At 45.1% G+C, this 137,669-nt stretch overlaps 3 protein-coding genes across 4 annotated transcripts; all 3 read right to left on the bottom strand.

The window, feature by feature from the left end:
- Positions 1-21,285: 21,285 nt before the first annotated feature.
- On the bottom strand, positions 21,286-41,196 carry Ifnar1 (interferon alpha and beta receptor subunit 1). Its single transcript, XM_070030595.1, has 11 exons — positions 41,030-41,196; positions 36,932-37,055; positions 35,255-35,433; positions 33,876-34,036; positions 33,631-33,772; positions 32,947-33,061; positions 29,691-29,890; positions 29,432-29,568; positions 28,112-28,259; positions 26,067-26,203; positions 21,286-24,025 (listed from the first exon to the last, which is right to left on the bottom strand). The coding sequence occupies exons 1-11, from the start codon at positions 41,100-41,102 to the stop codon at positions 23,786-23,788; spliced, it is 1,656 nt and encodes a 551-aa protein (XP_069886696.1). The 5' UTR covers positions 41,103-41,196; the 3' UTR covers positions 21,286-23,785.
- Positions 41,197-83,471: 42,275 nt separating this feature from the next.
- Positions 83,472-107,135, bottom strand: Il10rb (interleukin 10 receptor subunit beta). Its single transcript, XM_070030594.1, has 7 exons — positions 106,998-107,135; positions 105,531-105,654; positions 101,446-101,603; positions 97,643-97,809; positions 92,089-92,233; positions 88,030-88,184; positions 83,472-84,166 (listed from the first exon to the last, which is right to left on the bottom strand). Exons 1-7 carry the CDS (start codon positions 107,068-107,070, stop codon positions 83,921-83,923), a joined length of 1,068 nt encoding a protein of 355 aa, XP_069886695.1. The 5' UTR covers positions 107,071-107,135; the 3' UTR covers positions 83,472-83,920.
- Positions 107,136-107,831: 696 nt separating this feature from the next.
- Ifnar2 (interferon alpha and beta receptor subunit 2) lies at positions 107,832-133,140 on the bottom strand. 2 transcript variants are annotated; one of them, XM_070030592.1, is made up of 10 exons: positions 132,937-133,140; positions 126,465-126,552; positions 124,541-124,582; positions 122,845-122,968; positions 120,662-120,831; positions 119,777-119,934; positions 117,933-118,101; positions 114,891-115,021; positions 114,524-114,589; positions 107,832-110,069 (listed from the first exon to the last, which is right to left on the bottom strand). In XM_070030592.1, the coding sequence occupies exons 2-10, from the start codon at positions 126,517-126,519 to the stop codon at positions 109,371-109,373; spliced, it is 1,614 nt and encodes a 537-aa protein (XP_069886693.1). In that variant the 5' UTR covers positions 126,520-126,552; positions 132,937-133,140; the 3' UTR covers positions 107,832-109,370. The 2 variants fall into 2 exon arrangements, with proteins under 2 accessions (XP_069886693.1, XP_069886694.1); XM_070030593.1 differs by lacking the exon at positions 114,524-114,589.
- Between the last annotated feature and the right edge of the window lie 4,529 nt (positions 133,141-137,669).

Here is a 137,669-nt window from a genome sequence, read left to right as displayed (position 1 = left end):
GGGCTCTGCACGGGATGCGGCGGTGGTCTGAGCCTCCGCGCGCTGAGCTGGCAGGGCCTCCCTTTCCAGCGTGTGCCGGCCGCCTCGCGGCTGGCTGGGGTTGCACTTCACTGCTGGACAGTCGCGTGGACTGCCAGAACTTTCTCAGGAGCGGAGGCGCGGGGTGGGGCGGGCGCGGGCTGCGGCCCCCGCGGGGCGCCGGGCCCGGGCGGGGACCCGCAGCGGAACGTCCGGGGTTTCTCAACAGTGCGTGGGTTGGCCTCGGGGAAGTGGGCGGGGCCGCGCCGCGCCGCGCACGGCCCACGCAGGCCGGCGGGCGGGCGCTCGACCCGGCCGGGCCCCTGACCAGGGACGGAGCGGGTCGGGGACCCTCCCGCATGGGTCGCCAGGGTCCCCGAGGGGAGCCGGCCCCGCACACGGCCGAGGCACTCCTGGACAGTAGAGACCTTTCCTTTGGACTTTCTGAGTTTTAGTTCCTTTTTTTTTTTTTTTTAATCACTTTGACATCGACCGTCGGAAATATGATGAAACATCTGGCAAGTGCTCTTGGCGGCGTGTTTACATTTTGACCAGAAACAGCAGGTGTACGTTGAAAATGACAGCCGGAGGCCAGTGACTCATACCGATCATCCTCCCTACCGGGAGGCTGAGATCGGAGGCTGAGGGTCAAAATTCGAAGCCAAACCAGACAAGAAAAGTCCAGAAGACTCTGTCTGTCTGTCTGTCAGTCTATGTCAGTATTGGGGCTTGAACTCAGAGCCTGGGCACTATCCCCTAGTTTTTCACTCAAGGCTTGTACCCTTAATCACTTGAGCCAGAGCTCCACTTCCAGCTTTTCGGTGATTATTTGGAGATAAGAGTCTCTCACATTTGTTTGTCCAGGCTGGCTTTGAACCAAGATCCTCCCATCTCAGCCTCCTGAGTAGCTAGGATCACGGCTGTGATCCACCAAAGGCACTTGGCTTCTGACGTTACTAACAGGGAGCTTGGTGGAAACGAGAGTCAGTCATTTGGAGACCAGAAAGTCAGTTCTCTCAGTATTTCTCGTGGAAGGTGTCCAGTATGCACAGTTCTCTGTCTTTCCATCTGTACCCCTGTACGGAATCATACCATCCCTTGCTTATTGCATGTAACTTCTTAAGTGAGTTCCCTTTAGCTAGTTCTTCTTTTTGGAGGCAGATTTACTGTGAACCCACTAGGATCTTAAAATTCAGGGGACTTCATTTGCAAAGTGTCTTCCAGGGTCAGAAGGGGGGTTCCTGGCACTGTGTGTACACATAATCATGTGCTTGTGCAAAATATGCAAAGTAGACCTCTGTCTCTTTTCCTCTTTGAAGTTCCCTCTGACAAACTTCTCACAGGGCTAATGCTGAGGTGGCTGTGAGGTTTTTGAGAAATGCCTTGACATGTGATGGCATATATAGATACAGATCAGTCACAGATTATGAATTGAAAGCAGTTTCCTAAGGATTAGTAATTTGAAAGCAAAATTTGGCTAATCATGATAGAAGAAGGTGAATTTATGTATGTATGATGTAAGTAAATCTATATGTGTACATATACATATATGTAGACATATGGTGAAATATAGATCAATATTTGACACAAATATATACAAATCCCCCAAACAACTGTGAACTCTAAAATAGCTTTTCTAAACTGTCAAAACAAGCCAGGCACCAGTGGCTCACATCAGTAATCATAGCTGCTCAGGAGGCTGAGACCTGAGGATCACAATTCCAGTCTATCTCAGGCAGACATTTTAAGAGACTCTTGTCCAGTTAATCAGGAAAATCAGGAAATGGAAGTATGGTTCAGGTGGTAGAATATCAGCCTTGAGTGAAAAAACCAAGGGAGGGCTAGAGACCTTGAATTCAGAAAGAAATGAAAAAAAGGAGCAAATTTTGATAATTCATACCAGAGAAAAGACTGAATTAGTTTTCTGTTTCTTAGAGAATATTATACAAGGTTTTCATAAAGGCAATGACAGTAAAAAAAAAAAAAAAAAAAGTAGGTAAGGCTATTTATAGAGCTTTGCCTGACAACCAAAATACTGTTTCATTTTTCTGGACTTTGTTAATGATGTTTGACAAAAGCTTTTAAAAATGTGCTAACTATTTTCTCATTCTAAATAAATCCCTACTCTTCTGTGTTTGTAGGGCCTGAACTCTGCGCCTGGCGCTGTCCCTCAGCTCTTCAACTCAAGGCTACCGCTCTACCATTTGAGCCACAGCACCACTTCCAGCTTTTTCTGCGTCTGTGGTGCTGAGAAATCGAACCCAGGGCCTCATGCATGCAAGGCAAGCGCTCCACCACTAAGCCACCTTCCCAGCCCCATCTTGATTGTGTTTTGTAAAGAATAAGCTCACATAAAATTGTGTCAACAACCCATGGCTTTCCAAACTTTCCCTTAAACCAGTAACGTAGGGAGAGAGGGTTGTTAAGGTGGCAGAAGCCTGCGCTGTCTGACACACTGCTGAACACATTGCATTGTTCAGCCCTCAGTATTGGAAGGCTATGATTGTATTTTACAGCTGTGGGGTCACCAGAGATAAGTAATGTCCCCACTGGTGGAATTGCACTGTGACAGCTTGGTTAAGCTGTGACTACATTTTCTAGAATTCTCCTCCCAAGTGGTTCTGAGTCCATTGGAGGGGGGAAGAGACATTTGCCAGATGAAAGTACAGTTATATGTGTGTGTGTGTGTGTGTGTGTGTGTGTGTGTGTGTGTGTGTATGTATATATATATATATATATATATATATATTTTTTTTTTTTTTTTTTTTTTTTTTGTCCGTTGTAGGGTTGAACTCTGGGCCTAGGCGCTGTCCCTCAGCTCTTCAGCTCAAAGCCAGCACTCTACCACTTGAGCCACAACACCACTTCCAGTTTTCTGGTGGTTAATTAGAGATCAGAGTCTTAGAGACTTTCCTGCCCAGGCTGGCTTTGAACTACCATCCTCAGATGTCAGCCTCCTGAGTATCTAGGATTACGGGATGAACCACCAGCACCCAGCAGTTATATTCTTTTTATTCTTATGAGGCTGGCTTGGACAGATTTTCTTTTTGTCAGTCATGGGACTGGGCACTGTCCCTGAGTTCTTTTGCTCAACGCTAGCATTCTACCACTTTGAGCCACAGCTTCACTTCCAATTTGGAGATAAGAATCTCATGGACTTTCCTGCTTGGGCAGGGTTTAACCTTGGTCCTCAACTCTCTCGTCCTCCTGAGTAGCTAGGATTACAACGTAAGCCACCAGTGCCTGGCTTGAACAGGAGATCTTGCTATGACTCATAGCTGCGACCCAAGCACATTTCCTGGACCTGATATGCATTTTAGTTTCACTCCATGGCAAGGGCCGCCAACCTTTCCTTTGGGACACCCGAGTCGTTGTGCAAGCGGAAGGCTTGGCAGTGGAGAAAGCTTGCTCCCCAGAGCAGGGGCCGGTTAGTTCCAGTTCCGTCTCGGGCCAGCTTGGCCCTACTGCCTCATCTCCTGTGTGCCTTCTCGTCCCAGCTTCCTGCCTGATGGGTCTGGTTCTAGCACCCAGACAGGGGCAAGACCATAGACCGTATGACCACTTCTCATAATTGCATAGGTCTGTGTAACGTAACACCTCACGCTGAAGACATCACATCTGCGCCTGTCATCAAAATCTAATTGGCCATGACCAAATCACAGAAACGGAAAGGCTGTGAGCGACGTCACCCCAGTCTGTGTTTCTTTTTTTTCTTTTTGTCGGTCATGGGGCTTGAACTCTGGGCCTGGGCACTGTCCCTGCACTCTCCAGCTCAAGGTGAGCGCTCTACCGCTTGAGCCACAGCACCACTTCTGGTTTTCTAGTGGTTAATTGGAGATAAGAGTCTCACAGACTTTTCTGCCCAGGCTGGATTTGAACCATGATCCTCAGATCTCAGCCTCCTCTGTAGCTAAGATGATAGACGTGAGCCACCGGCGCCCGGCAAGTCCTGAGTTTCATATCATCTGCGTGTGTGTGTGTGTGTGTGTGTGTGTGTGTGTGTGTGTGTGCACGCACTCGCATGTATGCACATGCCAGTTCTGAGGCTTGAACACAGGGCCTAGGAACTGACGCCACAACTCCACTTCCAGCTTTTGGTGGTTAATTGGGGATAAGAGCCTCTTGGGTTTGTCTGCCAGAGCTGGCTTTGAGTTGAAATCCTCACATCTCAGCCTCCTGAGTAGGTAGGATTACAGGCGTGAGCCACTGGCACCCAGTTCCTTTCTACTTCTTAAAAAAAGATTAATTTCTCAGTATATCTTTTTTTTTTTTTTTTTTGGTCCGGTCGTGGGGCCTGGACTCTGGGCCTGGGCGCTGTCCCTCAGTTCTTCAGCTCAAGGCTAGCGCTCTACCACTTGAGCCACAGCGCCACTTCTGGCTTTTTCCTTTTGCTTATGTGGTGCTGAGGAATCGAACCCAGGGCCTCAGGCATGCAAGGCAAGCGCTCTACCACTGAGCCACCTTCCCAGCCCTTCTCAGTATATCTTTTATATGTGGATGCCACTTTTGTAAAAGAAATCTTTTCTTCCTTGATATTTATTTTATTGTGTTTTGCTTTATATAAAAAAAAACACTCCCGCTTTTTATATATTATTTTTGTAATGGACTGCGTGATTAAACACACTGACTGTTTCCTGTGGTCTTCCAGTTGAGCTTCTTTCCCTCCGGGGGTACACCCCCTCCACTGGGCCTGGCTGGGCCCCTCCTCTGCCTTCCATCACCGCAGCAGGTGAGGATGGTGTGTTCACGTGTGCTGTGGCTTCCAGAGCCCTGAAAACGCACGCTGAGCCTTTGGCATTTGTGAAGTGGGCAAGCCCTCCTTTGTCTGGGATGCGGCTTGCTCATGATTGGTGCTCTCCTGGGCCCGCCCCTGAGGAAGGAGGGCTGGGTGTGAACAGTGAGCAGATGTCCTGAATCCAGGCTCTGGAAGGGATCACTGAGGGACTGCTGCATCACCACTTAATAGTACCAGCGAATCCCCTACGTTCTAGAAGGACAATCCCAGAGGTATGTGACGTGTGAGCTGTAGCACTCTAGAGAGCCCCTGTGGTGCCCTAGAAGAGACCCGCGTAAAGGGTGACAGTGTGTCTGGAACAGATGACTCCATTAGGACAAGGGACGATGGATGGGGCCCATCTTCACTAACCACGATGGCAGAGAATGGTCTGGAAATCCTATGAAGGATCCCACCAATTTCCTGGCCAGGAGAGGAAGGGTGGCTGAGAGGAACAACTTTGTTTTTCAGTACTTGGCTTTGAACTCGTGCCCTCAGGTTTGCTAGGATGCCCCAGTTCACTGAGGCAAGCGCAGCTTGGGTCACCTGACTCACGGTGCTCTGATGAGCTCGCTTGAGAACCCCCGGCAGAGCGGAGAGTGGAGGTTTGATTTTTCATAGTCAGACTTTGGGCTAGCCCACACTCCACTCCGTCCAGCCAGCTGTGCGATCAGGCCTGCCATCGGCAGCCAGCCCACTCAGCCAGCCTAACCACAGCGCTCGTAACACACGGCCTCTGTGCGGTTGATGTGAGAAGACACTTTTACCAGTGGTTGAAGTCCTTCAGAAGCAGCACCGTGCGGTTTATTACATTACAACCACACAGTAGCAAAGGTGTCTGAGCTCAGTGCAAAGGCAACGGTGAATGCACACCAAGGAGAGGCAGGAGCCCTTCCACGATTCCTCAGTGACCCCACAGCATCACGCTCACAGGGGCCCCCGAGACTGGTGGTGTGTGGTCGTCCATGGACCAAATCCCTCTCAGCCCAGAAACCAGACCCCTGGCAACTGAATCCTCTTGTCCTTTGCTCTGGAAACCAGTGTACCCCAAACCCCGCTGAGTTCTCAGTGGCGAATGTTTCTTGGCATCATTGCGAAGGATGTAAAAGGAAAAGGGAAGACGGAGAATCCAGGATCTTGCAGTCAAAGAGGAGAACAAGGCGGGGCACAGATGGCACAGGCCTGTTCTCTCAGGCTGAGATCAAGTTTAACATCAGGTAGGAAAGCGCGTGAGACTCCTGTCTCCAATTAAGCCACAAGGAAACAGTGATGCTATGGCTGGTGTGGTGGTTGAGTGCCAGCCTTGAGTGAGAATGTTAAGGGAGAGTGCCTTGATCCTGAGTTTATGTCTAGTCTGGCACACATCAGCACACACACACACACACACACACACACACACACACACACACACACACACACGCATGGACACGGACACTAGACAGAGACTCACATTCTTGCTGTGTGGATTAAGCACTGCATGACACATAAGGGTTGGTTTCCTGTTCACTCGGCACAAGCTGGGTCACGTGGCACTTCCTGTAGTCTCACTGCGTCTCTGTCTCTAACCAGTGCTGAAGAGCAACGTGCTTTGCTTGGTGGCCAGGAACGGATGAGGGATCTTGAGTCTCAGTTGAACGTGGGAAGGGTTCTTGAAAATACAATGTTCAATGAAAGAATCTGTCACGAATGAGCACGTATTGTGCGATGCCCTTTATAGCAACACCCAGAATAGGCCCCCCCCCACACAACACACAGGCAGAATGTCTGCTCATGGGTGCCAGGGAGTGATGGCCAATGGGTATGGAATGTTCTAGTCGCCAATGCTCTATTCACACTGAAGGACCCTCCTCTATGCCTTTCTTTGTGTGTTAAAGCTGGCCCTGAGGGATGGGGAAGGGGACAGGAGGACAGAGCCACCAAGAACCCTGAGTTCCCCGTGACCAGATGTAGCTTTCGGGGTCACAGAGCAGGTCATTGCCCCCAAGCTTTGGCTTCCCATCTTGCTATTTTGTGGGTCTGAGCAAGTCACGGCTGGGGACACAAAAGGCCTGGCACTAGGCCACCAGCATTCTCAGCTCTGGACATATTTTAGAAACTTCTGGAAAGGCACAGGGACTAGCAGTGTCCAGGTTCATCCCCTGAATCCCTGAATTAGTTTGCAGAGGCTTTTGGAGACCCATGCCTTAAACAGGCAGCCTAGAGACCTCTCTTTTATAGAAAATAGTATTCTATAATGGACCAAAAATCTGCAGCCAGAAATGGAGGGAAAAGCTATTAGAGCAATGTTATTCAGACAGTTAATCTATGCAACTATTTGTTTCCTCATATCTTGTGATGTTCACAATATTTGAACCCTTTATGAAATTTGTAATGTGCATGCGGGTCTTGTGTGTGTGTGTGTGTGTGTGTACGTGTGTGTGTGTGTGTGTGTGTGTGTGTACGTGTGTGTATGCGCAGCGTGCATGCATGCTAGTACGAGGTCTTCAACTCAAGGCCTGGACACTGCCCCTCAGCTGAACTCCACCGCTTAATCCATACCTCTATTTCTGGCTTTTTGTGGTGAATGGGAGAGAAGAGTCTTTACTGCTCCAACTGCTTTCAAATAGGGATCCTCAAATCTCAGCCTCTTAGTAGCCAAGATTATAGGCGTGGGCCACTGGCATCCAGCCCTGATAACTTTTCACTGAACATGTTTTTATGAGCTTTCTTGCTTCAGTTCTTCCACTGTGATATGCAAAATGTGACTTGTCCGATTCTTTCATTGATTTTGTGTTTGTCGGCTGGAAACTTCTAAAATGAATATTTCTACAGCCAACTTCAGGAATGATTTGTCCGTTTGCTTTTTTTTTTTTTTCCTGGAAAAGAAGTACCATGGTTTGAACTCAGGGCTTTGCTCTTGCTAGGCAAGCATTCTATCCTTTGAGCAACACCTCCAGTTCTTTGACTTTTTTTTTGTTTTTTTTTTTGAGGCAGGGTGTTACTTTTTGCCGTGGACTATGATCCTACTAATTCCTGTTCGCTCGGGTGACAGGCATCTGAAACTTCACCAGCTATTGGTTGAGATGGAGTCTTGTAAACTGCTTTTTTTTTTGTCAGTCATGGGTGTTGAACTCTGGGCCTGGGCTCTGTCCTTCAGCTCTTCAGCTCAAGATGAGTGCTCTACCACTTGAGCCACAGCATCACTTCTGGCTTTTTTGGTGGTTAATTGGAGATAAGAGTCTCACAGACTTTCCTCCCCAGGCTGGCTATGAACTGTGATTCTCAATCTCAGCCTCCTGAGTGGGATTACAGGTGTGAGCCACCGGCGCCTGGCTCTTGCTAATTTCTTTTTACCTGGCCTGGCCTCCGACTACACTCCTACCTCTAAAGTAGCTAAGAATGCACCACCACATTCAGCTTCAGGAGTGATTTTGATGTCCACCAAGCATGGATTTAAAAGCACTGATTCAGCCCAACTGCCTCATTCATAAATGACAGCTACTGAGGTTCAGGTAAGCAAAAAGATTTTCTAAAAATAGCACAGTAACTAGAAATAAAACTTTTTTTTTTCATACGAAATGAAAAAAAAAAATCTTGAAACAACTCCTCAAGACCACAGGAGGGCACCCTGAATTCAATTTTTTTTTTTTTTAAAGGAGAAAAAAATGTAAACATTTCCTGGAATAGGAACCAGCTTAGCTCAAAACAAAAAACCACACAGCCTAGGTTTGGGGATGAATTACAATACATTCCATTTTAGCAGAAACTTAATTGGGCCACAGTTTCTCACTCAGTGACTTAACAAGTAAACAAGATATGAAGTAAACAAGGTCTAACAATCAAGGTTAGAGTACAAGCTGGGTGCTGGTGGCTCATGCCTATAATACTAGCCACTCAGGTGGCAGAAATCTGAGGATCCCAGTTCAAAGCCGGCCCAAGCTGGAAAGAAAAGTACATGAAATTCTTTCTGGTTTTTTTTGTTGTTGTTGGTGGTAGTGGGGCTTGAACTCTAGGCCTGGGCACTGTCTCTGAGCTTTTTCACTCAGGCCTAGAGCTCTACCACTTTGAGCAGTAGTACCACTTCCAGTTTTCTGATGGTTAATTAGAAATAAGAGTCTCTTGAACTTTCCTGCCTGGGCTGGCTTTGAACCTTGATCCTCAGATTTTAGCCTCCTGTGTAGTTAGGATTACAGGCGTGAGCCACCAGCATCCAGCCCAATTAACCACAAGAAAATCAACCTCCAAATAATCTCCAATTAACCACCAGAAAATCAAAAGTGGCATTGTGGTTGAAAGTAGTAGAACACTAGCTTTGAGCAAAAACAGGTCAGTGACAGCACCCAGGCCTACAGTTCAAGCCCCATAGCCAAGAAAAAAAAATTAAAATACAAAATAATCATTTTACATACAGGATTTGACCCTCTGGGTAGAAGAGCAGTTCTCAAGTTTCCTATCTTAGACTCTAGACTTTTCAGTCCCTGTTAAAAGATACTGGGAATTTCAAAAGACTTACTTATGCAGATATGCATGTGGTGCTATTTATCATTTTAGAAATCAAGTCATTTAAAAACAGTTACCTAACAAGCAGAAAAGGTCAGAAAAGGTCAGATAAGATGATGTTAAGCGAAATGAACCCCAAGATAGGGACAAAAGTGGTTTTTTCTTGCTATTGTTTCTAATGTATTTATAAGGTACCATGTGATTTTTTTTTTTGCTTTGTTTGTCCCTCCTCCACGAAATAACCCCTGTTTTCACTGTATTTGATATAATTTGGGGAGGGGAAGGGAAAAAAACAAAACGTTTAAATAGGGATACAGGTTGACCCATTGAAACAATGAGATGTATGAGACACTATGTTGAAAAACGAACTTTACAATTTAGGCAGGAGTGGGGGAGAGGGGAGGGGGGAAGGGTGGTGTAGTTGAGGAGGTAGGAGGGAAGGGATGGTAGGGGAAAAACAAAGGAGGAGGCAACAGTGCTTGATAAGAAATATACTCATAGTTCATAGCCAGGCACTGGTGGCTCATGCCTGTAATCCTAGCTACTCAGGAGGCTGAAGCCTGAGGATCACAGTTCAAAGCCAGTCCAGGCAGAAAAGTCCATGAGACTCTTATCTCCAATAAACCACTAGAAACTTGCTCATGTAACTGTAACCCCTCTGTACAGTATTTTCACAATAAAAATTTTATTAAAAATAATTACATAGCCAGGTGCTGATGGCTCATGCCTATAATCCAGCTTTTTAGGAGGCTGAGAGCTGGTCATCATGGTTCAAAGTCAGCCTGGGCAGGAAAGGCCGTGAGACTCTTATCTCCAATAAACCACCAGAAAACCAGAAGTGTGCTGTGGCTCAAGTGGTAGAGCACTTGCCTTGAGCTGAAGAGCTGGGGAACGGAGCCCAGGCCCAGATTTCAAGCCCTGTGACTGACCAAAAAAAGTTACCTATTAATTCATTCAAAAGTAAACAACCAGTTATACATGAACACAAACCATATATTTTATTTTTGAACTGTGGTTTGAACTCAAGGCCTTGTATTGCTAGGCTGGTGCTCTACCAGTTGAGTCGCTCCTCCAGCACTATTTTGGGCTAGTTGTTTTTGAGATAAACTGAACTTTTCTGGCCAGGCTAGCCTCAAACTCCATCCCTTTGCTCTCATGAGCCTGAGGTGCTATGAATACAGACATAAGCCTCTACCACCCAGCAAAACTTTTCTTTTTAAAAGAGGTTTGCATTCCTGGCCTGAGGAATACAGCTGAGCTGTTAGGTCTCCCCCTTGCTCTCTGCAGGTGCAATGTCACACATAAAGCAGCCTCTGGAAAATTCTGTAGTACATTTTGCTGGGGGAATTAGAGTGAAAAATCCCTCTCGGTGCTATTATGGAAATAGTTTTGATCAGGCAGCTATCCATTAAAGGGTTTCTGGGACCACAACTTGAGAATTGACTTTTCTTTTTTCTTTTCTTTTTTCTTTTTTCTTTTGGTGGGGGGTGTCCAGTCATGGGCCCTGAGCTCTGGGCCTGGGCGCTGTCCCTCAGCGCTTTAGCTCAGGGCTAGCACTCTACCACTTGAGCCACAGTACCACTTCCCGCTTTTTTCTTTTTGCTTATGTGTTGCTGAGGAATCGAACCCAGGGTGTCATGCATGCAAGGCAAGCGCTCTACCACTGAGCCACCTTCCCAGCCCTGAGAACTGTTTTTTCTAAAACAGCCAAGAGACTCAATTACAAATCACAGAGGTTAGCAAGTGGCTAAATAAAAGATTAAATAAGGGCTGGGAAGGTGGCTCAGTGGTAGAGTGCTTGCCTTACATGCATGAGGCCCTGGGTTCAATTGCTTAGCACCACACAAGCAGAAAAAGCCAAAAGTTGTGCTGTGGCTCAAGTGGTAGAGCCCTAGCCTTGAGCTGAAGAGCTAAGGGACAGTGACCAGGCCCAGAGTTCAGACCCCAGGACTAGCAAAAAAAAAAAAAAAAGATAAATAAGCCGGGTGCCAGTGGCTCACGCCTGTAATCCTAGCTACTTAGGAGGCTTAGATCTGAGGATCGCTTTTCAAAGCCAGCCTGGGCAGGAAAGTCTGTGAGACTCTTATCTCTAATAAACCACCAGAAAACTGGAAGTGGCACTGTGGCTCAAGTAGTAGAGTGTTAGCCTTGAGCTAAATAGCTCAGAGACAGCATCCAGGCCCAGAGTTCAAGCCCCATAACCAACAACAACAACAAAGGTAAGTATATGAAGGTGAATCCTTTCCCTATATACCAACATCTCTGGAGCATCTTTCTGTGTGCGCAACCTGATCAGCTTTATAGAACAATCTCAGCTAGGGCTATGCCATGGTTTGTGCCTGTTTTTCTAGCTAGTTGGGAGGCTAAGATCAGGAGGGTCAAAGTTCAAAGTTAACCTTGGAAAAAGTTTTCAAGATCCTTCAAATAAAAAAAAAAAAAGCTAAACATAGTAGTGTGTACCTGTGATCCTAACTACAAAAGAGGCACAAATAGGTGGATCACAGTCCAGGATAGCCTGGGTAAGAAATGGGACCTTACTAAAAAGTATAATGAAAGCAAAAAGGGCCAGGCCAGAGGTATGTCTCAAGAGGTATAAGCCATCCCCTCTAAGGCTTCTGAATGGGTAATAAAGGTAGATAAAATGGACAGGCAGAGAAGGAGGACTCAAACTTGCCACCAGAGCTGTACCTACGGTGAGCTGCCCTACTGTGTGCTGCTGGTCTCCCCCATGATGCACGCCGTTCACTCTACTGTGCGCCACACTAAACCATCGGCCAAGCTCTTCAGATTCCCACAGTGTTCTTCCAGGATTGCTCCCAAGGTCCCCAGCACCAAAGGAAGCTGGGGATGATAAAATGGGGCCGGGGGAGGGGTTCTTACAGTCCCTGAATTCTGCCATCCCCTCTGCCCTTCTAACCCACTAGGTGGACCTCACAGTTATGGAGCAGTTTTTGAAAGTCTCACTTCCTCTCCTCAGTTTGGCTCCCTTGCTGAGGCTGTTGTCTTAGACCGCTCTGTACAGGTGCTCCTGGGCCTCGTGTACCTCAGCAGGTGTGATGGACCGTCTATGCTGTGTCTTCACGTAGTCCAAGGCCCTTCAGGAGGGGATTGAATGCAGGCAGTTGGGCATGTAGTGGCCTCAGCCCAGGGAGTCTCAGCCCTGCCAAAACACGGTAAGGACCGTTCATTGCCACAAGGACAGGACTAAGGGGGAGTCCATTTATTCTAAACACAATAGAAAAGATGGCAAGGTTGGGGAAGGTAGAGAAGGTGGCTGTACTATGTTGAGGAGGATGTGATTGTTGGGGAAAATGAGTCAGGAAAAAAGCTGGTTCTCAAAATGCCTCTAGAAGGCAGAAAGTAACTGATATTTTCAGTATCCTCTGATTTTACAAGGAAAAAAAATGAAAGAAACAGAGATAAAAGTCCTTGGGCTTGAACTGAGGGCACAGATGCTGTCCCTGAGCTTCCCCCCACCCCCAAACCTCGCCTTCTACCACTTCTGACTTTTTGATAGTTAATCAGAGATAGGAGTTCCGTGGAATTTCCTGACTGGGTTAGGTTTGAACCGTGATCCTCAGATCTGTCTCCTGAGTAGCTAGGATTATAGGTGTGAGCCATCAGCAAGCTGAAAGGAAATATTTTAAAGTAGTTTTTTTTTTCTTTCAATGACAAGAACTTAAGCTAAGGCATTTGAACTATTAATAAATCAATTAACTATTAAATAATGTATTGGACCACTTGGTAGCAAATTTTATGTGTCAATTTGACAAGACCATATTATTCAACTGTTTGATTAATACTATTTTAGATGCTTCTGTAAATATTATTATTGTTATTGTGATTAGTACTTAGTACTGGGATTTTATCTCAGGGCCTGGCACTTACTGAGCCATTTTATCAGTTAAGCCACACCCCCAGCAAATGTAACTACAGCCAGTAAGTAGGTGTCAGGACTGAATTTGAATGGAGTTGCTGGAGCTACAGTCTTTGTTCCTTCCGGGTATTATTTTGAGTCTGATTACATAACTGAACAAGGAGCTGCTTAATCCCATCTCTGACATTCATTTGCACACTGAGAGAGGTGAATTCACTCATTTATTTCTCCCTGTGGCAGTGGAATGTTTGTTCTTTACATTCTACACATTAAAAAACAAATCTACTTCCTTGTATCGGTGAGGAAGTGTAAGTAGACCACGCATGCCTAGTCAAGGGGAAACTTTCAACATAAAGCTCATTGACTACTAGATTTGAGGAAGTGGGGAAACAAACCTCCAGACCAGCAAAGGATCCGAGGCATTTGCACTTCTCTATTATAAAATTGTTTAGCATCAGAAGAACAGCAAGTTTATAATGGGTTCAAGTCAACTTTCCTTGAACACATTAAGTAAAGAGTGTCATGTTGGGGGGACAGGGAGCATGGATTATGAGAATGAATAAAATATACCTGGTCTTCTTTTCAACTTCTTTTCTCAGACATGACAAGTGGCATCAGAACTAGGAAGGCTAAGGTTGGTGCTCTACCACTTGAGCCACACCTCCACTTCTGGTTTTTTAAAGATAAATCTCATGGACTTTCTTGCCCAGGCTGCCTTTGAACCACAATCCTCAGCCTCTAGAGTAGCTAGGATTACAGGTGTGAGTCACTGGTGTCCAGCCTTATTATGACTATTAACTTGCTCAGCCTCTTCAAGCTTCTGGGTTCAGTTCTGAGCTCTGGAGGCCTGTGGATACCAATATCATGTAACTCCCACGCAGCCGTGAGTACCAAAAATGTCTCCAGCTAGTGCCAAATTCCCTTGGTGGAAATCTGGTCCCAGCTGGTTCTCGTGATCATAGCTTCCAGCTCCTCTCTAGAGCAGTGGCATGGGTCCAGGAACCAGGACTCGAGGACAGCTCAAGAACATCCAAGATGACGTGCAAGCCAAGATCTGAGAGAAAGAGACTGCCAAGTGAGCGTGTGTGCAAGGGAGAGCTTGGCCACCATCCGGGAAATAGGTCCCTGTCTGTGGAAACCCTGAAGGAGAGGTTGGGTGTAGAACAGTAGAGGCCCTGAGTTAAACTCAGAAAGAGATGGGAGGAGGAGGAGGAAGAAAGAAGAAAAAGAAGAAGCAAAAGAAGTAGAAGGATGGGCTGGGAAGTTGGCTCAGTGGTAGAGCGCTTGCCTTGCATGCATGAGGCCCTGGGTTCGATTCCCCAGCACCACATAAGCAAAAAGAAAAAAGCCGGAAGTGGCGCTATGGCTCAAGTGGTAGAGCGCTAGCCTTGAGCTGAAGAGCTGAGGGACAGTGCCCAGGCCCAGAGTTCAGGCCCCACGACCGGACCCAAAACAAAACAAAACAAAAAAGTAGGAGAAAGGAGGAAGAAAAGGAAGGAAAAAATAGGAGGAAGACAATATGGCCCCTGGGTGGCGTGGGTAAGGAGGGAAAAGGTGGGAGGGACGCATGGAGGGTAGGTCCTGGCCTCTGAGCAGTCTAAGGAAGGACAGTGAGTTTAGCAGGGGACATTCATAGGCTTTGCCACCAAGGTTGGAGATGCCCATGGCTCACACCTGTAATACTGGCTATTCAGGAGTCTGAGGTCTGAGGATCACGGTTCAAAGCCTGGGCAGGAAAGCCTAAAAGAGTCTTATCTTCAATTAACTACCAAAAAGCCAGAAGTAGAGGTATGTGGATCAAGTGGTAGAGTGACAGTCTTGATAGGAAAAGCTAAGAGATAGCTCCCAGGCCACGAGTTCAAGCCCCATTACCACACACACACACACACACACACACACACACACACACACACACACACACACACACACACACACACACACACACACACACACACACACACTAATTAAATTTGAGATAAACCTTCCAAGTATGGAGATTCTTCTCTCCAGGATTTGTTGAAAAGAAATTAAGAGAATTTTAGCATATACCTACCAAAGTAATTTGCTTATTGTTTTGTGTGGAATAACTCCTCTCTCTCTCTGCTTTTCCTTTAGAAAGTCCTTAAGTTACCCAATGGAATGCAGAAGGAGGAACACTCGATTCTAGTCCTTGCAAGAGCTTCTCACCTGTGTTAGTTGAACTTTACTTCACCTAGTACTTGGAAAGAGAGAGGACACTGACCGGCTGGCTGGCTGGCTCTCCCAGCTGTGCTGGGCCGGGCTGGTGTCTCTCCAGGGCAGATAGGGCCAGTCGATACACAATTCTGAGTCATAGCTACGTGCCCAGGGTGTCATTAGTGCCAATCTTCAGCTGCTGGTTGAAAGGTGAGAGAGAAGGGGTGAGTCAGAGCTCAGTGAGTCATCTCAGCCACCAAACACTCCTGGCTGTACACCTGCTAGCGTCCTATACTCTTCAGGCTTTTACCTTGGACATGGAGCTTCCTTTTCAAGACTTCTTTTACGGCGCAGCCCCCCTCCCTGCAGTTGGGGGTGATACCGCAGAGGAGGAAGCCATGATTTTTTTTTCTTTTTAAATTTCCTTTCCTTATTTATTGCTCAAGATGAAATAATTACAAGTCAAATTTTAAGCAACTCCCTCAGTTAATATTCTAACCAGTGAACATCTTTATGGATTAAAACAGGTGTGTAAATGGCACTGGTGGCATGCCAGAGACCTAATCTGTGAACATATTTATGGATTAAAACAGGTGAGTAAACTGGGCACTGGTGGCTCATGCCTTTAATCCTAGCCACTCAGGAGGCTGAGATCTGAGGATCACCCTTTGAAGCCATCCCAGACAGAAAAGTCCCCATGAGACTCATCTCCAATTAACCACTCAAAACATAGAAGTGGAACTGTAACTTAAAGACTTCAAGCCTGGAGCAAAAGAGCTCAAGGACAGCACCAAGGCCCTGAGTTCAAGCCTCATGACTGACCAAAAACAAACAAAACCCACAAAAAGAAAACCAAAGCCAGGTGTGTAATGCGTGTTGTCCGTAACATCTGTAACCTCACATATCCATAACGTCAAACTTATATCATGTGTATTAGAGACATCCAAAATCCTACCTAGCTATTTTGAAATATATAATTAATTGTTGCCAAACTCCTGAGCTATAGAATAGAAGACATTATGGTGTTTCCCTCCTGAAATCTTAGCTCCTCAGGAGGCTGAGATATAAGGATCATGGTTTCAAGCCAGCCAAGGCAGGAAAGTCCATGAGACCCTTATCTCCAGTTACCAATCAAGCCAGAAGTGGAGCTGTGGCTCAAGTGGTAGAGCTCCAGCCTTGAGTGAAAGAGCTAAAGGGCAATGCCCAGGTTCTGAGTTCAAACCCCAGGACCAGCACATACACACAAAAAGTTGTTCCTCCTCCTTAACTACACCTTTGTCCCAGAATCCATCTCCTTCCATCCCCCTCCTCCTAGCTTCAGTGGTCAGTCTTCCAAGCCATACTCATCCTTGGAGAAGGATTAAGACTCGTTTTTGGAATAACAGTTTCAAGCTAGTGTTTGGAAGCAGAAATTTATTTTGAGGGGATGCTAGCTTTTGATAAATAGCTTTAAAAAATGATTTGTCATTAGATTACTGCCAGGTAATAGGACATAAACAGAGACTGCTGTAATACTATTTTCTCTAATCATAGGCAGCAAAATGATATTAGCAGTGTACTGTACAAGCAGAGATTCGTTATATTTTGTTTGTTTTTTGTTTTGGTTTTGTTTTTTTTTGGGTCTGGTCTTGGGGCCTGAACTCTGGGCCTGGGCGCTGTCCCTCAGCTCTTCAGCTTAAGGCTAGCGCTTTACCACTTGAGCCACAGCGCCACTTCCAGCTTTTTTCATTTTGCTTATGTGGTGCTGAGGAATCGAACCCAGGGCCTCAGGCATGCCAGGCAAGCGCTCTACCACTGAGCCACCTTCCCAGCCCCTCGTTATATTTTGATAATCAAAAAGAAATGACTAAATTGGCTCCCTGCAGGACATCTAGTAGACAATCCATGCTGAACTCAAAAGAATTTTTTTCTCTGACTAAAGTTCATTCTACCAGTGGCAACTAAATGTCAACAAAATAACATAATTCTAACCATGAAATGCATTTTTTTGTTTTCATTTGTTCTTTTGCAGTTTGGTTATAATTTAAGTGGAAAGTAGGTCTAGCTCTGTAGTTATATAAGAGCTACAGATGGAGAATTATATTTAGTTTTACATGTCCACATTATAATATTACAATAAAAATAATTTGCCAACACTAGGAGAGGATGAGTATTTTTTCCCCTTAAAGGGGCTCCAATGTATCTCAAGTTTGAAAGAATATTCTATTAAATAGATAAATGTGGTGACAGATGATGGTCCTTTGTTTTCTCCCAACTTAAAGGTTTGTTCTGGAGTTTTTGTTGTTGTTGTGTTTGTGGGTTGTGGGCCTTGAACTCGGGGCCTTGAGCACTGACTTTGAGCTCTTTTTGCTCAAGGCTAGTGCTCTCCCAATTTGAGCCACAGCTCCACTTCAGTTTTCTGGTGATTAAATGGAGATTAGAGTCTCAGGGACTTTCCTGTCTGGGCTGGCTTTGAACTGTGACCTCAGATCTCAGCCTCCTGAGTAGCTAAGGTTACAGCTGGGAGCCACCAGTACCCAGTCTATTCTGGAGTTTTTAATCTCGACTTAATGTGAAAATTAAATGAGAAAGTTAAAAAAATATCCACCCTAAGTGAATTTGGACAAAGTATGTTCTATGTGTGTATGAAAATGTCACCCATTATTTTGCATAATATGTACTAAGAATAGGACTGACTTCTGTATGGATGAGCATAGCAGGCAAATAATAACCAAAAGATATCTACAGTAACTACATTAATATCAGACACAAATTTGTTTTTGTTTTTGTTTTGTTTTTGGGTCCGGTTGTGGGGCCTGAACTCTGGGCCTGGGCGCTGTCCCTCAGCTCTTCAGCTCAAGGCTAGCGCTCTACCACTTGAACCACAGCGCCACTTCCGGCTTTTTTCTTTTTGCTTATGTGGTGCTGAGGAATGGAACCCAGGGCCTCAGGCACTCAAGGCAAGCGCTCTACCACTGAGCCATCTTCCCAGCCCCTCAGACACAAATTTGTATCTAGAGACAAGGAGCAATGTTTTATAATGACAAGTTTCCATCAATCAAGAGAAATAAAGATAACGAGTATATATGTGTCTATCAATAGAGGTCCAAAATACCTAAAACAGAACTGATAGAATTGATGTGAGAAATTCAACAATAATAATTAGTGACTTTAGTATCTAATTTTAATGGAAGACAGATCTACTGGGTAGATGATCAACAAGGCAATTGAAGACTTGAATAACACAGGAATCAGGTAAGCCAAAAAGACATAGCCATACTTCAGCCAATAACACAAGAATACAAGTTCGCCTGCAGTGTACCTGGCACAGTCCAGGATACACTATGTTGAGTAATGCAAAATGTCTCAATTTAAAATGATTAAAATTGTATAAAATATGTTCCCTGACCAGCATGGTCAGGGAATGAATAACAGTAGGAAAAATGGAATACTCATAAAAAGTTGGAAATTAAACAACGGTTGTGTGTGTGTGTGTGTGTGTGTGTGTGCGCGCGTGTGCAAGTGTGTATATGTGTGCCATTACTGGGACTTGACCTCAGGGTGCTGTCCCCTACCCTATTTTGCTCAAGGCTTGTGCTCTACTCCTTGAGCTACAGCCTTTTGGTGGCTAATTGGAGATTACAGTCTCTTGGACTTTTCTGCTCAGGCTACTTTGAAGTCAGTTCTCAGATCTCAGCCTCCTGAATAGCTAGATTACGAGCATGAACCACCCTCACCTAACTAAAAAAATACACAGATAAGCAACAAATAGATTAAAGAAAATAAGGGAAATGAGGAAATAGAGAAGAATACAAATTAAATGATAAATGCCAAATTGGTGGGACGAAGCGGAAGTGGTAGTGAAAGTGTGTATGTGTAAGTCTTTAAGTTATAAAAGAAGAGCAGAGTGTCAGTGGTGCATATCTGTCTATAATGGTTCATGCCAAGTCTGAGAGATTCTTTTTTTTGGAGGTTCCGGTTGTGGGGCCTGAACTCTGGGCCTGGGCGCTGTCCCTCAGCTCTTCAGCTCAAGGCTAGTGCTCTACCACTTGAGCCACAGCACCACTTCCGGCTTCTTTTTGCTTATGTAGCGCTGAGGAATCGAACCCAGGGCCTCACGCATGCAAGGCAAGCGCTCTACCCCGGAGTCACCTTCCCAGCCCCAGGCATCATTCTTAAGAGTAGGTTATCTTGAATTACGAGACCCAGAGTGTTCTAATTTTCCTAGCAACTATATGTCGCGCAATGTGTAGTTCTTAAATAACTATGGGGAGATCCATCAGTCACTGGACTGACCTCTAGTGGTCAGTCATTGGAATGTATGTACGTGTAATGACTGCTTAGTTCCAGTCTAACACTCACCAAGAGGTTCTCAGCTGCAAAAAAAACTCTTGGTTTTCATGGAGCTTTTGTGTGTGACACTAGGACCCCTTCCTACGGAGCATGCAGGTCCAGGTGGATACAGATGCAGTGGAGGTTTCTTAGGAAGATTTCAGAATTGATGATGTAAAATGCACAACCATCTTCTTTTCTTTTCTTTTTCTTTTTGGGTCCGGTTATGGGGCCTGAACTCTGGGCCTGGGTGCTGTCCCTCAGCTCTTCAGCTCAAGGCTAATGTTCTGCCACTTGAGCCACAGCACCACTTCTGGCTTTTTCTGCATATGTGGTGCTGAGGAATCGAACTCAGGGCCTCACGCATGCAAGGCAAGGGTTCTACCACTGAGCTACCTTCCCAGCCCTTGCTTTTGTAGAAACAATAAAAACAGTCACCTTGGCTCCTCAGTTTACTATAAGAATTGTTTATTTATAACAGTACAATTTAAGACAAAAATGCAAATGAAACAGAATACAAATCTGTTGCATAGAAATACTGAAACATGGTTTGGTCTTTTTACACCCCATTAAAATCATACAAACATGTCAGATACCCCATTACTGTTTTGTTCTTTTTTTCTTTTCTACTGGGGCTTGAGCTTCTGTGCTGGGGGCTAGTGCTCTAGCAGTTGAGCCATAGCTCCACTTCTGCTTTTTGTGGTTAACTGGAGATAAAGAATCTCATGGGCTTTTCCTCTCTGGGCTAGCTTCGAACCTTGATCCTCAGATCTCAGGTTCTCAGATCTACTATGCAGTGAGGATTACAGGCAGGAGCCACAGCAGCCAGCTCCCACTTCGCACTGGTGTTTTCTGAACATCTTCTTGTGCCAAGCCCTGCACTGTGGTAGCTGCCAGGGCTCCAGTGTCAGAGTTCCTGCTCTAGAAGACATGAAACCACACAAGAAACCACAGAACACGTCCGCAGTCCCAGGATTAGGCAAGGAGAGGGGGACAGGCTTCTGTGTGGCCTACTCCTCAACTTAAGAGAAATCTGCCAGGCACCTGTGGCTCATGTCTGTAATCCTAGCTACTCAGGAGGCTGCGATCTGAGGATCTCAGTTCAAAGCCAACCTGGGCCGTCAAGTCTGCAAGATTCTTATCGCCAATGAACCACCAGAAAACTGGAAGCGGTGCTATGGCTCAAGCGGTACAGTGCTGTAGAGTGCTTGCCTTGAGCTGAAGAGCTCAGGAATATGCCCAGGCCCAAAGTTCAAGCCCCACAACCAACAACAAAAAATCCAAGGCTGGTTTAAATACCCCAAGCTCTTTTATATACATACTTTTGTTCTTTTGCCAGAACTCAGGGCCTGGCCACTGCCCCTGAGCTTCTTTCACTCAAGGCTAGCACTCTACCACTTGAGCCATAGCATCACTTCTAGCTTTTTCTGTTTATGTGGTACAGAGGAATGAAACCCAGGACTTCATGTATGGTAGGTAAGCACTACCACTGAGCCATATTCTCAGCCCTACTTGATTAATTTTTATAATTGACTTCTGAGTTAGGGTCTATGTGGCTTAAGCTAGACTGGAACTCTGCAATCTCGCCTGAGTGGGTAGGATTACATGCAGAAGTCACTGTATCTATCCTAAATGTGTGTGTGTGTGTGTAGGGGGGGGAGGGGACGACTGGGGCTTGAACTCAAACCCTGGGCGCTGTTCCTTAGCTTTTTCACTCAGGAATAACACTCTGCCAGACTTTTCCTCTCAGGCTAGATTTGAACCTTGATCCTCAGATCTCAGCTTCCTGATTAGCTAGGATTACAGGTGTGAACATGCGGTGCCCAGATTGTAATATTTTAAACAATTTTTCAGGAGTTGGGAAGGTGGCTCAGTGGTAGAGCGCCTACCTTGCATGCCTGAGGCCCTGGGTTCGATTCCTCAGCACCACATAAGCAAAAAGAAAAAAGCTGGAAGTGGTGCTGTGGCTCAAGTGGTAGAGCGCTAGCCTTGAGCTGAAGAGCTGAGGGACAGCGCCCAGGCCCAGAGTTCAGGCCCCACGACCGGACCCAAAAAAACAAAAACAAAACAAAACAATTTTTAAAAAATAGATCACACATTTCTGGTGCGACTCCGAACTTCACAGTTCTGAAAACCACTTCTAATTGCAGAATCTGTATTAAGTGCCTTATGGGCCAACTGAAGGAATAAGGCCCCTGTCTGATGTGTGTGTGTGTGTAGCTGTGCATGTGCTGAGCACCACAGCCGTCCCTGTTACTCACAAGTGATGATGGTATGACCAGCATGCGTGAAGACCACTCCCCAGCACCCCTTCTGTGACGTCATGTTTCCTCTTCCTCTGTTGTTGCTTATTAACTGGAGAGCTTTACCCTAGATGGCACCAAGATTCCAGAAAATTCGTGGAGAATCCCAAATGGAAAGCAATTTAAAACTAAGCCACAACTTCCTTTGGAAAGGATTCATTTTAAGAACTAGGGTTTTCTTACTTGCTACATCTTCCTCTTACCTTCCTATGAATAATTTGAATTTTTTTTTTTTTGTTAGTCGTGGGGCTTGAACTCTGGGCTTGGATGCTGTCCCTTAGCTTTTCAGCTCAAGGCAAGTGCTCTACCACTTGAACCACAGCACCACTTCCAGTTTTTTGAATGGTTTATTGGAGATAAGAGTCTCACAGACTTTCCTGCCTGGGCTGGCTTTGAACCATGAACCTCAGATCTCAGCCTCCTGAGTAGCTAGGATTACAGGTGTAAGCCACTAGCACCCAGCTTGAATTTTTTTTAGCATATGTGGCCGAGCAGAGCAGACCCTGGATACAGCCAGACGAGGGAGAGAAGTTGGCCTGGTATAAATGTGACACAGATAAAGCCACAAAATACAATGTACACACAGGGTCTATTATTAAATACTGTCTATACACATTATTTTTACTTTTTCAGGAAATATCCCTTTATAGAACGATTCTACTTCTTGCTCTGTCTTCTCTGTCAAATGACATTTATGTAACCAGGAGGTAGTCTTGATTACAATGTAACAGTGACTTCGATAATTAGTTAATGCTTTTCTATGGCTTGGGTGATTACAGATCAGAAGCAGAAACTACTGTTCTAATAAGCTTACGATCAAGAAGTCTTTTTTTTTTTTTTTTTTTTTGGGTCCGGTCATGGGGCCTGAACTCTGGGGCTCAAGGCTAGCACTCTACCACTTGAGCCATAGCGCCACTTCCAGCATTTTTCTTTTTGCTTATATAGTGCTGAGGAATTGAACCCAGGGCTTCAGGCATGCAAGGCATGTGCTCTACCACTGAGCCACCTTCCCAGCCCTATCGCCTGAGATTTTTTTGATCAAAGCTAGAACTCTACCACTTTGAGCCATGGTGCCACTTCCAGTTTTCTGGTAGTTAATTGGAGATGAGTCTCACGGACTTTGCTGCCTCGGCTGGCTTCAAAGTGGGATCTTCCCGTTTCAGCCTCCTGATTACAGGGGTGAACCACTGGCACCCAATATAGCAAGTCTGAATGTATAGAAAAAGACTGCTTGATTTGAATCCTGAGCTCTGCAAAGGGTAAGTTGACTGTGCATAGAAAGCCAGTGTTTTCAGGATAAATGTCTACTATTTCCCCAAGCATTTTTAAAGGCTCATTTTTCTGTCTTCTAGGGGCAGGCTACTTTTCACATAATCAGGTGGTAATTGTATTCAGACTTTCCTAAAGGTATTTCCTAAGGGCCTTATGTCAGTGTTATAAGATCAAGTGGGTAAAAGTTCCGTGAGCTCCACATGTGGGAGTAGAGAACTGCAGAAGACTGATGTGGCAACAGCAGCATTGGCCAGTGCACAGATACTCTCTCCAGTCATGAAACACAATTAGCACCTATAGGCGGCTTCCACTGAAAGCCAACAGCCACCTCCATCAGTTAACTTGTTTCATCCAAGACAGGCCAGGTAGGAAGAAGGTGGAACACTTTTCTCCTCTCCAAACTCCTGGTGTTACATCTTCAATAGTTACAGGGCTTGCTTGTACTTTAGGCCCTGAGATCTGAAGATGTATCTTCTGAAGGAGGCAGACATCCTCTTCTGGGCCGAGAGATACAAGGTGCACATTCCAGCATGGCCCTGGGCAGCGAGCGGTGGTCAGAGGTGGCTTCCGGTCTGGTCACAAGACTTCCTTTTGCTGACATTCTCTACTTGTTCCCCTCTCCAAACTTTCATCCTCATTGGAGTAATTGCCTGAATCTTCACTACTTTGGGAATTGTATGTTTTATGATCATCAGGTTCACTCATTGTTTTTTCTACCATCACAATGATTCCTGCATCTTCAATGATGGAACATCTTTCAATTTGTTCCTCTGATGTAGAAAGTAGAAGATTCTTTGATGGTGGTTCAGAGAGATACTAATTTTTAAAAAGGAAAGGAACAGCGGACAGATTATTTAAAAGTAATGACAATCAGTCATCTAGTTCTAATAGTTTATTCTGTCCATCATTTGTAAGGTCTATCTTTTGGCATGCACATTAAAAAAAGAACTCTGCTAAGAACATGCCCATTGCAATGTAAGGGTCAGAATACAGTCCTAAGGTAGGCGCCAGTGGCTCACACCTGTCATCTTAGCTACTTAGGAGGCTGAAAGCTACGGATCGAGGTTCAAATCCAGCTAGGGCAGGGAAGTCCCTGAGGCTCTTATCTCTTATCAAAAAGTTGTGACTCACCGGGCACCGGTGGCTCATGTCTGTAATCCTAGCTACTCAGGAGGCTGAGATCTGAGGATCTCCGTTCAAAGCCAACCCGGGCAGGAAAGTCCGTGAGACTCCTATCTCCAATAAACCACTAGAAAACCGGTAGGGGCGCTGTGGCTCAAGTGGTAGAGCACTTGCCTTGAGCTGAAGAGCTGAGGGACAGCGCCCCAGCCTAGAGTTCAAGCCCCCACAACCGATCAAAAAAAAAAAAAAGTTGTAACTCAAGTGGTAGAGTGCCAACCTTGAGTGAACAATCTAAGGGACAGCACCCAGGCCCCGAGTTCAAGCCCTAGTTACTGGCATGCATACACAGAGGAATAGAATGAAGTCCCAATAAGTTCACATATCTTCAGGCCTTTTTGGTGAATCTTAAAGAGCCCTAAAAAAGGAACACTGATGCCAAGTAGGGTCACAACAACTTGGGAGAGGCTATAACAGGAGGGGGCTGGGTGGGATCATGGACAATTTATTTTCAAATAATACAATAAGTTACATCTGATTCACAGATACCCAGAAGCCCCAATGAGAAATCAGTGTTGCTCTGTTCTATGAGCTGCTGCAACTGGCTGGTTGTGTCTATCACTGGGGATATTGGAGTACATAGGAATGGTATTTATCACAACATATGGCTCATATTTACTGAGTGTTCTGAGTGCTAGGGTTCTTTTGGTTGACCTCCTTTGGTGCTGGGCTCTGTGGGGTAGCTGGGGAGGCTTCATTCACAGGCTAGGGGACCTACTCATCCATCCTTATTGACTTGCTCAGCTGCACACTGCTGGCAAGTGAGGATACAGATCATCAGTAACTCCCCTTGGCTCTCGCCAACTCTAATGCCTGAGCTCCTGACTCTGCTGCCTGTCCTGAGACGGAGCTAAGCCCTGTCCTGCGTAAACAAGGACTTCAGACACCATTTAACCTTCCTCATGCTAAATGCTTTCACGCTAACTTCACACAGTGCGAGGACAACACTGCCAGAAAACTGCCAGAAAACTCAACCTTTCCTGGGCCTCCATCCTTTCAGGTCCTTCCTGAACTCATGGAGTGAGTTCAGTCTATGATCCATTGTGAAGAAAAACAAAGACTGCCCCCCCCAAAAAAAAACTACAAAAAACAATTAACTGTGTCCTTCCTGGTAGTAAGGGTTAAATTCGGGGTATGAGGTCACATCCCCAGTGTCTGCTGTAAATGATAAAGTGGGTTGTGTGCTGGTGGCCCATGCCTGTAATCCTACCTACTCAGGAGGCAGAGATCTGAGGGTTGCTGTTCAAGGGCAGCATGGGCTGGAAAGTCATAAGACTCATCTCCAATTAACGAGCAGAAAATGAGAAGTGGAACAATTCAGAAAGACAGGGGAATTTCTCCGTACCACATAAACAAAGTGGTAGAGCACTAGCCTTGAGCAAATAGGCTCAGAGACAGTACCCAGGTCCTGAGTTCAAGGCCCATAACTGACAAAAGAAAAAAAAGGTAAAGTACATGCCACAATAGCCAAACTGCCAGAAAAATAGGAAACAGGAAAGGCCTCATCATTATGCACTGTTATTAGATTAAATGACTGTCTCTAAAGTTAATCTAAAAAACATCTCTGCAGTCTGTCAAGCTGTAGTATTTGCTGGGTATCAGAAAGATATATAAGTGCTATTGAAATCCAATTATTTGCTGTTCATTTCTCAGCTACTGACAAAGAAAGGTAACATACCTCAATAATGGAAGGAGGTTTAGATGAAGGGAAGAATATGTAACTCACGAGTTTTTTCAATAGACAAATGACAATCAGGAGAGAAACAAACGTGATGATGAAAATTCCACCTACAATCCAGGCTGTGGAAGAATTTCCTAAAAAACAACAAATGATGTTAAGCTTCCATTCATGGATTGGCACACAAATGCAGTAATAGGAAACTTGACCATATGCTCCACTAAAAATATTTCTGGCAAGTTGGCTGTTGGCCTATAATCTAGACATGCAGGAGGCTGAAGATCATGGTTTGAAGGCAACCGGGACAGGAAAGTCCCCGTGAGACTTCACAGAGATTACATCTGCACACAAAGTGCTCTAGAGAACTGAACTATGAAACCCCGAGGGCAGAGTACTGTGCTGCCATGTAGGCCCACCTGGGAGCATTCTCCCAGAGCTGCACAACAAGGAACTAGCCCAATTTAAAACTACCCTGTGGCTGGGCACTGGTAGCCCATGCCTGGATTCCTAGCTACTCAGGAGGCTGAAATCTGAGGATCGTTTTTCAAAGCCAGCCCGGACAGGAAAGTCCGTGAGACTCTCATCTCCAATAAACTACCAGAAAACTGGAAGTGGTACTGTGGATCAAGTGGTAGAGTGCTTGCCTTGAGCTGAAGAGCTGAGGGACAGTGCCCAGGTCCAGAGTTCAAGCCCCATGACCAACCCAAAACAAAACAAAACAAAACAAAAACTACCCTGTGATCAAACCTCTACCAGTCAGCTCTAGGAAGTGTAAAATACAGAAAGTCAGGAGAATTTCTCAGTACCACATAAACAAAAAGCTGGAAGAGGCACTGTGGCTCAAGTGGTGCAGTGCTAGCCTTGAGCAAAAAAAAGGCCTGGCAAAAAAAAAAAAAAAAAAAGCTCAAACATCCAGAAAGACACGAGACCACTAGTGCATGAAAAATTCACAATTACTTGATTAGACATAATTATTGAGTATTATAAATTTTTTTTGGTCAGTTGTGGGGCCTGACTCTGGGCCTGGGCGCTGTCCTTCAGCTCTTCTGCTCAAGGCTAATGCTCTACCACTTGAGCCACAGCACCACTTCCAGCTTTTTTTTCCCCTGCTTATGTGGTGCTGATGAATCGAACCCAGGGCCTCATGCATGCAAGGCAAGCACTCTACAACTGAGCCATCTTCCCAGTCCCAAGTTTTATAAATTTTTAAAAATAATTTTAAAATACTCTAATAGCCCAAAGAGCAATAGTTAAAAAAAATCAGTCATGTGGGTAACAGATGAAATATAAATATATGCTGAATGGAAGACTGGGCATACAGCTCAAAGGCAGAATGCTTGTTCAGCATGCACAGGGCCATGGGTTCAATTCCCACTGCAAAAAGACAAAATCAAACAAAAAGCAACAACAACAATAAAAAACACTGAATTGAACTGAGCATCAAAAACATTTTATAAAACCTGACAGGTGCTGATGACTCACTCATACCTGTAATCTAGCTACTCAGGAGGCTGAGATCTCAGGGCTATGGTTTGAAGCCAGCTTGAACAGGAAAGTCAGTGAAACTCCTTCTCTCCAATTAACCATCACAAAGCCAGATGTGGGGCTGTGGCTCAAGTAGTAGAGCACCAAACTTGAGAGCAAAAAAGCGAAGGGACAGGTACAGGTCCTGAGTTCAAGCCCCAGTACCAGCACAAAATAAAAATAAAATGAATAGATAAAACTGAAGGGCTTCATGTAGTTCATGATGAAAACATAGTTTTCATGCACGATTTGTCTTAGGTTTAGTTATGCATTCAAAAGCACAGTGGAGGGCTGGGAAGGTGGCTCAGTGGTAGAGCGCTTGCTTTGCATGCATGAGGCATTAGCACCACATAAGCAAAAAAGAAAAAAAACCGGAAGTGGCGCTATGGCTCAAGTGGTAGAGCGCTTGCCTTGAGCTGAAGAGCTGAGAGACAGCGTCCAGGCCCAGAGTTCAGGCCCCGAGACCAGACCAAAAAAAACCCCCAAAAAACAAAAAAACAAAGCACAGTGGGAGCCCTCACCTGCCTTCGTTTCCTTACACACCACAGGACTGTAGGCGCTCTTCTCCTGCCACGGAGGCTCCAGGTACACCCTGGCCCTCACGCAGTAGACAGTCAGCGGTTCCAGGTCAGCAATGGTAACTTCAGGACTTTCTTCCATCATCTTTTTCTACAAAATAATCAGGTCATTGACAATTCATCTCCTCATGAAATCTATTTCCTGAATTCTTTTATGTTCAATATAAGATTGGCCACTGTCAAACATTAGTTGGTATGTGTTTGGGATCTATAAATCAATTTTGAATAACTCTTTATAATCTAATCAGAAAGCTAAAAATGCTGCTGCCTCCCCCTCCCCAAAATGCACAATATATCCCTAAGACAACAACTTTATAAGAACATACTGTTGGTTTAATTAATGTTATGCTGCTTCAGATTAACCACAAGATGGTTTTAGCTGCACAATGCCTGTGTTAGAAGTATTACAGCTGCAAGAGGAGGGGTGACATTGTTGAAAAAGAAATGAACTCTTTACTTGATTTATATAACTGTAACACCTATGTATATAACCATTTTTTTGGGGGGGGGGCTGGCCTTGAGGCTTGAACTTAGGGTCTGGGAACTGTCCCTGAGTTATTTTGCTCAAGGCTAGTACTCTACCACCTTGAGCTACAGTGTCACTTCTAGTTTTCTGGTAGTTAATTGGAGACCAGAGTCTCCGAGACTTTTCTGCCCCGAATGGCTTTGAACCACAATCCTCAGATCTCGGCCTCCTGGGTAGCTAGGATTACAAGTGTAAACCATATGTGCTCAGATTGTATATCACCCTTATAATAACAATTTAAAAATTTTTAAAGAAGTATTACACCTGCATGACCTTGTACAAATTCTTCCATTTCTTGGTGCCTTATTTCTGAATCTTTCAAATGAGGACAAGTGCTATTCCTCTGTGTATTTGTCAGCTATGATCACAATAACATTATGTAACAAAACCACTGCAACATTCAGTGGCTTCAAACAATTATTCAGACTGGCCAGAGAAGCTCCCATTGAGGCCTGCTCCCCCATCTTCTTTGGACCAGAGACCATGTGACAAATGCTTTCATCCAGACAAACAGGAGATGCATGAGAGCCAAGCTAGGCCACGCATATCTAATGCCTGTGCTCATAACATATCCACCAAGATTCCGTGGGGATGAATACTCCATCCCCAGTATCTGCTGACAATTTCATTGAATTGTACAACTGTTTGATAGCTTTGCACGAGATTTGAAATGGAAGTGTTATGTACCTAAATAACAGAACTCCAAATAGCAAAACGAGACTATGTAGTGCTTTTACCTCAGTATTTGAAGTATTTTCCCAAAAAATAATTTCATACATCTTTGTGAAGACATCAAAATTTTCTGGAAAACTGATATAGAGAACAAGCGAGTCCTTGTTGGATTTCACAGTAATGTTGGGAGGAGGAAGGGGGACTGGAAAGAAAATGTGAAGACAAAATACACAATTACACAAATTGCTCCATTAGATGTCTTAAAACAATTTGGAGAAGTTACACTAAGTTGGAGAATGAGAACTCAAATGAAAACTGGCTTACTGCATGTTTTAGAATCAATTTTCTTCTCTTCAGACCAAAAAGACGTGTTATTTCCATCAGTGGCTCTGATCCGGATGAAGTAACTACCTCCTGAAAAGTTACTTTTAGAAAGGACACAGAGTGTGTCTTGGGTGTTTTCACAGCCAGGTACTGGGTTCCAGTCTTCTGAGTAGTTCTCAAGAAGCCTTTTTGACAAAGCACTTTTAAGACAAAAGGGGGAAAAAAAGTGTTTTTAAACTTAAACACATTAACTGAGTAAATATGTACTCAGTGCTTATAACATGCCAAACACTGGGGCTGAGGCTAAAGACCAGTTCCCAGTGCTCAGGACACTGCAAATACATGGGGGAAAAAACACATGTGTCCCATCAGATGCTGGTGGCTTACGCCTGTAATTCCAGTTTCTTAGGAGGCTGAGATCTGAGGATTGAGGTTCAAAGCCAGCCCAGGCAGAAAAGTCTGTGAGACCCTGATCTTCAATTAACCACCAGAAAACCAGAAGTGGTGCTGTGTCTCAAGTGGTAGAATGCTAGCCTTCAGCTGAACAGCTCAGGGACAGCGCCCAGGCTTGGAGTTCAAGCCCCATGATGGACAAAATAAAACAAAACCCCAAACATATGTGTCCCACACAAAAGAAAAAAGATTGTACCAGAGCCAAGCGACGCAATGCTGGAGGTGGCCCGCAGCAGTGTTCAGGGCAGGTATGACCCCTCAGGACTGTGGTGACTGGTTTTTAAAACAGTCATGACTAAAAATCGAACTCAAGCTCATGTTCACACCTGTAATCCTAGCTATTTAGGAGGCTGAGATCTGAGGATCATAGTTTGCAGCTAGTCTGGGCAGACAAATTTAAGACTCAGCTCCTACTAACCACCAAAATGCTGCTAGCAGATGTGTGCTTCAGTGTGATATAGTGCTAGTCAACCATAAATAATTAAATTTGCAGGAAATTGATGGAACTTGAGATTTATGCTGCATGGAATCAGCTAGACTCAGAGAGGAAGACCTGTGTGTTCTCTTTCAAGTGGGGTGGCTAAAACCAAAAAGAGTTAGCCTTAAAGGACTAAGTATTTTAGAGAAATCTGTTGAAAGCTAAGGAATTTATCTCAAAAGATCTGCTTTTTAGGAATAGCTTTGACCACAGGTTCCTTAGGGATGAAGTGGGATTCATTTAAGGAGGAAGTTGAGTGGAAACTTGGTATATTTTCTGAGAGGGCAGGGGCAGCTACATTTTTATTTAAAAATTTCATTTGCAGACAAACGGTACATGGTCTCCCTGATAAGTGGATGTTAAATCCAAAATGTTAGGTGAAACGACAAAATTAACAGGACTTAAGAAACAAAGAACTTCCACTCATCTGGTCGAACCACTACTAAATAATCCCATGCTGCTGATCACATGTATGGTGTATATGTGTACACTGTTATATGTTATAGACCGTGATAGACAATTTGCTCCAGGAAAGTTAGAATGAGCTTGTGACTTTAAATGAGCATCATTATTCCACAATACTGCAAAATTTGGGAAATTATGTAATCACTTAATCACAATTAAAAAAAAAAACCACCAGAAAACTAAAAGTGGCACTATGGATCAAGTGGTAGAGCATGAGCCTTGAGCTGAATTATTCAGGGACAGCTCACAGGCCTAGAGCTCAAGCCCCACGACTGACAAAAAAAAAAGAAAAAAAGAAAAAAAGAAAAAAAGATCTTTCATGCAAGTGTTTCTAACATATTTATAAGATTATGTCTTTGTGAGCTGGGTACTGGTGGCTCACGCCTGTAATCCTAGCTACTCAGGAGGCTGAGATCTGAGGATCACGGTTCAAAGCCAGCCTGGGCAGGAGAGACCTATCTCCAATAGGGGAGAGACTTCTATCTCCAATAAACTACCAGAAAACCGGAAGTGGCGCTGTAGCTCAAGTGGTAGAGCGCTCGCCTTGAGCTGAAGAGCTGAGGGACAGTGCCCAGGCCCAGAGTTCAAGCCCCATGACCAAAAAAAAAAAGATTATGTCTTTGTTGCCTTGTATGTCCCTCCCCCATGGTATAACCCCTGCTTTCACTGTATATGATGTTGGTATATGTGGAGGGGAAGGGAAAAAAACAAATTGTTAAAACAGGGATACAGAAGGACCCGTTGCAATAATGAGATGTACAAGTCGTTATGTCGAAAAACGAACTTTACAACTTTGGTGGGGGGGACAAGGGGGGGTAGGACAATAAAAAAATTGATAGCTTGTCTAATTTCACTACCGAGAAATGATGTCCTGGCTAGCAGGGTTGACACAGGTTGACACAGGCTTTAAATTTTAGGAAATTATTTTTCTTGGAGAGATTGATGAGATGGTAGTAGTGGTGGTGAATTAGATTGAAATACATATATGCATGCATGAAAACTGAATAGTGAAATCCCTTAAAATTGTAAAGCACAAAGGCATTAAAGGGGTGTAAGAAAGAGTCACAGGAGGAGTGATAAAATAAAAGGAAATGATCTTTAATGGTCCACAGGGGTTTTGTTGTGATAACTATGTGCATACATAATGTACTTCAGCCAAATCTGTCCATATGCTACTCTTCCTTAACCATCTCTTCACTGTCTCCCTAAAATTTGCATTATTATTATAATTTGTGTGCGTGAGTGAGTGAGTAAGAGAGAGAGAGAGAGAGGGAAAGAGAGAGAGAGATAGAGATCGTGCTTGGGCTTGTATCAGGGCTTGAAGTTAAGGTCTCTCATTTGGCTTTTTTGCTCAAGGATAAGCCATACTTCACTTCTGGTTTTCTGCTGGTTAGTCTGAGATAAGAGTCTCACAGATTTTTTTCTGCCAGGCTGGCTTTGGACCTCAATCTTCAGATCACAGCCTCCTGAATAGCGAGGATTACAGGCATGAGCCACCAATGCCAATCAACTATTAATATTTTCAATCATTAGAAACTTGAAGAGTTACTGAACAAAGGACTTGGGGTGTGGCTGAAGAGTTCCCTTACCTACCAAGCTTGAGAGCCTGAGGTGAAACTCAGTACTGCAAAAATAAAAAGAACACACCTTGTTTCTAACAAATGAAGGAAATGAGGCCCACAGAGGTTCAACAGTGAGCCCCTTGCCATTCCGCAAGTCATTGGCATAGCTGGGGCTTGAACAAGGTTTTCCTACTTTCCTGTCAGGCAATAATCCCGAGTGCACAGAGTTGCAAGTAACTGAAGCAATAATGAAGTGAAATTAAAATGAACTGGGAGAAATTTAGGGCAAAAAACTTACGAGAGCCACTGAACTTGGAAGGTGACGTCAGCATGTGGGTAATCCCACGTCACAATACAGCCCTCATTTTTACCACCAATAGTTATATTTTCTGGTGCAGGAAGTTTATTTTCCACTAGAAGCCAAAGAAAACATTAAATGGTTGCATTTTTAAATAAGTGAGAAAAAACTTTCTATATTGTTTGCTTTTAAGAATTAAAACATAGTAAGTTTATAATTAAAATAATAAATCATAGCTCCTACCCTTGACTTTAATTATTGGTAACATATTAATGACTTAATATATCAGGATGTATACCTTTTTTTTTTCCTTTTTTTTGGACTGGAACTCAGGGCCTGGGGAGCAACCCTTAGCTTTTTAGCTCAAGGCTAGTGCTCTACCTCCTGAGTTATAGCACCACTTCTGCCTGTGTGTGTGTGTGTGTGTGTGTGTGTGTGTGTGTGTGTGTGTGTAACTGGAGATAAAGAGTCTCACAGACTTTTCTGGCTTCAAACCACGATCCTCAGATCTCAGCCTCCTGAGTAACTAGGATGACAGACATGAGCCACTGGTGCTCAGCTCTATTATAATTGTCTATTTACTATCTCTTTCACCATCATAAAACCTCATTATGTCAACTTGGCTACAGGAATGAGTACGCTGCCAGTCTACAATTAGTGAATGGCTGTCAGCCATCTGCCTACCTGTGGTGTTTACGCAATACTCCGGGCTGGAGGTTCCAAATTTGATGGGCACAAGTAAATCTGCTGTAACTTTTAAACAATAGGAAGTCTCCGGTAACAGCTGAAAAAATTTATGTCTGCGATATAAAGTTTTAGTTCTTTTCTAGAATAGAAAAGAAAAGAAGTCTAAGTAGGCACAAAATCCAATTTGCGAACAAGTTTCTCTCATGTTTCTTTCTTATGGAAGGAAACAAAAAGAAGCTGACCTCATTCCCTGAGGACGTTTCCCTCAGAACTATGTAGTATATGAAGGCTAACTCATCCATATTCCACCACATGTTGCTGTCTTTTCTTCCAGGACGAGAAATTTGGATGATTATTGCCTTATCTTCAGCTTCTACATGAACTCCGGGAGCACCAACGTGAGCTGCAGAAATCAAAGGAATGACCATGTAACTTCACTAACACCTTCCCCAAATAGGCACTCAATAAATAACCAGAGCAATGCAAATACATGAGGCAGTCTCTCGTGAACCTTCCACTGCACGGATCTCTATGACAAACACCTCAGAAATGCATACATGCGGCCACGGAAGCCATGAAGCAAAGTAAGTAATACAAAATAATGAAGAGTGGAAGTTGAGGAAGGCTTTCCTGAGAGAGGCTATGGAGCCGAGGCCTGAATAGCCATCCATCCATTCATCTGCAGTCCTGAATGTGTGGTGACAGTGAGGACAGACTGAACAGAGGGGAAAATAGAAATACAAAAAGGTACACACACGGGGTACAGATCATTGTTTTTTGTTTTGAGTTTTGGCACAGGGTGGTGTGTCTCAGTTTTTGATCTCAGGTTCCTTTTCTTTTGTTTTTTGTTTTTTTTGGGGGGTCCTGTCATGGGGCTTGAACTCTGGGCCTGGGCGCTGTCCCTCAGCTCTTCAGCTCAAGGCTAGCGCTCTACCACTTGAGCCACAGCGCCACTTCTGGCTTTTTTCTTTTTGCTTATGTGGTGCTGAGGAATCAAACCCAGGGCCTCTGGCATGCAAAGCAAGTGCTCTACCACTAAGCCACCTTCCCAGCCCTCAGGTTCCTTTTATACTGGTTTTCTTTTAACTTTCTGTGCTGATAACGCAGGTCAACTCAGAATGCAGGCCCTGGAGATTCTCCCTCAGCTTGTACCTTCAAGGTTGATGCTCTACTAATTGAACCACACCTCCACTTCTGGCTTTTGGTTGGCTAATTGGAGGTAACAGGCTCATGTACTTTTCTGCCTGGAATGGCCTTGAACCATAATTCTTTTGACTAGCTAAGATTACTGTGTGGCTGGTGTCCATGTTAAAATCTCTGGCTTCTAGCTTCTTCTCATGTGTGTGTTCATTTGGCTGTCAAATGACAAGAAACAGCCTTTTTCAGAAAAATCCACGTATATAAGAGAAAGTGATAATGAACAAGGCAATTCAATGTCAGAATTTATTGCAGAAACATCTGTGTCTTCATGGCCTCCTGGAACGGAACCACACTTTGAGACCCACTAGCGGAGCCAAAGCAGAAGAGCTGCATGTCCTGAAATGAGTGGGCTAAGAAGCAAGGCTGTTCTGCAATATTCACCAAAGAACATGAAGCGATTCAGCTACCTACACTTTCTTACCTTTCATAAATGGTACAAATGGGTCAACCTCATGCCATGATGAAGTGCTGTTTCCTGTTTCCGCTCTTATACGCAGTCTTAGGTTTTCATAAACATCGATCTGGAGTGCAGAAAAGTCACACTCGGTACCCATGATATGCTGACAGCCAGGCAACTTTATCCAGTTATTCATCGTGGGTCTTTAGGAAGTGAAGAGCAGAATGAGCAAACGTGTCAGCAACACACAGGTCCAAGTCCCTTAATTTCCACTAGAGCAAGTGTCCCATTCACATTTTAGTGTACAGCCTTCCGCTTACACCCACCTAGTAACCGCTTATAAAATGCTAATTGAGACATACTGTTAAGTCTTCATATAGTCCTCTCTGATTTACTATTTCAAGGAAACAGACAAATGATCTGTTGAGCAAAAGTCAATTCTGTGCTGGCTTTGTTAATGGAGTCGTGTGACTGCTTGGCAGGACTTCTGGGTTTCTGGATCTTACCTTCCTCACTGAAAAAGAAATGGAACTGTGTCCTTTCTGACCTGCTCCTCTGAACAGATGACCTGTCAGCATCAGTGTGGTGTTAGTGGCCCCTGCCATATCCTAAACCAAAGCACTCCCTAATTCACTGTCTCCTTAATTCTGCCTATTGCACCACTGGAAACAATAATTTCCAGATGTTAATACAAATGAATAAATTATTCCATTGAACTGGCTAAACAAAATAACTTTAGGTTGGTAGAGCACTTGCCTAAACTCAGGACGTGTGTTCAATCACCAGTACTGAAATGGGGATAAAATGCTCAGGTGACCAAGGACAGATTCTTCTTTCTACAAAGGGAGCCTGGATGGCCATGATGTTACACACTGGTAATCAATGAGGAAAATGAGACAGGAGGATCATGAGTTCGAGACCAGCCTACGCTGCAACTTTTTAGGTGCTGGTGGCTAATGCCTGTAATCCTAATTACTCAGGAGGCTGAGATCTGAGGATCACCATTCAAAGCCAATCCAGGCAGGAAATGTCCCAGATTTCCAATTAGCCATCAAAAGCCAGAAGTGAAACTGTAGTTCAAGTGATAGAGTGTTAGTCATGAGCAAAAAGACAGTGCCCAGACTCTGTCTAGTTCAAGCCCTAGGACCAGCACAAATAAGACAACTCAATTTCAATAGCTTTCACTGGTCTATCTTTTTTTTCTTCTTTGGTCGGTCATGGGGCTTGAACTTTGGGCCTGGGCACTATCTCACAACTCTTCAGCTCAAATCAAGTGCTTTACCATTTAAGCCACAGTGCTACTTCTGGTTTTCTGGTGGTTCATTGGAGATAAGAGTCTCATGGACTTTCCTGCCCAGGATTGGTTTTGAACCACAATCCTCAGATCTCAGCCTCCTGAGTAGGTAGGATTACAGGTGTGAGCCACCAGCACCCGGCTCACTGTGCTATTTTAATATAAGCATAAGACATTCAGATGTGGGAATGATGTGAAGGGCTGTTTGCCAGTCATATCTCCAAATCTCTAGCAGTTTATAAACTCAGTAAGTATTTAAAGAAATGAAGTTAAAAGTACTATGTAGACAGAAAATTTCCAGTAAATGGAAAAACAAATGTTTCCCAAGTCCGAAAAGAAATCATGATGCTGGAATTATAAAAGCCTCCCTATAGTATTCTGGTAAATCAGTAAGTAGAGTCACTTACGTTTGATAATCTGCTGAAAATGTTACATTCTCAGCAGACTGGTGGCTGCTGTTCCATCTTAGGGTAAAGTCATCGTCTATGATGTAGACCTCCACATTCTCAGGAGGGTCCAGACTGATCCCATCTACAAGGGCAACAAGAAACAAAATTATTTTTAGAGATGCTGTACCATTATTCTTTAGCCAGGCCATTGGTGGCTCACGCCTATAATCCTAGCTACTCAGGAAAATGAGATCTGAGAATCCCAATTCAAAGCTAATTGGGGAAGAAAAGTTGAGGTTCCACTTCCCAATTGCCTGCAAAATGCAAGGCTTGCCTGTAATCCTAGCTACTCAGGAGGCAGAGATCTGAGTATCATGGTTCAAAGTCAGCCTGGGCAGGAAAGTCCGTGAGACTCTTATCTCCAATAAACCACTCGAAAACCGGAAATAGTGCTATGGCTCAAGTGCTAGAGCTCTCGCCTTGAGCTGAAAAGTGCAGGGGCAGTGCCCAAGTCCAGAGTTCAAGCCTCACTTCCAACAACAACAACAAAATAATGCTGGCCCCCCAGCAACATGGCTCAAGTGGGAAAGCATCAGATGTGAGCAAGGAAGCCAAAAGTCCCAGTCCTAGCACAAGAAAAACCCTCATATCAGTTATTTGAGTAAATGCATTTGAAAACAGCCAAGTGTACTGGGATGCAGGAGTTACATTCAAGACTCTTCCACGTGAGTGACTGAAACTACAGACAGAATGGGACCCTGTTTCTTCCAGTGCTTACAGGGCATGCTACATATATACATACATACATACATACATACATATACATTTAATTACAACATTCTAAATGATGCACAATTTGAATCTTTTTTTTTTTTTTTGGGTACGGTCGTGGGGCCTGAACTCTGGGCCTGGGCACTGTCCCTCAGCTCTTCAGCTCAAGGCTAGCACTCTACCACTTGAGCCACAGTGCCACTTCCAGCTTTTTTCTTTTTTATGTGGTGCTGAGGAATCGAACCCAGGGCCTCAGGCATGCAAGGCATGCAAAGCAAGCGCTCTACCACTGAACCACCTTCCCAGCCCCACAATTTGAATCTTATGAGTTATTTCTAGAATCTTCCAATCAATATTTTCAGGCCACAGTTTACCATACATAGCTGAATTGGTAGAAAGCTAAGCAGTGGGTATGGTGTGTCTTCTGTGTTCACAAAAGCTAGACAAACCCAGTGACCCATCTCAAAGGAGAATCCAGTCTTTGACTCAACTCTACTTTGTCCCTTCCTCATCTGTTCTCTTCTGAGTTATTCTTTTCATCAGTTTATCTTAAATTTCCAGGACCTTACGTTTGATAACCATCCTGTGCTAGAAATCCAGGCTCCTAGGTCTGAAGCGTCCTGTGGTCAGAACTTCAAAGGCCTCTAAGAAATGGGCAGTTACCTTGGCTCTTGGCTTGAAGGACAACCACAGTCTCTGAACTGCTGTATTAAACCTTTTATTAAGATAGAATGTCTGTCTCTTCTGTCCTTTATGGTACGACATTAAGTATTTCTGTAGAAACTCAACTGCAACACAACTCTCCAAGAAAGTACCAGACCCAGGCAACTGCTCCCTCCACAAAGTTCAGACTTCTTCACAAGCTTAAGGCTTAGGTGGCTGGAGATCAAGCCTGTTCAAGGTCCATGAGAAAAGGTACTCAGGAAAATAAGGTGAAAGAACAGACACCTGACTACTAAGAATGCCAACTCAATCCAATGAGAATCTGAGAGAATACAGATTCTGTCCTTCACACCCTCTTACCTGGATGCTGATATAATGCCCCCACCAATGTATTTACTCAATGTTTACCGACGTGTGTGTATGTGCACGTGCGCTGGTACCAGGACCTGAGAATTCAGGGTCTCTAACTCTCATTCAGCTTTTCTCTCATCTCATGGTACGTTCTCTGCCACTTGAGTTACACCCCCAGTCTGGCATTTTCACTAATTGGTGATGGAGTCACAAAGATTTCCCTGCCCAGGCTGGCTTTGAATCTTGATCTTCAGATCTCAGCCTTTGAATAGCTAGCATTACAGGTGTGAGTCACTGCTGCCCAGCTTACAGATCAGCTTTTCAATTTATTTCTGGTTCTATAGTACTTCTAGCTTTTACTTCTGCTTCAGGACAATCATGTTATTTCCTTACAGAATTATCCTACCTCAGAGATCCTTAAAGAACTTTCTTTATGAGGATGGTTTCCAGTTACCCAGAAGTGAATTTGCTGGATCATATGAGAATTGTGTTGTTTGAGGAACCATCATACTGTTTTGCACAGCATCTATGCCATTTATTCCTACCACTAACACACATGACCTCCAACTACCCAGGTTGCACAACAATAGTAGCCATGCTAATGGGTGAGAAGTGTTACCTCACTGTGGTTCCAATTTGTACTTTACTAATGATTAGTGATGCTGTGCACATTTCTCATGTTTGCTTGCCAAATACAAGGTCCCCCAACTCCCAGTGCTATCCCTCACTCTGTGAAATGAACTCAGGGTCTGGCAGAAGTGACAGACACTGAGCTATCATCCCTGAACAGAATACAGCTCTTTATCCCTTATCTGAACTCCATACAGATTCCACACAGTCAAAAGGCAGCAATTAGGTCCACAAGGTTAATGAATGATCTCTCATAGCATTTGTGGTGATCACAGTCCTTCCACGAGAATATCCTAATTCAAGTGATTCTGAGCAGGAGACAGGAAATAGAAATCTGATCAGATGGGTACAGCCAGAGTTATCTCTGGAATGTTAGCTAGAGAAACCGGGAGTAAGGATATCTTGTAAACTGATGGATAAATGGATGGTTTCTCCTGACCCCCCTTACCTTCTCTCCCCTCCCCCCAATCTCTTTTGCCAGTCCTCGGGCTTGAACTTGGGGCCTGGGTGCTGTCTCTGAGCTTCTTTTGCTCAAGGCTAGCACTCTACCACTTGAGCCACAACACCTTCGGGCTTTTTCTGTTTATGTGGTACTGAGGAATTGAGTCCAGGACTTCATGCCTGCAAGGCAAGCACTCTACCATTACGCCACCTTCTCAGCCCCTGGATGGGCTATTTAGCAAATGCAAGGCCCTGTGTTTGAACCCTAATATTGCCAAAAACAAAACCTAAACCCAACACACACACACAAAACAGCGACTGCTGGGCACACACTGGTGGCTCACACCTGTAATCCTAGCTACTCAGGAGGTTGAGATCTGAGGATCACGGTTCAAAGCCAGCCGGGGCTAGGAAAGTCCATGAGACTTTTTATCTCCAATTAACCACCAGAAAACGGGAAGTGGCGTTGTGGCTCAAGTGGTAGGGCTGAAGAGCCGAGGGTCAGCGCCCAGGCCCAGAGTTCAAGCCCCACGATCGACAACAACAACAACAAAAGACCCCAGCGACGGTCATATGGTTTGCTAAGAGCACCATAAATGCTCACTGTCTACAAATTATATTTTAGCGACTAATGTAGTTAAAAATTCCTTTCCTTAACGCACATCCTCCTGGAATGTCAAGTGAGAAAAGTGAAACACGTCTGAAATCTAAGGCAGATTTTTACTTAGCCAAAGACATTTCCATGGCTCCCACTGGAACGCCAACACCCACCCCCGACCCCCACGCGGGTACCACCCAGTTCCCGTGGCCAGCTGGAGGAGCAACATCGCGCTTAGCACACGTGCCCCAGGCCCGCCGACCCCTGGGCTCCGGCCCTGGGTCCGCACCCGCATCCACCGCTGAAGTGGGAAGCTCGGCCGGCTCCCCTGCCCGGGGGCCTTCCCGGCCTCGCAGTTCTCTATCATTAATGTGTGTATTCACCCACGGCGGGGGTCCTGAGAGCCGACACGGCCATTGACCAAAGTGAGGAAACGCGTTTCAGGACCGGCCTCGTCCGTGTGCACACGCATCAGCCACGCAGCCCGACGGCGCGGTGTGCGGTGACCCCCGCCCCTGCCAGCTTCCCGCGTGCGGGAGCCCCGCCCGGCCCCGGGGACGCCGGGGCTCCGGCAGGAGCGGCACACCCGCCCGCAGGCCTCCCCCGGGAGAGCTCGGTCCGCCTCCCCACCGCCTCCCGCCGTCGGACCGTGCGTCTCTCACCTGCGGCTGCCGGCAACATCCACCGCGACGCGGCCACCAGCACCAGGGTCGTCACGGCCCGGAACGCCAGCATCGTCCACGCGCCGCGGCCGCACCGGCCACTCACATCTCCGGCCTCTCTAGCCGGGCGGCCTGCGGAACCCTCGGCTGCCGTGAGAGCGCCGCCCCTCCCCTCAACGCCGCGCCCGGGCGCGCGATCGCTCCGCCCCTGCCGCGAACGCGCAGCTCTCCTAGGATAGCGTCCCTCCAGCGAGCGCGCCGCCCCTTCCTCGAAAGCCACGCCCACCCAGGACGTCCCGCCCCTGCCGCGAGGGCGCACCTCTCTGGGAGTGCAAGCCCCTCCCTCAAACGCCACGCCCCTCTGAGAAGGCACCGCCCGCTTTGTAAGCCACGCCCCTCCTACGAATGCCCTTTTCTTCTGGGGGCGCGCACTCCTGCCGCGTGCGCGTCGACCCTGTCATGAACGCCACGCCCATTCCGCGAACCCTCCGCGGCCTCTTCAGAGAGCGCGCTGCGTGGAACGTGGGGAGACCGCCTCGCCATCTCGCGCGTTCTCCTGTGTCTGCGCGGTGGCGCTGCGCTTTGGGGAGGCCGGGTCCGGGTAGGGGGGGCCTTGGTGGCCGGCCAGGTGCGCGCCTCGCGATGCCGCTTCCGGGTTCGCCGCGGGGTGGGGGGGGGCGTGCGGCGCGGGGTTCCGGGTGGGGGACTCGGGCCGGGCCGCGGCGGTGCTGGCGTGGGACCCCGGGCCGCGGCCGGTGACCGAGCGTCCCGGTGGCGGGCACGCGCGGAGCGAGCGTTTGGGAGATGCGAACTCTTGGCTCGAGGTGGTCTCCGGAAAGCTGTAAGATTTTCGCGGTACTGGGATTTGAACTCAGGACGTTGCGGTTGCTGGCTTCATCCCTGCAGCAGCCAACGTTTTTGATTGCTGAACTTTTGTCAGTAAACCATTTGATCCTGCCACCGAAGTGGAGTGTATCCAGGCATCTTAATAGATTATGTATAGTATGAGATAATGTAAAGTGAAATTACCAGGAAATGAGTAATGGTTGAAACAACTGTTAGTGAGCAGTTAATTGTGTGGTAATATGAACATTAAATAAAGAACCAAGTGTCATTCATCACACTTCCACAACCCTAAATGTCTCCTGGATTCCACCAGTTCATCCTTCTGACTTATTCTAATGTTTCTGTTGACTCAGATCTTGTCAGATCTGTCCTTGGTCCTGTTTGTTAGTTTTTGCAGTGGCAATAATCAAACCCAGGGCCTTGTGGTTAGACGAGTGTTGCACCACCCCGCTATACATGTAGCCCTTTGTACCTCAGTAGCACAAGTTATTAAAAGTTCACTTTCCACCTTTCCACTAGGTTAGAAACCAGCCATTTCTCCAAGAGCACCTGCTTTCTTTCTGTGGGGAACAGTATTTAAAAATCCAAGATATGGGAAGTAAATATATGGTTCAAGTGGTAGAACACAAGCCTTTACTAAAAAGCTAAGAGACAGTCCCAGCCTCAGTACCAGCACACATGCACACCCACAAGAAGTAAACAAACAAGATCTGGGCACTAAAATTTGTTTTTAAAAGAAAGGAGTTACTGAGTGCAAAACATTTGTGGTTGACAAAAAAAGAAAAAAAACAATCAGAAACAAAATCCACCAACCATTAGTTTCTGGGTGTCTCCCTTTTGAAAATGGCATGTTAGAAACACCTATACTTTATGGCTTGTAGTTATTAAATAAATTACTGTAAAGTTTGAATCAGCGATTCAAATCTTCCAGTCATATTCTTTCCTAATATATCTTCTAATCATGTTGCTGGCAAAAGAATAGTTTGTCATCATATTGTAGTAAGGAAAAATGCGTGGCTTTGTCTTGGCCTAGTTGCAAAAGTTACTTTTAACTAGTCCAGAGTTACAAAATTTTGTGAAAAATCAAGTGAATGAGTATTACATGACTTTATAGCTGGGTGCTGGTAGCTCATTCCTGTAAACCTATTCAAGAGGCTGAGATTTGAGGATCATAGTTTGAAGCCAGTCTAGGCAAGAAAGCCCACAACAGTTCTTGTCTCCAGTTAACCAGCAAAAAGCCAGAAGTGGAGTTGTGGTTCAAGAGGTAGAGCATCAGCCGTGAGTGAAAAAGCTAAGTACCCAGATCTTGAGTTTAAGTCTCAGTACACACACACACAAAACCAAAACAAAACAAATACTGTTTAAAAAAATTGTAGCCGGGCGATGATGGCTCACGCCTGTAATCTTAGCTACTCAGGAGGCCAAGATCTGAGGATCATGGTTCAAAGCCAGCCTGCAGAAAAAGTCTGTGAGATGCTTATCTCCAATAAACCACCAGAAAACTGGAAGTGGGACTGTGGCTCAAGTGGCAGAGTGCTAGCCTTGAGCGGAAGAGCTGAGGGACAGCGCCCAGGCCCAGAGTTCAGGCCCCACGACCCACAAAACAAAAAACAAAAAACAGGAAATGAAGAGGGCAGCATACTCAGCACAGCGTATTGAAGGGCTGGGTGGGTGCAGTGTGTCTTGAGAGATCCGATGGAGACTGGCTGTGTATTCACTGCATGCTAAAGAGTTGTTTTCAAGTGGCATCACATACTTGGATTTGGGAACCCATGTATCTCTGAAACAGACTCTGGCCTGCTAGTTAAGAGGATGAGGCTCTAAAGTTGACTAGGTCTGGATTGGTATCCCAATGCTATCAATCCTAATGAAGGGTTGAAGTTTTGAGGCAGTGACCACTTGTTGCTTGTTTAAACTAAACCTAAGCTGTCTAGCAGAGCAACACGTGGTGGTAATCCAAACACCTGTTTGGTTGTGTGCCTTTATAAACCCTGCAAATCTTTGGCTCTGGGCTCTCCTCCTAGGCTCCACTGTGTCCGAGTGTAGTACGAGGCCCGAGCTGCAGCCCGTCTAAATAAAACCTTAAAACAGCTGTAAAGTCTGACTCTCGGTGGTCTTCTTGGTGGGGGTCCTGAGGCCTGGGCACAACACTAGGACTTGGAAAGTGTATTTAATTTTGTTTCTTTATAGGGAGTATGGTGGTTTGAGGAGAACTAATGTGTGAAAAGAGCTTATTTCTCCTTGACTATAGTGCTTATTGTTTCTCTGCTCCAGCAGGGCTCAGGGGGGAGATCTAATTCTAAAGAAAAAAACTTGAAGAATTATACCATTCTACTCTACAACCTCAGCTGGGCTGAAATTTCAAACCTCTATCCTACCACTTCTCATTTTCAACAGATGTTCTCCCATGAACTTCTACTTTCTTAAAAAGAAAAGAAATCAACAGATCGGCTTTCAAATCTTGACCACCAAGACCCACAGCTCATCTGCATCCATACATTTTTTTTTCCTATCTCCTAGTGGGAAGACCCCTTGGGGGAGTTCCTCTTGGTTATTTCTCCCCCTTCCCAGCTCTTCACCTCCCTTTGGCTCCTCCTTATTAATATCCAAAGGCATTTAAAATGATTCTTGAGTAGTATCAGAACTGATATCTTCTTCTTGGGAAGTATTGAGGTTTTTGATCAGGGCTAGCCTCAAACCATGGTCTTCCTACCTCATAACTTCCCTCTTTCGTAACCACAACCATTCCTGCTTGTTCTTTGAAATAAGTTCTCCAACTTTTTTGCTTGGGCTGGGCTCAGACCAAGATCCTCCTATCTCTACTTCCTAAATAGTTGGGATTACAGATGTGTATCACCATGCCCAGCCTGATGTCTTCTTTAGTGGAACAAGTTGTTTCTGGAAGTTATGATTTCTCGGTGCATCGTGGAATCGAGAGCACAAGTTATCTGAAGTCGTGCAGGACTCGCCTGCTTGTTTTGAATCCCATTTTCATTATTTGCAAGGCTTTGCTGCATCAGGAATAAACCAAAATAAAGCATCATCCTAAACAAGGCCTAGTCCTCCATTGTCAATACTAAGACATAGTCAAATGCTGTGAATCTTCTTGTACTTATTATTATTCAACAGATCAACTGATTTGTTGAATTGAAACCCCCCTGTACAACTACTTAAAGATAATAATAAACACTTGCCATCCTGCCTTGTACCTTACCAATACTACCAGAAATGCATCTATGATCTTTTGAATTTTCTTTACATATTTACATATTTATCTATGCCATCCTCTGACAATGAGCACCTGTACTTGTGTTGGATGCAGGCCATAAGTTTTTGAGAACACAGATTTCCCAGGGGCACTGCCGTAAGCAGTGACTGTAGGAGTATAATTAGCACTGTTCCCACCTCTTATGATACATATGCTCCACACAACCTTATTGAGCTTTTCCATAGAACCATGATTTATTTATTTATTTTATTTTTTGGGGGTCCGGTCGTGGGGCCTGAACTCTGGGCCTGGGCGCTGTCCGTCAGCTCTTCAGCTCAAGGCTAGCACTCTACCACTTGAGCCACAGCGCCACTTCCGGCTTTTTTCTTTTTGCTTATGTGGTGCTGAGGAATCGAACCCAGGGCGTCATGCATGCAGCCCCACCTTCCCAGCCCAAAACTATGATTTTTTTTAATGGAACAGTCTTACTTATTTATCTAACTGTACTGGGAATTGAATCCAGGGCCTTGAGCTTGCAACCATCATGATTAAATCCTACATTGGGAGTGCTGGCTCTACTGGAGGGCTTTCCTTCTTTGTCTCGTTTCCCTTCTACGCAGGTGCTTGCTCTCTGAGGAAAACTATGAGCTGCCATTCTTCATCCCAAGATGTCCTTCTGAGTGGAGTCATATTAAGACAGATGGTACTATGGACCCCAAGTGACTCTGCTAGCCCCCTCCCTACACCAAAAGCTCATTTGTTTTTCACTCTGCCCTCTTGAAAGGTTAGTACAAGAGTCTGGTGAGGAGGGGCAGATTTCCACTCTTGTACTTTTTTCAGTATAGTTTTTTTTTTTTTTTTTGTCGGTCGTGGGGCTTGAACTCTGGGCTTGGGCGCTGTCCCTCAGCTCTTCAGCTCAAGGTGAGCGCTCTACCACTTGAGCTACAGCACCACTTCCGGTTTTCTGGTGGTTTATTGGAGATAGGAGTCTCACGGTCTCTCCTGCCCAGGCTGGCTTTGAACTGCAATCCTCAGATCTCAGCCTCCTGAGTAGCTAGGATTACAGGCGTGAGCCACCAGCGCCCGGCTTCAGTATAGTTTTTTATTCTTGCTCAGAATTTGAAAATAATTAGACACCTAGAGTGTGTCAGACTTGTGGTATTTAAGACTGTTGAACCACAAATACCTGTAAACAACAGTTAGAATCCAGGTTCCAGCTGTCTTAAAATTGGCTTCTGCTAATACTGGGGTTTCATATCTTTTTTTATCACCCACTACAAAAGGGTACTTTCTACTTCTACAAAAACAGTTAAAACATAACTTTGAGAAATAGAATGGACGTCTTTGTACTCAATGACTTCTGCAGCTTTAAGACAATTTAAACGTGCATGGAAACAATTTATTCCTGTTACAAAATAACGACTCAGGGGGTTGGGAAGGTGGCTCAGTGGTAGAGCCCTTGCCTTGCATGCATGAGGCCCTGGGTTCAATTCTTCAACACTACATAAGCAGAAAAAAAAAGCCGGAAGTGGCGCTGTGGCTCAAGTGGTAGAGTGCTAGCCTTGAGCTGAAGAGCTGAGGGACAGCGCCCAGGCCCAGAGTTCAGGCCCCACGACTGGACCACCCCCCCCAAAAAAAAAAAAAAGATTCAGAGTTTCTGGGATAGGACTGAAGGGTTTATGTTCCCAATAAGCTTTTAGGTGATACTAGGTTTCCTGAAAGAATTTGCTGTTCTTGTTACCACTAGCTTAGACAGTTTATCTTTTACATTTTCTGTTTCTTGTATGCAGTCTTCTGTGGTGTATATAGTTGTATACAGTTGTATACTGGTATATACAGTTTTATATGCATATTTATATTATGGTGATCTTATAGATTGTCGTTTCTTATTCCTGCTCAATGTTAGTTAGCTGTTCCCTTATTTAGTTTCATAGATTAGCTTTATTTAAGTTTAAGCACAAGCAGCAAATCACCTTTTCATATAACACAATACATCCAGATGTATATTGCAAATATAGTGCACTTTCCATCAAGTTTAGAATTTTCAGGGCATTTTTTTAAATCCCACTATAGTTTGGATGTGGTTTGTCCCTCAAAGATTCATGCATTGAGGCTTTATAATCCGTGTGGTAGTAGGCCTTTAAGAGATGAGTCCTGGTGGAACGGTCATTAAGTCACTAAAGGTTCTGCCCTCAGAGAGATTAGTAGTTTCCAGGAAGAGTTATCCTAAAAGCCTGACCTTGGCCCTAAGAGGTTCTCTGCTCTGGTATTTGGTCTTGTGATCTCTTGCTCCCTCCCATACATACTTATCATTGATGGCATCCACCAGAGAGCAAAGAATAAGATGGACTGGTCTCCAAACTTCCGACCTCCAAAAGTGTGAACTAAATATATCTCTTTTCTTTTTTTCTTTTAAGATCTTCTCCTAGTTTATTGGCTGTCTTTCTAGTTTAGCTATGTTCTTGGCTACCCTGAAACTTTTTGTTTTGATGTAATCCCATTTGTCAAGTCTCTCGCCTCTGTGCTGTGTCTCCTGGGACTCCGCACAAAGTTTCTACGCTTGAGTTCTAGTGTTTCTCCTAATCCCTTTTCTTTTTTTTTTTTGGGGGGGGGGTCTGGTCGTGGGGCCTAACTCTGGGCCTGGGCGCTGTCCCTCAGCTCTTCAGCTCAAGGCTAGTGCTCTACCACTTGAGCCACAGTATCACTTCTGGCTTTTTTTTTTTGTTGTTTATGTGTGGTGCTGAGGAATCGAACTCAGGGCCTCCCTCATGCATGCAAGACAAGTGCTCTACCACTGAACCACCTTCCCAGCCCATCCCTTTTCTTTATAAAGTTCTCTACTTTGGTTATTTTTTTTATTGTAAGATCTGCACAGGGACACCTCCCTGCCTCTTGGCTAAGTTTCCCCCCCCCCCAAGTATCTGTTACCTAGGTAACTGGCACACCTGGAAGCAGCCATCTTCCCCTCCTGCTAGGTCACGTCCTGGGCCACCTCTGGTCACAAGCCTCCTATCTGACCTTAGGAGGGTCCCAGACCCTGAGGTCACATCTAGATCCCTTGTGGCTACATCTTTCCCCCACCTGGCCATACCTCTTCTTGTCCCTGGCCTAGATAAGTCCTGGCCTAGGGGTGGGTCACCCCTTTTCAGCCATGCCTCTCTACCACGCACGATGGGGACAGCAGTTAGGTAAATAAACTTCTTTTCCTGCCTGAATAGCACGTGGTGTTCTCTTCATTGGCTATCTAATGAAACCTACCTATTTAATATACCTTACATATGGTACCCTGACTCGGATGCAGTTTTTGAGTTGGAAATGTTAGAATTTCCTAACCACCCCTGTTCTGGGAACCAAACTGCCTTGAGACACCACGCGAGACTTTTCACCAATACCATTGCGGGCCTTCACATCCACATCCACACCACTTCTCTGGTGAGTGAAACTATTCTTTAAGGTTCTCTGTTGCTCAGTCTCTGTCCAGATGTGGCGCCACCCCAGAGAGCTACTACAGCCTTTAGCCCAAAGGCCGGTCACTTCCGAAGCCGAGGACGCTTGGGTTTGGGGGCTTGGCCATTTCTCTCTAGAGGGCTCTGGGGGAAGTCGGGACGCCGCTTCTGCCTGGTCAGCTCTCCTTCACTCACCAGACTGACTCCTACACATTTAATGGGGTGCTGCGAGTCACGCCCAAGCCGTGAAACCCCTTTGAAATGCCTCCTGTGCTCCCTGGAAAGCCAAAGCGCCTACTTTTTATGCCCTTCTCAGATGTAGACAGTTTTTGCCACTGCAATGGTCAGAAGTCTGTTTACTTTTAGGCTCTCTTTGTTCTCTCTGCCAATCATGTCCAACTTTCCCTATCTCTCCCTTTCTCTTTTCTACAACATTTTGGCTTGTGCCCTGAAGAGTGTGACGCAGTCGACCATTAGGTTTTTAAAAAGAAGTAGCAGAGTAAGAACAGTGCCACACACATGGTAGTCAGGTAAGGGGTAGGTTTATTTAGTAGACCTGCTAGGACCAGGCCAGGTTGGCACTCCATGCGGCTGGCAAAAGAGGGCATCTGGCCCTGGGTTAGGCCTTATATAGGTTAGGGGCCAGGAAAGCTGTGTCCAGGTAAAGGGAAGTGGGACCAGGTAAGAGGTGGGACCAGGTAGGAGAAAGGTGTGGCCACATCAGATTCAGGTGTGACCTCAGCGGATGTAGATGTGACCTCTTCCAGGTGTCCAGTTGCCTAGGTAACGCAGGTACTGGGCGGGGACTCCCCCAGCCCAGGTTCCCTCTCAAAGGCTAGCCACTCTTAAGTTTGAAAATTGTCAGAGTTTCCATTTGTTCAGGTTTTGTTTGCACTTTTTCAGAAATTCACCATCTTGGCTACATGGTAGGTTAAGGGTTTGGTCTCATCCAACCCTTAACCTTCCACCAAGCTTACTACTCCATCCACTTATTCTAATGTGCCTTGCTAACAAGTTGCTGCCTCTTCACAGGCCCTGGAAACTGAGGCTCGACCATTTGATTTGCTTTGTTAGTAAAGATGTCTAAACGTTGTTGTAAAAAATTTTAGGTTTTGAGTTTTGCCTTTTTTGTTTGGTGCTGTGTATTCTACTACTGACTGTAAGGTCTGCACAGGGACACCTCCCTCCCTCTTGGCTAAGTTTCCACCCAGTATCCTTTACCTAGGTAACTGGCAGACTTGGAAGCGGTCACCTTCCCCTCCTGCTAGGTCACATCCTGGGCCATCTCTGTTCACTTGCCTCCCATCTGACCTTAGGAGGGTCCCAGACCCTGAGGTCACATCCAGATCCAGTGTGGCCACACCTTTCCCCCACCTGGCCACACCTCTTCCTGTCCCTGGCCTAGATAGGTCCTGGCCCAGGGGTGGGTCACTCCTTTTCAGCCGTGCCTCTCTACCACGCGTGGCGGGGGCAGCAGTTCCGGTAAATAAACTTCTTTTCCTGCCTGAATAGTGTGTAGTGTTCTCTTCATCAGCTATCTAATGAAACCTACCTATTTAATATACCTTTCAGTTATAATAATAAAACCCACACTAACACACATACATAACGTGATTTTGAAGCAAAATCTCGTATCTCTGCTTTATTCTAATACACTGCCATCAGGTTTCTCAGAATAAAAAACAAGGTCCCCAGAGGAATTCATGGATTGAAGTGTTTCTGGGAAACAAGATATTTCCGAATGCTATGGAGAGGGGAAGGGAAAACCTCAACTGCAGGACATACCAGACATAACTGGCCATGGATGTCCCAGAGGAACACCAGCGAAGCCTAACCACAAACAGAGAAACAGGAGCAGCAGGCAGGAGGAAGGAGCAGAAGCCAATCAGCTTGGGGAGAGGATGATGAAAGGAAGTGGACAGGTGTGAGAGAATTACGACAAAAAACCCTTCAGAGAGCAAGGTCGGAGCAATAACTCAATCAGGGTCCAGAGATGCGCTTGGGGTAAAGCAGAAGCATGCTTCAGTGTTGTATCAAATGAAACTCTGCACGCTGGTTGGTGTGTTAAAGAGCAAGCTGTGGGCTATCCATCACATCCACGGGCTCCACATCTATGGATTTGGCCAACTGTGAATCAAAATTACTTGGGAAAATACTGTGTCAAGTACTGTGTGTGTGTGTGTGTGTGTGTGTGTGTGTGTGGTGGTTGTACTAGAATTTGAACTCTGGGCCTCATGTTTGCTAGATTAAAGCTCAATCACTTGAGCCATACCTCTAGCTTTTCTTTTTGATGGTTATTTTGGAGATCGGGTCTAGTGAACTTTTCTGCCTGCATTGAAAACAAAAATAGAACTATTCATGATAGCCAACTTTTAGAAACAGCCCAGATACTCTTCAATCAATGAATGGACGAAGAAAATTGATATACATAATATACACACCACTGAAATTTTATCTGTCAGGAAGAATAGTATTGTGTCATTTGTATAGAAATGAATGAATCTAGAAAAATACATTGAGTGAAGTAAGTCAGGCTCAGAGTTACTGTGGAGTGTTTGCGTGGTCCTGCCAAGTGTGGCGAGACAGCCAGAACCACAAACTCGATGGGGCAAGACAATTCCGTGAATTCCTGTTTCACAGCACAGAGCTTTTTCCTCGGTTCTTTTTTTGGGGAATTGGATGGGCTGGGACATTTTCTGAACTAGAATTGAGGAAATGAGACTGTGAGTCAAGGCTCAGTAATCCTGCAGGTAAGCCCCTTGGAGGACAGGATGGTCTGGGTTCAGTTAATAAATAGAACCGATGTCTGCCTCATTCTCCTTCCTGTTTTAGATCCTCACAGAGATTTTAACGAACCGGTTAAAACGTTTTTGCCTTTTACAGATATATTTCCTGGCACTACCGAAAGTTTCCAAGAAGGAAGTGGTTTAACACCAGTGACAAAGGTCAGGAGGCCAAAAGCAAAGAGTTGGCAAGGTCACTATTCCTCCAAAGGTTTTGGGGGTGGAATTTTTTCCTTTCCTATTCCTTGTTTCTGATACCGAATAACCGTCTTTTGAGTTTTGTGGCTTGAAGAAGAGTCACTCCAATATCTACTTGAGCCTTCACATGACTTCCCCGCGTTTTTGTCTGTTTCTGTTTCCTTATACAAACACAAGTCAGATGGGCATGATGATTCCTACATGTAATCCCAGCACTCCAGAAGCTGAGGCTGGAGAATCATGAGTTAGAGACCTTGTCTTAAATAAGTAAATACCCTGGTTATTGGAATAGCTCTACCTTAATTCAGTATGATTTCATGTTAAACTAATTACATTTGCCAAAAAATTTTAAGATCCTATTCTAAAGCCTTCCCTCCTTCCTTGCTTCCTTGCTTGCTTCCTCCCCTCCTTCCTTCCTTTCTTCCTTCCTTCCTTGTTTCTTTCCTTCCTTGCTTGCTTCTTTCCTTCCTTCCTTTCTTGCTTCCTTGCTTGCTTCCTTCCTTCCTTGCTTCTTTCCTTCCTTGCTTCCTCCCTCCCTTCTTCCCCCCTTCTCTCCCTTCTTTCCTCCCTCCCTCCCTCCCTTCCTTCTGCTCAATTGATCATCTTGTCTGTTTTTGTGTCTGTTTTTGTTACTATGGCTCTGTGGTAAAGATTGAAATATGGATTCTAATACTTCTAGGATTCCTTTTTTTTTTTTTTTTTTTTTTTTTGGGTCATGGGACTTGAACTTGGGGCCTGGGTGCTGTCCCTGCAGTTTTTCACTCAAGGGCAGCACTCTACCACTTTGAGCCTAAGGTCTACTTTCTGGTGGTTAATTGGAGATAAGAGTCTCTATGGAATTTTCTGTCCAGGCTGGCTTCTAACTGCAATCCTCGGATCTAAGCCTCTTGAGTAGCTAGGATCATAGATTACAGGTGTGAGCCACCAGCACCTCGCATTCAGCATTGCTTTTGTTGCTCAGGATTGCTTTGGCTATTTGTACTTCTGTATGCATTTTTTAAATTAATTTCTATTACCTCTATCCAAGAACAACAACATTGGGGTTTTGATGGGTATTGCCTTTAGCATGCCAATCCATGAACATGGGATGTCTTTCTACCTATTGGTATCCTTTTCAATTTATTTCTTCAGAGGTTTGTTTAGTTTTCATTATAGAAGTTTCTCATCTCCTAGGTTCAGTTTATTCCTAGGTATTTTTTGAGATTACTGTGAACACAATTTCTCGTTGGTATACTGAAAAGCTACTGATTTTTGTGTGTTGATTTTATAGCCTTCTACTTTGCTGAAAGTGTTTATCAGCTCCAGGAGTTTTTGGGGTGAAGTGTTAAGGGTCTTTTAGATACTGCATCATCTCATCTACAAATAGGGATAATTTGATTTCTTCCTTTGCTATTTGGATCACACTTTATATCTTTTTCTTGCCTTAGTGCTTTAGCTAGAAACTCCAGTACTATATCAAATAAGAGTGAAGAAAGTGAAAAGTTAACTTGTTCTGAGGTATCATCACAGTTCCTGATTTTAGAGGAAATGGTTTCAGTTTTTCACACCTAGTAGGATGTTGGCCGTGGGATTGGCATGTATAAGGTGCAATCCCTCTATTCCTAGCTTCTCCAGAGCTTAGATTTTGTTAATTTTTTGCATCTGTTGAGATGATTGATTCTTGCTCTTGATTATGTTTTTGTGCAATATTATGTTTATTATTCTATGTATGTTGAAACAGTACATATGATCAAGTGGATTTCACTTGATCATGGTGTACTTTTTAAAAATTAGTTGTTTAATTACAATATGATGTATTTTGTTGATGAGTTTTGTGTCTGTGTTCATCAGAACTTTGGTCTATAGCTCTCTTTCTCACTCTCTTTATTGTTTCCCTGTCCAGTTTTAGGATGAGTGTGTTTGGTTCATAGATAAATTTTGGTAGTGATCCTTTCTTTTCTATTTTATGGAAAAGTTTGAGGAATACAGCTGTCAGTTCCCGTTAACACATCCAATAACATGCCATGTACTGGGAGCTGGGTTTTCATATAGCATCATAGGGATTGGAACTAAGCAGTGAAGAGTAGGGAGAGTGGGGAAGAGATATAGAGTGAAGAAGATGGTAAGATGAGGACGAGGATGTGATGGATGCAAGTACCTAATATGCTAAGTGGAGGTAAACGGGTGGTGGTGGTGGAAGTTGGGTCTAGGTGGAAAAGTGAGTTCTAAGAAAAGGAAAATGTGAGGTGGCTTAATTTACTAGTGAAAGCAGCTAGAAAAAAATAACCCAAGGAAATGGGGCAAAAATCAGTACTAATTTTTTTTTTTTTGTTGGTCATGGGGCTTGAACTCTTGACTTAGGCACTGTCCCCAAGTTCTTCAACTTAAGGCTAGTGTTCTACCACTTGAGCCATGGCACCACCTCCTGGGGCAAAAATCAAAGAAAAACAAAACACCCAAGTCTCAAAACAGTGTGTTTTCCATCCTTATTGAGGTTTGTTGCCAAATAGGCTCTGTCTTCAGAATGATCCCCATTTTCAGTCTCATAGCCCACTGTGGGATCTGGTTTGAATGGGCGTGAGCTCTCTCGTAGGGGAGAGAGAGAGAGAGAGAGAGAGAGAGAGAGAGAGAACTGTGTCTCTTGGGACCTCTCTTTGCCCTCCTCAGGCTGGGCCACGTGCCCCACCAGCACCCCAGGATATAGGTAAATACCGAAAGTCCTTCAAGCTGCTGTTTGAGATGAGGAGAACTTGCCTCTGTCATTTTGTTTCCAGTCAGCCCCAGGCTGTGAGGAGCCCACCCAATTTAGCTACAGCCCTCAAGAACATGCTTGAGTTCCCTTCTGATCTCACCGCTTGCACCCACTTGGACTGCTGTCATGGGTGTGGGATGTGTTATAGAATGTTCCTTGATCTCCTGGAGCTGGGTGTGAGTCACCCATTTGACACAGACTTTAGTGCTGGTTCTTATCTGGCTTCTCCCCCTGCAGTCACTGTTTGCTGTGTGTGTGAACTTCTTGGTGCCCTCAGGGAATGGCTGACACAATGCCTTGCTCTGAGCCTGTCTTTTCTTGAAGCAGGACATGCAGTCTTTCTTTTTTTCTTTATCTTTTTCTTGTCTCTTTTTTCCTTCCTTCCTTCCTTCCTTCCTTCCTTCCTTCCTTCCTTCCTTCCTTCCTTCCTTCCTTCCTTTCTTTCTTTCTCTCTCTCTTTCTTTCTCTCTTTCTCTCTTTCTTTCTTTCTCTCTCTTTCTCTCTTACTCTCTCTTACTCTTTCTTTCTTTCTCTCTTTCTTTCTCTCTCTCTTTCTCTCTTTCTTTCTCTCTCTCTTTCTCTCTCTCTTTCTTTCTTTCTTTCTTTTGGTGCTGTCCCTGAGTTCTTCAGCTTGAGCCACAGCACTACTTTCAGTTTTCTTGTGGTTAATTGGAGATAAGAGCCTCCTGAGTAGCTAGGATTACAGACATGAGCTCAGCAGACTTGCAGTTTTCTGTATAGTTGAACTGTTCCACCAGTGTATTGGATGTGTGGGACCTGAATAGAGATTGAAAAAAATAAAATAGAAAAGCAACAACAAAACCTACAATGAAGCTGGCTCTTCTAGCTCATTTGAATCTGGGGTTTGTTTGGTAATGCTAGGGTTTGTTTGTCTTCTTCCCCCTTTACAGGCTTGTAATTCAATATATTTTTAAAATTTTTCTACTCGATTCTGCTTATAGTCTGCCTTGTGTCCTCACCTAAGCTGATGTTCCCTGCTTAAGCCACATACCTTCTGTTGGTTCACATACACATTGAATTATGGCTTTCGGAAATTTGCCATTTAATTTTCCTCTCCTGGTTTGGTTTTGAGATACATTCTTTTTTTTTTCTTTTTGTCAGTCATAGGGCCTGAACTCTGGGCCTAGGCACTGTCCCTCAGCTCTTCAGCTCAAGGCTAGCACTCTGCCACTTGAGCCTCAGCCCCGCTTCTGGCTTTTTCTGCTTATGTGGTGCTGAGGAATCGAACCCAGGGCCTCATGCTTGCAAGGCAAGCACTCTACCACTGAGCCACCTTCCTAGCCCCTTGATATACATTCTTGCTAACTTCTTTTTGTCCAGGCTAGACTTGAACCATGATTCTCCTATCTGTACCTCCCAAGTGGCTTGGATTACAAGTGTGAACCATAATGTCTAGTCAGGCACTTGGTGTTCCCTAGAAAATGAGCCTTTGGTGAGGCTGAGAGTCCTCGCAGACTGCACACTGAGACTATGAAAAGGCAGGTTACCAAGACTTCCTCGAACAGTCACCCATTGTCAGCACAGTCCACTATGCAGGTAACATGTTTTGCTTATTGTCATTCCCTGGCCTTTTCTTCCTGGCACTCATGTATGAGAAAGCTCAATTCAATGAGGAATGTCTACTGAGGAGATATTGTTAGCTTGTCAAACAAAGGGTGCCTACAAGAAGAATTTCAGTCACGACCTGGAATGTGATATATAAACATTTCTCAAAACATTTAGTTTAAACAGCATTTGTCAAGAGTACTTAGTAAGGTCCCATTGTGAAAGATAGAAGGTGAACATAGAGCAAAAGACGATTGTTTCAGAGTGGCTAGAACCTACAGATTGTTACTAAGCCCATAGCACTAGAATGAAACAACAATGCTCTTGGGAATTTATTTTAATGTGTTTTATTTGTACATATTAGTGGAGTTCCATGTGATATTTCAATATGTACTGCCTATCGCAAGCACTGATGATGTTTTATGCAGTTAGGGCAGGAAAAACAAAGGACAAGCCCTTTGCTTTGGGTAGAAGGTGCTTTGTGAACTGAGTACCAAGAGGAAACCATTATCCTATTATTTTTCCTTCTGGCTTCCTAGCAAAGAAACTAAACATTGGGAAAGGACAGCAGAACAATCATGCTGATTGCCAGTAAAAGCTGAGTTGAACTCGATGGAGGTGACGATTGGGGCAAGTTCTCTACAGGCTAAACAATTTTGTGATAGCTGGGACATCTGGGCCATGAGTGCTGGGGAAGAGCCGGGGGCAGGGAGGGAGCAAAGGGAAGTTCTAAAATACCACAGAGCAGAACAGATTTCCTCATCATCAACTCAGTGTATACAATATGCTCATTGTGACCCAGAGACTAATTTTTAATTTAGAGAGACTTATGGAAGAAAGAGACTTTGAGTTTAAAAAGCCATAGAAACTCAGCAGACAGACCAGGAAGAGGGGCAGAAAAGCCACAGTGAGGCCATCTATTACTTATCTATTTAATTTATTTTACTTATAGTGCTGGTTTCAGAGTCTCTAGCTCTTGGCATTCTTTCTCACAGCTGATGCTTTACCTCTTGAGCCATACCTCCACTCTGGCCTTCTGCTGGTTAATTAAAAGTTACAGACTGAGTATTTTCTGCCCAGTTTGGCTTTGAACTGTAATCCTCTAGGTCTCAGCCTTAAAAAAAATTTTTTTTTGCCAGTCCTGGGGCTTGAACTCAGGGCCTGGCTACTGCCCCTGAGCTTCTTTTACTCAAGTATAGCACTCTACCACTTGAGCCACAGCGCTACTTCCAGCCTTTTCTGTTTATGTGGTACTGAGGAATCGAACCCAGAGCTTCATACATGCTAGGTAAGCACTCTACCCCTAAGTCACCTTCCCAGCTCCTGGTCTCAGCCTTTTGAGTAACCAAGTAAACAAGTGTAAGACACTTGGGCCTGTTAATGAAATGGAGAGGCTAGGTCTTAGCCACATGGTGAATAGGAACTTGGGTTTAACTGGCACCATCTTGTCTTCATGATGGAGGAAGGTGAAGTCCTACCTCCCAGATGATGGGCATGCCTGAATTCCTAGAGGCTGGGGCAGGGACTTGGATGATAGTTTACTGGACCTTTCAGTCCTGTGCCTTGAACTTGGGAGACTCTTGAGTTTCCTGTGCCCCTGCCCCCTGCCCCTGACACTCTTTAGGCCCACACTAACCCAGGTGCATTATGCCATGCCTTATGTTCCAGTGTCTTCCAGTCACCATGCGACCTACTTCAGCTCTCCATTAGTGTTGATCTGTTTTTTTGGTCATGTTTTTCTGCCTTTTCTTCCCTCTCCTGCTCTCATGGCTCAGTTTTCTGACAGTGTTAAGTGTATTCAAGGGGCTGCAGGTCTTTGTGACAGGAGTCTGCCTGCAGCTGCCAGCTCTCCAATAAAGACTCCCAATTTGACCTCTCAAAATGTGGCTTCTCTGTTTCTCACCACTGAGATTTACCTTACAACAGTAACATTATTGATCTTTTTTTTTCTCCTTTTTTTTTTTTTTTTTTGTTGGTTGTGGGGCTTGAACTCTGGGTCTGGGCGCTGTCCCTCAGCTCTTCAGCTCAAGACTAGCACTGTACCACTTGAACCACAGCACCACTTCCAGCCTTTTCTGCTTATGTGGTGCTGAGGAATCGAACCCAGGGCCTCATGCATGCAAGGCAAGCCCTCTACCACTGAGCCAACCTCCCAGCCCCATATTATTGGTTTTGTAAGCCAGCAAAGCAACCAATCTTATGCCCAGATACGGATCCCCAAAGACCACCAAGGAGCCGATACCAATGTAAGCGCACAAGAGTCGTTTATTACTCACAACAGTCCCCTGTGCAGCGGGTCAGAGTTGAGAGCCCTGACTCTGCCTTCAGCAGGGTTTTTATAGGGCTTCAGGGGCATTCTATACACCATAGCAACACTTAGCAAATCATACCACAATGCTGGAAATTTATAAAATAATTCTAAAAGATGATTAACCAGTGGCGGGAACCGACCAGGAACAGGAGGTTGGCTGGTTCATGGGGGCTGATGCTCTTTGAAATGATTGGCTAAAGCAGATGATCTGAGCTGCCACCAAGTGGTCTTTATCTTGCAGGAACATTTGGAACTTAACTGTAGTTAGTGGAATTTACCGTAAAGGAGGTTTTTCCTGGGCTCAAGGGAAGTTGCTGCTACAGTTCCTGGAGTTTGTTATAGTGCCTTAACAGGATGGAATCTAAACCTAAAATGGCTATATTATATTTTGTTCGGGCTTCACACCAGAAATTATGAGAAAGTGTCCTTAAGGAAAATGTAATGGGACTTGGCTTGGGTGGGAAAAGAAAGACATGCACAACTTTAACCAGAAATATTTCTCAGTGAGTGCCAAGGTCATTAGTGAACTGAAGTATGGGGCTATGACGAATGGCTAACTTGAGATTGGCAGAATTCCTTGTAAACATCTGTTAGCAGAGATGGTTTCACAGTTTTGTTTTTTGGGGTTTATTTATTTATTTTTTGGTCAGTCATGGGGCTTGAGCTCTGGCCCTGGACCCTGTCCCTGAGCTCTTCAGCTCAAGGCTAGTACTCTACCACTTGAGCCATAGCACTACTTCTGGTTTTCTGGTGGTTTATTGGAGAGATAAGAGTTTCACAGCTTTTCCTGCTCAGCTGGGGTTGTGAACCTCAATCCTCAGATCTCAGCCTCCTGAGTAGCTAGGATTACAGGTGTGAGCCCCCAGTGCCCAGTGGTTTCACAGTAGAGTGAGATACTATGAAAAAAAACAGTTTTCGTGGGGCAGAGCTGCTATTAAAAACAGCCCACAGCTCTTCAAACAAGCATGGAATTATTACATGACTCAGTAGTCCTAGTTTAGGTTCATTGAAATAGAGTGTGCCAGGAGCCGGTGGCTCATGCCTGTAATCCTAGCTACTCAAGAGGCTGAGATCTGAGGATCACGGTTCAAAGCCAGCCCTGGCAGGAAAAGTCCGTGAGACTCTTATCTCCAGTAAACCACTCAAAAAACCGGAAGTGGTGCAGTGGCTCAAGTGATAGAGCTTTAGCCTGGAGCTGAAGAGCTGAGGGACAGCACCCAGGCCCATGACCAACAACAACAACAAAAAAATAGGGTAATTGGGTCTGGCCAGCACCATGTTGGCCACATAGTGGATGGCAGGGTCTGGCAGCTTGTCTTCATGGTGGGGGAAGGTGAAGCCCTGGCCTTCCGGGTGATGATTATGCCTGAGTCCTTAGAGACAGGAGCAGATACTTGGATGATAGTGTAGTGCCTGAGACCGGGAGTTTCCTGTGACCCTGCCCCCTGACCTGATTCTGTCTAGGCCTGGACCAGCTGAGGCGCCATCACGCCATGCCATAAGTCTCCGTGTTCCTGTCCTGTCTCCTTTCTCCTGGCTGTTCTCCAGTCAACATGGCATTCCATTTCAGCTCTCCACTGGAGCTGAATTGGTTTGGGCATTGTTTTTATTCTTTCTCCCCTCTCTGGCCTTCATGGCTCAGTTTCCTCAGCGTTAACTATATTTGTTGGGCGCTGGTTTTTGAGACAGGAGTCCACCGTGCAGCCAACAGCTTTTTAATAAAGACTCCAAGATTTAACCTCTCAAAATGTGGCTTCCCTGTTTTCTCACCTTACAACATATGGAGGTCCCAGTGAGATCCCAGTCCAGAATTCATCTTCTCATAATGTGGCTTCTCTCGTTTCTCATGGCTGGATTTATATTTGATTTAAAAGTATAATATACCTTACAACAGTATGCCCCAAGAGCTGAAAACATATGCTTAAGAAAATCTGCAAAAGAAGCTGGATGCCTATAATCCTCGCTACTTAGGAATGAGGTTTGAAACCAGCCCAGGCAGGAAAGTCCATGAGATTCTTATCTCCAACTAATCACCAAAAATCTAGAAGTCGAGCTGTGGCTCAAGTGGTAGAGTACTAGTCTTGAGCAAAAAGCTCAGGGACAGTGCCCAGGCCCTGAGTTTAAGTCCCAGAACTAACACACACACACACACACACACACACACACACACACACGTCCCAGAACTAACACACACACACACGTCCCAGAACTAACACACACACACACACACACACACAGACCCTGCACATGAATGCTGATAGTAGCATTACTCAGTGGAGACAACCCATGTTCCTACCAACTGATGAGTGGGTAAATAAAATGTAGTTTATTCATTAACTAGGATGTTACATGGCTATAAAAACACATGAGGTACTAATACATGGTATAACACAGACAACCAAAAGCATGCTTAGCAGATTTATTCATCTTAAGCAAACTGTACTTTGGTGCCAAGGGCTCACACCTGCAATCTATCTAGTAAGAAGGCTAAAATCTGAGGATCTACTTAAAAGCTAGAGCAGGCAGACAAATCAGAGAGGCTGCTCTCCAATTAACTAGCAAAAAGCCACAGGGGAGATGTGGCTCAAGTGGTAGAGTGGTAGTCTTGAGCAAAAAAGCCAAATTAGGGTGTGTGGCTCTGAGTTCAGGCCCCAGTCCCAGCATCCTCAAAAAACAAAAACAAAACAAAAAAACAACCCACAACTACTGTACCAGGGACAAATCCCTTGCACACAGAGCAGCTGCTGGTGGCTGGAGGAGCCTGGCAGGGGCGGAAGGGAGCAGTTACTTCTGGGAGGGAAGGCCCCTCTGCCAGGAGATAGTGGTCATAGCTATACAACTCAGCAAATACGCAAGGAGTTTTGGATTATGCTCTTTGCATGAGTGATAAAGCTGCTGTTTTTCCTGTGCCCAAAACTGCATTCAGCATAGGATGCTGGAACTGGCCCCAGGAGGGCAACTAATGTGGCTCAAGGGCTCGCACTGAGCTTCCTGTGTTCAACATACTGCTGCTACCTTGCCTCACTTCTCTTTTTTCTTTTAATTTTATTTTATTGTAAAGATGCCGTTACGCCTCACTTCTTTTGATTAGCTTCCTGAAAGCTGTGATATCTGAGGTTTACAGAAGTGGGCAGACTGTTAGATTTGAATTAGGTTGTGAAAAGGGACTACCACTTGGTCTTCATTCAGGAGAGAGAGAAGTTTATTCCCAACTGCCGGCCCCCCAGCACAGGTTGGAGAAGCATGTGTGGCAGAAGGGATGAGAGGCTGCCCAGCCCAGGTTTAACTAGGGATGGGTACGGGGGCGGGGGTGGGAGGGGGTGAGATGTGGCCAAGCTGGATGCAGAAGTGACCTCAAAGCCTGGGAACCTCCCACAGGGCGGTCCATGATGTGACCTCAGAGAAGGGGGAGGAGGGAAGGAGGACTCCACATGCACCTAGCACAGACCTCCAGCATTGTGATCACCCTCAAAGATCTTCCTCTGGTTTAAAATAGGGATGGGGCTGGGAAGGTGGCTCAGTGGTAGCTTGACTTGCATGCATGAGGCCCTGGGTTGGATTCCTCAGCACCACATAAGCAGAAAAAAGCCGGAAGTGGTGCTGTGGCTCAGGTGGTAGAGAGCTAGCCTTGAGCTGAAGAGCTGAGGGACAGCACCGAGGCCCAGAGTTCAGGCCCCACACCAAATAAGTAAATAAATAAATAAAATAGGGATCAGTTGAGTACGAACTTCATCTTGTTTTATTTCACATTGTGATTCATTATCATTTATAGCCGCACTTTCTAGCCAGGAATTCTATAGGGAATTCCTATATTGATCTTAAAAAAAAAAAGTTTCTTTCTGCATTATTTATGTGCCCTTACCACAGCGTCAATGTTCCTCTTCCTCACCCTTTCGGGGAGGCCGAAGTGGTCTTGATGGCACATTCTGATGACTAAGAGCAGTGGGCTAACTCCTAGCCATGGCTTTGGCTTCAAGAAAATATTCCCTCATCAGTCCCTGAGCTCACAGATGACTTTGTAAAACACAATTTGCCACTGAGGGTATAGTTTTAACTTATTCTTTGGTTAAGAATAGGGTTTTATGATGAATGGGGTGACATCCATCAAAATACATTGTATTCATAAATGAATTTGTTGAATGTAACTCCTTTCTACAAGTACTTTAAAATAATACAAATCAAACTTAAAAAAAGAATAGGGATTGGGGCTGGGAAGGTGGCTCAGTGGTAGAGCGCTTGCCTTGCATGCATGAGGCCCGGGGTTCGATTCCTCAGCACCACATAAACTGGAAGTGGCGCACTGTGGCTCAAATAGTAGAGTGTTAGCCTTGAGCTGAAGAGTTGAGGGACAGTGGCCAGACCCAGAGTTCAGGCTACATGACCCACAAAACAACAAACAAACAAACAAAAACAACGAAAAAAAGAATAGGGTCTTATTTAGCAATAGCAAACACTAAAAATGGAGACCAAAATTGAGGTGCTGTAAAATTCTTGTATTTTTATTTCTTTTTTGTTTTTTATTTTTTGGTTTTGGTCCTGGGGCCTGAACTCCGCGCCTGGGTGGAGTCCCTCAGCTCAAGGCTAGCTAGCGCTCTACCACTTGAGCTACAGTGGTACTTCCAGCTTTTTCTGCTTATGTGGTACAGAGGAATCAAACCCAGGGCCTCATGCATGCAAGGCAAGCGCTCTACCACTGAGCCACCTTCCCAGCCCTATTTTTAAGTTCTTATATTTGAAAATTTCTTTTTTTTTTCTTTTTGCTTATGTGGTGCTGAGGAATCGAACCCAGGGCCTCATGCATGCAAGGCAAACGCTCTACCACTGAGCCACCTTCCCAGCCCAAGTTCTTATATTTGAATTCTTATATTTTAATGGTTTTTTAAAAATTTCAACTTAATTTTGAAGAAGTTAGGCGTCAGTCTACTTAAGCTGTTTCTTTAACAGATTTTGTTTGTAACTTGTAAGTGATAGGAATGTATTGCTCACACTTCTAGAGGCCAAAGCGTCAAAGGTCAAGGCATTAGCAGATTGTTTAGTGGGGCCCATTCCTCATATATGGTACCTGTTCAGCTCTATAATCTCTAGATGCTGCAGTCTGAGACTAATGATGTCTAATGTTTGCTGTTTGGGTAACTTTCTGTTGGAGACCCGAAACCTGCCTGAGAATGCTCTGGCCTCTTTCAAACACCTAATTGACAAGTAGCCGTTCTTGGAAATTCCAAGGTGCATATTTAGATAATATTTGGCTAACCATAAATATTCCTTTAGCCCTAAACAAACTACATTTGGCTAACCATAAATATTCCCTCAGCCCTAAGTAAACTACATTTGGCTAACCATAAAACTTCTCTTATCTCCAGCCCTAAGCAAACGGCGCCTGGCTAACCATAAATGTCTCTTAAAGAAATCACAGGAGACACCTTTAAGATTAGCACAACGGCCAAAACGACAAGCACGACCCATCCCTGACCCCGGGACTTCTCACCCTTGCTTCTGCGAAGTTTTTTTTCATTCTTTCCCTTCCCCTGTCCCTTTGGGTATATAAACCCTGCCTCACTTTAATAAAGCAGACCTTGACGCGACTCAGAGTGGCTCTGTCTTTCTTAATGCGCTTGGTCTCGATCTTCTCTCCCCCCCTTGGTTTTCAGGTGGTGCCCCCTCGGATCCCCCACCAAATTACCTGGCCTGCTGGACGGGTCAAGTGGCGCCCAACGTGGGGCCCGAGACGCGGTAACTTACCGACAGCGGACAAACAAGGAGCTCCTGACGCGAGGGAGAGACGGCCGGACTGCATCGCTCGTGCACCGGAAAGGTCTCGGGGTAAGCATTGCTGTCGATTGACCATGGGAAGTAGTCTGTCTAAAGAAGGTCTTTTCATTAAGGAAATGAAAAAGAGTATCAGGGAGAGAGGAATTAGAGTTAAGAAAAAGGACTTGCATAAATTTTTTTTTGTTTTGTGGAAGAGAAATGTCCATGGTTAGTGTTACATGGTCCAGGAATTCACCCTCTTACCTGGAATAAGGTAGGAAGGGACATTAACAAACTCCTCAGAGACGGAGAAGAGGTTCCTGAAGCCTTTTTTAGTTTTTATGGGGTCATCAGGGACATCTTAAAAGATGTGGAGGGAGATGGATGATTTTCCCATCTCTTAGCCCTTGCGGATGACCTCTTTACTTGTCCCCCGGTAGAACATGAACCTTGCTCTAAGGTCAGTTCGCCAACCGCCCCTTTAAAAAATGAAACTAATTTGGAAAAAGGGACATCAGGCCTGGATGAGGCTGCCACTGGCACAGCTTCGCCCTCCCCATCCCTTATTGATGAGCCTATCCCCACGAAGTTGGCCCCCCCTTTATTGAGGCCACCTCCTCCAAATAAATCATTAAAAAATAAGGCACTCTATCCTGTAATTCATCAAAATGTCCCTGACGATGATTGGCTCGACCCCTCACAGCAGGCCAGCCTCGAGACGGAGGCTGCCAGATATGAGGAAGAAAAACACGGGTCCCGCCCTCAATATCAGTCCCAAGCTTTTATAGCAGACCGGGAACATCCCAGACAACTCCACTGGCCCTCTCCACCTCCATATGGGCCATGTACCCCCAATGTTCCAAGCGCCCCCCCAAATAATTTAGTTCCTCTTACCCAGATTCCAGGGGTAAAAGGACTCTTAAAAACTAAAGACTCCCTGTTAAGACAGGTCTCCTCTTTAAAAGATGTCCTTTCCATAAAAAGGGAATTAAGAGATCCCACCCAGCAAATATAGGAATTACAGACTGACCTTACAGGAGAAGCTGGCTTTGTTTTGCCCTGTGTGGGTTCCTTACCCAGAGCACAGGCCAGGCCAAGGATAAGTAAAAGTAATAAGACATCAACCTCAGTGTCACTCTCTTTTCCAGTAATGACCAGTTCTGGTACTCAGGGGAATCAGGCAGACACCACCCAGGGTGATAACTCAGAGGATGAAGATGCTGAACAAGGGACCTCAGCCTCTGAGGGAGAGGGGGAGGAATTAGAGCAGGAACGAGGGGGAGGTAATGTGGGCCAGGCCATATATAAAAAATTAAAAATTAAACACCTAAAAGACTTACACTCAGCAGTAAAAAATTATGGTATTAATGCACCCTTCACCCTTTCTATACTTGAAGGACTGGGCCAAGGAGGCAGCCTGCTGCCTCACGAGTGGGTTAAAGTGGCTCAGTCAGTCCTGACTAGAAGCCAGTTCTTAACCTGGAAGGCTGAATTTATAGATAAGGCAGAGGCTCAGGCTATCATAAACAAAAAACATGTTCAGATGGCCACTCCCATCTGAAGTTGCTTTTTCTGTTTGCAGTCCTTCGACTGCCGCGCAGCGCCTGTCTGGTTTCCTCTGTTTCTGTTTAGTGTTAATTGTCTCTGTTGTCTGTCTTGTTGTCCTTAAAGGGAAGGGGCAACAACTAACAACCCCCTTAAGTCTGACTTTAGATCACTGGAGAAAAGTTACAACCCGAGCCCAGATTGTCAGGTTTTAGGAACCTGCTTGTTTGTCAATTATAAAATTGCCACTGACCACCTGCAAGTGGCCCCAGTTAGATCTCAGCCTTGGGCCTTGGTTCAGGGGGTCTGAGCATGGGGGAGAACCTGTCAGTCTGAGGGGACGGCCGCTAGGGATTTTTTTTTCCCTTGCCCCAAGATGACTGGGAATTCTCCTCCGCCTTGGAAGGCCCCTGGGTCAACGCTTGCAGGAATCAAAAAAAAAAAAAAAAAAAAAATCCTCCGGAGGTGAGTAGGGGTGTTGAGTCCCCTAGTAAGTAAATGGTGGTGAGATGTCACCCCATTCACTGAGACCTGATTTTGTCTTTGTGGCCACTTGTTTGTCTTGTTTAGTGTGTGTGTTCATTTTATGTTTTCTGAGGTAGGGAAGATTTGGGTGAGTGAGTGTGACAGGCTCACTCAGCAGACTCTGGATTCAGCTTGCTGAATGAGAACAGCACAAAAATTCAAAAGGTAATTAGTGAATTGCCTTGCTAGATAAGCAAGCTCTGGGAAAATGAAGCCCAACAAAGGTACCTAGTTAAAAGAAATACTGTCTTAAATTTTTGTTTAAAAACTTTAAAAGGTGTACGTACAACTGATTTTGATTTTTGCGTGCTTTAAGATCTGTGTGAGTGTTTTGAGTATGTCTGTGAACGTGTTCAAAGATAAAAATTGTCAGCATGCTGTAACAATCGAGTGAGTTTAAATTTAAAAATTCAAAAGGTTATGAGGTTTGGACATTACCAAAAATTTTAAAGAATCTTCACATTGTTTTAAATGGCTTTGTAAGGATTCTTTAACTTGCAAATTAAAAAACCTGGTATTTAAAAACTAACAGTTTATACTGTAATCAAGTTGCCTGGCTAAACAAAAATGCATTGGCTGTTTGGGATCTAGTTCCCTTGGCTAAAATTTGGGGATAAGTATTAGAAATTTAAATGTAACAAAGTTTAACACTGTCAAAGATGTTACTTGTTCTGTCTGTCTAAAAACTGTGTATTTCATTCGAGAACCAAGAGAAGAGACGGGGAAAAACTTAGAAGCCAACAGAAGACCTATCTTTAGGGGTGAGGGGTGAACAAGCAGAAGTGCAGTTCAGCTGGTCATGCATGGTGGGACAGGCCCTGGGAGGAGTCCACGCATGGTAAAAGAGGGCAAGCTGACGCAAACGCAGTTCATCTAACCCTAAAGAGTCAGATTGGGTGTGTGGCTATTCCATAGAAGGGGCTGAGTGGCCCATCTTTGTTCTCTCTCTTTTCTCTGCAGATAGACACTGAAAACATGATGGTTAAAATGAGTGATGTGATGATCTGATTAGTATTGCTAAAACCTCCCCTTGGATGTGTTAACATTAAAATTAGGAAGGCCTTAAAAGAGGGCTAAAAAGTTATTTATATAATGTGGCTTACTTTCAATTATGTTCCACAATTAGGATGCTTTTAAAGGTTATAAAGGTGTTAAGTCTAGCTTCGTGATATAGTAAAGGTGACTGTAATTCTTGCATTAAGGAAAAATTGTCATTTGAGTTTAAAAATCTTAATGTGTGTCTGTTTTAAAACAAGCAACCAAGAGGCAATGAGTGACACTTGGTCTCAAGATTTCAAGGGATCTTTTCAAAATGCAAATAAAAACTAAAGTATAAAATATTAAAGGTAATTAATAAGAGGTTTAAAAAAATAGAAATGGATTTTTGGATCTAAAGTTTAAATATAAAATTGTTCTTAACATTGGCCTCAATGTGCACAAAGGAAAAATTAGGATTACCAAAATAATTGCTATTCTAGTTTGCTCTTATAGGTTTTTTAAGTTTCCAGCAAGCCCAAAGCAAAGCACAGAGGATTCTTACAAGTTGTCAGATGTAACTTTGACTCTTAATAAGTTTCAGGTAAGAGCATGCTTAAAAGCCACTTCTATGTTGACCACCTTGTTGTTTTTAATTAGAGTAAAATGGCCTTTTGTAAGACTCATTGATCTGCAAACTGGTTCAAAGCCAGCCCGGGCACAAAAAGGTTCCTGTGAGACTCACCTCTATTCAGCCAGCAGAGTACTAGCCCTGGACTAAAGAGTCAGGGGACAGTACTCAAGCCCCAAGCTTGAGACTCACAGTGGCAGAGTACTAGCCCTGGACTGAAGAGTTAGGGGACAGCATTCAAGCCCCGAGTCTGGGACTCAAAATGGCAGAGTGCTAGCCTTAAGCTGTAGAGCTGAGGGACAGTGCTCAGGCCCCGAGTTCAAGTCCAACAACCAGCTAAGGAAAATGCCAATGAGGCATTTATCCCAATGTGGAGAAGACACTCCTGGGACGAAAGCAATGGAGGAGCATCCAGAGGCAGTAAGCCACTGCTTGGATGGCAGAAATATCAGATCCTAGAGTCATTTGTGTATGGCCCTTCAAAACAGGTCAAAGCCGGGAGGTCATAGGAAGATAGTTTGGAAGCATGCCTAATGTTCATGACTACCTTGTAAGGGACAAGAACTTGCCAGTCCTCTGTGATAGTGAAAAGCTAATGTTATAAAATGTGGGAGGTAGTTTAAATCTCAACCCCTTTATGTGCCAAAAGCTCTAATTGGCAGCTCTAATTGAGCTGACACTAGTTACATAAAGTTCATCTGCTCAGGAAAAGGTTTGTAAACCTGAGAGTGTGTTTCTATTGATATCATTGATATCTGTCTAAAGGCCTGCAAAGGTAACTTAGGCATTATTTGGGATCATTAGAGATCACATTCCTAAGCCATCTAGGAAGATGCTTTTGCAAACTAGAGTGCTATACAAGCTACACTGCTGTAGCCAAAAAAAAGGTCTGTGCAGTTGTCAAAAGTTAAAATATTGTTCTTAATGACATCTAACCCTGATAGCCTCTTTGTAAAATAGGCTAAAGTTATAGGTCCCTGGCTAGGTAAGGTCAACGCCCCTAAAGTCAGCTTGAAGAAGTTACAGAAGATGGACCTTCGCCCTTCTACCCCATTTTAAGATCAAGGGTCCAGAGTCAGTTTAAAAAAAAAAAAAAAAGAGAGAGACATAAAGAATAGTGTTAACAGTTGTTGGTGTGCAAGGTGTGGAGACTGCATCTGTCAGAGATGGTTGCAAGACTAAGCCTTCTGAGCCTTCTGTGTCTATTTACAAAAATATCTGGTTAGTAAAAAGGTTGTGATTTTGGTAAATTGTCCTGGGCTATTGTTTAAAGATCTTAAAAACCAGCAGGATCAAAGCCTGCCAAGCCTATGCAATGTATCCTTAACCAGTCTGTGTAGGAATTTACAGCCCAGCATGAGGTGTGACAGTCCCTTGGAGCCACTGAGAGACGCTGCTGCTGCTGCTGCTGCTGCTGCTGCTGCTGCTGCTGCTGCTGCATACCCTAATGGGTAAAGTTCAACGCAGGCCTGACAGCCACCTGGAGAAACTCCTGCCTGATTCCATCACCTGAGTCTGCTTCCTGGTTGACTGCTGCTAAATCTAAGATCTTGTGGGACATTCTTTTGGGTGATATCCAGAAACCCTCTATTCCCACAGTGGATACTGGGGACAAAAATATCACTGGCTTGCTTGTCTTAGGCACTTCAGTGCATAGTGACTGAAAATCCACTCTATGGTCACAGCCTAGTTTGGCTCTGGTATGGTAATAACCTGAGTGTGTTATCAGTGGAGGTAATACTCTTAGCCTTAAAATCTAGCAAGCTTCTGCATCACAGTGGTGCCTTAAGGCTGTTTTAAGATAAAGGTTCTGCAAGCCAAAGGAAAATTGGGCAGTTTTAAACTACAGCCACAAAGATGCTCAAAAAAAATCGTAAAAAAGAGGGTAGTAAAGAAAGCCTTGAAAAAAAAATGTAAGGGGCTCTGGTACTGTTATTTTTGTTACAATCGGACCTTGTATACTCAACAGACAGGTGTCTTTTGTAAAAGAAAAAGATCAGTACAGTCCTTCTATTAGTTCTGAGATCCAAATACCAAGCATTGAGAACAACTGACACCCCACAAGATAATATAGAGACACCCCTACGACTGAGATAAAAACCCTTAAATTTTAAGATTAAAATTAGCCCCCAAAAATGGAGGAATAAAAGATTAAAAATTAGAGTTACATTTTACAATTGCTAACTGCTGGTTTTGCTTCTGTAAACTTGCTTGCGCTAGCACTGACCCTTCCCCTCCCTGGAGATATAGAAAAGGTTTCGGGGTCTAGGTGTTGGCCCTGGGACAAGCTCTGTAGTCGTAATTAAAGGGCTAACAAGTAAATTCCCCAAATGGCCAAATGGGACCCAAGATAAGAAACAAGGAGTATGTTCCTCCGCATTCCTGTGTAAAAAATCCCGATTTAGGGGGCTAAAGATAAGGGCCATTTGATGAGCCCAGCAGACTAGGCCAAGTGTTAATCACAAGCCTGTAACACTGTAGATTCCCTAACCCTTACCTCCCAGAGTGACTACCTCAGTTTGATCATCCGCGCTAATTGTTTTATTGCAAAGAGTGTTATAAACTTCCCCAGGTAGTATGACATTGATGTTGGGATATCCTCTTTTTCCCTGTGCAACAATGTTATTAATGTTTTGCCTCCCTATACTCACAACAGAGCCAGGTTTTTGTTTGTGGCAATAATATGGCCTACACTGTACTTCCACAAAATTGGGCAGGGCTCTGTATTCCAGCTATTTTGCTCCCAGACATTGACTTGATTTCCGGAGATGAGCCAGTACCCATTCCTGCCCTTGATTATTTTGTTCCCCGACATAAAAGGGTGGTACGATTTATTCCCCTACTGATAGGACTTGGAGTGGCTGGTGCTTTAGGCACTGGGACTGCAGGATTAGCCACTGCTGTCTCCTCATACTCCAAGCTTTCACAACAATTAGCTGATGATATTACTAAAGTTTATCAGTCTGTTAAAGATCTTCAGGATCAGTTAGATTCATTAGCTGAGGTGGCTTTACAAAATCGGTTTAGATCTTTTAACTGCTGACAGAGGTGGCATTTGCTTAACTTTACAGGAAAAGTGCTGTTTTTATGCCAATAAGTCTGGCATTGTAAGAGATCGAGTTAAAAAACATCAGAAGGAGATTGAAAGACGGCGACATGAGTTTTTGAGCGCCCTATTTGGGCTGCTTGGGGGGGACTTTTACCCTATGTTCTTCCCCTCCTGGGTCCCCTTGTTGGATTACTTTTGCTTATTTCCTCTGGCCCTTGGGCTTTTCAACGGCTAACTCAGTTTATTAAAAACAAGATAGATTCGACCCTTACCAAAACCGTTTCAGTACACTACCATCAAGTGGAAACCCAAGAACAGGCTGTTGAGGCAGAGCAAGGGCTCAGGTTCAGCGCCTCTCAGTCCGGACCTCCCCCCCCCCCCCCCCCCCCCCCCGGGCTAGCTAGAGAGTACTCAATGACGGGATTAGTATGGGGCCTGCGCTGGAGGCACAACGTACAGAGGTCGTCGAGACCGGCTCAACATGGCACGTTGCCAGAAGCAGGAAGCACCCCATATAGCCTAAGACAGGGGCTCTCTCAGCCGGGCCAAAAGTCAACTCTGGCCATTTTTATAAAAGGAGGGGGAAACTTTCCACTCTGCTGTGTTCTGAATAATTCCACCACAATGAGCTTCAGTTCGTCAGGGCTCTCTAGCCATTCAATCTAGAGTTCATCCTGGCAACGGAGCTCTGTAAACTTCATGAGCTGACTAGCTGGCATCCTTTTAATCCAACATTTCAGCCTTTCTTTTTCACCTCTCCTCTTCCTCCTGCTCCTCCTCCTGCTCCTCCTCCTCCTCCTCTTCCTCCTGCTCCTCCTCCTCCTTCTCCTCCTCCTCCTCCTCCTCCTCCTCTTCTTCCTCCTCCTTCTCCTTCTGCCTGAGTAAACTCCTTAATTTTTAATCTTAAAATCTCATTACTCTTCCTTTAATTTTAAAATTATTTTGTGTTTTTTCGGGGAAGATGGGGAGAGGGGTTACTGGGGTTTGAACTCAAGGCCCTGCGCTTGCTGGGTAGATGCTCTGCCACTGGAGCCACTCCCACAGCCCTGTTTGCTTTGTTATTATTATTTTGTTTATTGGTCATGGGGCTTGAACTCTGGGCCTGGGCACTGCCCCTCAGCTCTTTCAGCTCAAGGCTAGCTCTCTGCCACAGAGCGACTTTCAACTTTTTCTGCTTATGTGATGCTGAGGAATCGAACCCAGGGCCTCACGCATGCAAGGCAAGCGCTCTACCACGGATCTTAATCATCTTTTAATTCAACAGCCATCCCTTAATACTAAGCACTACCCACTTGGCCCCATGTTAGGGGCTGGCACAGAGAGCAGGGTAGCAGCATGAACTGCTTGCCAGCACGCCAGTGGTCTGTGGCTGAGAGGTTTGAATCCACGGCCCAGATGAATTGGTAGGGCATGGAAACACTTCCAGCTTGTTCCTTCCCCCTTTGGGAGGGAAACTGAGCTAATGTCTGACTTTCCCGTGGAAGTACAGGGCAGTGTGTGGACCTAGTCAATTGGGTGTTAAAAACAAGAACGTTCCATTCTAGAAACCCTTGTTCCAGTGTCTGAGAATTTTGGATCAGAAGAAAAAGGCTTTGAAATGGTCAAATCTGACATCATATAATCAGAATGGTTTATCTCAAGGGAATAGCAAAGATGTCAGGTGCGTCGGTGACACTGTGGGTGCCAGGGTCCCGTTGCTCATGAAGCCTTCCCTTCTCCCAGATTACTTATAGCATAACAGGAAACAAGACACAGGAACGTGGCCAGGGCTACATAAAGATCACGGTAATGCTATGACTCAGGAGGCCTGTGGTCAGATAAGTTGGATCCGTACAGACTAGTTCGAAAGCCAAAAATCGGAGATCATCTGAAAGCACAGGTAAACAAGTCTTGATGACATCGCGTACCTGTGCGGTCACAGCCGCAGCTGTCCACCTTGGCTGAACACATCAGGCCCTGCTGACTCACTGTCTATAGTTCTAGCTTCCCAGGAGGCTACGATCCAGAGGATTTCAGTTCAAGGCTAGCCTTGGCAGAAAACTCTGAGGAACTCTACCTTCAAAAGGAGCAACAGAAAGCAGGGCTGGAGGCATAGCTCGAGTGGCAAAATTCCATCTGAACAAGTTGGAATCATGGTGACGGTGAGGCTGAGATACTAGCATTTCTAAAGTTCTCCAGATGGCTGCAAATGGCAGCTAAGACTGAGACCTGCAGTCTCAGGCAGAGGGAGGAAAAGGTTTTGTTTTGTTTTGTTTTGTTTTTGGAGAGTGATACGATCTTACAGCCGGGAGGGGCTGTTTAGGCGAATAATGAGAGCCTTTCAAACCTGCCTAGGCTGCCACAAAATAGTCAGTAGCTGGAAAAGATGGGGAAGAGGGACTTTTGAACAATCACAATAGATATTTTCTATTAGAAGATCTTAGTGATGGTCTGCAAGGTGACCTGCCGAAGCCCCTCTGTTCTCCGAGTGCTGGGTATCTTCTCACAGGTGGAATGTTTCCCTCCTTCACCTCTGGCCTGCACAGTTAGTTCGTAGCCTTCACACGTTGTTACCCACATCCTCCGCAGCACAGCGGCCTTTGCCACACATCCGGGGTGAACTCTTACTGTAGCTCACAGGCCTGCCTTCAGCTGTTGCTGTGGTATCAGTTCCTCTTGAAGGTTCCACAGTGTAAAAGAAATTAGGTAATATGGGGAAATGTATTTATCTCAAAACCTGGCATATGGCAAGCAGTTAATACATGATATCTTAGTCAGTTTTTTGTTTTTAATTTTTTTCCACTTGTGGATATAAAACATTTTTAATTTAAAATTATTGACAAGCCGGGTGCTGGTGGCTCATGCCTGTAATCCCAGCTGCTCAGGAGGCTGAGATCTGAGGATTGTGGTTTGAAGCCAGCCTAGGCAGAAAAGTTTGTGAGACTCTTATTGACAATTAAACACCCCCAAACTGGAAGTGGCTCTGTGGCTCCAGGTGGTAGAGTGTTGGCCTTGATCCAAAAGCCCAGGGACAGTGCCCACATCCTGAGTTCAAGCCCCATGACAGACTAAAAAAATTATTGTCATTACAGTATATACAATAGCTATTATAATTGCACATAGTATATTTGATAGCTGCCAGGTTTACTGTTTTTTTTTCCTTTTTTCTTTGTTTGTTTCTTTTTTTTGTTTTTGTTTTTGGTCGATGTGGGCCTGAACTCTGGGCCTGGGCGCTGTCCCTCAGCTCTTCAGCTCAAGGTTAGCCCTCTACCACTTGAGCCACAGCGCCACTTCCAGCTTTTTCTGCTTATGTGGTTCTGAAGAATCGAACCCAGGGCCTCATGCATGCAAGGCAAGCACTCTACCATTGAGCCACCTTCCCAGCCCTACTTTTTTTTTTTTCTTAAGGAAACAGTTACACTTTGGTTAAGACTTGTATCTTCACCCTTGAAAAAGCCCACATTCCATTTTGGTGAGGGGTGTGGTGGTGGTTCTCACTAGTGGATTTACAAGCAGTCTGATTCTGGCTTTTGTCTCGCACCCAAAGCATTTTCAGACCATTTTTCAGACCACTGCTGTTGCCCATTGAAGAGCTGCACTTGGTGACCTCATCTCTTAGGAGGCTGAGGCAGGAGGACTGTGCGTTCAAGGCCAGATACTGAGTTGAAGATTCAAATATAGCTACCAAGGATCATTATCCCCAGAGAGTCCTGGGATGTGAAAGGAGGGATTCGAACAATCCCAGAGAAAGAAGGCTTCTGAGTTACTCAACAATTATCTCATGAGAACACACACAAAAGGAGTCAACTGCACAGTGATTCAAGGCAGGAACTGATACCCCCTCTGCCCCAACTCATACCCAGTGTCCTCACTGGCAGGGCCATGGTGCTGTGACTATGTCTTTGGTCTTTCTGTTCCTCTGTGCCTCTCCAGGCAAGTCCCATGAGGGCTGGCCAGCCCTCTCACCAGCAACCAATGTGTTCACCACACACCAGGGCACAGCATTCACTATGTCCCATCTTGTGGAGCCACTGCTCAGCTGTGGCTACCGGTGGACATCTCCCAGGATCACCTTCCCTGTCGGGCCAGAGTGGAGCCCTTACCTATCAGCTAGAAAGGTACTGGGACAACATGTCTACCAAATGTGAAAGACCTGAACAGTTGTTTATTCTTCTGAGATAAAGACCTATGATCAGCTCATTAAAAATGAAAAATACTGCATGCTTTGACCACCCATGGGGTCTGTGTCAGAATGCCAACAGTATGGAAGTATTTGCATTACAATTTCCTTCCATTTTTCTTTTGAAGAATTTGAATCTTTAGAAAATTTGTTGTTGTTTTGTGATTCCAGTCCAGAGTCTGGGCGCTGTCCCTGAGCCTCTTTGTGCTCAAGGGTAGTGAGTGCTCTACCACTTGAACCACAGTGCCACTTCCAGCTGTTTTGAGTAGTGTATTGGAGATAAGATTTGCACGAGGACTTTCCTGACTGAGCTAGCTTCCAATCTCCATCTTCTGTTGCTGTTCACACAGTGAGACCTGGGAACGCAGTGTCCTGGTAGGCAGAAAGTAGACCATACCATGAGGGTATAGACAATGTTTATTAAACCATCATATGCTTAGATACAGCATAGGGGCATAGAAAATGAATCTTCAGTCACCAGGCAGTCATGGGACAGAAAGTTAACCCTACACAGTTTTCTGGGGAAGCATAAATGAGAGGTAACAACTTTTAGTCAGTGAGCAGGAAGAGTTAATCGTCAACAAAGGTGAAGCAGTTCCATGTGATCAGAAATTATAAAGAGTAAGCAAGAGCTGGGCGCCGGTGGCTCACTCCTGTAATCCTAGCTACTCAGGAGGCTGAGATCTGAGGATCATGGTTCAAAGCCAGCCCAGGCAGGAAAGTCTGTGAGACTCTGATCTCCAGTTAACCACCAGAAAACCAGAAGTGGTGCTGTGGATCAAGAGGTAGAGTGCTCGCCTTGAGCTGAAGAGCTGAGGAACAGCACCCAGACCCAGAGTTCAAGCCCCGTAACTGACAAAAAAAGAAAGGAGTAAGCAAGGTGCAGGTAGGCTCCCTTAGAAACACAAAGGGATAAGGTGGCATTGTTCTAGAGGTATTGTTCTAAGAATTATTCAGGGGAGCGGGAAGAGCACTTTCTCCATGTCCTCCACCAAGGTCATGGCCGGGCATCTAGAACTTTGTCCAGAGAGGAAAAGAGCTTCCTCATTCCAGCCTGGAGGCTGCAGCTGGGCACCCTGACCTTTGCCAGGGTTATGGAAGAGCGTTCTCCTCGTTTGCCAGCATACAGCCCAAACATAAACCTCATTCAGCACATGAATCCTTAGGCAGTCAGTGTCTACCACATCCTCAGCCTCCTGAGTAGCTAGGATTGTGGATGTGAGGCACTAGTGCCCAGCTTTAGAAAAATTTTATACTCATCAACTAGATTGTTAACATTCTGCCATAATTTCTCTCCCTACTTATGCATGTGGGTGCACACACACATACATTTTAACATCCCAGACATTTAGATGTGTCTTCTCATTGACAAGTGATATCTTAGGTGACATCATTTTCCCTCTTCCAGTGACTCACATCTGATGACATCTTTAATTCTAGAGATGACTTTGAATTTGTCTAGCTCTTCCGATGTATCTATCAATTTCAATCTACTCTGAAGCTGTGTTGCTAAGTACATTTGTATGATGTGTGTGTGTGTGTGCGCACGCTAGTGAGACCTGAACTTAGGATCACATACTTTTGTTTGGCTTTTTCCACTCAAGGCTAATGTTCTACCACTTGAGCCACACCTCCATTTCTGCCTTTTGCTGATTAATTGAAGAGAAAAGTTTCACAGACTTTCCTATGATTACAGGTATAACCCACCAGCACACTGGTATATTTATGTTTAGAAGGTTTTACTTTTCTGATGAACTGAAACATGATTATATAGTCTATTTGTGTATTAATATAGCAAGATTACCAGGAACTTTCCTGTGTATCTTTTACTTTCAATTTTTCTGTATCTGTGTTTTCTATGAATCTTTTTTTTAAACAGCTAAAACTTCACTATTATATTTTTAAAGTTATGGTCTTATAATCTTGTTTTTTTTTTTTTTTTTTGGTTGGTCGTGGGGCTTGAACTCTGGGCCTGGGCGTTGTCCCTCAGCTCTTCAGCTCAAGGCGAGCGCTCTACCACTTGAGCTACAGTGCCACTTCCTGTTTTCTGGTGGTTTATTGGAGATAGGAGTCTCACGGTCTTTCTTGCCCGGGCTGGCTTTGAACAGCGATCCTCAGATCTCAGCCTCCTGAGTAGCTAGGATTACAGGCGTGAGCCACCAGCGCCCGGCTTTATAATCTTGTTTTTGCCTAGATCTTACTCCATTCACTTTATCATTTATTTCTATCACTTTATGTTTCCTTCATTTTCTGCCTTATGTTTCTTCTGTTGCCTCTCTCCCCCCAACCCCCAGGTACTAGGGATTGAACCCAGGACCCTGAGCACGTAAAACAAATGTTCCACCTATCTCTGGAGTAGTGTCTTGACAGAGTAGTTTTCCTGGATCCACTTTTTCCTCTAATATAGAATTCCGATCTCATGCATTACTGACATTATTGAGCTGCATGGCTGATTCCTTGTTGTTGTGTGGAGTTGCTGTAGGCTCAGTAGCCTCATGGACTCAGGAGATGCCTGTGCGACAGCCAGATATTTTCCATACATTGTCAGATGTCTCCCGTGTAACAAGTCACATCCCGCCTCCTGATAAATCAGTCACCCTGCTGATCCTTGCTTCTAATGATGTTACTCTAGAATGTCCAGAATTACTATATTTATCCTTCTCCAAAGTACAACAAAAATTTTAATACACATTCACTTCAGTTTTTCACATCCTTGAGTATAAGTTGCTTTCTAAGCTCATGATTGTTTAAACTTTTAAAAACAAATTAATTAGCTGGGTGCTGGTGGCTCAGCCCTATAACCCTATCTACCCTGGATGCTAAGATATGGAAATTGTGGTTTGAAGCAATCTCATGAAGGCACATTTAAGAAACTCTTACCTCTGCTTAACCAGCAAAAAGCAGGAAGTGGAGGTGTGGCTCAAGTGGTAGAACATTAGTCAGGAACAAAAATCCCAAGCTCTGAATTCAAGTTCCAGTACAGGCATGAAAAAAAAGTTAACTAATTTTTTTTTTTTTTTTGAGATAGGGTATTGCTCTGTAATTTAGGCTGACTTTGAATTCACAATCTTCCTGCCTCAGTCTCTGAGTATTAGAATTATTTAGTTAGTTAGCTAATTAGTTGATCATGGGGCTTGAACTTGGGGTCTGGGCACTGTCCCTGAGCTCAATGCTAGTGCTCTACCATTTTGTGCCACAGCACCACTTCTGGTTTTCTGGTGATTAATTGAAGATACATGTCTCATGGACAGACTTTCCTGCCCAGGCTGGCTTTGAACTGTGAGCCTCAGATCTCAGCCTCTTGAGTAGTTAGGATTACAGGAGTGACCCACCAATACCCAGCTTAAATATTGGAATTTCAATGCTATGTACCCTTGTGCCTAGCCTATATTTATCTTTATTTGGCAAAATTTGCATATATTTATGGCATACAGCATGATGTCTTGAAATATGGATACCCTGTGGAATGCCTAAATCAAACTAACTAATATATCCATCACCTCTTAGGTAAATTTTAGGGGGAAAACAAAATCTACTTTGTGACTTGCAAAAATACAATAAATACATGGTGAACTATAATTACCATGTTAGGCAGTCGGTCTCATTTAAATTATATATATATATATATATATATATATATATATATATATTTTTTTTTTTTTTTTTTTTTTTTTTTGGGTCCGGTCGTGGGGCCTGAACTTTGGGCCTGGGTGCTGTCCCTCAGCTCTTCAGCTCAAGGCTAGCACTCTACCACTTGAGCCACAGCACCACTTCCGGCTTTTTTCTTACGTGGTGCTGAGGATTCGAACCCAGGGCCTCGAGCATGCAAGGCAAGTGCTCTACCACTGAGCCACCTTCCCAGCCCCTTAAAATATGTTTTTGTGTAATCAGTGTTTGTTTAGGTTAACCAGCATGTGTGTCCATTTCTTTCCTGTATTTATTTATAGCACCATTGCTTTTGGGATCAGTTTCCTTCTGTCTGAAATAATCCTTTAGATCTTTAATAAGTCTTTGATATGAAACTGTTTTGTTTGAGTCTGTTTTATCTCTTTTCTTGAGAGCTATGTTTTGTTTTTACTTTTAGCAATAGCTTTTCCTGGGAAATATATTTTGTAGCCCATACAATTTTAAATTAATAGTGGCAACCCCTTTATGATTCCATTTTTAAAATGTATTATTATTGCCAGGTGCCAGTGGCTTACGCCTGTAATCCTAGCTACTCAGGAGGCTGAGATCTGAGGATTACAGTTCAAAGCCAACCCAGGCAGGAAAGTCTGTGAGACTCTGATCTCCAGTTAGCCACCAGAAAACCACAGTGGTGCTGTGGCTCAAGCGGTAGAGTGCTTGCCTTGAGCTAAAGAGTGCAGGGACAGCACCCAAACCCAGAGTTCAAGCCCCACGACCGACAAAAAAAAATGTGTATATATATATATATATATATATTTATATTTATATGCATAATAATTATTATTATTTTGTATGCCAGCCCTGGGTCTTGAGCTCAGGACCTGGGCACTGTCCATGAGTTTTTTTTTTCCTTAAGGCTAGCACTCTACCACTTGAACCACAGCTCCACTTCCAGCTTTTTTTGGTGCTTAATTATAGATAAGAGTGTCAAAGACTTTGTTGCCAGGGGAAACTTTGACCACAATCCTCAGAGCTCAGCCTCTTGAGTAGCTGGGATTACAGGTGTGAGCTACCAGTGCCCAGCTCATTTTTTTCTTAATGTATGTTTCTCTGTACTGGAAAAAATCACTTTTTAGGAAAGGAAGGTGGATTTTATCCAGAAAATGTATACAGATAATTGCACAGATTCTACCACAAAGTTATTTATTGTAACAAGGTCTTTGGATACAATTTCAAACAACAATTGTATTTTTTTGTTTTTTGTTTTTTTGGGTCGGGTTGTGGGGCCTGAACTCTGGGCCTGGGCGCTGTCCCTTAGCTCTTCAGCTCAAGGCTAGTGCTCTACCACTTGAGCCACAGCGCCACTTCCGGCTTTTTTCTTTTTGCTTATGTGGTGCTAAGGAATCGAACCCAGGGCCTCAGGCATGCAAGGCAAGCACTCTACCACTGAGCCACCTTCCCAGCCCCAACAATTGTATTTTTGTATACAGTGTTGAAAAATGATTATAAAAAGCAGTTGCACATCTACTCTCCCAGTGGTAGTTTATTTTATGTGTCAGTGTGGGTTGTCCAGGGTACTAATATTTGGACAAATACTAGTCTTGGTATTACTTTGAAGGTGATGAGAGTAATATTTAAATCAGGAGAGTGAATGTAGCAGACAGTTTTCCATAATGTGGGCTGGACTCATCTCATCAGTAAGAGAGCCTAAGAAAGAAAAGATGAGGTCCTTTGAAGAAGGGTTAATTCCGCCTGCATATTGTCTTTGGACTCAGGGTGAAACATAGCTCTTCCTGTTCTTCAGTCTGTAAGTCTGTGGCAGATTCTGAGCAATCCACCTCCTATTGGATCTCTGTCTTTGGAGAACTTAACATCCTTCTCTTTCTGCTCAATTTATTCTCTCTTTAGCTGTATCTAATCTGTCATTCAGGCTTTTTAAACTTTAGTCATCATATTTATTTATCAACATATTCATTTCATTTCTAGTTATAGTCCCACCCCTAGCTCCCATCAATCTATTCAGCCATGTGTTAGTTTGTTGTAATTACAATTCTTGGTTCCATTATTCTCTCCTTTTCTTGCAAGGAAATGATCCACTTCTACATGTTGTGATCTGATTTGCTGCTTGTTCCTGGAGGGGAAGTAAACATCTTCATTCACTTACATTGAACTTGGCAATGTCTGACCGGGAGACTTTGGACAGAGGTGACATACCCACAGTGGAAGAGCCAAAAGGAAAGGAAAAGAAACATCCAATTGCAGGAGCATTTTCCTTTCTGTGTGTGTTAGCCTAGATTTTGGAATGAAGAAGTCAGATTCGAACAGACCCACATTTATTCTCTGGGCACATGTGACGTGAATGAGAAACAAGGCTTGGTTGTGAAAAGCCGTGGAAATTTGCGGTCCATTGTCAGCCTGGCAGGGCTGAATGATGATTGCCATTCTCCCTCCCAGCAATGCCTTCAGTACGCTTGGTTCCTGGTCTGTGCGCTGTGTGATCCTGGAGAATTTATATTGCTGTTTGGTATCTTTGTGGCTCTGGCTTCCTAGCTGCCTGTGCTTCCTGCTGGCTCTTCCCCAAGGTGCATTCTTTCTGGACTTTGTGGTTTCTAGTGGTTAATCCTGAAGGTTTGTTTGATCACCTAGATATGTCACTTCACTTAGAAACCAAAGCAGTCGTATCCCCAATGTTTTCCCTGTACTCCCAACGGGTGTGGATAGTGGCCGGAGCAATGACCCCCAAAGACAACCAGGTCCTTGGACCTGGCTCCTGTGAATGTGATCTTTTCATTTGTGGTGGTTCGTTGGTGATAAGAGTCTCACAGACTTTCCTGCCCAGGCTGGCTTTGAACCGTGATCCTCAGATCTCAGCCTCCTGAGTAGCTAGGATTACAGGCATGAGCCACCAGTGCCCAGCTGTGAGCTTTTTATTTGGAAAGGGGATTTTTTTGCAACTCTTGCAACTGTGATGGAGAGTCTTGAGAGGAAGAGCTGTCCTGGCTGACCCCAGGGAGCCTTGAATGCAGGGGGAGGGAAGGGGGGGATTCTGGAGAGACAGGACAAATGGATGTGATCACAGAGGCAGAGGTAGGACGGATGTGGCCACAATGCAGAGAATACTGACAGTTCCTAACAGCAAGACATGGATTCTCCCCAGAACCCCAGGTGCTTTTAGTGTCTTGTTTTCAGTCTGATGATACTAAGTTTTGACTTTAAATCACCCAAAAGATGGGCAATTTGTCCCAGCAGCCTTGGGAACTAACAGAGGGGTGGGAAGGGATTCATCTCCAAGTATGTAGAGGGGTAGCGATATGAGGTCTCTTTGAGGCTTCTACCTGAGTGATTCTTGGGCTTTGTCTTGTCTGCTAGGCCCTATGACAGGCTCAAAGCTCACAGGTTATTGAATACCTTTGAGGTAAAGGATGGTACGTCACCATTTCTCTAGGTTGGCTTTTATTTTGCTTCTGAATAGTCTTTCCTTATGTGAAGAGACATTGGATGTTTTTTTTTTGTTGTTGTTTTGTTTTTATTAGCCATGGAAGTTGACTCAGGGCCTGGGCACTGTCCCTGGGCTTTTTTTTGCTCAAAGTTAGCATTCTACCACTTTGAGTCACAGCGCCACTTCCAGTTTTCAGGTAGTTAATTGGCCCTAAGAGTCTCATGGACTTTCCTGTTCCCACTGGCTTTGAATTGTAGTTCTCAGATCTCAGCTTCCTGAGCAGTTAGGATTACAGGCAGGCGTAAACTACCAGGTCCTGGCAAAAAGTTGTTTTAAAACATTATACCCAACATTTAGTTGATGTCATCTTAGGGTCTTGGAGGATGGTGCTCTAATGTGGATGTAGTTTGTCCCTCAGAGGTTTGTATGCCAGAAGCTTGGTCTCCAGTATGGTGACATTACAGTGGGGGAATGTTTGAGATGGGGTTCAAAGCTGGGCTGTGCAGCTTGTACTTGTAATCCTAGCTGCTCAGGAGGCTAAGATGTAAAGATCATGGTTCAAAGTCAGCCCAAGCAAAACACATTAGAGACTTCTCTACAACTAACCAGCAAAAGACAGGAAGTGGAGTGTGGCTCAAGTGGTATGGCAACAGCTGTGAGCAACATGGCTGAATGAGAGCCTGAGGCCCCGAGTTCGAGCCTAGAATCTCTTGCATATAGCAATAGAGAGTAGGTTCAAAGAGCATAATCTGAGGCTGCACTAGGCAGAAATTTGAACCTCTACTTGAAAAACAAAAAAGGGGTAAAGGTGTGGCTTAAATGGTACAATGCAGGCCTAGCAAACTCAAGGCCCTGAGTTTAAACCCCAATACCGTAAGAAAAAATCAGTAAGTCAAACTGGAGCCTCCTTCACTACAGCTACACAGCTGTCCTGCCACTAATAGACTTGGCGTGGATCTGGAATGTCTTCCAAATGCCCACATGCTTAAGGACTTGTGGCCAGCTTATGGGAGGTAGCAGAACCATTAAGAAGTGGAAGTTTGCCTGGTGCTGGTGGCTTACATCTGTAATCCTAGCTACTTAGGAGGCTGAGATTGGAGGATCGAGGTTCAAAGCCAGCTTGGGCAGGAAAAGTCTGTGAGATTCTTTTTTTTTTTTCTTCTGAAAATACCGTACAGAGGGGTTACAATTATATGGGCAAGATAATGAGTACATTGAGAGACTCATCTCCAATAAACCACTCAGAAAACTGGAACTGGCGCTGTGGCTCAAGTGGTAGAGTGCTTGCTTTGAGCTGAAGAGCTGAGGGACAGTGCTCAGGCCCAGAGTTCAAGCCCAATGAGCGACAAAAATAAATAAATAAATAACTAAATGTACTCACTACCTTACTTATGTAACTGTAACCCTCTATACATCACCCTGACAATGAGTAGACTGCCTACTAGTTAATTAAAAAAAAAGAAAAAGGAGTGGAAGTTAGCTCATTGGAGGATGATATTGAAGTGGATATTGGATCTCAAGCCCTCCCCACTCCCTCTCTTCTTGGACACCATGAGGTTGAGGTAATGTAGTGCGCTGCCACAACCCCAAAGCCAAGGGACCATAGATTGAAACCTCTGAGCTCATGAGCCAAAGAAACCTTTCCTCCTGTGAAGTTGTTTATATCAGGTATCTTGTTGCAACAACAGAAAGCTGACAGAGAGAGAGGAGAGATCTCAGACAGCACTGACAGTCCAGCAAATACACACAGGCAGAAACAGAAATCCTTTCAAAGCCTCCCTGAGAACCCCACAAGTCTGGTTCCATCCAGTGTGGTGATGACCACTTTCAAGGTGAGGTGTTTTCCAGGTCCCTAGCTGACACCCCACGTAGTTCTCATTTAAAATATTCCTCACATTTAAGATGCAATTCATAGTTTAATAAATATAAGAGATGGTTTTTCAGTGGCCATTAAAAAAAAATCAGTCTTCATAAAGCAATGAGTTCCCAAGATGAGAGCATTTCCGTCATGTGAGCCGTTCAAACTAGCTGTTTGGTTGTGTGAACGAATCCCGAGGCTGAGATGTATAGAAGTGGAGTGTGCTCAGGTAGTAGCTCTCTCTGATCACACCTCTGGGGCCGATGTGAGAGGTGTGGGATCTTCCAGACTGGCTGAGAGTGTTTCTTCCTTGGAAACTGTCTCTGGAGGTCCTGGCCCAGACGGGGTTCTCGGGTTGTCACCGCCGCCAGGATTCTGCTTGCTGCTTTCTGAGTCTTCTGTAATGATACTTAGTTTGTCGAAAACTTCATTCTCATCAGAGAGTGGAAAGGAGAAAAACAGACGTGTGCTGTGATGAGGGTGGCCCAAAAACTGTGGCAGAAAAAAGAAAGGACAGTTAATTATCAGTGTTCTATTTCTTTTTCTGGGTCTTACAAGTATTTAATGTTAATGTTAATTTGTCACACCCGGCTAGGGCCATCATCTTAATCACTGGTCTGCTATTTGGGCTATCAGGGGTCTTAGACTGGAATCTTGTCAGTCAGGGCCTTTCTTCTACTCTGCTCATGTTGACCCCATCTGCCTACATTAACACCCCCCTCTCACAAGTTCAGGACCCCGAATTCTTTTGAGAAGTTCTGTATGGAATTCTTGTAAATAAGCTGGGCGCTGTAATCCTAGCCACTCAGGAGGCTGAGATCTGGGAATCAGGGTTTGAAAAGCCAGTTCAGGCAGGAAAGTTGGTGAGACTCTTATCTCCAATGAACTACCAAAAAGCCAGCAGTGGAGCTGTGGCTCAAGTGGTAGAGTGTTAGCCTTGAGCAAAAAGCTCAGGGACAGCACCTAGGTTCTGAGTTCAAGCCCAAGGACTGGAACAAAAAAATAAAGCTGGGAGTGGAGGTGTGGCTCAAGTAGTAGAGCACCAGCCCTGAACAAAAAAGGCAAGCTAGTACATAAGGCCAAGTTCAAGCCCAGTACTCACATATAAACAAACAAATATGCATAGCAACAAAGTTTCAGTGTATATAAAAACTGACAGAACCATAAGACAAGTTAGACAAATTCACCATCTTCTTAATATAGCGTAATAATGGTGTGCACACACAAATAATAATGGCCTCTCTCTGTCCATCCTGATGGACTCCAAGCCCCATGTCAATACTGGGAACTCCTGGGGGAGTAATGATGCGTCTAACTTCCACTGGTAGTGTAAACTGGGTCAAGCAAAGAGGGTCAAAAGCCCAGGCACCGGGCCTTCATCCTCTCAAAAAGGGCAGGTGTCTGATGCCCTTACCTGGGTAGCCATTACAAAGCCATCAAACCATTTTTTGGGAGAACCACAAAGGGAGGGCCTCAATTTTGTTCTACCTAGTAACGTCACCCATTTGGGATAAGAAAACCCCAAACTCGGGCAGCTTGATACAATTGGTGTTTAACTAAACTGCCCACCTCACACCTTGGGGTGTAACTCTGCTGTGCTAAGAAGTCATTTTTTGCTGTTTTCCTAAAAAAAAAAAAAAAAAAAAAAAAAAAAGTGTGTGGCTCAAGTGGCAGAGCACTGTCCTACTGCATGCAAAACTCTCAATTCAATCCTAGTACTGCATCCCCATGCCAAAAAATAAAAACTATACACACACATACACAGAGAGAGATGGGGGGGGAAGGGAGGAAGGGAGGGGGAGGGAGAGGGAGAGGGGGAGAGAGGGAGAGAGAGAGAGAGAGAAAGAGAGAGAGAGAGGAAGGGAGGGAGAGAGGGGAAGAGAGAGAGAGAGCGTGAGTGAGCTTGCTAGCCTTGGAGGAAAGAGCTCAGTCCAGCTGGCCCCTTTACTAAACTTGTTCTGGCTTTGATTTGCCATGTATTCTTCCCTGTCTGGTCAGTTTCTTTGATGAGGAAGCCAAGCAGCCAAAAATAGCAGGTGCATAACTGAAGTTTCCTCTGGGTTCTCAGTTAACAGAACACCACCCACCCATAGCCAAGGGCCTCCCTTTGCTCTTCCTCCTCCAGCTGTGGCTTGCATCAGCACCCCTCCACAGGATACTCCACTGATTCTTTGGGGTTCCCTGGTGCTCTTGGCAAGTTCCAGCTGTCCTGAAATACTTGCCTATGGTCCCAACTACCACTTTTCTTTTCTGTAGTGGGTGCTGCCTGGGCTACCCAAATGCCCTCTAGAACACTGGTGTTACAGCTCACAGCTTTGCAGGAAATGCCTTCCACAGCAGGGTGAGACCTTGTGTTCTTCCCAGGGTGGCTCACATCTATCAAGTGCGGATCACAGCTCTGCAAACACAGGCAGAGCTCAGCTGGCTCAGAGCTGCTGAGTGGGTATAGCAGAAGGAGAACTTGGAAGGTGGGGAACAAGAGCCCTGTGCAGGGCATGGAGAGGGAAGGGCGCCAGCTTCAAGTGTGTAGATTTCTGGAGTGCACAGGAAGTCCGACTGACAATGTGCAGCACAGAAAGGACACAAGCAAGCAGAGAGGCTGCCGCAATGCACACCCACTGGCTTCTGTGTGCAGCCACAAGAGGCTCATGAACGGCTTTGCTTTGGCCTAAGAGCAGGGGCTTCCACTCCCTTAGGCAGACACACTCCAGCCCCTGCCGAATGCCCAGCCTCTTGTGACACAGATCACTGCTGAGCCCACCGATATGATGGCACTTCTAGGGTAAACCAACTAGCCACCTGGGAGCGGGTGATGACATGGAATCCTTGCACTCTAGGAGGGACAGTGACGCCTCCTGGCTAGGCTGGCATTTACGTCAGGAATAATCTGTAACTGGAGTTCTGCAGGGCTTCAGCCAGCACATGGAGGCCTGACAGAGGCTCCAATGGCAACAACGGTAGCTTGGACGGGGCAGCTACACAATTCACATGTTGGTTTCTAACCCCTGACTTCTCAGAGAGTAAGATGCCAGCTGGGGGCCAGTGGCTCATGACTATAATCCAGCTATTCAGGAGGCTGAGATCTAAGCCAGCCTAGTCAGGAAAGTCCCTGAGACTCTCATCTCCAATGAAGCACTAGAAAGCCGGAAACGGGAGCTGTGGCTCAAGTCATCGAGTGCTACCCTTGAGTAGAAAAGGCTAAGTGATAGCACCCAGCACCTCAGTACAGCACCCCTCCCCCACCTCTACTACTCCCCTAAAGAAGAAGAAAAAACCCAAAAGGGCTGTGGCTCAAATTAAATGCCTAGCAAGCTTGAGGCTCTGAGTTCAATCCCTAATACTGCTAAAGAAAAGAATTGCATACAACTAATGTACCTCCAGCTAAATACTTTGAATTATCTAGATTACCTATACCATCCAATCCAATATAAATTCTATGTAAATAGTAGTTAAGACTATTTTGAGTAGGGAATAGTGAAAAAAGTTTCCAAGTTCAGCACAGAAGAAAAAAATTAAATATGTTATCTGCATTCATTTGAAGGCACAGAAGCAGAACTCAAGAGACCACTTTATATTTAGAATTTCATTTCTCAGGGCCTCTTCAGTCCTGATCTTTAGGTAGCTTCATTCTTTGTTCTTTTTTGTTGTTGTTGTTGGTTGTGGAGCTTGAACTCAAGGCCTGGGTGCTGTCCCTAAGCTCTTTTGCTCAAGGCTAGCGCTCTACCACTTTGAGCCACAGGGCCACTTCCAAGTTTCCGGTAGTTAATTGGAGATGAAAGTCTCATAGATTTTCCTGCCTGGGCTAGCTTTGAACCATGATCCTCAGATCTCAGCCTCCAAAGTAGGTAGGATTACAGGTTTGAGCCACTGGTGCCTGGCAGTTCTTTCTAAATCTTTAGAAATAGCATCCCTTAAGCTAAGGTACACTCCAGGATCTGGGTTTCTCAGTCCGATATTCCTAAATGAGCATGCCTTTCTTCCTCCCACTCTCTCCCTCCTGCTCTGTGGTGGCACTGGCTAGCTGCTTCTTTCTTACATCTCTACCCTGAGGGCTGCTGCTGTGTACCTTCCCGCCCCAGATCCATCACCTCTGCTCCCCAATCACGTGAGGCTTTGGGCAGAGACCAGAGAAGGAAGGAGCTGTCCGGATTCAGGAAAGGCTTTTGGAACAAACCTCTGTCTCCTTTCTTTAAGGCTGACTCTAGCCTTTAAAAATACACACATGGGAATGGACTAGAACGTGAGACGTGAGTTAATATTTTCCCGGAAAACCTATTGTCTAGAACTAGGCAGCCTTGAGTTTTCAGGAACATTTCAGGCATTTTGGAATCAACATCTTGTTGCATCCCCCTTACCTCTTTCAGGTGCTGCGGAAGAGTGTTCCCAGGGGAGAAGGTGTACTTCGTTTTCTTGTAAATGCACCATAGCAAAGCAAAGCAGCCGGTGAGCACCAGGAAGCCCGCAGAGACAGACACCATGAGGATGATGGCCACTAACCAGGGTGGAGTTTCTGTGGGGAGATTGGACTGGGTGAGATTCTCTAAAGCTTGGGTCACAGAGATCTTACAGCCATTGTACTCATCACAATTGGATGGTAATCTCTGGAAACCAAACCCCCAAACAGTTCATTCCAAACAGTGTCCCATGAATACAGCTGTCAGGAGGACTCAGGGTTTCTCAGTGAGTTTCATTCCTTTCCTATTGCTTCAGTCTGCCCTCTGACACAGTGGCTGTTTCACAGTGAATGAAAGGATAAGAATTCTAAGCTGGCTACTGTGCTTCAGGCCTGTAATTCTGGCTGCCCAGGAGGCTCAGCTCTGAAGATTATGACCAGCCTAGGAAATACATGAATCACTCACTGACTACCAAAAAGCCAGATGTGAAGCTGTGGCTTAAGTAGTAGAGTGCTAGCTTGAGCAAAAAAGCTAAGAGACAGTGCCTAGGCCCTAAGTTCAAGCCCTAATATACGTTCATGCACACAGACAGACAGACAGACAGACACACACACACACACACACACACACACACACACACATCCACACACACAAATCCTGGTGCATGTCACCTACTTTCAGGGTAACACTGTGCCAGCCTGCTCTGGGTGAACTTTTGCACCGGAGTTGGTAAACAGCCCAAGGGAAATGCAGACACTAGAGTTTAGTGGTAACAAGTAAAAGTCACACAGAACTCATGACAGATGACTCCAAATAAATCCCAGTGCCAAGTGGCATGACTAAGCATCTGTTGGCCTTTAGCAGCCTGAGACGAGGTCCAGCTGCCCAAATTCTCTAAGTTTTGTTTTTTTTTTTCCTAAAAAGAGTTTCCAGGGGCTGGGAAGGTGTTTGCTTTGCATGCATGAGGCCCTGGGTTCGATTCCTCAGCACTACATAAGCAGAAAAAGCCAGAAGTGGTGCTGTGGCTCAAGTGGTAGAGCACTAGCCTTGAGCTGAAGCGCTGAGGGACAGCGCCCAGGCCCAGAGTTCAGGCCCCATGACCGACAAAAAAAAGCAGGGGGTGGGAGCCTTCCAAAAGCAGATCCTTCCTGTCTCTGATACACATGTCTCCTGCAAGCCAGGGGTGTCTTCCTCAGGACTTGGGGGCCATTCTTTTGAAACTTCTAAGAAGTATGGCGAACCTGGGTGCCAGTGAATCACGCCTGTAAGCCTAGCTACCCAGGAGGCTGAGATCTGAGGATGACAGTCTGAAGTTAGCCTGGGCAGAAAAGTCTGTGAGACTCCTATCTCCAATAAACTACTCAGAAAAAGCCAAAAGTGGAGCTGTGGCTCAAGTGGTAGAGTGCTAGCCTGGAGCACAAAGAGGCTCAGAGACAGCATCCAGGCCCTGAGTTCAAGCCCCAGGACTTCAAAAAAAAAAATGTGCCGTGAATGATCTGGGAGACTAGACGTGCCTGACTGATACACACAGGTGGCAGATTCACGTGGTCTAACGGCAATGATAGTTACCTGAAATTTGTCAGTTTTTCACTTCCCTGACCCGCTTGCTTTCCCTCCTGACCTCCTTACAGTCAGTCTTCCTTTGAGATACCCAGTCATGTGCTGGCAGAGGCAGGGATCAGGAAGACTGAGGTTAGAGGCTAGCCTGGACAAGAGATTCTCAAGAACCCCTTAACCAATAGAAATCTGGACACAGCAGTGAGCGCTGTCATCTCAGCTATAAATGGGAGGTATAAATGGGAGGATCACAGGCCAGGCTGAGGATCACAGGACAGAAATGCAAGACCTTATTCAAAAGATAAAAAGGGAGGTGAAGCATATGGTGTAAGTGGTAGAGCATCTGTCTAGCAAATGCAGGGTCCTGAGTTCAAAACCACAGCACTGTCAAAAAAAAAAATCTGGTCTGTTCCTGTGCATAAATGGAACTCAACGGCTCCTAATGCAATTATTACTGAGTGTGTGTGTGTGTGTGTGGGGGGGTCTGTTCCTGTGCATAAATGGAACTCAACGGCTCCTAATGCAATTATTACTGAGTGTGTGTGTGTGTGTGTGTGTGTGTGTGTGTGTGTGTGTGTGGTCTGTTCCTGTGCATAAATGGAACTCAACGGCTCCTAATGCAATTATTACTGAGTGTGTGTGTGTGTGTGTGTGTTGGTACTGGGGCCTGAACACAGGGCCAAGGCATTCTCCCTTATCTTACTCTACCTAGGGCTGATCCTCTACTACTGAAGAATTCTGTTTTTTTTTTTTTTTTTTTTTTTTTGGTCAGTCGTGGGGCCTGAACTCTGGGCCTGGGTGCTGTCCCTCAGCTCTTCAGCTCAAGGCTAGCACTCTACCACTTGAGCCACAACGCCACTTCTGGCTTTTTCTGTTTATGTGGTGCTGAGGATTTGAACCCAGGACCTCATGCATGCAAGGCAAGCACTCTACCACGGAGCCACCTTCCCAGCCCTGAATCAAGTATTTTCACTTGCTTTAATTCTACTACAGAGTTGACTGTGGCCATTTGTGACCTCAGCTCTTTCTTCAGCACCAGGCTGCTTCTCCAGCAGTCCTAGCCACTTGTCCTACCCAGGCCAGTGTCTGTCACTTCATGAGCAAGGCCTGCGGATCTGGTGCCAGCTGGGGCCAGAGAACACAGCCTGGGTCTCATCTGAAAGGGACTATTTATGGGGCAAACAGCAACTGTCCCTTGGCTGCCTCAGATTGAAGGACGCTAAACAATACTGGAACTGAGTGCTGAGTCCTCCTGGAAGTCCACTGAGTGCAGGCAGTCAGTGTGTGGCTCACGGGGACCCTCCTTACACCAGAGAGAGAGGGCTGGCTGGGGGGGGGGAGCCTTATACCCTAGAGAGAGGGCTGGCTGGGGGGGGAGCCTTATACCCTAGAAAGGGGGCTGGCTGGGGGACATGTCCAGCAGACATGTCCGTATGGACCTGCTGCATCCTCTGCTGGCCATCCCCCTCCCCCCTCCCTCAGCCACATGGTGCATTTCTGCTGTGGGATCTTCTGATGTCCAAGCCTGGGTCCTGCCATGCGAGAACTCTCCCTCCCCCCCCCCCGCTCCCCCAGGACTCACTTCAGTGAGAGAAACTGGGCTGCTCTCTACGGCACACCCTGCATGTAGGAGAACTCAGCTACCTTGTGTTTTCTTGGTCAATGTGGGATCCTGCGGTAAGCTGGCTGGAGCAGCCCCCGGGCTGCTGACATTTCAGCTGTTGAGAAAGTTCCAGACTCTTACCCATCCTTCCAACTCATGTTTTAGCAGGACTATACTATGACATGAGTCAGAGTCCCGAGGGACCCATAAGAAAGCACTGAGGATGTGGGCAGCAGTGGGTCACCTATAATCCTAGCTACTCAGGAGGCTGAGATCTGGAGGATACTGGTTTGTACCTAGCACAGGCAGGAAAGTCCAGAAGACACTTATCTCCAATGAACCACCCCCCCAAAAAAAAGCCAGAAGGGGAGGCGTGGCTCAAGTGGTAGAGCACCAGCTGTAGGCATAAAAGGCAAAGGAAGGCAAAGGACAGTACCCAAGCCCTGAGTTCAAGTCCCAGTACCTCCACACACACACAAAAACCCAACCTACAACCAAAACCTTACAAAAACAAAGACTGGACATGTGCACCCAAGAAGGAAAGTGAATTTAGGGAGGGTGATGGGGGCGTGGGAGGGCTTAAGCTCTGCTGGATGGTACCAGGAGGCCCCGTGTGCCTTGCTTCAGGGAGCTGAGAAAGCACAAGTGGAATGAATCAATAGCCAACAATTCCTTTCAGACTCTTTGAGAGCAAAGGCCACAGAAGGGGGCGGCGCCTCTGACATGCAGCTGACCAATCAGGGCTGGACACCATTTAGGGGTGGGACTGCCCATTCCTAAGCTGGGCTGGAGTTTGACGCCGGGCCCTGGATGTCTAGGAGCCCCTCAGTGGGGTCTGTTCCAAGCTGAATGTCACTTACCGTGCTCTGTTCGCTTACAGACTGGCTCACTCCACAGCCCCGTTTTGTTTCTATTGGGAACAAATCCTTGAACTTGAATGCAGTAAGTTGTCCGGGGCTCCAGGTTTCTGAGGACCTCAAAGTCATGTGTAAAAGTAACTTGCATCTGGTTGGACGTGGAAAAGAACACAATAACAACACTGAAGAGTCCTCACTTTTTTCCCCTCATTTTTGGTCTTGAGGGCTTGAACTCAGGACCTGTGCTTGCTTGCAAGGCTGGCACTATACTGCTGCTTCAGCCCTGTTTTTCTTGGTTCCTTTTAGGATAGGATCTTACCTCTTGCCAGGGTGCACACTTAGTCTATGCTTCCCACGGTCGCTAGGATCTTAGGTGCACACCACCCTGCCATGTTCCTCTGTGGAAAAGGAATCTAAGCAGATTTTATTTTTTATTTTGCTTGAGCTGGCCTGGAATTTCAATTTTCCCAGTGTCAGCCCCCTAGGCAGCTTGGATTGACAAATGTGTACCATTGTATCTAGCTATAGGCTTAGAAAGTGTTTTAGGAACTTTTCTGCTCAGGCTGGCCTCAACTCAAGATCCTCCCATTCCCAGACTCCCAAGAGACTAGATTACAGGTATGAGCTATTGGTTCCCCAGTTTCTTTGATTTCCCTTTTTTTCATGATTACCAGTTAACATTCCTGCTTCAGACTCAAAATAGGCAAGAGCAGCTACTCTCCCTGCTCGTTTCAGATCCTGACGCCACTGCAGGGATAACAGCAAGACTGACCGCCACACTGGCAACCAATGCCTGAATTCTGAAGCTTTACTAATATATACAAAACCTCAGACTTGCCGTTAAAACAAAAACAAAAAGACTAGTCTTAACCCAGGTGTCAGTGGCTCACCACTGTAATCCAAGCTACTTAGGAGGTGAGAATTGGGAGGACGGAGGTCCCAGGCTAGTCGGGGCATAAATGTGAGGGACACCCCCCCGCCCCCCAAATCTCACCCAACTGCAGGATGCAGTGCCATGCACCTAGGTATGTGGGCAGCTTGAAGAGGCTGACTGCTATCTAGGCCAGATCCAGCATTTATGTATTTAAAACAAAAAGTTAGGCAGAAAGGGCTGAGGGCATGCATGATTCAAGTAATAGCAAGTACAAGTCCCTGAGTTCAACCTGTAATACCACCAATAAAAAGATAAGCCAGTTTTAATGTATTGCACTATATCTCATAAAAAAATCAAATGATGAGCCACCTCATGCCTATAATCCTAGCTACTCAGGAGGCTGAGATCTGAGGATCATAGTTAGAAGCCAATCCAAAAAAATCTGATCTCCAATTAACCACTAAAAAGCTCGAAGTAAAGCTGTGGTTCAAGTCACAGAGCACTAACCTTGAACACAGAAGCTCAGGGACAGCCAGAGTTCAAGACCCAGGATTGGCATACACACAGAAAAACTGTACGTTGAAGTCTAAATACCAGATACCTGTAAAACATGACCTTATGTGGAGGTAGTCTTTTTTTTTTTTTTGGTGTGGGTCCTGGGGCTTGAACTCAGGGCCTGGATATTTACTGTCCCTTACCTTTTCCCTCAAGGCTGACCCTCTGCCACTTAAGCCACAGCTCCACTCTGGCTTTTAGCTGGTTAATCGAAGATAAGTCTCACCGACCTCACTGCTCAGGCTAGCTTCAAACCATGGTTCTCAGAGCTCAGCTTCCTGGCATGAGCCACCGGTGCCTAGCTTTGGAGATAGGATCTTTACAAAGGCAAGAAAGACGAGTCTCGAGGGTGGGTCCCTAAGCCAGCATGGTGGTGTGTTTACAGGAAGTTCTGACCCTCAAGAAGGATGCCTTGGTAAGCGAAGGGCAGAGTTGGGCAATGCTTTATAATCTAAATGCCCAGGTTCTGGGCAAGCCAGCCCTGGAGAAAAGGCATGGAAGCACAGAGGGAGCAGAGCCCTTCTGACATCCTTACCTTGGATAATCAGGCCCAAGGAAAGTTAGACAACACATTTCTGTTGTTGACTCAAGGGTGATATTTTGTTAGAGCAGTCTTACCAACCAACAACGGCCATGCAATACAATAAAATGCTGTGATTTTGTTTTCTGTATGAAACATATAGTTTAGATTCTGGCTGCTTGGGGGACTAGATTGTCCCCCAACCTCGGGGATCCTGTTCTTGGGGTATGCCTCTGATCTGGTGGCTAGAGTGGCCAAGTCATCTCGGTTGAATTTAAACCGAAGATAATATAATTAGTGATACAGTTCTGAATTTGAGAAATGTAAATAGTTCCTGGTAACACAGGGAAGTGAAAGAGCTTACAAAGTAGGTGCAGGCTTTTAAAAAACAAAATACTTTCATAATTAGTTGCTTATCTTTAGAGCTGACGGCATGGGCAACTTGCTAGGATTTCTTCACTAGATGAGAAGTTAATCTCAGCAGGGTGTTGGAGATTTGTAATCTTAGCTACTCAGGAAGCTGAAATCTGAGGCTCTCAGTTCAAACCTGATTGGGCAGAAATGTCTGTGAGACTCATTTCCAATTAAGAAGCAAAAAGCCAGAAGTGGAGGTGTGGCTCAAGTGGTAGAGCTTCAGCCTTGAGCCAAAAAGCCAAAAGAGAGCACAAAGGCCTGACAGTTCCAGAATTGGCACAAAAAGGAAGGAAGGAACAAATGAACGAAGGAAAAGAAGGAAAGGAAAGAGGATAGAAGAAAGGAAGGAAAGAAGGGAATGAGGGATGGTGGGAGGAAGGAAGGAAAGAGAAAAAAAAACCACAAGAAATGCCACTCCCACAGGTTCTTCATGCTATTGTTTAAGGAACTAGTCTGGTTCCATAAATATGAGCAAGTGGCCTTTTCAGGAACTCAGAGGCCTCCACACAGTGGAGCAGTGTGAGAGAACCAATGCACGTTACCAGATACCTTTGCTGTGGGGGTGTTCTAGATAAGAAGCTAAATATTAAGAAGCTTAATATAAAACAGGGTTTGCTTTTGATGCTTGGTAGGAGGCACTCGGCCAAGGTGGTTATGGCACTGGATCTTTAATTAGAAGGTGATATTTCTCACTGGGGGTAGCAGCTGGATTTTATCTCTGGATCCAGGACTTAGTGGAGACACCTGGACTTAAGGGGTAGTTATGAAACTAGACATTGTAGATTGCTTTTCAGGGACACATTTCCTGGGGCCTTGGCTATAGGCAAAATTGTCTTTTGTGTGAAGATTTTCTGTCTGCTATGGTTTAAATGTGTGTCTTCCAAATGCCTTCGTTGAAATCGAATCACCAATGCAAGAGTATTGAAGAGGCCATGACTCAGATCCCTAATGAACTGGACTAGTGGCTGTCTAACGAGGTGAGAGGGAGGTGCTGCTGTTTGTTTTAGCTTTTTTTTTGGGGGGGGGTCCAGTCGTGGGGCCTGAACTCTGGGCCTGGGCACTGTCCCTCAGCTCTTCAGCTCAAGGCTAGTGCTCTACCACTTGAGCCACAGTGCCACTTCCGGCTTTTTTTCGTTTTGCTTATGTGGTGCTGAGGCATCGAACCCAGGGCCTCAGGCATGCAAGGCAAGCGCTCTACCACTGAGCCACCTCCCCAACCCTAGCTTTTTAAGTCTTTTTTTGTGGGGGGAGGAGCGAAGTGAGGATGCAGAAAGGGAGGGAGAAAAGGTGAACAAATGCAATCATGGTGCTCAGTAGACATGATGTGGAAAAGGAACTATGCAACTTGTGGGCAGGGATGGGGGGAGGGGGATCTGGGGGAAGTGAAGGAAGAGGTGACATTGTCCAAAAAAGACATGTACTTATGAAATGGTAACCCCTCTGTAAAACAACTTAATAATAACAGTACAATTACAGTTTTAAAAAAATACAAAAACAAAGAGGCGTGAGGGAGCAGTTCACCCATTTGCCCCTCATCTTAGTCTAAGGATGCAGCAATATGCCTTCGTGTTAGAAGCAGAGAGAAGCTGGGCACTGGCGCCTCACGCCTGTAATCCTGGGTACACAGAAGCCTGAGAGCTGAGGATGGCAGTTCAAAGCTAGCACAGGTAGAAAAGTCTGTGAGACTATTATCTCCAATTAACCAGCAAAGAGCAGTAGTGGAGGTAAGGGGAACAAGAGGCCTTAAGTCCAAGCCCCAGTAAGGGACCCACCCAAACAAACAAATGTATGTGACAAGAGCCACAGGAACAATGCTACAGCAAGGTATTTTGATTCCAAGTCAATCCTTTCACAAGAATTGGTCCCTTTAGAAGAGAGCAGCAGGGGCTGGGAATGTCTCAGTGGTAGAGCGCTTGCCTGGCATGCATGAAGTCCTGGGTTTGATTCCTCAGTACCACATATACAGAAAAAGCCCAAAGTGGCATTATGGCTTAAAGGGTACAGTGCTATCCTTGACTAAAAGAAGTTTAGGAACGGTGCTCAGGCCCTGAGTTCAAGTTCTGGGACTGGCAAAATCAACAACCAACCAACCTAGAAAAAAAAGATTTTAAGTATATCGTGTTAAGAGTAAGAAATGCATCTGGATGCCGGTTGGTGACATCTGTAATACTAGCTACTCTGAAAGCTGAGATCTTTGAATTGCAGTTCAAAGCCAGCTTGGGCAGGAAAGTCTGTGAGACATTTCCAGTCAACTAGCAAAAAAGCAGGAAGTGGCGCTGTAGCTCACTGGTAGAGCACTCGCCATGAATTAAAAAAAAAAAAAAAGCTTAGGGACAGTGTCTTGTCACACATTCACATGTGCGTACACACACACACACACACACACACACACATGAAGAAGAGAGCAGCAGGGGAAGTGGAGTAAGAGGTGACACTTGGGCGGGGGTGGGCGGGGGTGGGGCCGCAATGGGTTTGGCTCCTCTGCACTGCTTATTATGGGGTTGATGCCACAAAACAGAAGTCATTCAGATCACCTGATTCAGCTGACTCCAACTTCCTCTGGCCCGCTGCTGACTCAGCCCTGCTTCTCCCGCAGCTTCTCTTCTGTGACAAGGGCAGTTCCCAAGCACACCCTCGAGGTCTGTTCCATGCGTTTGCCATGGGGGTCTGAGAGCCTGAGGCCAGTCGTCCTCTGGGAAGCTTCGGGCTTTGACAGGACCAGGCCCCAGGCCCCTCTGGACCACATGTGCTGGCACTGAGGAATCCTCTACCTGGATGGACCCTGGACTTCTCTCTCATCCTGCCCTATCAAAACTGAGCAAGAGAGCTTAGTGGCTCATGATGTGATCCTAGCTACTCAGGAGGCTGAGATCCAAGAATTATGGCCCAAAGTCAGCCTGGGAAGAATCTGTGAAACTTTCATCTCTATTTAAAGAGCAAAAAGCTTGAAGTGGATAGAGGAGGTGTGGTGGCTTAAGTGGTAGAGCTGCAGCTCTGAGTGAAAAAGCTAAGCAAGAATGTAAAGCCCTGAGCTCAAGCCATAGTACTGATGCATGTGTGAGCGTGTGTGTACGCACATACACACACACACACACACACACACACACAAAGCTAACAACAACAAAACCCAGAAGCAACCACACAAAAAACATGGGTACCTACGTTGGAAATGCATGTGATCACCCCAAACTCACCTTCTCCTCACTTGCATTTTTCCAGTATTGCACCTTGTAAGCCAATGAGGGATAAAAGTCCTTTATGGTCCATGGTCCAGGTTCATTGTCAACTTGGGGGGCTGAGAAATGTATGTGTAAAGAATCTGCAATGGCTTCTATATGGATTCCAGGAGGCCCAAGGAGGGCTAAATAAGAAGAAAGCAAACAGAATCAAAAGTCACATTTTCAAAACTTGGACATTAACTTTTCATGTTTGTACCAGACAGTAAGTGACCTGAATGGCACTCAGGAGGCTGAGATCTGAGGATCACGGTTCAAAGCCAGCCTTGGCAGAAAAGTCCATGAGACTCTAATCTCCAATAAACCACCAGAAAACCAGAAGTGGCACTGTGGCTCAGTGGTAGAGTGCTAGCCTTAAGCTGAAGAGCTGAGGGACAGTGCCCAAGCCCAGAGTTCAAGCCCCATGACTGGCCCCCCCCGTTATTTTTATTAACCAAGTTTATGTTTTATTGAAATTTATAATGTATTTAGAACTACTCCAACAATATCATTTTGTATTGTTTGTATAGATGACTTTTTTTTTCTTTTTGAGGCCAGCTTTTTCTAAGTAGCTCAGGTTGGGCTACATTCATAATCTTCCTGTCTCAGCCTACCAAATACTGGGACTCCAGGTATGTATATGCCTGCCTAGACTGCTTTACATTTTTTCATTTTATTTGTTTCTTGCTTTCCTCTTTTTTCTCTGCTTTTCTGTTGTCTTGTATTTTCTTTCCTGTTTTGGATTGAAAGCTACAGATGGGTATAGGAGGGTTTTTCATTCCTTTCAATGGTTACAGTTCAAGATATAACATATCTATTTTTCCAACATTTCTTTTCCCAGGTATTCCTGCAGTTGGCTCCTTAACTTTATTTGGATCCTCTGTTCAAAGGCCACCTCTTCAGAGACACTGAACTTAGGAAAGAATGCCTTTTCTTCCTGTCCTGTCACTCTGTGTTCATTTCCTTGATGGCTATAGTCACTACCTATCATCTGATAGGTACCCAATATGTTACTGTTGGTCTTCTCACTAGAATATGAACTCCCTGAGAGCAGGGGGCTCCTTATTGGCTACTGTTGTTGCAACACTAAGAATTAGCTGGAGGCCAGGCCCTGGTGGCTCATGCCTGCAATCCTAAATACTTAGGAGGCTGTCAAGTAACGACTATGGTTCAAAGGTAGCCCAGGCAGATAAATCTCTAGGACTCTTCTCTAAGTAACTAGCAAAGAGCCAGAAGTGGAGGTGTGGCTCAAGTGGTAGAGCTCCAACCTTGGGTGAAAAAGCTAAGGGACAGCATGAGGCACTGAATTTAAGTCCTAGTATTGGCATTGGCACTGGCACTGGCACACACACACACACACACACACACAATGCATGTGCCTAGCACATACTAAGTGCTCAATTATAACAGAAAGAATAATAAATGGCTATCTTGTATTCTTCTCTGGCCACAATTACTTTTTGATGGTCTGCATATGGATCTACTTCTACCATTCTAATGTGCTGGTCTGAAATCAGACCAAGAACACTTGATAGTTTCCCAAAACAAGCACAAAGAGATTCCTTATGCTATCACAAAGCACTTTCCTGTCATTAAGATATATAAATATTGGGGCTGGGAAGTTGGCTCAGTGGTAGAGCGCTTGCCTTGCATGCATGAGGCCCTGGGTTCGATTCCTCAGCACCACATAAGCAAAAAGAAAAAAGCCAGAAGTGGCGCTGTGGCTCAAGTGGTAGGGCACTAGCCTTGAGCTGAAGAGCTGAGGGACAGCGCCCAGGCCCAGAGTTCAGGCCCCACAACCGGACCAAAAAAAAAAAAAAAAGATATATAAATATGTCGAGGCAAGTATCCAATGTAAGACAGAGGTACTAAGAACAGAGTCAGATTTCTGGGTTGGAATCTTTTCTCAGCCATTGACTTTCTAATAGGCTGCTTACTCTGTTTCTAAGGGAATTGTGCTAGGTGGAACCTAAAAGTGTGTGTGTGTGTGTGTGTGTGTGTGTGTGTGTGTGTGTGTGTGTGTGTGTGTGTGTGTGTGTGTGTGTGTGTGTGTGTGTGTGTGTGTGTGTTGCTAGGTGGAACAGATTTCTGGGTTGGAATCTTTTCTCAGCCATTGACTTTCTAATAGGCTGCTTAATCTGTTTCTAAGGGAATTGTGCTAGGTGGAACCTAAAAGGGTGTGTGTGTGTGTGTGTGTGTGTGTACTAGGGCGTGTGTGTGTATGTGTGTGTGTGTGTGTGTGTGTGTGTACTAGGGCTTGACCTTAGGACCTTGAGCTCTTGCTTGGCTTTTCTATTCAAGACTAGTCTTTGAACCATGATACTCAGGTCTCTGTTTCCTCAGTAGCTAGGATTACAGGCATGATCCACAGGAGCCCAGCTTGAGACATTTATTTCTTTTCTCCTCTCCTTCTCTTCTTCTCTCCTTCCTTCCTTCCTTCCTTCTTTCCCTCCCTCTCTCCCTCCCTCCCTTCTTCCTTTCTTTCCTTGTCTTTCCTTTCTTTCTTTTTGTCGGTCACAAGGCCTGAACTCTGGGCCTGGGCGCTGTCCCTCAGCTCTTCAGCTCAAGGCTAGCGCTCTACCACTTGAGCCACAGTGCCACTTCTGGCTTTTTCTGCCTATGTGGTGCTGAGGAATTGAACCCAGGGCCTCATGCATGCAAGGCAAGCACTCTACCACTGAGCCACCTTCCCACCCTGAGACATTTTTTTTTTTTAAATCAGCTCTGTGTTTATTTGTCAGAATCAAAGGAAAGACTTGAAAATCCAACATCATATCTTATGAGACTTCAATTTCATTACATAATCCAGTGAGACATTTCTTTTGTAGGTTTTTCTGTGAATACTCCTTGAAGGGCTATAGACCCTCGTAACCCTGAATCACCCATCTATCTGTTACTAGATGGAGGTACAAACAAGTTAGTTTGGACCTAACCTGGAAACCTTCTTTCCAGCTTACCCACAAGCCTGACTTCACATACCTGCCATCAGCTGATCTTCCCTGCCCTTCCTCTGGCCTAGCTTTCTGCCTGCCTTTCTTTTTCTGGCCTCTCTGTGTCTTTTTCTTTTATTCTTTTGTCTTTTGAGGTTGCATTTGTTAGTTGACCTTCCAAATTGACTTCCAGAAAACTATCACCTGAAATCTTCCCATTCTTCTCATAAATAGCCCTCATCCCAGCTCCTTCCCATTATTACCTCATATTCAAATTATCAAATTTTTATTTACTTATTTTTATTGATGATATGTGTATCCTTTCCTGTCTCACCAATGAATTTCTGGCTGTGTGTGTGTGTGTGTGTGTGTGTGTGTGTGTGTTAGGGATTAAATTCTGGGCCTTGCACTCTTGGTGGCATTTTTACTCACAGCTGGTACTCCAATGCTTGAGTCAAGCCTCCAGTTAGCATTTTTACTCATCAACTGGAGATAAGATTCTGTAGGACTTTTCTGTCCACGCTGTCTTTAAACTATGATCCTCAGATCTTAGCTTCCTCAGAAGCTAATCATGAGTCACTGGCGTCCAGCTCTGGACTTCTTAAATGCAGTGCCGGGAATTTGAACTCAGGGCCTTGTGATTGCTATAGGAAGGCACTCCATAACCAGAGCTATATCTCCAAACCTCATCTATGAGGATCTGTTTAAATCTAGACTGTTATTTTCCCTTAGCCCCTTGAACAAGGCTGTCTACTGTGGGTTCTGAAAAGTTTTGTTAATGTATCCACAAACATGAAAATAAAAAAGGATAAGATGATGACACTCAACAAAATGGAAAACAAAATGGCTTACTGTCATCCATAGGAGAGAAGGGGATGTCCACCCACTTTGAATGTTCATTTGCAAATTCAGCCCTGACTCTCAATGTGTAATTGCCATACTTGGAAAGGCTGACGAAATCACACTGTGTCGAGACGGTACTCTTGCATACATTCTGGGATCCCTGGTAACTAGACAATCAGAAAAACAAAATCGTAAGTGTGCTAGCTAGGTGCTGGTAGCTCACACCCCTAATCCCAGCTACTCAGGAGGCTGAGCTCTAAAGATCATGGTTTGAAGCCAGCCCAGGCAGAAAAGGTCCTTAGGACTCTCATTTCTAATTAATCACCAGCAAGCTGGAAGGAGAGGTATGGCTCAAGTGGTAGGATGCTAGCCTTAAGCAAGAGAGGCCCCAGTCCCGGCACACACATATACAAAATGGGTTCTAACTTCTGTCTCTGAGATTGAATGGTGCTTTATTTCCTCTGCTACCAAAGACTAACAGAGGATAATGAGAAAAAAAGAAAGACTATAATCCAGGCTGGCCTCAAATTTGTAATCTTCCTCCTCATCTTCTCTATTGCTAGGATTCTAGGTATATGCTAAAATGCCCCACAAATTCTTAAAATTAAAATTCTTAAAATTAAAAATTCTTAAACATTGGTGAATAGGACACACAATTTATTAATACACAGCACCTTCCAAACTGTTACCTGAGCTCTTAATGATCCTTGGATTTCATAAGGCATTTCAAAATGAATTCGTCCCATGGCTAAATAAGGGTAAATGGAACTAAAACACAAAAACAGATGTGTCCATAACATAACTTCTCAGTGTTTAAGGGTCTAACAAGCTCCTATGTCTCCCCAAATGGGTTAAGTATTAAATACACCTGACCAAGAAAGCTTCCTCCAGCATCGATTTCTTTTTCTCTATTAGCATATATTAATAGTGCAAAAGAGTTTCATGGGGAATATTTCCATACATGCGTGTAATCTACTTTCATTCAAACTCAGTCCCTCTCAAAGCAGTACACACACGGCATGATCTAGGAGTGTGTTAACCACAGATGAACTAGAATAAGACTTCCTAGAAATGACTAGCACTATTATTATTCTGGGAAAACAACCACAACAATTTGAAATGTGCAGGCTGTCTTCCTTTAAGGGAGGAGGCTGTCTGACTGGTTTTCCACTGTGCCTGCCCAGGTGCCAAGGCAAATCTGGCTGCCCTCAGAAGGAGCGATGATGGTAAAAGTGATTAAGAAAAAACAAAGCAGCCTTAATGGAGCTGAGGGGATCAGGCATAGAAGGACTAGGAATCTGCCCACTTACACTCAGTTTCTAGGCCTTCAGAATCTGAAGGAATATATCATAACCCAATGCATTCTCAGTCATATCCAGAGCGTTGCAAGAAGTTTCTAATGGATCACTGAGGTCATTGAGATCAAAGAATTTCCACTTAGTATACCAAGAGCATTCTGGCATCCATCACCTCGTCATGGCTGCCTTACATCCCGGTTCATGGAAGATCCAAGGATCATTCATTAAGTGGGTTTTCTCACGGTGATCACTCCTGTTTTTCAGCATCACATCGAGTCACTTCTTGTATTTAAGGGAATGCATCAGCTGGTTGAAACATGGTATCGCTGGAGGTCTTTTGCAATTACTTTTCTTTTAGTTTTTCTTTTCCATTACTGTTTGTTTTTAAAATTTCCCATTAAATACACTATGACCATTTCCTGTTTTACATCTAATTTTGGATATTTCCATATTAAAATCACAAAAAATATTCATGCTATGACCTGCTTAGACTGAATTCAAAGCAACCCTTTCATGGAACCATGGAAGAATGAACCAGATCTTTCAGAATCATTCTCTTCCCCAAGGAAGTGCCCAGCCTGGATATGGTTTTCTTCAGTGTGTTCCATGTTCTGTCTGTTGTTCCATGTAGACAAGACCCGGATCCCAGCACTGACTCTCAGCAAATCACCCCTCCTATCCCACACCTTCATGCAGACACTGAGACGGCTCATCTGGAGGGTGTGCTCCTCTGACCCAGCACCGCTGTTACCATGACAAGAAAGCAAGGAAGGTATAGAGCAAAAAGGAAGAGGGGCACTGGTCCCCTCCACACTCATGTTGAAATCTAATCCCCATCAGGAGGTATTATTAGGGTAGAGGTGGACGGCATTCCTGGTGGTTACAGTTTTGTAGTCTTGTAACCTGACACTAATGTAAGTCAATTAAAAAAAAAGATATGATCAGCTGGGCACTGGGGCTTCACCTCTGTAAGAATCCTAGCTTTTAGGAAGCTGAGATCTGAGGACTGAGGTCCCAAACCAGTGTGTTAGATCCCCAGTACAAAAAAAGAAAAGAAAAGACAAAAAAATGCTTAAGGCAGGACACTGATGGCTCATACCTATAAGTCTAGCTATGTAGGAGGCTGAGATCTGAGGATCACAATTTGAAGTCAGCCCAGACAGAAAAGTACAGAAGACTTCCATCTCTAAATAACCAGCAAAAATCAGAGATGGAGCTAGGTACCACTGGCTCATGCCTGTAATCCTAGCTACTTAGGAGGCTGAGATCTGAGGATTGTGGTTCAAAGCCAGCCCAGGCAGGAAAGTCCCTGAGACTCTTATCTCCAATAAACGACCAGAAAACCGGAAGTGGCACTGTGGCTCAATTGGTAGAGCGCTTGCCTTGAGATGAACAGCTCAGGGATAGCTCCCAGGCTCAGAGTTCAAGCCCCACATCCGACAAAAAAAATCAGAGCTGGTGGCATGACTAAGTGGTAGAGCACCAGCAGAGCACGTAAGTCAAGCAAGCACAAGGCCCAAAGTTCAAACCCCAGGACCAGCAGTACAAAACAAAACATACTTCAACAACATCTAGTCAAGGACTATCTTACTCTTTTTTCCCTCCTTTTTCCTGGGTTTTGCAAGCCTGGAGCATGTTTGTACAAATAATAGCGGGATGAAAAAGAGGGCGGAGTGATTGGGATAAGAAAGGAACGTCCCCTGCCTTCCAGGAGAGTGTTCATCTGCCTTCCTACTTGAGTCACTTGAGAAGCAGATTGTTTACATACATTGGCCTTGAGCCTCCTGCTGCCATTGGCAACCTAGTGTGGACTTCCATCACCAGGTGCTGGCAAACACACATGGATGAGCAGGACAAGGAGAGAGTTCAGACCATTCATTGCCCAGGTAGCTGTCGTGAAAGCAGTCCCCTTTCTTCCAAGGCTCTACTGTAATACAAGAGCTTTGATCAGCTAGGAGCTGTCTTCCAGCTGCATGGTGACAAGGCATTGCTGTGTGCATCACTGAGTCCCTGGGGCCCATGGCTGATACCAGACTGTGGTGGTAGGATGGCGGTACAGCAAGGATCTTCTTGACCGCCTGGTTTCTTAAACAGCTGCCATCTGTACACGGTGGACTTTTAGCAAAGCTAGTCTAGTAACATGGTGACAGCAGGAGCATTTTTGTCTGAGAACATATCAGAGGCTCATGCCTCTGATCCTAGCTATTCAGGAGGCTGAGATCTGAGGCTTTTGGTTTGAAGCCAGCCTGGGCAGAAAAGTCTGAGAGAGAGACTCTTAGCTCTAATTAACTAGCCCAAAGCTGGAACTGGGTGTGGTTCAAGTGGTAGAGTGCCAGCCTTGAGCAAAAAGGCTGAGTATGATGCCCTGAATTCAAGCCTAACCCCCCTCCCCCCCCACATAAAACCATAAACCAACCCAAGAAATCATATAGTGGTAGAGTGCTTGTCTAGCATGCATGAAGCCCTGGTTTCGATTCTGTAGTACCACATAAACAGAATAAGCTGGAAGTGGTGCTGTGGCTCAAGTGGTAGAGTGCTCGTCTTAAGCTCAGGGACAGTGCCCAGGTGCTGAGTGCAAGCCCCAGGACTGGGGGTGGAAGGGGGGAGAGAAAAAGAAAAAAAAATCATATAAAGGAAAAGTTGATCTCAAGCATTTCCTGCACAGAAGGAGGCCAGCGGGGTGGTCCTTCTAGACTCCATGATCACATGGGTGACAGCAGCCCCTTCCCTCCACAAACGACCCGGCCCAGGGTTACCATCTTTCAGCACTCTTCTGCCAAGAATCCCTGGACCTACCTTTTCTGCTGAGCTGTGAAAGTCAGATTCCCTTTGGCAAAAGCAGGCCGCTCCCACTGTAGAATGTTCTTGAAATTAACAGAGTTGATTCTGACATTTTCAGGAGGTGGTACCATCACTAGGGCTGTGGAAAGGAAGGGAAACTTTTAACTCTTTTCCTCAAAAAGGTGGCCCAAGAAAATCCCACACCCCATACTTAGGTTTCCATGACAGCTCCCTGGGGGAGGGGGAGAGGGACATTAATGCACCAGGAAGGCTGGATTTCATTCCAAGCTCCAGGAGAAGAACCTTCTGGCGGGGAAATGAAGGGAAGATCATGCTGATCTGGTTTCAGGAAGGGATAGGTTATGGCAGGGCAAGAGGATTTCAGATGTATAAAGCTCTAGATTTTTTATATACTTAATGCAGAGAAATCAAAGTTTAACCCTCTTTCTGGCTTAAGCACGTGGAGCCCAGACTGGAGGAATGAATCCATGAATTGCAGCTGCCTGGGACTGCAGAGATACTCAAATAGGAAGTGAGGGGGACAGTTCAACTGAATGAATGAGTCTGGAGGTCACACCCGGAAGACTTCAGCGAAGGCAGGTGTTCTAAGCTTGCTTTCTCTTTCATTCCTTTCTTCTCTTTCTCTCTCTTCTTTCTCCCCTCCCACCCCCCCTCTCTCGTGTGCTGGTATTGAAGTTTGAAATCAGGGCCTGGGAGCTTTTTCACTCAAGGCTGGTGCTCTCCCACTTGAGCCAGAACTCCACTTCTGGCCTTTTGCCCGTTAAAGAGACTCACAGACTTTGGGTGCTGGCTGGCTTTGAACAGCAATCCTCAGATATGAGCCTCCTGAGTAGCTAGGATGACAGGTGTGAGTGACCGCTTATCTTTAAGCTTTTGAACAGGAAACACTAAGCCCATAAAAGCAGCAGAGAAACTCACAGGCCAACTCACCCAGTTGGCCTCTGCTGGCTGCTGAGTCTCAGTGTGGGGAAGGGAAGCTGGCCGGCTGAGAAAGAGAAGGGTCGCAGGTACAAGCAGCCGGACAGGCAGGGAAGAGGTAAGCGGGGGGGTGCAGAGCTCATCCCCAGTAAAGGTGGGGACCCCGGGCTGTTTGCATGGGGGGCCTGCAGTGCTCCGCGGGCGGACGCGGCCACACTGGTCTCGGGTCCATTAGAAGCCACAGAGTCGGGGCGCCGAGGGGCCGAAGTGAGTCCGGGGAGGGGAAGCGAGGACCACGGGGACGCTCGGGCAGGCGGGGGCGGCCGGGGGGGACCTGGGCCTGGGCTGCTCACACCCGAGGGAGGCTCTGCGCCAGCCTCGGAAAGCGAGATGGGGGTGCGGGTCCGCCCCCGGCCCCTCCTCCCCCGCGCCGGCCCCAGGCCCCGCCGGACCCACGCGCCGCACGCTCCCTTGCGGGGCGCGATCGGGGCTGGCCCCCTCCGGGGGTCACCGTCCGCCCGGCCTCCGCCACGCACACCTCACCTGACACCAGCAGGCCGCCGCTCAGCCAGCACGCCAGGCTCCGCGCCAGACTCCGCGCCAGGCCCCGCGCCATGGCCGCGCGGGGACCCGCGAGGGGCTGCGGGGGCCCGGGTGGCGCGGGACGCTCGGCTTGGCCGCTTCCGGGAACCCCGGGGGCGTGGTCACTGGCCCCGCCCCTCCCGGGCCCCGCCCCGCCCGGGCCCCGCCCCCGGGCGCGCCCCGCTGCAGTGTGGGGCCTGGGTCCCGGGCTTGGCCCGCAGAGCCCGACGCTAGAACAATGCACCCCACGCCTGTCTCGGAGCTGCGTCTGCATGATGGCATGGTGGGGGGAATCCATTTTTCTTTAAATCATCCAGTGATGGCTCAGATCTGTTTTCCTCCCCGGTGAAGCAGCATGTTTACCTGTGCGATCCTGTCTCCAGAGAGCTGAGCTGTTTTAGCAAACCCGGCTCCAGAGCGTCTTCCCTGGGCTCCCCAGGGAGAAATGACACACGGACTGGTCCATTTATTTCTCAGAAACGGTTTTTCTTTTCTTCCATAAGATATCTAGGGAAAGATTTCATTTCCTCTTGGTAAACGTGGCGCAGTGGTAAGGTTGGAAAACCCATGGCGGGCTGGCTTGTTGGGAAATGTTTGGTCTCTTCTGATGGCTGTTCTCGAACACTCCATGTGAAGGTGCAGAGGGGGATGGCCCCCGGGTCCCCACCTCACAGACCACAGAACCACTGAAGACCAAGAAGGGAACTGGGATAATCTTGAGATGGAAAATGAATTGCAAACATGCTGCACAATTAGACAGGACAAAGAAATCATTGAGAAGACCGGTCACACAAGTTTGTATAAAGATATTCTTGTATTGCCTTTACCCAAACTCTGACATCATACAAAAATCTTTTTTAAAAAAATAAAGAATAAAAAAAGACTCGGAGTGAATATATGCAGTTACAGAAGGTCCTCTCTAAAGATGGTCCGGCTAATCATTCAAAACAGACTGAGATGCAAAGAAATGGAATGTGAGTACAAGGTTTCTTTACTGTGGCTTTCTTCCTTCTACCTTATTATTACTTTTAATGTTTTACTTGTTACTGACAAACTTGTGACCCTCCTGCCTTCCTCCCACGCTCTTTCAGTAGCTGAGATTACAGGCATTTGCAACCTCACTGTTCTCCCCTCTCCATTTGTGTTGGAGCAATTACACAAGGAATCTATTTTATCCTTGAACTAGGACCCGATATAATTTTTGTTGTTCCCCTTTTTATTTTTTTATTTTTATTTTTTGTCGGCCGTGGGGCTTGAACTCTGGGCCTGGGCGCTGTCCCTCAGCTCTTCAGCTCAAGGTGAGCGCTCTACCACTTGAGCGACAGCACCACTTCCGGTTTTCTGGTGGTTTATTGGAGATAGGAGTCTCACGGTCTCTCCTGCCCGGGCTGGCTTTGAACCGCGATCCTCAGATCTCAGCCTCCTGAGTAGCTAGGATTACAGGCGTGAGCCACCAGCGCCCGGCTGTTCCCCTTTTTAAATAAGACTCAGAAAAAGGTCTGAGAAACTGGCTGTGAGGATGAGGCCAGTGAGGTTGGAAACATTCCACTTTTCATCTACTCTGGTGTTATAGCACTTTTTTGTGTGTGTCAGTACTAGGGCTTCAACTCAGGGCCTGGGTACCATCCTTAGTTTTTTAGCTCACAGCTAATGCTCTTACCATTCGAGCCACACCTCCACTTCCATCTTTTTAGTGGTTAACTGGAGATAAGAGTCTCATGGGGTGGAGGTAAGGGGGAGTGTAGTTGTGGAGATGGGAGGGCAGGGATGGTAGGAGAAAAACACAGGAGGAGGCAACAATGCTTAATAAGAAATGTACTCATTACCTTGCTCACGTAATTGTAATCCCTCTGTACGGTATTTTCACAATAAAAAACTTATTTTAAAAAAAGAGTCTCATAGACTTTTCTGCCTGGGCTAGCTTTGAATCGTGATCCTCAGGTCTTGGTTTCCTGAGTAACTAGGGTTACAGGTGTGAGCCAGGGGCACATGGTCCAATTTAATTATCTCCCAGAAATATAGAATCCAGGGGTCTCTACCACCCTTGAAAACCAGTGGACCAGGCTCCCTGGGAAACACTACTCAGAGGCATGCAAAGTGAAGTGTGTTCGGGTAAACATGGCAGAGCATGGTTTGTCCAAAACACATCACTCTGAACTTGTAAACATCACACTGAACAGTACTGTGATCTCCATAAATACTGGGGACCTGCACAGATGAGGGTGCCTGGAAGAACGGCTTCCTTCCTTCCCAGACACTGGCAGTTCCGGGCATACAGGGTGCAGGAATACCCAGAGGTACTTCTCAGTTCACATTCGGGAGCTGCTCTTGGAGTCATCTCATTAAATAACCATCCTGCATGTCCGCGTCTGCATCACTTTGGTCAGACAGAGCATCTTCTGTCCACAGGCACTGGGAAGAGGGGCTGAGGTGAGCAGCCTGAGTCCTTTCCCCACTGGTCAGCAGCAGAGTGGACTCTCCTCCATCAGCGTCTTCTTCTGGGTCCGCCATCTCTTCTGTCAGAGATGACACCAGACTGGCTTCGTCCACGTCTTTGTCGACAACTCTCAAGAATACAGAGTTTAAGTCCACATTGAAGATAATTCTGTCTCCAGAGCCCTCGGGGGAGCTGCTATTGTCCTCAAGAAAGGGATCCTGGAGCAGACTTTCTCTCCTCTCATAGGGCTCAGTTGAGTCTCCTGACTGCCAAGGTTGGGGTTCTGGTGCTGTTGGGGGGTCCAGCTCAGCTCCAGCCTCAGCCTCATCGGATTCTTCAGCATCTGAGTCTATGAGCTGGGACTCCTGGGAAGGGATGGAGGAGGCTGGATCCTGGCTTAGAAGGCGGCCTACGAGTCCATGCATGGTATAGCCAGTCGCATTTGCCTTAGGAGTCACTTCAGTATCACTGTCACTGTCGTCGTAATTGTAATTCCACACTTTCTTCTTTCTGTGGATGGAGATGACTTCCACCATATCCACTGCTTCCAATGGTGGCGGTTTGGAGAGTTTCAGGGAACGATAACTATGGAAATTCTAAGAGAAACAGAGAGACTGTATCACTTAACGATTGCTATGGCTTTTTGTTGTTGTTTGTTTTGGCCAGGTTCTCATGCACTGGCTCGGCTTTTTTTGTTCAAGGCTGTCACTCTACCACTGGAACTGGAGTTCCACATCGGATTTTTGCTGGATTGTTTGAGCGGAGAGTCTCACAGACTTTCCTGCGCAGGCTGGCTTTGAACTGTGACTCTCTCTAGCCTGAATATCTAGGATTACAGACTACCAAAGGTCGGGGAATGAAGGGCAATCTATCTGGAAATGGCTGAGTTCTTTAGATTTTTTTATTACCCTTGAGGGTAATGACAAAGGTCCTAGGTGAAATAGCCCAGGACCTGGCCATAAATGCTAGGAATAATCCAGGAAAGAAATGCCTTGTAGACTCAAGCACTTACTGGTATCCATCCCAGCCTTGGCACAAAGTAGCTTATAGTATTAAAAATTCTTATTCAAGTGAGGTGCTTCATGCTTGTAATCCTAGCTACTCAGGATGCTGACATCTGAGGATCACTATTTGAAGCCAGCTCAGGCAGGAAAGTTCTTGAGACTCTGAGACTTATCTCCAATTACCCACCAGGAAACAAGCTGTAGCTCAGTGCTGTGGCTCAAACAATAGAGTGCTACCCTTGAGTAGGAGAGATCAGGGAGAGTGCCCAGGCCCTGAGTTCAAGCACCAGGACTGACCCCTAAAGAAATCCCTGGACAGATAGGATCTTGTATATTTCCCCAGCTTCAAAAGCTAAAGATGAAAACAACATTTTGTGTTTTTACTACTTCTTCTGCATGAGAGGCGGAAATGTTTCTCTTTTTCGATTTCTCCCCACTTCAACCCTGTTTGTTATATTAAAAATTCATTTTTGCTAAAACTTTAAACTAAAAAGTCTATATAAGAAAAGGTTTTTATTGTCCACAGTATTGGCGTTTGAATTCAGGGTCTCTCATTTGCTCAGTTTGTTTGCTCAGATATCTTTCTACCACTTGAGCCATACCTCTAGCCTTCCTTTTGCTAGTTATTTTGGAAATGAAGTCTCACGGTTTTATCTCCTATATAGATGCTTTTGACTCATGATACAATTATGACCTGATAAACATAGTAAGGTGAAAACATTGTAAGCTAAAAATATGCCTAATACAGCTAAACTACTGATCAATATCTTAAGACTTGCCTAGGCTTTAAGAGGCCCACACTACCTACATGAGCCCACAGCTGGCAATATCATCTAACATACACACAGCCTAGGTTACAACCTAGTGTTGACTTTCTATGGTAATCCAGAATTTGAGGTACAGGTTTTACTGAATGACCATTACAGAGTCAAAAAACCTGCAAGCTGAACAAGTCAGAAGCTATTGATACTGCCTTATAAAACTCTAACTGCTTTGGCTTTCATATATTACAGTCTTAGATTTAACTGGAACTGACACTTGTATGTGGTGTGAGGTAGGGATCCAATGTTATTTCCCTAATGTAAGTAAACTTTATTGACCATTCCTTCCTTCTCTTACTGGTAAGTAATGCTATAGTGTTCAATCAGATCGATAGTTTTCTCCACAATGGTCATGGACATCATCTGCTTGATTTATACATTAAATGTTTCTTGTTACTATTACAGTTGAAGTTTGCAATGGATATCCTACATAAAGTTCCAAACCAGGAAAAATGAAATCAGAAGCCTGGTTATGCCTGGGAAGGATTAGTGTCTAATCCTTAGCTGAGAATTCTGGAGGAACTGGCTATGTTCTCTTCTGATCTGGACATGAGTTTTATGGGTGTGTCCAATTCACCAAGCTTCACATCTATGATTTGTGTACTTCCTTTTTTTTTTTTTTTTTTGTCAGTTCTGGGGCTTGAATTCAGGCTCTCTCTGAGCTTTTTTTTTTTTTTTTTGGGTCCGGTCATGGGGCCTGAACTCTGGGCCTGGGTGCTGTCCCTCAGCTCTTCAGCTCAAGGCTAGTGCTCTACCACTTGAGCCACAGCGCCACTTCCAGATTTTTTTCTTTTTGCTTATGTGGTGCTGAGGAATCGAACCCAGGGCCTCATGCATGCAAGGCAAGCGCTCTACCACTGAGCCACCTTCCCAGCCCCTCTCTGAGCTTTTTTTGCTCAAGGTTAGCACTCTGCCACTTTGAGCCATAGTGCAACTTCTGGTTTCCTGATGGTTAATTGTAGATGAGTCTCATGAACTTTCCTGTCTGGACTGGCTTCAAATTGTTATTCTCAGATCTCAGCCTCCTGAGTATCTAGGATTAGAGGCATGTGCCACCAACAACTAGCTTATTTTATTTATTTATTTTTTTTGTTTTGGTCAGTGGTGGGGCTTGAACTCCAGGCCTGGGCGCTGTCCCCCAGCTCTTCAGCTCAAAGCTAGCACTCTACCACTTGAGCCACAGCACCACTTCCGGTTTTCTGAGTGGTTTATTAGAGATAAGAGTCTCATGGAGTTTCCTGCCTGGGCTGACTTTGAACCATGATCCTCAGATCTCAGCCTTCTGAGTAGCTACGATTATAAACTAAAGCATCCAGCTTTAGTTTATTTCTTAACTATGCTTTATACTTATTTTTAATAAGTGAATGCTGGTATTGCTAAGCCTTAATAAGTTAGTTACCTCTAGGCTCATGGGAAATTTTTTTACTTAGATAATTTTATAATCTCATCTATCAATTATTATTGTCTCTACCCCATTCCTCAAACTTTCAGCTCCACAAAGGCAGAGTTTTTATTTGTTCATTTTTGTATCCCAAACATCTGGAACATACTACACATAATAGATGCTCAAAAAATGTTATAAAATGATAAAATCAGCCAGGCACTGGTGGTTCATAACTGCAATCCTAGCTACTCAAGAGACTGAGATCTAAGGATCATGGTTCAAAGCCAGCCTGGGAAGGAAAGCCAATGAGACTTTTATCTCCAAACACGTACCATAAAAAGCCACAAGTGGAGCTGTGGCTTAAGTGGTAGAGTGCTAACCTTAAGCATAAAAGCTCAAGGACAGTGCTCAGGCCTAGAGTTAAAGTCCCAGGACTGGCACATACAAAAAAATTGAACATCTACTCTTGATTAAACATGTGTATACAAACACTCTGACATGGAGTGTCCTAATTTTCTATCCCTAGGATTTTTACTTCAATATACAACAATAATTTTTAGTGGAGAAATACAAGATAAAAGATAATAAAGTAAGTGTAATTTTATCAGTTGTGAAGGACATGTAGTTATATGGCTGTTGAGCAATTAGGTGGTGGATGAGTTCAAATGTTAAAAAATATTTCCATAGGAAATACTGCTGAAGTAATACAACAGAAAAGCAATGAGAGAGGGGAAGTGATCAATGATGGGTGAGTGTAGGTCGGAAGGTTCTAGAAAGATGTCAGATCAATGCAAAGGCTCTGCTAAGGATCCAAACAGAAATGCAGAAGAACCTGACTTGTTACATTGAAATCTCTTTGTATAATTACTGAAAGATAATAAAAAAAAAGAAAATAAGAAACACAGAAGAGACTAAAATAAGACAATAATAATACAAATGACAGAATATCTGACACTGAACAAAAGTTGTAAAAAATTGACTGATCATCTGAGCACTGTGGCTCATGCCTATAATCCTAGCTACTCAGGAGGCTGAGATCTGAGGACTGTTTTGAAGCCAGCCCGGGCAGGAAAGTGCACTCCTATTTCCAATAAACTACTCAGAGAAAGCAGAAAATGGCACTGTGCCTCAAGTGCATTAGCCTTGAGTGAAAGAGCTCAAGGACAGCACCGAAGCCCTGAGTTCAAGCCCCAGGACTGGCAAAAAATACAATTAAGTTAAAAAAATAAAAATGAATCTACTGATCAATGTTATTGGTACTTTGTAGCAAATGTATACACTATTGCCAGCATTATAACTTACTTATATCATAAGATAAATTTACTTTGTGCATGTGCATGTTAATTCAAGTAACCCATAGTAAAAAAAAAAAAATCTATATAGAAATTTCCATTGCAAGCTGAGTGCCAGTGGTTCACGGCTATAATACTAGTTACTTAGGAAGCTGGGATCTGAGGATCATAGTTTAAAGTCAGTCCAGGAAAACACATTGTGAGACTCTTATTTCCAATTAACCAGAAAAATTCTGGCCGGAGCTGGAGGTATGGCTCAAGTGGTAGAGTGCTGTTTTTGAGGAAAAGGAAACCAAGCCAGAGCATGAAGCCTTGAATTCAAACCCCAGTACCAACACACAGATACAGACACAGACACACAAAACTTCATTATACTATTTATAATGGCCAAAGAATAGAAGAATAGAAAGGAAAAGAAAGCAAAAAGAGGAAAAAAAATCTAAATGCTGCTTAGACAGAAAATGGTCAAATAATACATTAATTAGTGAGACGTTAATAATGATGGAATTTTATAATACATGGACAACCTATCCATATAAGACAACTTACAATTGCAAAGTTTGTTTTTCCAGACTGATAAAACTCACTGGTGGTTTTGTTACATAAGACTCTCTTCTGTGAAAACATTCAAGTATATAATAAAAACACTTAAGTTAAAAAGATAAACAAAAAAAAATTTTTTTTTTTTTGGGTCCGGTCGTGGGGCCTGAACTCTGGGCCTGGGCACTGTCCCTCAGCTCTTCAGCTCAAGGCTAGCGCTCTACCACTTGAGCCACAGTGCCACTTCCGGCTTTTTTCTTATGTGGTGCTGAGGAATTGAACCCAGGGCCTCGAGCATGCAAGGCAAGTGCTCTACCACTGAGCCACCTTCCCAGCCCCGATAAACAAAATTTTTAAAAAAGGAAACATTACGTACCAAGACTTTGGGGAGTTTAGTTTTTAAGCAAATATAACCAACCCGTTCCAACATCGTCATGGTGATCAGAAAGACAGCTACTAGCAAAAGCACAGTGATTAGGATTCCTGCTTTGGCAGACTCTGATAGCCCTGTTGGAGAGAAGATAAACGATTATACCTCAAAAGAAGTCTGATGAAGGGGTCACTGATGGGAATCAATGTACCTCTGCTCTGGTGTTAGAAGGTTTGATACAGAGGAAGCAGAAGTTTTAAAAAAAAAACTTACATTGTGACATATCGAAGAATGGAGAGTAAGCCTAATGTGTGTGTGTGTGTGTGTGTGTGTGTGTGTGTGTGTGTGTACACATGCGTGTGCTTGCGCTGGCACTAAGAGTTGAACTCAGAGCCTCACGCTCTCACTTGTTTTTTTCCACTCAAGGCTAGTAATCAACCACTTGAGCCACACCTGAATGTTTGGCTTTTTGATGGTTACTAGTGTTGAGCCACCAGTGCCTGGCTTATGTCTTTCAAAGTAAACATTTTTTTTTTTTTTAGTTGATGTTTTCTGGTTACAATGTAGTAGCCACTAGCTGAGGCTGTTTAATTAATGACCCAAATTAAATAAAGGGAGGTCATTTTTTCCATCCCTCAGCCAAATCTGCAATGCTACCAGGTACATGACTGCATGTGCTAAAGGCAGAAGAGGTGAAAGAAAGGCAGCGTGCCTGGAACTCACTTGGCTCAAAGAGTTCCCCTTTGCCTGGCAAAATCCCTTTTGGAAACTGCAATTTCCTGACTGCAAGGATGTCTGGACCAACAATAGATAGATACTGATATAATAAGACATAAACTCTCTTACATGTGTAGAAAGATCTTTATTGGTGTTAAACCTATAACCAAATCCTCAGTAAAAGTAGATAAAGAGGAAAAAGAGGGGGTTATGTAATCGACCTTTTAATTTTTTCTGCGTGTCAGTAACTGGGGCTTGAACTCAGGGTCTGGGCACTGTCCCTTAGCTTAATTACTCAAGGCTGGTGCTCTACCACTTGAGTTCTACCACGGCTCTACTTCCAGCTTTTTGGTAGTTAACTAGAGACAAGAGTCTCTCAGACTTTTCTTGCCAGGCTGGTTTTGAACCGCGATCCTTAGATTTCAGCCTCTAGTGTCGCTTGTGGAATGAGCCACAAGTGTCAGGCTGGGTTCTATTTTTTTTTTTTTAATTTCATGTAGTCTCCTACTGCAATGTAAGGTCCATAATGTCTCTATTGTCCAGGATGGAATTTCATCACTGTAGAATCCTAATAAATGTTTACCAAATGAACGAATGGAGCTTCCCTTAAGGGCTTTACTGAAAGAGCCAATTAGTGAATTCTGGGATGGCCAAATCTCTGGGCAAAGTCACCCTGTGTCAATTGGCCTGAGACTGTCGTATTTGCTATAATCCAAATCAGAACTGCTGTCAGCTGTCTGTCCATGACCCCTCAAGCATGCAATTTGTTTGGATCTTGAGTTTAACTGATTGAGGGTGGCTGAGGAAGCAAGTGGACAGTGAGAGGTGCTATGTTATGCCAACCTGTTTGGTTTCTTGGGACACCTTCACTGTAACTGTCTTGGTGAATGGATGGAAGAGCTACAGCTGACACATGCAACATGATGTATGTGTGCAGAGTGAAGATGGAACAGCCTCCCGGCATGCCCATGCATAACCCTCTGCTAAAAAGAGAGTCAGAGGAAAAACTGTGATGAAATTTAACTGTCAGTGTGAACGTTGTGGAGATAAGCTCTTTGAGAGGTATTTGGGGCATAGAAGCTCTGCTCATAGATGGGTCCATGTTATTGTGGGTTATGTATCAGGAGTGGCTTTGTTGTGAAGGCAGCTCACCATTTCCCCTCTTGACAGAAAATACCCTCCAACATACCACCATGCATGCAGCAAGAAGGCCCTTCCATCTGGTACAACCAGCATTCAGGACTGGAAGAGCTAGATCTCTCTTCTTTCTAACTTATCCCAGTCTGTGCTATTGTGTTACAATAGCAGAAATGAATGCAGGACCATATCTGAGTTTATGCTGATGAAGGGACTCATGGGGACAGGGCTGGGCAGCTTCTGAGTAAGAGCTGATAGATAGAAACCCTAATCAGAAGGTTAGGATCATCAGAAGACTGGATCATCCTTCAAGCCACACCTCCGTCTTACAGGGATCAAGGAGGGGCTGGAAATTGAGTCCAATCCTGTGGCCAATGATATAGTCAGTCATAGCTACATAATGAAACTCAACAAAACTCTGGAACATCAGGTTTAGGGGGCTTCTTTGTTGGTGAATTGATTTGAGGGTGGTGGTAAAGAGTAGTTCACCAAATTTACAATTTACTCTATCACTTAAGGTCATTTCCTTATAAATCCAACCATATTTTACTCTGGTAAATTAAAACATGAAAGACACATCCGCTGGGGCCGGGGAATTTAGGGCTTTAAAGAAGATGTTTCCCCCCCTTTGATAAATCGGCTGCAGACTAGAGACTGAGCAGATTTTGTGCTGGGAAGGCTTTTAAGCTGGCTGTTTTGCAGCTTACTTCTGCAGAGAAAGGAAGGTTCTGGATCACACGGTTTACTATTTGGGTATCTGCAACGGAAGAGCTTTCTGCTTTCATCAGTGACAGGCAAGGTCCATGCTAGGAGGTCCACGTCATCCCCAGAGTCAGGCTGCATCTGCCCCCGATCGCACTGTCTCCATCTCCACCTTCCAGCACTGGATTTGAACAACAGCCAACCAAAGACCCATGGCACTGAGTTTAATTCTGTTTCCCTGAAACATGTGTACTTCTAGACAGAGTCTGGCCTTAGAAAGACATATATGTATCATCCTTAATGGTAGGATGATGTAAACATTGATTACCACACAGTACAGAGACTGACCAGCGGCAAAGGTTTCCCTGCTAAGATTTTATTGGAAGAAATGCCTTTGGCACACCCCCATGAAGTTCAGATTCTTCCAACAGATTTACCTTCAAGATAGAAGCATGAATTAGATCACATGAATTTCCAGAAACTAAACCCTACCTGATTCCTGGACAGGTTGAAGGAGGGTGCACTTTAAAGGAGATCTTATTACTTTTCCCAGACCTTTAGGCTCAAAATAAACAGATACACAGTAGTTTGTGTTTGGAATTAAATTGTCAATGACATAGCTGAAATTTCCACTGATGTCTCCATTTATTCGGGGTTTGTGCTGTAAAAAGAATTTTAAAAAAATCAGTAAGACATTGGTGAGAATTTGGAGTGTGTGTGTGTGTGTGTGTGTGTGTGTGTGTGTGTGTGTGTGTGTGTATTTGGTGCCAGTACTGGTGCTTGATTTCAGGTACTGTCCTTTAGCTTTTTCACACAAGACTGGTGCTCTACCACTTGAGCCACAGCTCCATTTCCAGATTTTGCTGGCTATTTGGAAATAAGTCTATTTATAGACTTTTCTGCCCAGGCTAGCTTTGGACAGGGATCCTCAGATGTCAGCCTCCTGAGTAGCTGGGATCACAGGTGAGTCACTAGCACGGGTACTTGCATGGATTTTACAGTTGGCATAGTATTATCCTAACTATTACAGCAAAGCCCAACCATGAGTGCTATTTGTCCATTTTCATACATTCTAGCCCTCTAAGGGAATATTCTGATCTGTCTCACAGTGGAGTCGCTGGAGGATTTGGACATTCAGTGGCAGTCCTGCAGGGAGAAATGAGGAGGGGGAAGAACCATTCCTCTTGCAGTGTGAAGACTAGAGACATTTGACACGTTTGTCACTTGCGGCTCAGTGAAAGTATTCCTTTGGAGATTTCATCCTGGCTTCCTGAGATCTGCCCACCTGTGTACACACATGCTGTCTTCCTGTGGGTCCTCTGATTTGTGCCCAGGGCCTAGTCTTTTAAAGAAGAAATGTGCTGGGCGCTGGTGGCTCACGCCTGTCATCCTAGCTACTCAGGAGGCTGAGATCTGAGGATCTCCATTCAAAGCCAGCCCGGGCAGGAAAGGCGTGAGGTTCTTATCTCTAATAAACCAGTCAGAAAACTGGAACTGGCACTGTGGCTCAAGTGGTAGAGTGCTAGCCTTGAGCTGAAGAGCTGAGGGACAGCGCCCAGGCCCAGAGTTCAAGCTCCATGACTGACAAAAAAAAAAAGAAAAGAAGAAGAAGAAATGTGTTTCTGCAATGGACGAACTATTGAGACTTCTTTCCTAAAGTGAGACCTGTTGATGCACAGAACTTTTTTCTTTTTGGTCAGTTGTGGGGTTTGAACTCTGGGCTTGGACGCTGTCCCTGCACTCTTCAGCTCAAGGTGAGCACTCTACCACTTGAGCCACAAGCGCCACTTCCAGTTTTCTAGTGGTTTATTGGAGGTAAGAGTCTCAGGGAGTTTCCTGCCCAGGCTGGCTTTGAACCTCGATCCTCAGATCTCAGCCTCCTGAGTAGTTAGGATTACAGGCGTGAGCCATGGGCACCTGGCACCCAGAACTTTCTGTCTCAATTGTTCAACTGCGCATTGATTTCTTTTTTTTTTTTTTTTCAGGTAAGGGGTAGGTTTATTCAGTAGACCTGCTGGGACCAGGCAAGGGTGGCACTCCACGTGGCTGGGAAAGGCCTGGGAATGAGAGAGAGCTGGGAAAGAGAGGAAAGAGCTAGAAAAGAGCAGAAAGAGGAGTAAGAACAGTAGCACTCACGTGGTATTCAGGTAAGGGGTATTCAGTAGACCTGATGGGACCAGGCAAGGTTAGCACTCCACGTGGCTGGGAAAGAGAGAGAGCAAGAAAAGAACAGAGAGAGAGCTAGAATAGAACAGAGAGAGCAAGAAAAGAGCAGCAAGAGGCGCACTGATTTCTTTACCAACTAATCAGTGACCCCCAGCACAGAGACCACTTACCGTCTTCACCATTTCCTCCCAGTGTTCCTTGATGACGAGCGATATGTGATGGGAAATATCTTTCCCATAAATCTTGGGAATGACAGGTGGAAACGTCACTATCACATTCATGTGGTCTGTAAAGCCCACAATGCCAAACTCAGGTGGCTCAAAAGACACTGTTTAGAAACAAAGTGAGAAACCAGTCTCAGTACCATCACTGTCCACCTCACAATCACGTCTCCCCCAAATCTTCTTTTTTTTTTGGGGTCCGGTCGTGGGGCCTGAATTCTGGGCCTGGGCGCTGTCCCTCAGCTCTTCAGCTCAAGGCTAGCACTCAACCACTTGAGCCACAGCGCCACTTCTGGCTTTTTTCTTTTTGCTTATGTGGTGCTAAGGAATCGAACCCAGGGCTTCTGGCATGCAAGGCAAGCACTCTACCACTGAGCCTCCTTCCCAGCCCCTCCCCCCCAATCTTCTTTTATTTCTGGCGATGGTACTGGGGGCTTGAACTCAGAGCCTTGTGCTCTCACTTGGCTTTTCACTCCAGACTGGTGCTCCACTATTTGAGCCACACTTCCACTCCTGGCTTTTTGCTAGCTAATGGGAGATAAGACTCTGGTTGGGCTTTTTATTTTTTTCTTCTTCAGGCTTTGGGCCACGATCTTCCTATTTCAGCCTCTCAAGTAGTTCACAATACAGGCATGAGCCACAGGTGCCTAGCCTGCTTCCACTTTTTAGAAAAGTAGACTTAGAGCCACAAAATAAGGAGCCTCAGTTGCAGAAATAGGAAATGGCAGAGCGGGAGAGAGCTCCTTTGGTGCTAAGACACCTTTGTAGAGCCTCTTATCTACGGTAGAACAAGTAAGGATGATCTTGATGAGACTGACAAAGCCATTGACTCACAGTTGGTGGCCAAGATACTGCCCACACACTGCAGCAATGTTGTGTTCCCGCGGAACCCCTCCAACAAGGGGATGTAGGTCTCGTGCATGTCTTCCCACACATCTGTGACGTCGCAAAACGAGGACGTGATATTTGTACAGTTCCCAATGGCCTTCGCACCTTCCAGTTTACTTTGGAAAGCAACGGAAAAAGCAAAGCTTTAGTACATAGATAATGCCAATCCATCTTCTGCGTCTCACATACCTCAGTTCCTTTAGGACGCTGCCCAAATACCACTATACCACGTCCCCTGCCTTAACCACAGTTTTACTTTATTTATCTTTATTATGCCAGTAATGAGGCTTGAACTCAGGGCCTTAGCGCTGTCCCTTAGCTTTCTTGCTCAAGGCTGATGCTCTTCCACTTGAGCCACAAGTTCCACTGATGACTACAAAAAAAGCTGAAGTGACCTTCCCATCTTTATGTGCCGCTCCCTCCCCCGGAGGCCCAATCATCCACCACACTTGAAAGCTTTAGGCTTCCTGGAACCTGCTGGAAACAATCCTCTGGAAAACAATCCTCTCTCCCTTTCCCTAGCTCTCGATTCCTGAGGAGGGGCTAAAAGGAGACGACCCCCACACCAGAGCTAAGATGGAAAACTGGCTCCTGCTCCCCATTTTGTTCTTCTGGATGTATTTTTCTGCTCAAGGTTTCTGCTGTTCCCGGCCTTATTCCGTACTTTTTCATACTGAGAACAAGAACCCACTCCTGGCTTGCCTCTCACCACCTCCAGGTTCTTTGCTGGGTCATCAGAGATAAGAGTCTCACGGATTTTCCTGTCAGGCTTCAAAAGTGTGATCCTCAGATCCTGATTCTTAAGTAGCTAGGATTATAGGCATGAGCCACCAGTGCCAAGCTAAAACACCTTATTTTAAAATGGAGCTGCTCTCTCTCCCTCCTTACCCATCTTTATATTGTATAGTGCTTCCCTCCACCTGCCACATTATACCTTTACGTGATTCATGCTATCTCCATCCATTTTCAGAATAATCCCCCCCCAGAGCTCAGGGACTTTGTTTCCTGGCTGGAACCAGGGATGCAGTAGGGGCTTGGTAAATACTTGCTGGATGAACGAACTGCAGGCTTCCCCAGTAAGAGGCCCCAGATCTCCCTCCCGCTCTCGGACATCCATGACTGTCACCTCTGAGGCCTCTTCTTTCTCTTTGGCAGCGGGCCACATGGTTCTAAGTCAGGACTGTGCTAGTTGAGATCTACTAACTTTAGAAAGGTAGGTAGATAAAATAGGTGATCAACCAATGCAAAGAGGCTGAAGAGAAACTCACAAAAGGCCCTTCCTGTGCCAGGCAAATAAACCAGGCAAGTACATAACCAACAGAAGGACATTTCAGGGTCCACTGAGTCCAAAGAATGACTTACGAGAGTGACTACTGGATGTGGGAAGAAGAGGGCCAAAAAGACGCCATCCATTCTAACTCCTACCAACCCTGCAGCAAGAAGCACAAAGAGAGACTGTGTTCTGGGACATGGGTAAAGCCGGTGAGTGACTAACCAGACTTGCTGGACAGTTTTATGGTCTCCCATTTGCTTCTATGAATAATGAAAAGTGAACATAAGCCATCAATATGGTAAGCAGACCTCTATGCCTCTGAAAATCAGAGGACTTTTAAACATTCATCTTGGCTGAATTTGAGACATCACTAGGAAAATTAAATGTGGATGGAAGCCAGGCACTGGTGACTCACACCTGTAAATCCTAACTATTCAGGAGACTGAGGTGTAAGGATTGCGGTTCGAAGCCAGCCTGAGCAGAAAGAAGCCTTAGCTCAAATTAGCCCGCAAAAAGCTAGATCTGGGGTGTGGTATAAGTGGTAGAGTGTTAGCTTTGTAAAGAAAATAATAATAAAGAAAAGAGGCCAAGCCAGATCATGAGGCCTTGGTCTTGAGTTCAAGCTCCAGTTCTGGTGCACTTGCAGTGTGCATGCACGCGTGCACGCGCGCACACACACACACACACACACACACACACAGAGATAGGTATTTTGCCTTTGGTCTTTTAAAGGGCTATATAAAAACTGGACAGGAAAGAACAGGTGCGAGGCAGATGAAAAAAAGAGAGACTAAGAGAGAGAGTATATAATGGAAAGATACTACTTTAGCAAGAGAAAAATGAAATATCAACCAACCTCATGACTGTGTATTGTAATGTATAGTGAGTTGGTACGACTGAAGTGTTTTTTAATTCCCATGATAAAATGAGCCGAAAATTTTGTACTGTCATTTTCAAAATGCAAGATTCCTCTGAAAAACCTAAAGAGAAACAGGAAGAAATTTAAAAATGCGGCTGACATTTGGGACAAAGGGCTGCATTTGGGCCATTGTTCTATCTTTCCCTTGGGATGTGGGGACACAAGCCCTCTGGAGAGTCCTGGGTTCTTCACATAGGACATAGGAAATGAACTAATACTTATTAACAAACAAACTCCTGACAGTGAGGGGAATGCCGAAAACAGGAAGTTCACACTCCATAAACAAGAGTATGAGCCCTTGGTAGCACGCACGTAACCCTAGCTACTCAGGAGGCTGAGATCTGAGGATCTAGGTTGGAAGCCAGCCTGAGCAGGAAATTTCATGAGATGCTTATCTCCAATTAACCACCAAAAGCTGGAAATGGAGGTGTGGCTCAAATGGTAGCGTGCCAGCTGTGTGGGAAAACCTAAGGGAGAGCTTGAGGTTTTGAGTTCAAGGCCTAGTCCCAGTACGCACACATGTGTGCACACACACGCGCGCACACACACATGAATAAAAGGGTTTCCCCAATTACTGAGTCTTTCTAACTTACTGGGCCAAAATAATCCAGTTCATTCTGGGCTCTGCAGTGTGCTTCTTGTTTCCCTCCCCACCCCTCCATTTTCTTAGCTCTGCTCCCAGCTCCCTCTGAACCCCACTCTGCACTTATTTCCCTGGTCACAGAAAGGAGAGTTGAATAACGTGTGTAAGGACTAGCCCTTTCTAGGCATTTAGCTTAAGTAGTGTTGAGCTAGGCACTTAAAAGTGAAATCCAGTTGACTTATATAGTGTTGTATGCTGGGGAATGGGTGGCAAATGAGATTCTAACCACTCCACTTGTCAAATCCTGCCTTATACTATTAATTGTGTGTGTGTGTGTGTGTGTGTGTGTGTGTGTGTGTGTGTGTGTGTGCACTGCCAGTATGGGGCTTGAACTCAATGCCTGGTGCTCTATCAATTAAGCCACACCTCCACTTCTGACTTTTTGCTGAAAAATTTAAATAAGAGTCTCATGGACTTTTCTGTTCAGGCTGGCTTTGAACCACAATCCTCAGATCTCAGTCTTCTCTGTAGGTAGGATTAGAGGTGTGAACCACCAGTTTCCAGCTCAGGACTTGGTATGCAATGGGCATGTTTGTTTTTAGTGTATGGGCACTGTCCCTCTGGGGGTTTTTGCTCAAGACTAGTGCTCTACCATTTGAGCCAGAGCTCTACTTCCAGACTTTTGACTTTCTTGCTCAGGCTGGCTTTGAACCATGACCCTCAGATCTCAGCCTCCTGAAGAGGTAGGATTACAGGCATGAGCCACCAGCTGCTGGCTTCATTTTTCCACTAGTAAGAATAGTAAGAGTTGGACTATTCTTTTAAGAGGTCTTAAAATGATCTCTAGTGTTCATTTCTTATAATTCTTTTGTAAGGCACGTATGAAAACTAGAGTTAGTTAATTTTAGTTCCTTTTATAGACAAAAGATTCTAGTAAAACTAACAAGTTTGGGATCAGAAATTAGACTTTGCATTTTTTATTATGTTGGAATGGTCACCCAAACATTTTGACCTTTCTAAAAATTTACTCAAACCAAGAACATCTCTTACCATTGAGAGAATGAGAAGCACCAAACATTAGGCTTGTGTACACTAAGAGGAAAAAAAAATAGGTTAGTGGAGTGGTACTGTATTCTCTGGGCTTGGCTTACAATTAATACTCTAAATTTATTTTTATCTTACTTTATTTTAATGTTTCTATATATGCTTCCCTTCTAATACTGTTTTCTTACTTGTCAGTTTTTAACATTTCTAATGAAGAAATTTTGACACATCAATGCAGGCATACAATGTTCATCAATAAGAATCATCCAGGGCTGGGAAGGTGGCTCAGTGGTAGAGCACTTGCCTTGCATGCATGAGGCCCTGGGTTCGATTCCTCAGCACCACATAAGCAAAAAGAAAAAAAGCCAGAAGTGGTGCTGTGGCTCAAGTGGTAGAGCGCTAGCCTTGAGGTGAAGAGCTGAGGGACAGTGCCCAGGCCCAGAGTTCAGGCCCCACGACCGGACCCAAAAAAGAAAAAAAGAATCATCCAATGCTGAAATAAGGACACAGAATGACCCACTGCAACAATGATACTCACAGGACACTATGTTGGAAATGAACCTTACAACTTTTGGGGGGGGTGAAGTGGGGGAGGTAGAGAAGGGAAGGGATAATGGGAGAAAAACAAAGGAGGGGGTAACAATGCTGGACAAGAAATGTACTCATTATCTTACTGAAGTAACTGTTACCTCTCTGTACAGCATCTTTACAGGAAAAAAAAAATAAAAAAAAATCATCCCCTCTATTACTTCACTCTTCCCAAACCAGTCTCAGTAAGTTCAATATTCTTTTACAAACAGGTATTAATTATGACTGGATTAAGACTGTCTTGTGCTAACCAAAATTTTAAGCATCTGGTTCTTAGCTGACATTGATACCACCAGTACATAGTTTAAGAGTTGTATCTTGAATGGATCCAAAATATGATCATTGGTACATGATACTACCAGGGTTTACCTGAAAAGAGAACTCCAGGATTATGAATAAGCAGATTGTTAATTAATTCATCTTAAAGGTAAGGGTGTTTACTAAGGGTGGTAGAGGAAAAAGGATGTTTGTGATTGAAACTGGTGAGTCTCAATGGGGGGTGGAGGTGTACGGGCATTTGTTTCCTGGATAGAACAATTACTGTAAGAGTAGCAGGGTTCCTGGAATTTTTTAGATACATGGTATCCATGGAGATCATCCATGCTGCTGCCAGACCTGGTGCCATTCCTGGATAGCCTGCTGATAAACTGTGTGACAGAAGACATCGCTTCTGAAATAGAAGCAACAAGGTAACAAGACTAGAACTAGAGAGAGAGAAAGAGAGAGTAAGAGAAAAGATGGATAGTAAATAGAATGCATAAGCTACAGGGTAAGAGTTACAAGGTTGGCTCCCTTTCCAGCTAATGAAGTGTGGTGATAAATTCTACCCTGGGTTTGACTGAGGGAATTATAAGAAATCGCTTTTTTTTTTTTTGGTGCCAATACTAGGGCTTGAACTTAGGGCTTGGGTGCTGTCCTTTAGCTTTTTCTGCTTAAAGCTAGAACTTAACTCCTTGTGCCACAGCTCCACTTCCAGCTTTTTAGTGGTTAGCTGGAGAAGTCTCACAGAGTTTTCTGCCTGAACTAGCTTCAAACTGTGATCTTCAGATCTCAGCCTCCTAATTAGCTAGGATTACAAATGTGAGGCACTAGCTCCCAGTAAGGACCACTAAATGATACACAAGGATACCCCCCAATATCACTGCACCTTCTGCTATTCTTATATATATATCCATGTTTTCCTAAAATTAGCAGCAGTCAGCTTTTCAAGGAGCAGCTGACAGGAAGCAGGCTGATCTGGCCCTGCAGTTAGGAAGGCAGTTTGCTGCTCCACTACAGAACTCTGTATGGTGATGTCAACACAAGCTTGCTACCACAGAGTAAGATAAAAAGTAGCACTTACCTGTAAGACACCAAAGAAGGGAATGGACGGCTGGGGCCCTGTAGTTCAAAAGCATCTTTACTGGTTTTTAAATCCTTTATTTTTTCATCTGAAAGAAAATCATACCAGATGATTAACATATTTGGACTTGATAATTAATTTGTAAAAATTAAAAACAGGGCAAAGACAAAATCACACAAAGCCAGCATGGGTTAGCCAACTTCCTGGTGCTAGCCCTCTGTCCTCCAAGAGCTGGTCCATCTGTCTTTTTACTCCAGCTGACTCTCTCAGCTTCTCCTGAGAGAATTGTAAATTTAACTTTTGAACAGGGAACAGTCAGTTAAAGAGAGAGAGAGAGAGAGTGTGGAGAGAGAGAGAGAAAGAGAGAGAGAGAGAGAGAGAGAGAGAGAGAGAGAGAGAGAGAGAGAGAGAGAGAGAGAGAGAGAGTGTGTGTGTGTGTGTGTGGTGGTTCCGAGCCTTGAACTTTTGGTGGTTAGGTGGAGATAAGAGTCTCTTGGACTTTCTTGTCCAGGTTTGATTGTGATCCTTAGATCTCACCTCTTGAGCAGCTAGGATTACAGGCGTGAGCCACTGATGCCCAGCCAGAGTAGAGATTTAAACCCTTTAGATGAGATGAATAGATTATGGATTGAATGGGAGTCACTGGCAGAGGAGAGTTCTATACTTCCAGGAACTCTTACTTCATCATAACCTTCAACAGAAAAACATCAAAATAACTACTGGCCGAAGAGAAGTCCAAAATTTTTTCAGACAGGCTCAAGCTGCCACCCATGCAGCAAGCCAGTGACTTAATGCTCCAGAGGCAGCCATTTTCTGGAATCTAACAGTAACTTGCAACGGTGTGAGAAATACTAGAAGGACCAGCTTTTGCCTCTCCACCTGCACATTCTGAGATGACCAGCCTGCTTTGTCTCAGCACCCAACTGCTGAACTTCCCAAGTCTGGTGCTTATCTACTTCCAGCAATGTCTGATTCTTCCTCTTCCTATTAATAACGTCTCAGTCCTGCTTAGTGGGGGGGGCGGGGAGCACTCACTGCTTCTAACCGAACCTTGTTTTCCCGTTTTGAGAATCTATTTGCCCAAAGAGGGAAGAGGTCATTGTCTATATTTTTATTTTACCCTTGTTTATGATTTTGTGGTTTATACCATCCTGAATCTGGCTTGAGTGCTCTTAATAGTGTAATGCAGTAATTCTATATCCAAAATAAGTACTCTTGTGTTGGCATTACATATATACACTAAATATAAATATCTGATATACTTAAATATATTATACATTATAAATATTACAAATATAATATATTGCATATATTTATAATATATCTTATATAATAACATATAAAGTATAGCATATATATGTATAAATACATATTATATAATATAAATATTTGCTATATATTAAATATATATATTTGATTTGTTTTGTCTTTTTTTTGTTGGTCATGGGGGCTGAATTCTGGGCCTGGGCACTGTCCCTCAGCTCTTCAGCTCAAGGCTAGCGTTCTACCACTTGAGCCACAATGCCACTTCCAGCTTTTTCTGCTTATGTGGTACTGAGGAATTGAATCTACGGCCTCATGCATGTAAGGCAAGCACTCTACCACTAAGCCATCTTCCCAGCCTCAACTATATATATTTGAATATGCATAGATATATATTTAATGCTGGTTCTGGTGCTTAAACTCAGGATCTTGTAGTCTCACTTTTTTTTTTTCACTCAAAACTGGTGCTTTACCTCTTGAGCCACACTTCTAGTCCTTGTATTAATTTTCAAATCTGGTTTGACACACAATACAAAGAAGAAGATTCATGCTAATTTTTTTTAGAATGGCATTAAATAGTACTTTTAAAAATATGATTATTTGAGAAAAAACTGAAGGAGATTCTTCATTTTAGTATTTTATAGAACTTTCTTGTTTTTGTCAGTTTGTGGAGCTTGAACTCTGGGCCTGGGCACTGTCCCTCTGCTTTTCAGCTCAAGGCTAGTGCTCTACCACTTGAGCCACAGCACCACTTCAAGTTTTCTGTTGGCTCATTAGAGATAAAGAGTCTCACGGACTTCCCTGCCCACGCTGGCTTTGAACGGAGATCCTCAGATCTCAGCCTCCTGAGTAGCTAGGATTACAGGTTTGAGTCACCGGCACCCGGCTTATTTTATGGGACTTTTAAAAAAGAGTTGGCCCTCCATTTTTATTTGCCTTTGTGGGCCCATGTTATGCAGTCAGTCTGCTCTTAGCTCACCGACTGCCCAAGCTCCTTACCATGAAGGCAGGGGCGTCAGCCAGTCATACACATATGCAAGTACAAATTGTCCCCAGCTCAAGCCTTCACCCTCCCTCCCCCCCCCCCCCCCCCCCCCCCCGTCTCTTTGGTGCCAGGCCTGAGGCTTGAACTCAGGGCCTGGATACTGTCTCTGAGCTTCTTTCATTCAAGGGTAGTGCTTTACCACTGGAGCCACAGCTCCACTTCCAGTTTTTTGGTGGTTAATTGGACAGAAGAGTCTCATAGACTTTACTGACCAGGCTGATTTAGAACTTTGATCCTCACTTCTAAGTCTCTTGAGTAGCTAGGATTATAAGCCTAAGCCATTGGTATCTGGCTATCTTTTAACATTTAAGACGTATTTATTGATCAGTGTTTTGCAAGATGACATTAACTCTCATTGTTTTCCCCTTTCCTCCTTTACTTCCTTACATTTTGCTGCTTTTTTTTCTTTTTTTTTGTCTAGACTTAAAACAAGTCCACTCTATTCCAGCCACAATTTCTACTGATACTTTGTATTAATTTAAATACAATATTCACCAACATTCTCTCTCTCTCTCTCTCTTTTTTTTGTCAGTTATGGGGCTTGAACTAAGAGCCTGGGTGCTGTTCCTCAGCTTTTTTGTTCAAACCTAACACTCACTACTTTGAGCCACAGTGCCACTTCTGGTTTTCTGGTGGTTTATTGGAGATAAGAGTCTCATGCACTTCCTGCCCAGACTGGCTTTGAACCGCGATCCTCAGATTTCAGCATCCTGAGTAGCCAGGATTACAGGCGTGAGCCACCAGTGCCCAGCTGGACCAAGTCTTTTTTTTTTCCCCACTCTTAAGTTCTTTAACACTTAGTTTGCTATTTCTTGGGGTTTTTGTTGTTGTTGTTGTTTTGTTTTTTCCTGGTTTTTCCGCTGCTCATCATGTTTGTGAATAGGAGCTGTCCCTTAGCTTTTCACTCCAGGCTAACACTTTACCACTTGAACCACACCCCCACTTCCTGCTTTTTGCTGGTTAATTGGCAGTGCGAATCTGCTGCAGCTACATTAGAACCATGATCTTCAGATCTCAGCCTCCTGGAGAGCTAGCAGCTCTTCCCTGGCTGCTAAGTAATTTCCGTACCTATGTGTGTGATTAGTTGAACACTTTTCTTTGCTCCTCTCCCTTCCCCCACCTATCATCATTCCTCGGCGGCGTGAAATCCTGTTCTCCTTTTGACACTGTGAGCTGATTCTAGTTTGTTCAGGTAAGCTTCCACAGCGGCTCAGGCTGGTGCTGAAGGCCGGTACTAAAGGATTGATGCAATTAGGGAGGTTGGGGAATGAGGCCCGGAAACGCTTGTGCTCAGTCTTCCTCAGCACTCTGGCTCTGCTTTCTTTCGGGGGAGATTTTGGCAAATCTCAGAGAGGCAGGTGGTGTCAGCCATTTGGGCTTCCGGGTTGTTCTGATCTGTGGGCAATCAGCTGACCTCCTCCCCTGTGCCCTGTGCGGGGCACTCAGGGGCAGGCGCTCCACTGTCAGAGAGGAAAATGGCTAAGCCTGGCAGGCAACTTTCCTACAACCAGTAGGGAGCATTTTCAAGTGTTTTCACTGGCTGGAGTGCTGTGCAGAGATGGGGATATGCTTAAAACTTACATGTATTTTTAAGAACCTCAGAATTAAAAGCAAGTCACCAAGCAAACAAAAATTACAGTATCTACTTTGCAAGACCCTGGCTTATACAATGGCATGACCGTGTGATTTTTTTTTTCTTATTTGGTCATATACATCAAAGTTCTTCTTTTTTTTGGGGGGGGGGGAGTCCGGTCGTGGGGCCTGAACTCTGGGCCTGGGTGCTGTCCCTCAGCTCTTCAACGCTATCACTTGAGCCACAGAGCCACTTCTGGCTTTTTTCTTTTTGCTTATGTGGTGCTGAGGACTCGAACCCAGGGCCTCAGGCATGCAAGGCAAGCGCTCTACCACGGAGCCACCTTCCCAGCCCCTCAAAGTTCTTCTTACAATCAACAATTGGTTTAATGTGGATGCTGGTTCTGATAAAATAGAAATACTGATAAAGGATATGTGACGGACTCGTTTTGAAAGTTTATAAGTGTTATGGGAACAGGAATCCAATGTGCTTTTATGTGGGCAAGTGTGAGTGATGGAATGTATGTGTATATTCATAGTTTTATTTTGTTTTTTGTATTTTTTTTTGAGACGGGGCCTTGCTTTGTAGCCAAAGCTGGCCTCAGACTCATGATCCTCTGTCTCAGCCTCCTAAATTCTGAGATGACAGAAGCATACCACCATGCGCTACTGGAATATATAATTTCAATAAGAATACCTCAGCCAGAGGAAGATACATTTTATTAAAAGCTTCCCTTCTGTAGTTCAGTGGTAGAGTGTGAGGCCCTGGGTTTAATCCCTACCACTGCAGAAAACCAGTTTGACTTCTAAGACAATTCCTTTTGGGTGATCTATGTTTTCCTAGTGTTGTTGGTGGTTTTTTGTTTTGTTTTGTTTTTTTTGTGCCAGGCCTGGGGCTTGAACTCAGGACTTGGGCACTATCCCTGAGCTTTTTTTTTGCTCAAGGTTAATGCTCCACCATTTGAGCTACAAATATACTTCCAGAATTTTAGCAGTTAGTAGGAGGTAAGAGTCTCATGGGCTTTACTGAAGGGTTGGCTTTGAAACACAATCTGCAGATCTCAGCTTCTGGAGTAGTGAGGATTACAGGTGTGAGCCACCTGTACCTAACTGCTTCTAGGGTTTTTTTTTTTTTTTTTGCTTCATTTTTCTTTAGATAAGTCACCAAGTTGTTATTGGTTAAATAACCTGAACCAAATACAGGTGGATCTTAACTTCTTCCTTACTTTTTGAGACCGAACCTGTCACTCCCAGCAACCTAGGCAAACACTGTACTGAGCGACACCCATCCTTACATCAACCAATATTAGTAAGTAAAACTTTGGAGGAAAATTCAGTTAAGAACAGCCATGATAAAGGTCTAGAGGCATGCTCCAGTGGTAAAGCATCTGCACTGCGTACACAAGATCCCCAATTCAAACCTCAGTACAAAGTATATATATGTGTGTGTGTGTGTGTGTGTGTGTGTGTGTGTGTGTGTGTGTGTGTGTGTGTGTGTGTGTGTGTGTGTGTGTGTGTGTGTGTGTGTGTGTGTGTGTATATATAGATATACATATATATGTATGTATATATGTTATATAGTGCGGTGGGGGGCTATAATCTTATTTACTCAGGAAGCTGAGATCTAAGGATCATGGTTCAAAACCAGCTGGGCAGAAAAGTCTGTCTGAGACTCTTATCTCCAATTAACCACCAAAAAGTTAGGAGTGGAGGTCTAGCTCAAGTGGTACACATAAACACATACACACAGCCATGCAAGTTTTTGTATATATAATTTAAAGTAGAAAAACAAGTTGTGAGTGAGCTCTGGAAGCTAAAAGTTCGGGCTGTTTCCCGAGACAAACATCAAACTTTATCACCCAGTTCTAAACCGCTAGCTGCCAAGATGTTTTCTTTAGAGCCAGTTTTGGTGTGGCCTCTGCTAAAGCTGCGCTCCCGTTAAACCTGAACTGCGGGACGAGGCCGGCGGGGTCCTGACATAGTAACAAGCTGAGGGACAGGGCTCAAGCCCAGGCCTGGACTCCCAGGCTCTTCCTTTCCAAGACCCCTCTGCCAAACCTGGGATCCAACTCAGGGGAGCTCACCGACCGAGCGCTCGGCGCCGAGGAGAAATCCAGGCCCCCCCACCCCACCCCAGCGGCGCCCGCGGTGGCCGGGCCAGGCGGACGTCAGGAATGGCCGCCCTCCGACCCCGAAGCTCCGCACCCTGCAGTGGTTACAGCCCAGTGTCCCGGGCGCACGACCCTGGGACCCCCGACGGCGGCCACCTGGGGGGGCACGGCAGGGTGGAGCCCAGCCGCAGGGCTCCCCGGGATGACCGGGGTCCCCAGGCCGCAGCCCAGGCCGCACCAGGAGCAGCCCCCACGACCGGGAGGGAAGCCGGGGAGGCGGAGTCCCGGAGACCGGGAGAACCGGAGGGGATTCCGGGAATCGGCTAGGGGAGGCGGCCTCCGCTCCGGGGTGGGCACGCCGGCGCTTCTCGCCCCCTCCCCGCGCCCACTCCCCCCGGTCCCCTCCCCCCGACCCCCTCCCCCGCGACCCCTCGCCGTGCCCCCTCCCCCGGGTCCCCTCCCCCGCGACCCCTCGGCTGACCTGCGGAGCGGGCTTCGGAGTGCAGCGCAGGCGGCCGGGAGGCGCCCCGTCCCTCCCGCCGTGGCGGCCGGGGACGCAGCGGCGCGGGCACCGGGCAGGGCTGGCGCGGGGAGGATAGTGGGCTGCGCGGATCGGAGGCGGCCTTGACCCTGGCCGGCCCGCCGCCTCGGCGCGCGGGGGGAACAAACACACCCGCCCGGGCCACCGAGCGCAGCTCCGCGCCGGGCCGCGAGGGCGGGGCGGAGCGGGGCCGGGGCGGGGCTAAAGGTCCGGGCGTTTCCTGGCGTCCAATGGTGATCCAGGGCGCCGCGCCTTCCCCGGAGCGCGCGCGCGCACACGGGCGCGCACACGGGCGCGCACACGCTGTGTCCTCCCTTAACATCTATGCAGGAAGGGATAACGGTGGTCCGTCACTGAAGCATCCTCTGGCCTCAACTCTGCTTGGGTCTTAGAGATGCTCAAAAACATGATGGATGAGGGAACGCGGGAAGGGATTCCCTTTTGGCTTTCATAAACCTCTAGTTAGAGATCTCCAATCAATAAAAGGACATCACAACACCTTTAAAAACAAACTAGTGTCATCCTTTCTTGGTTGGATGTCATTTGAGGTTCCCTAATTATTCCCCCCTCCCTCACCTTAATGCCAATCTCAGGGCTTGAGTTCAGGGCCTGGGTCCTGTTCCTTAACTTTTTTTTTTTTTTGCTCAAGGCTGGAGCTCTACTACTTGAGCCACAGCTCTACTTCTGGCTTTCTGGTGGTTAGTGTTAACTGGAGATAACAGTCACACATTTCCTGTCGGGGCTGGAGGCTTCCTGTGAACTGTGATCCTCAGATCTCAGCCTCCTGAGAAGTCCCAGCCTTTAGCGTTGACTTTTAAGCTTGGCATATTTCAGCTAAAGCCTACCTTTGTAAATATCCACCCCTCTGCTCCTTTGCTAGTCTTTTGTTTCCTTTTTTTTTTCTTTTGGCAGTTGTGGGACTTGAACTTGGAGCCTTGAGGGCTGTCCCTGAGCTTTTTTTGCTCAGTGCTAGGACTCTACTACTTTGAGTCACAGCACCACTTTGTTGTCTGGTGGTTAGTGATATGGTGGAGGACGTGAGGACTTAAAGATGGAATATGATATTTGACCTTCGATTGTGTAAAATGGATACTGAATGATTTTAAGGTATAAATGTAAGTGTGCTGTGGATGACTTCCTTAGTAACTTGTTACGTTAGCTAGTAACTGTAATTGTAACTCTGTAACTCCATAACCCTGCAACTCTGTAACTCTGCTTCTGCTATTTTCTGAACAATGCCAACCCTAACCCAGCAGAACCAATACCACCCTTTGTTCTATTCCCCTGCTTCCCAACAGTAAAACCTTGGTGGGAAATTTAAACTTAAGGTGTGCATTTCTTGTAACAATCATGGGCTAAAACCAACACCAGCCTCCCCCTTTCCCCACCCTAGCCCAAAATGCTGAAAAGCCAATGTGGGCCGTTTCCTGGGATCCCAACTTCAGGTGCAGTCCTGGCGCGTCAGTACTTTTCGCTCAATAAAATCTTTTACATTTTCACTGCGGACTGAGGTCTCATTGCCCCTCCCCACTACAGTTAGTTAGAGATAAGAGTCTCATGTACTTTCCTGCCCTGGCTTTGAACTCCAATCCTCAGATCTCAGTCTCCTGAGTAGTTAGGATTATAGGCATGAGTCACTAGTACCCAGCTTTCTGGTCTTTTTTTTATCCTTTTGTCCTCCCCTCAGATCTCACTGATCAATTGTCCAACAGCAACTGGAGAGGAAAGGTAGAATCTATCATTAGTTTGTTTGCTTATTATTATATCTCGAGAACTCTCCAAATAGAATATAAGGTGGCTTTTCAGTAAAGTGTGTGCATATTTTAAACATTAAAACTACTGAAAGGAAATGTAACTGGTCTGGATTTGAAGATGGAAGGAACTCACACTTGAGCTGTGGCCCCAACCCCCAACTGGAAATGTTAACAATCTTTTTATGCCCAGGCAGAAAAGTCCATCTCAGTGGAAGAAGCCGCTGTAGTAGTGACCACCCATTAGAACACCCAACTAGAAAGGAAGTACAAAATGGGTAGATCAAGGTTCAGGTACATGGTTGGCAGGAATTAAAAAGCTATCTCAAAAATAACCAAAGGCATAAATGCAAAGTTCAAGAATCAAAAGAGAAAGAGAGGGCTGGGAAGGTGGCTCGGTGGTAGAGCGCTTGCCTTGCATGGCCCTGGGTTTGATTCCTCAGCACCACATAAGCAAAAAGAAAAAAAGCCCGAAGTGGCGCTGTGGCTCAAGTGGTAGAGCACTAGCCTTGAGCTGAAGAGCTGAGGGACAGCGCCCAGGCCCAGAGTTCAGGCCCCATGACTGGACCCCCCCCCCAAAAAAAAGAGAGAGAAAGAGCGAAGAGGAAAGACAAAATAATGCAAAAAGTCTGGGGGCATTGTTCAGTGGGAAAGCACCTGCTTAATAAGCCTGAGCCCCTGAGTTCAAACATCTGTACTGAGGAGGACAAAAAAAAAAAAAGAGTGAACCTTGATATAAACTATACCACTTAATTCATAATAATACATCCATGTTGGTTCGTCAGTTATAACAAGACATTCCATACTGAAGCAAAATAGTCGTAATGAAGGAGAATGTGTGTGGATGGAGAGCATGTATGTGTATATGGAAATCTCATCCATGTACTCATTTTTCCTGTAAAAAAAAAAAAAAAGGTGTCATTTTTTGCAAGTGTGTGTTGGGTATTTCAGGAGACCTTCCTTGACAAGCAATGCCGTGGTCGGTAGCCGTGTCCCTGTGCTGAGGCCTAAACAAGAGCTAGCCGGGCCTACAATTCCCAGGCGGCCAGGCCAGAAAAAGGACAAATGCTACAGGGCCCGTCAAGGCCTGCAGCGAAGGCCAGGGGAGACACATGTACTCCGGGGCTGAGCAATGAGCTGGATGCTGCTATGATCATTGGGCATGGAGTGAGGAGAAAGCATTTGGAAGTGGAGAATGGAAACCCACTACTGTTTTATACTGCTGAGGTGGAGAGGCCTATGGATGATCAGGCGGAGGGAGAGACAGAGAGAGAGAGGGAGGGGGGAGGGAGGAGTCATGAAGGCGATGGGAGAGCTCTGAAGTCTGTACTTAGGGTAAAGGAAGCTGAGTGTCCCTCGAAGGCCACCACAGGTGATAAGATTCCAAGGGGTAGCCATGGGGACAACCTGGCATGGGTGATGAGAAAAAGGGGCACTTCCACTGTGCCAGTCACCCTATTGCTGTATTACTGTTTGACGTGGATATGGTACCTTTACTTTTACTACCAAGGAACCCACATGGACACATTCTTACTAACTAAAGTCCATAGCTTCTACTAGGAATCACTCTTTGAGTTGTATATTCTATGGGTTTCATCACATATGTAATGTTTTGTTTCCATAATTGTAGTATTTGATAGACTAGTTCTACTGCCCTAAAAAATTCTGCATTCTGCCCATTCATCTCTCCTTTCCCTAACCCATGATGATCTATCTATCTATCTATCTATCTATCTATCTATCTATCTATCTATCTATCTATCTATCTATCTATCTATCTATCTATGTCTCCATTGGAGTCATACAGTATGTGGCTCTTCCAGATGGCTTTCTTTCCCTTAGTTATTGCTTTTGCAGTACCTTCATGTCCTGCTATGGCTTGGTCACTCATTTACTTTTTTACCGGCAAATAGTATTTCCTGTGTGGCTGTCCCAAAGTTGGTGTACCTATCATTGACTTATTGAAGAACATCTTGATTGCTTTCAGTTTGGATTATAATGAAGATCAAAGCTGCCAATATCCACCTGTGGGATTTTGTGTGAACATAAGTTTTCAATTCTTTTAGGTAAAATACTTCATTGAAGGATCATATGGTAAGATAATATTTTTTCGTGGTACTTATGTTTGAAATCAGGACTTCATACTTGCTAGGCAGGTGCTCTACCGGTGACTTCTATAATTCATTTCATAAGAAATTGTCTATCACCTGCATGACTCTTCTCATTTTGATTCCCACCAGTTCCTGTTTGCTCCACAGCCTTGCCAGCATTCGATAGTGTTGGTTGGTGATTTGGATTTTAGCTACCGTAAAAGACATCTAATGGTATCTGATTATATTTTTTAATGTGGGGATTTTCTAAGATGAGAGATTACTATGCTTGTACACATTCATTGAGAATGAATCTGTACAGAAGATAAAACAAGGGAGATGAGAAAGGAGATAAATGCAAGAGTGAAATTGCGATGGGAGAGGAGAAGTCAGGAGTACACAGAACTGACATAGCACAGGAGCAAGGACTGTTTTCATAAATTCTCTCTACCAGAGAACAGGAAGGCAGAAGTGTGTTTAGAGCAAGCAGGTAAGAGACCTGAGAGGCAGCCTCTGCTTTGTGCAGGAAGTGTGTGGTAATGTTTTATTTGCTGAATAGGCAGGTGTCAAAGGTCATAAAAGAGACTTACAGAGAAAGAATAATCTAGATGTGGAAGATGCTTCTGTGTCAAAGACTTCATAGAGGAAGGAAATGCACTAGAAGCATTTCCCTCGGCTGCGGCTGGTGGGATTTAATGTGGATTTGATCTTTCTGTTCAACACCATGAATCCAACTTCAAACATCATCGCTGGTGGGGGCTGGGAAGAGAGGAGAAATGGATGTTCCAACTCTGGTGGAATTGCCATGTGGGTCGTGTTTACTGTGGAGGTC

Source organism: Dipodomys merriami, unplaced genomic scaffold (genome assembly GCF_024711535.1).
Source record: "Dipodomys merriami isolate MVZ:Mamm:240054 unplaced genomic scaffold, mDipMer1.0.p SCAF_2, whole genome shotgun sequence".
NCBI classification, from domain to species: domain Eukaryota; kingdom Metazoa; phylum Chordata; class Mammalia; order Rodentia; family Heteromyidae; genus Dipodomys; species Dipodomys merriami.
The sequence above is the reverse complement of the archived record's forward strand: the minus strand, read 5'-3'. Positions and strand labels throughout refer to the sequence as shown.

Bases quoted from the DNA above. Each gene is read 5' to 3' on its own strand.
- Ifnar1 (XM_070030595.1), bottom strand. From the start codon at position 41,102: ATGCTGGCGTTCCGGGCCGTGACGACCCTGGTGCTGGTGGCCGCGTCG. The intron at 37,056-41,029 runs GTGAGAGACGCA...TTGCCCTTGTAG, and splicing joins GATGTTGCCGGCAGCCGCAG to ATGGGATCAGTCTGGACCCT. The intron at 33,773-33,875 runs GTCAGCTTCTTT...TTTCTATTCTAG, and splicing joins AAACGTCCTCAGGGAATGAG to AAAAGAACTAAAACTTTATA.
- Il10rb (XM_070030594.1), bottom strand. From the start codon at position 107,070: ATGGCGCGGGGCCTGGCGCGGAGTCTGGCGCGGAGCCTGGCGTGCTGG. The intron at 88,185-92,088 runs GTAAGTGACATT...ATCTCCCCACAG, and splicing joins CTGTAAGCGAACAGAGCACG to AAACTCCACCCTGGTTAGTG. The intron at 84,167-88,029 runs GTAAGGGGGATG...TTTCTGCCACAG, and splicing joins TTCCGCAGCACCTGAAAGAG to TTTTTGGGCCACCCTCATCA.
- Ifnar2 (XM_070030592.1), bottom strand. From the start codon at position 126,519: ATGCTTTTGAACTACAGGGCCCCAGCCGTCCATTCCCTTCTTTGGTGT. The intron at 118,102-119,776 runs GTAAGTGGTCTC...TTCTTTTTACAG, and splicing joins GGGAGGAAATGGTGAAGACG to CACAAACCCCGAATAAATGG. The intron at 115,022-117,932 runs GTAGGGTTTAGT...TCTCTCCAACAG, and splicing joins TCAACCTGTCCAGGAATCAG to GGCTATCAGAGTCTGCCAAA.